At 40.7% G+C, this 144179-nt stretch overlaps 7 protein-coding genes and 1 long non-coding RNA gene across 8 annotated transcripts; 3 read left to right on the forward strand and 5 right to left on the reverse strand.

The window, feature by feature from the left end:
* The first annotated feature begins 18380 nt into the window (after nucleotides 1-18380).
* On the forward strand, nucleotides 18381-20323 carry LOC141612368 (nematode resistance protein-like HSPRO2). Its single transcript, XM_074431130.1, has one exon. The coding sequence runs from the start codon at nucleotides 18612-18614 to the stop codon at nucleotides 20064-20066; it is 1455 nt and encodes a 484-aa protein (XP_074287231.1). The 5' UTR covers nucleotides 18381-18611; the 3' UTR covers nucleotides 20067-20323.
* Nucleotides 20324-32349: 12026 nt separating this feature from the next.
* On the reverse strand, nucleotides 32350-42068 carry LOC141612371 (uncharacterized). The gene is made up of 5 exons (XR_012529074.1): nucleotides 41843-42068; nucleotides 39843-40239; nucleotides 38986-39064; nucleotides 36270-36437; nucleotides 32350-34220 (listed from the first exon to the last, which is right to left on the reverse strand). It is a non-coding gene; the product is annotated as an uncharacterized LOC141612371 (long non-coding RNA).
* LOC141612370 (uncharacterized) lies at nucleotides 32637-34513 on the forward strand. The gene is made up of 2 exons (XM_074431133.1): nucleotides 32637-33850; nucleotides 33949-34513. The coding sequence occupies exons 1-2, from the start codon at nucleotides 32637-32639 to the stop codon at nucleotides 34190-34192; spliced, it is 1458 nt and encodes a 485-aa protein (XP_074287234.1). The 3' UTR covers nucleotides 34193-34513.
* Nucleotides 42069-47546: 5478 nt separating the features above from the next.
* Nucleotides 47547-50849, forward strand: LOC141612372 (putative aquaporin PIP1-4). Its single transcript, XM_074431134.1, has 4 exons — nucleotides 47547-47986; nucleotides 49027-49322; nucleotides 49732-49872; nucleotides 50462-50849. The coding sequence occupies exons 1-4, from the start codon at nucleotides 47662-47664 to the stop codon at nucleotides 50555-50557; spliced, it is 858 nt and encodes a 285-aa protein (XP_074287235.1). The 5' UTR covers nucleotides 47547-47661; the 3' UTR covers nucleotides 50558-50849.
* Nucleotides 50850-52062: 1213 nt separating this feature from the next.
* On the reverse strand, nucleotides 52063-52844 carry LOC141612373 (oleosin 18.2 kDa-like). Its single transcript, XM_074431135.1, has one exon. It carries the CDS (start codon nucleotides 52747-52749, stop codon nucleotides 52234-52236), a length of 516 nt encoding a protein of 171 aa, XP_074287236.1. The 5' UTR covers nucleotides 52750-52844; the 3' UTR covers nucleotides 52063-52233.
* Nucleotides 52845-54305: 1461 nt separating this feature from the next.
* Nucleotides 54306-60586, reverse strand: LOC141612374 (syntaxin-81). The gene is made up of 7 exons (XM_074431136.1): nucleotides 60294-60586; nucleotides 59451-59534; nucleotides 59221-59325; nucleotides 58967-59107; nucleotides 57807-58049; nucleotides 57453-57584; nucleotides 54306-54601 (listed from the first exon to the last, which is right to left on the reverse strand). Exons 1-7 carry the CDS (start codon nucleotides 60369-60371, stop codon nucleotides 54458-54460), a joined length of 927 nt encoding a protein of 308 aa, XP_074287237.1. The 5' UTR covers nucleotides 60372-60586; the 3' UTR covers nucleotides 54306-54457.
* Nucleotides 60587-75303: 14717 nt separating this feature from the next.
* On the reverse strand, nucleotides 75304-75690 carry LOC141614705 (plasmodesmata-located protein 2-like). The gene has a single exon (XM_074433451.1). The coding sequence runs from the start codon at nucleotides 75688-75690 to the stop codon at nucleotides 75304-75306; it is 387 nt and encodes a 128-aa protein (XP_074289552.1).
* A 14801-nt stretch (nucleotides 75691-90491) lies between these two features.
* On the reverse strand, nucleotides 90492-100575 carry LOC141612375 (protein NPGR2-like). Its single transcript, XM_074431137.1, has 4 exons — nucleotides 99979-100575; nucleotides 98801-99910; nucleotides 92039-92192; nucleotides 90492-91063 (listed from the first exon to the last, which is right to left on the reverse strand). Exons 1-4 carry the CDS (start codon nucleotides 100012-100014, stop codon nucleotides 90750-90752), a joined length of 1614 nt encoding a protein of 537 aa, XP_074287238.1. The 5' UTR covers nucleotides 100015-100575; the 3' UTR covers nucleotides 90492-90749.
* Between the last annotated feature and the right edge of the window lie 43604 nt (nucleotides 100576-144179).

Genomic DNA, 144179 nt, shown 5'->3' on the forward strand with positions numbered 1-144179 from the left:
ACGGAAGCTAGACTTGACGTGGTGACTCCCCATGACGTCCCATAGCTAAACATCTCGCATTACACACAATCTGCTCACCATCCCGAATGGATCACCGCAGGTTTTACAAAACAACAACACTGGGTCAGTACTACTCAATCAATATAAGACAACAACAATACAACCAAATGATCATCGATCTCACACAAGAACGACTACACACCGAAGTGTGTAGCCCTGCCAGATTACCCATCGCAACAGGTAATCCTCGCCGCCAGTGGGTGACCGCAGCCCATCCCCACCTAGTCCAGCTCATCAACGAGCGACTAACAATCCCTGTCCCTTAATGTGCACATCCCCTCCCGTGGCGGGTTCCACGGAGGGCGAACTAGGGTGTGAAGCCACTCCCGCAAGTGACTCCACCACAATCACAATCACATGACATCACAGCCATCTCAATCCGCTCATACCAACATCGTCACAACAATCTCCATACTCCGATGATCAGCAGATAACAACAATTACAACAAGCACAATCTCAAATCAATTGTGACAAGAACCGAGTAGGAAACCCTACCTTAGCAATCAACAGGTAAAGGACTTGAACACTCGAAAAGGCTCCTCTACGAAGACTTCTCCTATAACATAATCATATCACACAATTACACATTGCACAATCCCCATATTTCCCCAATTCCGTAAACATACAAAGAACCCCAACGAATACAAACAACATAGAATAACACTTACCAACAGTAGGATGAGGAAATGTACGTAAGGACTCCGAAGGTTTCGCAATCAACAAAGCAAAGGGGTGATTAAGGAGTAATTAGGGAGAGATTAGGGTTACGTAAGAATGATGAAGTAGAAATGATATTTTGAAAACTGACGCGGATATAAAATAAATCTTAAACGCTCCCTAATCAAACCGTCGAAATAACACTCCGCTAAACCGGACACTCGGTCGAGTAAGTGTATACTCGGCCGAGTGTCCCATACTCGGTCGAGTGTTCACTTTACTCGGCCGAGTGTTCCTCGGCAGAACCAAAACAATACACAACCTCTGCACTACTCGGCCGAGTAGGTTCTACTCGGTCGAGTAGTCACCAAGGAAAATCCGTAGTGTTACAATCTTCCCCCCTTAAAAAGAACTTCGTCCCGAAGTTCACACTCTACTATAAAATAAAGCACAACACTACGCCACAAGGCTATACCAACCACATATAACAACACCAAGGAACTATACAAGTCACCACAAAAATCATTATCCCGAGTCAAAGCAAAACAACAAACAAAACGAAACACGACCGCGAAGTTCCAACCCAACCTATAAAACATGGACACTTAACACCAACTCCACAAACCACTCTTCCTTCCACAGCATGGCTCACGATATCGTCTCAACTATAGCATAGGCTCTCAATCCTGACTCCATAACATTACCCAATAACCACAATATAATGTTGCCAACCTTGTATTACTTCCATAACACTCAATAGCACTCAATTCACAAAAGAAGATCAATCATCAAAACGGAATGTTACATTATATCACCCTTAAAAGGAACTTCGCCCTCGAAGTTTACTCACACTCATCACATCATCATCCAACTGTCAACACTATTGAAATATTCTCCCATTCCTAAACATCGAACTACTACAAGCACGGTCATGACCTTTAATAAAATCAATCAAAACAAATGTCTGTCCTTTATGCTACACCAACACTCTACTTCCAATTATACTACCATATGCACAACCATCAAAATCTCTTTTATCGCATCCTACTCCTCTTAAGATAAATGTTACGTCCTCGTAACTCACTAATACTAAATCCTAGCTATATCGTCGCATTATCCTCATCACATCCGCATGTCAAAGATAACCACCTATAATCTAAACACTCGTCATGTATATATCAAAGGCTCTCTTACTTAACCATTTCTCATACCTCAACTCATTCGGCACACCACCTAACCTAAACCATAGAACTCGTAGCAAAATCACCATGCTAACTCTCCATTATTACTGCAAAACAACATATATACCTCTCTATGTAAAGCACCTATCTCCCAAAAGCATAACTCACGATCCACACTCGTTACGTACGCTCACACTAGATCCTCCAGTTCTTTCCTTCATTACCTCAAAGCTCATACATAACTTAGCATGACACCAATTCCCAATATCCTGCACTCGCTATTTCAACAAAAGATTATGAACCACCTGTCGCTTTCAGATCATTACAACACATATTCCACGAATCACTTGCCATGACTATGACTACCGATGTCTCATCTGAAAACAAGATCAAAATTACTGTGACAACTTCTCACAACTGTGTCCCATCAACAGAATATCACTACCATGACAACAACGAAAACATATACAACTCTCTTTCATATCATACTCTACCCTCATTCCCAAACCGAAATCGGTAAGAAACATCAACAAAACAAAACAACAAATCTTTATGTTCAACCAAAACTCACAAGGAACAAAGACAAACAAAACAACAATCTATGTTTAACCGGTATGCACTTACGAAAACTCGTATTATAGTCATCTCACCTACTCCACCACAACCGGTGACAACATCGCAACATTGCCACCAACAACAGACGCACACGGTGCGAAAATACCCGCATCACAACAAGATGAAATACCGTGTCTTGATCACCACCCGAGGCACCACAACCACACCGATAGACATCACAACATACACAATCCCATAAACACTGACTCAATATAACATCTTGGACAACAAACTTACTCAAAACGCTTTACAGATCACAACACCATACATAATACTAATAAATAGACAAGAATCTCATGCATACCATCCATACTTTTCATGGAATAAACATATATCATGAATACACATGCAAGTATAACCAGTCTTGTCAGACCACCCAAACTATCACTTTTTTTTTTTGATCATCATTCCATTAAGTTACCGTATCCAACATATATTACAAACATTCATATAACAACTTTATGACTATCACACCATACCGCATCTCGTGAGGTCACAACCTCACACAAACATTTACATACTCCTAAGACCCATAATCACATCCAAATAGTCAATCCACGATTCGTAAGTTACCACTTGACAATGAATACCTCTTATCCTGACTTAACTCGGTGCGCTTCATAACATATCTTCTTTTACACACAATTATCACCACCCGTGAACGTAGCCATATCATCTGTACCCAACTACTAACGAATACCTCATATATCCATACCTTAAAATCCCTCATAACCAAACATTAATCACCTTCACAAAATCAACCTCATTAGAACAACTAACTTCCCCAAAATAACATCATCCTCAACCACTAGTGACAATACTATGACACCAACATTTTTCATGTGACTACTCTCTTACTATCACTTCTTAATATAACAATCCTTTTCCTCCCTTTGGTTCTCATCCCAAACGACAAACATCAAATATATCAACAAAAAATCGCCTCAATACTATTTCCAATTTCATCCGTAATCGTATCGTCACCCGACTCACCACCAAAATCTCATATCGTGCAAATTCTTTACCCAACTTTTGCTTTCTTTAATTCCTCGAAACTCATGATTATCATGTTGTCCTGGAACTTCTATATAACTGTAACCCAAATCCTCATGATAGTATCATACATCACTACGATTCCTTACTTTTATATCACATATCCTCAGTGAACATGTTCCTAGTTTTACTCCCCTTATTCTTTTCTTTTACCCTCGACAAACTCCCTTAATGATTCAACTCTTCATTATTTCTGTCTAACTCTTAAGTGCTCCTAAGTACCTTCACATTGCTCCAAACTCAATTCCCATTATTTTATGTCGATATCATCTCACTCTTTCTTACCATGGGTCTTCTCTCATTATACTGTAACTCCCAATTGTCACTAATCTATCCATAAAATCAACGTTTAAAGTTCAAACAATTGCATCTCCCTTTTTACATCACTAGGAAACCAAAATTCATCTCATAACGTTAGCTGCCCAAAGAATTACTCACTAGGCTCACATCGTGAAAATTCCAAATTCCCAAACTTGGTCACCATCTACAAATCCGCGTCGCGACATAACTCTATCTAAGTTCACTATATACCCCTCTTCTCCATCCCTCTAAAGCAACCTTTCATTACATATATCCTTAAGCAACACAATGCTAACCGTCTCCCTCTATAAGTCCTTACACATCCCGAAATGTCACTATTCGTATCTCTCATCTCAATCTTTCATTCTCATGCTTCTTTACACTTACATCACCCTTGCCCATATACACTTACTTTTATACTACTCAATACACGACTGTTTCACTCATCATATCTCACAAAACATGCTCTTTACCTCGATTAGCTCATCATTCTTCCCTTTTCTTTTTCCACTATCCTTCACAACCACATTAACACATGTCTTCCTTACCCAACACATGTCCCTCATAAGCCATCATTCTCCATGTCATACCTTCCGGTAACTTACGTATCAAGACCGTCTCACATATAAAAGAATGCGTTAAGACTCAAAACATACATGTGTATATACCCTATGACTCAAAACAATGTAAAACATAGCCACCGGCTCAAAACAAAAGTAAAAACATAGCCACCGACTCACAACAAAAGTAAGAACATAGCCACCGACTCAAAGTGGCCGCCCAACGAGGTACTCGGTCGAGTACAAGGTACTCGGTCGAGTAACTATATTACTAGGTCGAGTTTTCGACTCCAGAAGCAACTCAATTGCCGCAGAAGGATTACTCGGTCGAGTATTGGGAATACTCGGCCGAGTAGACCTTACTCGGTCGAGTATAAGACTACTCGGCCGAGTTCACGACTCCGGACGCTAAACAAAAGATTATCACGAGATATTACTCGGCCGAATATGGAATACTCGGTCGAGTATAAAAGACACTCGGCCGAGTAGGGACTACTCGGTCGAGTATAGGCGATTCTTCTCAAAGACCGTCCCAGTTTTCGAAAAACAGTCATATCTCACTCGTTACTTGGTCATTCTGGGCGTGTGACCTATCGTTAGAATCGTAAGAGGACAAGCTATCACCTCAACTTGGAATCACAGCAATATCGTTTCCAGAACTCGACTTATGACAGTTTTAAGACAACCCTTCCAAAAATCGGTTTGTATACAAATCAAAATTTCTCAACAAAACAACTTAAACCTGCATAAAACAAACAATAACGATCCAATACTTCTAAAAACCAGTACATGGGTGAACTTTTATCATATCCACATGGAAATTAAACACGACATTCATATGCATAGACACATGACCTTAATCACATGCTACTACTAACAACCAAACATTAACATCATCATGATCATATAAATACATCCTATATCACATTACATATACTCCAATTATTTCACCTTTCGTTAACACAATTAAACAAGATTTCCATCTATCTATGACACTCCACACCCCGTTTCAAAAGCCAAGCAAAGAACCACATAACATGCTCCGGTTCACACACGCAACTACGCACTTCCTTTATCATATACCACCATGGTCAGATCCTTTCATTTCATCCAACAACAATACAAGGCTCAAGTTACAAGTATTACACACACATGACTCAACATACAAAATTTTCCCCCATGTGACCGGCTTGAGATTGTAAGGGCCTTAATGCGACTTCGGACGTCTCCCAAGTCTTTGCGGTAGCTCCAAACAACTCTCCCCGGGTTCATTTTATTTAGACTCCCTAAGTTCATTTGGTTCATTTGTTTTAGGTGCCGGAATCGTCGGCTCTGATACCACTTTGTAACACCCCCTCATACCAAGGTACCTTACCAAGGACTACCCTAGTATGAAAGACTGTTACCATCTCGGTTTCCCGAGGTTAGTATATCAAAGTTACAAATTCCAAACAACATTTATTAAAGTATAAAAGTTAAAGATTACACTATCTCCGACCAACTCAAAATAAACGTACAAGGTCTCAATACAAATGAAATCCAAGACATCTAAGCTCATAACAACGGAAGCTAGACTTGACGTGGTGACTCCCCATGACTGTCCCATAGCTAAACATCTCATTACACTGTCACAACCGCTCACCATCCCCCGAATGGATCACCGCAGGTTTTACAAAACAACAACACGGGTCGGACTACTCAATCAATATAAGACAACAACAATACAACCACCGATCATCGATCTCACACAAGAATCGACTACACACCGAAGTGTGTAGCCCCGCCATTACCCATCGCAATGGTAATCCTCGCGCGCCGATGGGTGACCGCACCCATCCCCACCTAGTCCAACTCATCAACGAGCGACTAACAATCCCTGTCCCTTAATGTGCACATCCCCTCCCGTGGCGGGTTCCACGGAGGGCGAACTAGGGTGTGAAGCCACTCCCGCAAGTGACTCCACCACAATCACAATCACATGACATCACAGCCATCTCAATCCGCTCATACCAACATCGTCACAACAATCTCCATACTCCGATGATCAGCAGATAACAACAATTACAACAAGCACAATCTCAAATCAATTGACAGTAAACTGAGTAGGGAAACCCTACCTTAGCAATCAACAGTGGTAAAGGACTTGAACACTCAGAAAGGCTCCTCTACGAAGACTTCTCCTATAACATAATCATATCACACAATTACACATTGCACAATCCCCATATTTCCCCAATTCCGTAAAAAACATACAAGAACCCCAACGAATACAAACAACATAGAATAACACTTACCAACAAAGAGGATGAGGAAATGTACGTAAGGACTCAGGGTTTCGCAATCAACAAAGCAAAGGGGTGATTAAGGAGTAATTAGGGAGAGATTAGGGTTACGTAAGAATGATGAAGTAGAAATGATATTTTGAAAATCGACGCGGATATAAAATAAATCTTAAACGCTCCCTAATCAAACCGTCGAAATAACACTTCGCCAAAATCGGACACTCGGTCGAGTAAGTGTATACTCGGCCGAGTGTCCCATACTCGGCCGAGTGTTCACTTTACTCGGCCGAGTGTTCCTCGGCAGAACCAAAACAATACACAACCTCCGCACTACTCGGCCGAGTAGGTTCTACTCGGTCGAGTAGTCACCAAGGAAAATCCGTAGTGTTACACTCCGGAGCTATGTGAAGAGGTTCGACGCCAAAGTTCAGCGGTTCGGGATCCGAATAGCGAATCGCCTTCACCACCGATGAAAGGTCTCCCGAGAGGGGACTTAAAAAATGAGCTCATCAAGTGCGGCGGCCAAAGACTAGACTCCGCCAGGAAGATGGCCGACCAAGCCATTAAGGTGGAGGACTACCACAAGACTTGGTAGGCCCAGAGGCCGAGCACTCGTAAAAGAAGAGCGCCGGGGATAATCCGGATGAAAGACGCCGTGACGACAATAGGTCACGGTCCGATGAACGACGCCGTGAGAATAATAGGTCACGGTCGGACAAACTGCCATGAGACAGACTCGACGGCACCGGGTGGAGTTCGGAACGTACCACCGAGGCGGTATAGTGATAAAACCCCACTCGTCGTATCGCTCGGCCGAGGTCTTTGCCCCGAGCAAAAGCGAGGGCCGAAGTGGGAGAAACCCCCAAGCCAAAAAGTGACGGTGACACGAGCCAAGATCGTGAGTACCACGGCCACACCGCCATTTAACCAACGATCTTGGCATCTAAAGAATGCCATTGAAGAGCGATCCGGAAGGGGAGCCTCGGCAAGTCGTTGCCAAAGGCCAAAAGACCGACGCCGGCAAAGACGGGTAAGAAATCCGTCTTTGAACGGATAGGAGTGATCCATGTTGTCATCGGGGCAACGAACGGAGGGTCCGATCATGGGCACAAACGACACCGAACGAGCTATATCAGGCCATCAACTTTGTGCCCAACACAACGATCCCCGCTTCCAACATCCCCGATATAACCATCGGAAGGAAGGACTACGAAGGAGTCATCGCTCCTCGCGGCGACCCACTTGTAGTCAATTTGGACATATCCAACCACCTGGTCAAGAGGTGCCCGATTGACACGGGCGCGTACCGAACATCATGTTCGGGAGTGCTTCCTCGGCCTCGGCCGAAAGTCAAGGACTTGAGCCCCTGCACCAACCCACTATACACTTCTCGGGCCTACTGGTACCACCGTGATCAATCGACTCCGTAACGTTCGGCGAAAAGAAAGCGGCTAAGAATGTCCTAGCCGAGTTCGTGGTCATCGACGGCTCGTCCGCCTACAACGTTCTCATAGGCCGAGTCACCCTGAGCGAGGCTGACGCAGTGATGTCCATCCGGGCCCTAACACTGATTTATGTCTCGGACCGGGGGGAAGCGCATAAGCTCGTCTCCAAAGACGAGAATGACGAGGTGGTCAACGTCCAGATAGCGCCGCAGGATGCAACATGCAATCCCTCAAAGCGGCAAAGAAATCGAAAAAAGGAAAGGTCTATCCTTACAACGAGGGGCGACCTCATGGATGCAACTAGTGGCCGACTAGGCCATTAGGGACGCTGGGTAATCTCGGGAATAATCTATGTAGCGGCGGAGGTGTCCAAAACAATGGGGCACCCCGACGCATGTTTTTACCTAAATGAAAAATCATCCAAGTCTTCCATCGAATGTTCGCTCTTCCCATAGTCACTAGGAAACGTGCCAGACGCCGACTCACACTTTGTCATACCGACAAGAGCGGCGGTCTCTACGAAGAAACAAAGCCGTCGCGGTCACCCCAAGTAGTAGACGCCACGGCATCCACCCCAAGAGGTTTGACGCCGTGCAGTCACTCCAAGTGGTAGACGCCACGGCGAGCTCTATGAAGAAACAGCACTGTCGCAGCCACCCCAGTAGTAGACGCCACGGCAGCCACACCCAAGAGGTTTGACGCCGTCGCAGTCACTCCAAGTGGTAGACGCCACGGCAGTCTCTATGAAGAAACAGGCGCCGTCGCAGTCACCCCAAGTAGTAGACGCCACGGCAGTCACCCCAAGAGGTTTGACGCCGTCGCAGTCACTCCAAGTGGTAGACGCCACGGCAGATCTATGAAGAAACAGCGCCGTCGCAGGTCACCCAAGTAGTAGACGCCACGGCCATCACCCCAAGAGGTTTGACGCCGTCGCAGTCACTCCAAGTGGTAGACGCCACGGCAGTCTCTATGAAGAAAACAGCGCCGTCGCAGTCACCCCAAGTAGTAGACGCCACGGCCACCCCCAAGAGGTTTGACGCCGTCGCAGCACTCCAAGTGGTAGACACCACGGCAATGATAACAAGAAACAGATCTTTGGCTCACACTTTGTCACACACCGACAAGAGCGGCAATCACCGCTAGGAAGCAGACACCTCGATGGCAATCACCAACGCAGGTGATACTCGCAGAGCGTTCAAAATGCCTTGGAAGCGTTAACACAATTGAGATACGCACTCTAGACTGCCTCGGCTAAGCCGAGGCGGGAACAAAAGAGACACTCAATTAATAACATAAGGAGACAACCCAGACGAAGACATAGACGCTAAGGTACAATCGAGACGCACAAATACTAGCGCAAGAAAAAGAAGTGAGGTAAAAACCTCGGCCGGGCCGGAGGCAAAAGAAACGAACTCTTATTAAGAATGTTCAACGAGTTACAAGAAATTACAAGCATAAGCCAAAAAACAAAGGGTTACAGATATTATCTCCCTATGTCCGTTGTTGCTCACCATCGCACGGCGGCACTTTTCTTCGACGGGTAACCCAAAGCGGCTCTCTTAGCGACCTCGGCTTCAGTAGCCTCGGCCTTAGCCTCGGCGGCCTCGCCCTTGCCCGCTGGCTTCCTCCGTGGCCTCTTTAGCCTTCTCGGCAAGAGCGCCTTCTCGTGCCGCCGCCTCCTTCTTCGCCTTCTCCCTCACCGCCTCTTTAGCCTTCTCCGCCACGGCCTTCTCCTTGGCTTCGAGCTTGTCATCAAGCAGCTCGTCATATCTATCCCACGGAAAGGAACCATCAAGAGGGAAGAGCTCTTCAATCACTTCCCTAGCGGCTCCTTCGGCCAAATCCCGAATTCGAGACACACATGTTAGGGAGCATGACGGTTTGAAGCATCTCAATGTTCTTCTCCTTTTGCCTAATGACGGCCTCTTTGCTCCGAACCACCTCCGACCGGGCCTTAAACAGTCCCCGGATTCGTTCCTCTGCTGGAGGTAGAGGTCGGCGTGCCTCGAACAAGTTTACACTTCTCCGAGCCTTAGCGGCTTGGTGCCGCGCCTCGACCTTGGCTCTCTCGTGAGGACCTCCTATTCAACGTCCCGCCTAAGTTTTCTTTCGACCAAGAGCGCCCTCTCGGATCTCCCCTAAGCCTCTGCTCATTGAGAAGATCCTGCTTTGCCTTCGCGGCCACCTTCTTAGTGGCATTAAGCTCAAAAGCGGATTGAGCCACGGCCTTCTCCTGCTCTACGATACGAGCACCGGTAAGATCGTTCCACCTCGCCGCTCCTTGATCGCCTTCGTGCCCTCATCTATGAGCCGGGAGAAGGAAACCTTCGGGATGAAGGGACAGTGGTGACCCTTTGATCACCTAGGCAGTAGGCCGGGAGAAGGAAACCTTCCGGGATGAAGGGACAAGTGGTGACATTTTGATCACCGACTGCGGTGGGAGGAAAACCTTCTGATGAAGAGTTCACGGTGACGTGTTGATCACCAGCCGCACGAACTCCCCTCCACTTGCGCCCAACAGAGCGGCGACGACTCGCGGCCGATCTACAAAATTTAAAGTAGGCATAAGTATCGACATACGCAGACATGCCGGATAGCCTGTCACAGGCAGCGCCTAAGGAACCAGCTAAATCTGAAGCCACAGATAGAACAATACCGTGCTTGGCCTTCTTGGCCGAAAGACGCGTTTCTCGTCGTGCGCGAGAATCAACGGTCGCGGTAAAGGCCGTCTGCTTTCTTTTTACGGACAAGGGCGACCCCTCCTCCTCGTCGGAGTCATCCCCGTTGGAGATACAAACGATCTCCACCGTCTTCTTCTGAACAGGGGGGATGGAAGGCGGAGCCGATGTCGACGCCACCACCGCCGAGGACTTCGTTTTTGCGTGTGGCGCGGCACGTTACTAACGACCTTCGCCCGGGTCTCCACCGCACTCAAGCTTTTCACCACGCTCCATGAGATCGGTCGGCGACCTCCTGCGGTCATTGGGGAGAGCTTTGGGACGTAAGTTAGCAACGGTCTTATCTTTGTTCACCCCATTCTCCTGAGGATATCCTCGACAGTCCGGTCCAAAGTGGCCTGCGAAGGAAACGAAGCAAGAATTAAGTAGAAGAAATAAATCAAAGTTCAAAGACACAATGAGAACGGTGATGGGCCTCACACCGACCCCACTCACCCCGCGCTAGGGCCGGTATGAGGCCGACATGGCAAAGCGGCTCATCCTGAAGAATGATCTGCGTTGGGGGATCCATCTTTTCGGCAGCCCACTCTTGTCCAACTCAAAAGCCTCATCGCGCTTTCTCGTCCTCCGTAAGAAGGACCTTGCTGACGTCCATTTTAAGCTTCTTCCGGAGACCCATCCGTCGTGCTCCGCCTTAGTCTCGCACCGCAAATTAACTCGGTCTTTGAAAGTCGCGGGCGCGGATAGTCATCCGACCTTAACGTACACCCACCGACCCCGCCACCCTTGCAAGAGGAAAGTTTGTCGTGAGAGACATAACCCTTCTCCGTGTGCACATGTACCACCCACCGCGCCGAGAGAATGACGGTACTGAGGTAATGAAGTCGGCGAAATAAGTTCACCGTTGGGGCCTCCCCTCAAGAGACAAAGCCGACTATGGTCCTCATAGCCAATGGGTGCGGTTGGGCAACAAGAACGTTCATGGCCTTAATAATGGCCATAACATGCTCGTTCAGCGGAAATCGGAGCCCGTACTCCAAGTGCCGCATGTATACGCCGGTGTGGCCCGGGGAGGGCAACAAACAAACCGACCCTCCTCCGGGATAACAATTTCGTAGCCCTCACCAAAGAGGAAATGTTTCTCGAAAAATATCTCACCGTAACAATGCTAACCTATGAGTCCAAGCACGCCAAGACGGACTTTACAGGCGTCACCATGATCCATAACGTACTCCCTCGCCTTACTAGGACGAGCCCTTTCAAGATCATCATCAAAATCATCCGGCTCATCATCGACATCGTAGTCATCCTCCCATTCCTCCGGTAATCACGAGGATCGACTTCGGAGAAGGAGACCTAGGGCCCCTGTGCCTTGTCGAGAGGTCGTCCCCGGCGCCGCTTACTAGGCCCGGCATCAGCAGAAGACATGTTTACAATGAACTTACAAAATTAAGACCAGGAAAGTTTGTTTACCTTGAAGAAAACGCTCGCCGGAGTAACAAACTATGGAAATTAGAAGACAAAGAAACCCTTGGAAGTTTAGAGAGAAGAAAATTTTGGAGAATGAAATTGGTGGCCAATTTTTCGGAGCAACTACCCTATTTATAGGGAAAAGCCCATGAAGCGGGCCAATCGTGAAATGACCCGTGAAGCGTCAACCAATCAGCGTGCAGACACGTGTCGAACATGCAACCACGGGATGTCAATCGTTGCAATAGTTGAGTGTCAATCAATACAACAGTGACCAAGCGTCTTCAACACGCCTATTCATATCTCCTTGCCTATTCACCTTCCTCTACAAATTCCCAAGCATCCGTTCTCCGCCGCCACATGATCAACGGTTAGACAACACGCCGGCGGGGCAATCAAAAACTACCAAGACTCTCAAACCCGGTCTCGACCAGCGTCCCTTTCTTTTTCCACATCGGATGCCCAATACACATCCATGTGGAGGGGGGGATATGGTACGGCCTAAGAAAGACCAGCGAGAGGGCAAAAGAAGCCGCCGCAGAAGAAGCCGATGCAGGAAAATTTTCTACAAACTACTTGCGCAGAATATACGCTCGGACGTACATCGAAGCCCATACCACGATGCATAGACTACGCTGGGGCAAATTGATGGGGCATATTCCCGCACCGTCACCAAGTCACCATATTGAGCAAGGTCAAAGATATCCACAAAGAAGTCAACGACTTAGACGACCCTAACCGACGGCCCATCTACCCAACTGGTCCGGATGACAACTCACAAATGACACGTACCCGCGTACTCATATCCAAGACCCCTCGGTGAGTCACCGGGGCCCGCCGGCCACCATAGGTCCCTCGGCCGAGGAGTAGATCGATCTTTCCACTGCTAGCCACTTGGCCACTACGTGACAAAAGGTGAAGTCTTATAAATACTCCTCAACCTTCATTGAGAAATGATCCAATCCGTAAATACACAACTTAACCTAAATACACTATTCATCCTGTATAATCTTCCTTATCTCTCTACGATATATTCCTAGCCAATTAGCTTACAACTTATACATCTAAGTTTACTTGACTTGGGCGTCGAGGGTACGCTTGGCTCAAAGCCAAGCCCTCGGTCGTTCATTGTTGCGGGAGAGGCGAGAGAGAACGATTAAGACCAAGGGAGAATCCAACTCAAGACATCATTCAACAAGCCACGGGTGGTAACTATACTTGCTCTGGAATTACGCCCGGAACAGTATTAATAAATTCAATTAATACAATCTTTCTGTAAAACAATATTATTAAGAATAACTAGTACTTAAGTACTTGTCTTGATATTTTTTTAATAAAGCAAATGTCCTTCTTACTATTTTTCGCTTGATTGAAAAAAAAATAAGGAACAATAGAAGAGTATTATGCACATAAAATATTCTAATAATACAATTGGTCTCTCTTGTGACGGGTTACCATTTGTGACGGATATTTTGTGAGATAAAATGGTAACAAAATGGGTTAGTGGAGAAAGGGGACCACATGAATAGTGTTGTAGAGAGAGAAAAAGTGGGTACATTGTGAGGTAAAATGGTATCCGTCTTCAACTTGTGACGGATATGTCATGTCTTCAATGAGAATTTGTGCTAATAATATAGTCGTGCATACATTAAATAACACAACTTAATATGGATATTATGTGCCAAACTTGTATCATCGAGTAACGTTATTTCAGTTTGCTGTACAACTGTCATGTTAAAACTAAAATTTTACAAAATTACAAAACCTAGGCAAAACCATGTGGCATGCCTACATTGCCTAGAGCAAAGTTAGCATGGAGTAATCAAAAATTCCAAACTCATGCTCCTCAACTGTCAATTAAAGAAAGTCAAGAATTAACGCTAATAATTAGTCGGTAGATATTAGTAACATTCGTTATTGAATACTGTAGTACGTTAACTAGGTCAAAGAAAACCCACTACAAATCATCAAAGAAATATTTGTGTAATCTCTCATGTTGTTGTATTTAATTAATATATATAATCATAGCCATTTATTAGCTAGTATAGGTTAAGTTCTTGATTAAATCTTATCTTCATAAACTAATGGCAGTTCCAACTTCCAAGCATTATGATTTACATTAATAATTACAACTTGAACTTATTAATCACTATAAATGCACTAAAGTGGATATTAGATTTTTCGACATCTCGAGTCTTGACCAATGACCATACTATCGATCCGTGGACGTACTTTATTTTATTCAATTAGTCTATTTTAAGACGTATCCTAAGATGAATATATTTGTCTTAAGATTAAAACAGCTCAAATAACATTCTATACTTGCATATATAGTTGCATGCATAGATAGGATAAGTCTTCTGCTAAATCTTATTTGACCCGTTTTAATTTAAGATGGATATTATCGTCTTAAATATATAGGAATTTTAGTTATTTATAAAAGTAAACACATTCTCAGGAACCACAAAAATTTTCCATGGAATTGTTTTATATGGTGGCAAATTAAAGTATTAGGCATATCTTTGCATGCCAAGGACAATGGAGATAATACTCCTAACTATAGCAATCGTTAAGTAAAGTTATTGTAATTTGGAATGTACAAGGAAGAAAGCATGACAAGCAAGAATCATAAAATCTCCTTTTATGTTTTCCTTAAGCACGTTTTCTCTGTTTTGTATAGCTTTTTATGAAATGAAATCTAATGACGCATATTATCGCGACTTGGAATATACAAACGTCCTATTCTTTTGGGTTTAATTTATTTGTTATTTCAATTTAGTTCAGTTTAAAGTAATAAAAATGACTTTTCATTACAACCTATGATTAATGCATGGATTTTACATAACAAAGTAAATTATTTCACTCCTATTTCATAATTTTCATTTATCTTAAAAATATTCAACTAAAACAAAGTCAAAACAAATTCAAAAGTTGCAGTCTTATCTATCATTTATCCATCACCTTCCTCACCTAATATTTTTCTATAATCCAAGATGCCAACCCCTCATTTACTCAAATTTAATAATCTCCAAATAAATATTTAATTAAAATACTAACTCTTCTTTAGCTTTAACATTTCATCATTTGTTTGATTTAGTTCATATGTAAGCAATCCGTATATGCAATACTTGTAATCTATCTATTCATTTTATCTCAAAATAATAAAAAAATGCATTTTTTTAAGATGACCATGGATCACATTCACCCTTAATAGATATCCATCCATGTAATATTAATTAAAACACCCTCCATTCAAATCTGTTTAAACACCACCTCATTTACTTATTAACAATATTCATTACTATAAACAATCTTCATAAGTTTTTGCATTAGATAACAGAAAATATTATCACCCATACATCATCTTGCTTGACTTGTTTTCACGAGTATAATAATAATATCAATTTTTTCTTACCGTGTACAATATGATGCAAATAATTAAGATATTAACATGGGCACAAAAATAAATGAGATGTTTGAATTTGAACAGAGGAAGTAACTAGTGTAACTGTGTAAGCGATATCATTTCCATATTAACAGAGACGAAGTCAGAATTTTTGATTAGGAGGACAAAAATACAGCAAGGGCGAACAATATCTAATGTCATAAGACAAGCTTCAAAAACATTTCGAAAATTTGAATAAAACTTTCTCATTTTCCATTATTCAGCGGGGGTAACCGCCCCTCCTAGCCCCTCTCTAACTCCCGTCACTATTTCATATATCATTTTTCCTTTATCTTAATTAACAAGAATACATGTAGAGTCCGTAGTTGGCAAGATCCAGCTGGACCAGTTCAAAACGAAGGAGCATCCGAGGATATCCACAGCAACTAACACCCAACCAAGTACGAAAGGTAAAGCTACATATACCTGTCATTTTCTCTCTCCCTTACAACCAATAGATCATTTCCAAACGTCTACCTGTCCTTATCCTATTGGCCCTGTCACCCAAATGTCCCCATGACCATGTAACTTTAAAGCTAACCACTCACCATAACTTAATAAAATAATCCTTATTAACACAAATATTTCTAGAAGACGGTCTCACATAAATTTATTAGAAGACTGGTTATTTGTCAACGGTTTTATCCATTAATATGATAATATTTGTATAAACCGTCATAAAGATTAAGGTCCTGTTTTTTAGACTTAATTTCAGATCATTTCAGTTCAGTTCAGCTCTATTCAGTTCATTTCAGCTTTATTCAGCTCTATTTAATTTAGTTCAGTTATTCTTTTCACAAATTCACTCTTATTTCAGTTCAGTTCAGCTCCATATGGGAAAAGAAAGCAAGCTTGTTATTCTACAGCTCTATTTCCCCCTTCCCCTTTAGAAGCGAAATCATCCCATTTTGCCGAACCTGGATGTGGTTAGCGACCGTTGTTGTGGATTAAATTCAATTCAGTTTAGTTCAACTCCATTAAGTTCAGTTAAATTTGGTTCAGACAGTTTCAGTCCAAAAGAATTAGGCCTAACCGATCTATTAATATTCCGTCCAACCAGATCAACTATAACTCAACGATAAATAACATGAGATAGTATATATTTTAAAAAATACAGAAAGGAAATAACAACTAGAAGGTACAAGGGATTGTAAACTTATATTCAGTATATGTTTAAATCAGAGACTTGAACAAAATACTGAAATTGTGAAATAGGCAAATAGGAAAAAAGTACAAAAATAATCGGAATAGTGAGAGTATGACATCAAATTAAAAGTTTATAATAGTACTCCTTGAATTAAAATAAAAAGAATAACACGAGAAAATTAGGGAAAATTGACTTGGAATATGATTTAAGAGTAAGACCATGGTCCAAGTCTTAATATTCAACTAATCCTATCCACTAAGAAAATGGATGAATATGCTCCACTTTCTCAACGGATCTCATGGTGTAATTTCACTAATTTGGCACTCCTTGCGAAGCTTCCTTTTTCTAATCCTCTTTGCCGTTCCACATTGTCAACAATTTAAGATTGTTTCTTGTTAGGTAAATCTACAACGATAATAAATTAGATGAAAGAACACCACATATTATTACATATATTAGAGAAAACTCAAAATCATATTAAATTTATAATTATTTTTAATCAAATAAATTTTTTATCTGAAACTTTTTGCAAATTTTACGAAATTATTATACAAAACTTACGCCGGCATTATTATTGTAGACAATGTCATATCAGTTACCAACTTATCGTGTTTTGATTTACCTTACCACTTATGATCATACAGAGGCGGTTCTAGGATTAGATGGAAGGGGGTGCGTAAAATTTTTTAACAATGAAAATATCGAGTAATATGGAAAAAAATATTGTTTAGTTGAATAAAATGTATGATATATAACATTAAATAAAAATTGTTCAATTCAAGGATAGAATTCATGATCTCTAACGAAGAAATAGTTTTAATAACCACTAGACTCACATAACTAATGTGCTCCTTTGCTAAAAAATATTGTAGTTATTTTTCGGGGAAAGGGGTGCAGATGAACCCCCTGCACCCACGCCAAAAACGCCTATATGATCATATAATGGTTTATAAGAAGTATAAGAAAGAATATAATTATTATTCTACATAAAAGGAAAAACAGTATTCTTATTTGCATTTTATATTACATAAGATAATTACAACACGAAGAGTATCATGAAGCAATATACTTAAATTTTGTTCTTTCATTCAAAAGAATTAAGTCCTACTCTTTTAGGCTTAGTTTCAACTCATTTTAGTCCCGTTCAGCTTTATTCAGTTCAGTTCAACGTCATTCAGTTTAGTTTATCTATCTACAAATTAAGTTTTAATTCAGTTCAGTTTAGTTTCATTAAATTAAATTCAGTTGAACAACTCTTTTCAACCAAAAAATACAGCCTATAATCTTAAAATTATCGCTCACATCAACCAACAACGATAAGTCGATAACCTCAAAACAATCCTTGTTTTAAATAATAACCATAGAAAATGGGGGTGGGGGACAAAACTAGGAAAAGAAGGACGACTCCTAAAACATTTTTTACACCGCGCCAACTTTATCCATCTTTTTTCCATTTCTTCCGAACAATTCGTCCTTTCACGCTATCTAGCATCTACCTCTTTCCACACGTCTTTAAAACTTTCCTTCCTCTCTTTTCTTCCTTCCCCTATATAATCTCCTTTTCCCCTTCCCCCTCCCCTCTCATTAAACCACACCACAACACACACACAAACAACACCCTTCCAATCCCCAAAAAACTCTATCCATATTACAAATTCATAAACACGTAATAAACACGCGTTATACAATATACCGTAATATCCTCTAACAAAAGAAAATGGTCGATTACGATTGTAAAACCAAGATGGTACACAAATCACCTAAACTAACCACCAAACGTGCCATGTCAGCAACTTTTCCCTCCCCCGAAAAACCCGCCACAACTGCAACCAACGACCTTTCCCCAGCTACGGATATCTCGTGTTCCGCTTACGAGTCTTATCTCCGTTTACCGGAGCTCCGACAACTCTGGTCCAGTACCGAGTTTCCGGGTTGGGAATCCGAATCCGTCATCAAACCGGCTTTACAAGCGTTAGAAATCACTTTCCGGTTTATTTCCGTTGTTCTGTCCGATCCAAGACCGTATTCAAACCGTCGCGAGTGGGACCGGAGATTGGAGTCTCTGTCACGTGACCAGGTGGAGCTGATTTCAATCCTGTGTGAGGAGGATGAGTCACGTGACGCGGCGCCGATTATTGATGTTACGACGTCGTTTGGTGAGGTGGTCCCACAAACTGGGAGCTCAGCTGAGGTGTGGAAGTTATCTTTAGGGTGTAACGAACATACGGTGGTGAGCCGTACAAGTGAATCATCGCTTCTGCCACGTCTTGTCACGTGGCAGAAATCCGAAGCGATTTCGGATAGAATATTATATTCGATAGAGTCCGCTATGAAACGATGCGTTTTCACGTTAGGCCTCGGTGAACCGAATTTAGACGGAAAGCCGAATTTGAATTACGACGCGGTTTGTCGTCCGGATGAGCTCCACGCGCTTAAGAAATCCGCAATGGAACACGTCAGCAATTACGAGAATAAAGTGATATTTACGATACACCAGATTCTAGAATCTTGGATCTTCGTCGCGAAGAAGCTTCTAGAAAGAATCGAGGTTCGGATCAATAAGGAAGAGTATAGTAAGGTTGCTGACGATTGTTGGATACTAGAAAAGATTTGGAAGCTTCTAGAACAAATCGAGAATCTTCACTTGTTGATGGACCCGAACGACTTTCTTCACCTCAAAACGCAGCTTCGGATGAAGAGTACGAACCAAAACGACACGTTTTGTTTCCGATCGAAAGGGTTGGTCGAGATTACTAAGATGAGTAAGGAGTTAAGGCATAAGGTGCCTGAGATATTAGGGGTTGAGGTGGACCCCATGGGTGGGCCCAGGATACAAGAGGCCGCAATGGGATTATATCGTGAGAGGAGAAGGTTCGAGAAGGTTCATGTTTTACAAGCGTTTCAAGGGATTGAATCCGCGTTGAAAGGGTTTTTCTTTAATTATAAACAGTTGTTGGTTATTATGATGGGGAGCTTGGAGGCTAATGGGAATAATAGTGGTGGTATTGGAACCGGGTCGTCCGATTTGTTGTCGCAATTGTTTTTGGAACCGACTTATTATCCGAGTTTGGATGGGGCTAAGACTTTTATTGGGGATTTTTGGGAGCATGATCAGAGTGCAGCGGCGAGTGGTGGTGATGTGAGGAGTCGGAATAGGGCGGGCAAGCGGTGATTTGGAGTTGGAGTGGTGGTGGTGGTGGTGGTGGTTGAGAGATTATCTTTATGGTTCGTGAAGTTATAATTTTATTAATGTCGTTAAATCAGTTGATGTAAAATGTGATATGTAATTTGTATGTTTTAGGTTTAGATTAAAAATTGAGTTTATTCAACAAATTTATACTAGTAAACACATTATGTATTATACTCCACATACACACATTTTGTCACATTTTTCCAATGAAATCCATACTACATTGATTCATCTTGCAACTACAGTGTAACAAGCTACTCTTCCCAATATGTCAAAGTGTAAGAGCATTTCCAATGGTTCTCTGCAAGGATCTACTTGCAATTTTTGCAAAATAATAAGTATATAGCTTACCATTAGAGATGGAAAATTGGGATGTGCTTGCAAGCATGGTAGCTCTGCCAAGCTACATGCTTGCTTTAGAAAAAAAATCGTAAATTTTCATTGGATGAAAGCAAGTACGTGGGACCCATACAAGCTAAAAGAAGCTGTAGTTTGCCATTGAAGCGGTACGTTGCTAGAAAGTTGATTAGCTTTAAAAATCGATGTGACAAATCAAGCTACAATGTATTGTAGCTGACCGTTGGAGATGCTCTAATCCAATTTAATTAGAGCGATTGGCTGTCCAATGGTGTACTTTGTTCGCGTTATTTACTGAGACTATGTTGATTGTTGAGATGATCGTTCTCCGACGGTGTTGAATTGTTGATTATTGAGATTTTCATCATAACTTGATCTGGTGCACATCAATGGGGTTAAATTTACTTTTCTTCCAAGGTATGTTCATTTCGATCATTACGCCAAAATCATACGGAATACATGTCGGGTTATGAGCACTAGCTACCATTTCGGATTTATCAAACGGAGTACATGTCGAGTTATGAGACTGTTTGGAACTACTAGTATTAAGTCATATTGGGTTCGTTCATGTCATCTTGTTATAGGTTATTTCTCTTTAGATCAAGTATAACTAATACGCATTATGATATTCTAATGTTTTTTGTATTTTTAATGTGAATACTTTCCGTCGGTAGACCGTACACATATATACAGTGAGCAATAAGGATAAGAACAATAGACCAAGACTAATTAGAAGGAAGAAGAGGAAACATATTAAAATGGATGACTGAAGAAGATTGTCCTTTGACTGGTACAAACATAACCATGCTTCCAAGTAAAAACATGACATGCATATATTGTTAGTAAGGAGACAGCAAAATGCCAGCAATAATCGTAACAACAATTCGTCAAAATACAGACGAGTTATTGTCAAACGCATGCCTAGGACTGTTTCCATTACATTTGACTTTTCTCACGCCACTTTTCTACTTGTTCTTAACGTTTGAGGAGTTGGTGTTATTGGATAATACGTACGGAGTAGATAAATGATCCATACATATTATGTAATCTCAAAGTTACTCAACTTAGCCAATTCATTTCACTAAAATATGTTAAGATATGATGTTAAAATACCAGGTTGTGAAAACAATTTATGCACATAACGTTCCATTAAATACTTTGTAGGCTGTAGTTGGTCTATATTGTGAGAAAATACTTGCCAAATGAGTCGATATTTGACCAAAAATGAAAAAAATAGAAAAAAAAACAGCTCATGATAATTTAGATCATGCCCTTGCTAATAGCTCATGATAATTTATTCTGTTTATTTTTGTTTTTATTTTCTTACAATAATTTATTTTTATTATTTAATTTAGTTCCATTTAGGGATGACAATGAGTCGGGTTGGATCAGGTTTTGCAAGATCCAAACCCAATCCACTTACTTATTGGATCACTGATCCATAACCAAACCCGATCCATATCCAAAATTTTAAAATCCATACCCGATCCATTATATTTTTTTCAAATCCATACCCACTCCAAATCCATACCCGATCCACATAGAATCCAAAAACCAATAAGAAACTTGGTTTACTACATGAAAATTTAATCTTATATGAATTTTTTTTTTTGAAATTTCAAGTTTAATAAAGCCTAAATTTTTAAAAATATTTGATTGGATCGGGTTCGGGTTTGGATTTGGTTCAAGTTTGCCAATAATGGATTTGGATATAGGTTTTTAAATAGTGGATCGGTCATAAGTTTTTAAAAGGTGGGTTTGGATCGAATTTTCTCCTTCGGTTTGATTCAGATTTGGGTCGGTTTAAGCCACAATTACCATCCCCAGTTCCATTAAGCTCAAGTCCTATGAATTTAGTTATGCTAGCATGATTTCGGTCCAAAAGAACGAGACCTTAGCTACGTGAAATTTACGAGTATAAACCAAAGCTTAGAAAATGAGTTAAGAAATTATAAAATACACATCTTGACTGATCTAGTTAGTTAGCACTAATTTAAAATAATAATAAATTGTTTATTGTTAAACGAACATGGTTAGTAGTTGATGGTGTATGCTAAGTGTTATTTTAGTTGCTTGATCTCTTCTGCTAATTTAAAAGTAGTTGCGATTTGGAGTTGGCTAGAGGGAATGAAGGATATAGTCCAAAGGATATGCCATGAAAAGCCATATTAAACTTAAGCGACCTTACTTTATTATTAATCAACGAAATTTAATTAATGAAGATTGTTCAAAGGATATGCTATGAATCGCCAATAGGATATGCTATGAAAGTGGTCACAATAAAACAACCCACATTATACATGCATTTTAGTCCCAAAAAAAACAAAAAAGTTACATGCGTTTAACAAAAAAGTTACATGCGTTTAGTGGTAGAGTCGGGATTTAAATTCAGGACTTATAGAAGTGAAAAATTCATAGAAAGTGGACTAATAGGAGCAAGTCCAATGGTAAGCTAGTTGCAACTAGCTTACCTTTGCCATATCATATTTTAGGCTACAATTACTTTGAGCTACCAACCTACTACAATGGTTTAGCTTAACATTTATACTTACTTAAATAATTAAAAATGCCAAAACTAAATTGCTATTGGTTGATTTTTTGTTGTGGGCCCAATTAATTAAAATACTAGCTTAATTAACGGGGTTTCAAGAAATTAAACTAAGCAAATTTACATGGCCAACTCCAATGGTGTAGCCACTAGCTTGCAATTTCTAAAAATTGCAAGCAAGTCCCTAAATTACACCATTGGACTTGCTCTAATGTAATTATAGAGGGGCGGAAATTAGAATAAAAATCGAAAAGTGGACTAACAAAAACGTTACATGCGTGTACCCCTCAACTTTTTTATTTTCTATGATATATCCCTTTTTTCATGCAAAAAACTTTGACCGTCAATAACTCTTGGTTACAAGTTCAGAATACGATAAACTTTTTTTTCAAATTGACCGTCTTTAAGAGATCTTCCGTGTGAAAAAAAATTCACCGACGTTTTAACTCATAGTCGGGAATTATGGTCGGTCAAAGTTTATTCGTTAAAAAATGTTTGACCAACCATAACTACCGGCTACGAGTTCAAAAAGCGGTGAATTTTTTTTTCAAATTGAAGGCCTTGACGAGATAATTGGTTTGAAAAAAAATTACCATTTCCTGAACTCGTAACAGAGAATTATTGTCGGTCAAAAATTTTTTATGAAAAATGAGGGGTACACAATAGAAAACGAAAAAGTTCAGAGGTACACGAGAGAATATCCCTTTCAATTTTTTTCATTATTGAAGGGGATAAGTACACTTACCCTCCCCGTAACTAAATTTTAATTACTACTTTTGCGCTATTAATCATGTCTTGAGAGTTTTTGACTATGATTTTGCATTGTTTGCATTATCAAGCTACTTACCTTCTCCATTACTTACACTAGAGATGGCAGTGGGCCGTGCTGGGCCGGCCCGCGTGCCGGCCCACTGTACCACCCCCCAAAAATGGCCTGGCCCAGGCACGCTAATTAGGCCCACCGTACCCAGGGGCGGACCCAGGATTTAATGTATGGGGTAGCAAAAAAAAAAGTACTCTATATATGCATGCAAAGGGATTCGAACCCGGGACAATTGATGAAAAACCAAAGCCTTTACCATTACACAAGAAGATGTTTATTGTACATTTAATCGAATATTATCTCATTATCTACTATTCAGCAATAATTGGGGTAGCAAAAATCCGTCTTGTAAACTATTTTTTTTGTGTTTGGGGTAGCGGACGCCACCCCTTGCTACTAGGTGGGTCCGCCCCTGACCGTACCGTGTCGTGCTTGGCCCATACTTGAATATCCCAGCCGTGGCCCGCCTATGGCACGGTTATTTTCGTGCTGGGCCGTGCCTGGCCCATGGGCTGGTCGTGCCTTGTTCATGGGCCGGCCCATCGTGCTATTTTCCTTTTTTTTTTTTTTTTTTTTTTAAAAACAAAGAACTTTTTATAATAATTGTATGATTTTAGTACTTTTTTTTATTAATATAATAATTTAAATAAAATATATATTTTGTGAAGAAATGAATTGAATTAGAGTGGTATTTATAGAGTTTTGGAAATTTCAAAAAAAAAACAAACAAAATCACGTAATCAGGAGGTGTGTGAGAGTGATCCACCGTGCTTTGTCGGGCCGTGCCGTGCCAGGCCCGCCGTGCCTGGTACGGGCCGTGCCACCTCGTGCCTGGGCCATGCCGTGCCTGGGCACGGGAATTTGGGTAAACTCGCGCCGCGGCCCATGTTCAGCCCACTTGTGCCTGGGCCGTGCTTCCTCGAAAACCACCCCGTGCCGTGCCGTGCCGGGCCTGAAGTCGTGCGTGGCCGTGCCGCCCACCGGCCCGCGGCCCACTGTGCCAACTCTAACTTACACTAACTTATGGAGTAAGTGTGTGTTCTAATTCAAACCACAAAGAATGAGAGGGAATACCTAGCAAATATGTCACCTAGGTTGGGTATAATGTAACGCCTCGAAAAACAAGTAGGTTGCTCAAAAAATAGCTCTTTCATTAACAAGACAGCAGCGGAATTATAAGACGTCACCGCCATATTTCCCTTCGGAGAATACAAGACTTTACAATAAAATAAATACACTTCTAAAAATAAAACTAAAACTCTATAATTAGACCGTTGGTTAAAATAAATACACTTCTAAAAGTTTTACACAGTCTAGTTAACATTTGAAATGTTGGTGGACTGGGATGATGATAATTATTAGAGGTTGCGTCGTTGGTTATAGGCGCTGTTTGGTAAACGGCATATTGGCCCATTTTTAGCATATTCAAGGCTTTTAGCATGTTTGACCAATCAATATGCTAATTTTAGTGTTTGGTAAACAGCATATTGAAACAGCATATTTGGGGTCAATATGCTGTTTTACAATATGCTACTTACCCTAGCATATTGGTTAGCATATTGTAAAATAGGAAATTTTTCACCATTTTACAAAGAAAACTAACAATCTACTAATCGTAATCTGCCATTTACCAAACACTCAAATTAATTCTGCTATTATAATATGCTAGTCAAACCTGCTGATAAAATCTGTCATTTATAATCTGCTTTTGCAATCTGCTTATGCTGAAATTAATCCGCTGTTTACCAAACAGGGTCATAGTCATTCAAAGATTATACGAGTACTGGTGGCGTGTGCTCGATTATAGAAATGTTCTTTGCAATTTCTTTCTTGATTAGAAGAATCATGAATTGGAGAATACTGGTAATAATTAATAAATATTCTTTTTATTTTAGTTATTTGTTTATCTTTAATAATAATAATCTTTTAAAAATATAAATAAATAAATGACAATTTCAACAAGATCTCACATGACTATGTCACAAGATCTCACACGACTATTTTTTATGTTATATATTACAAAAGTAGGGTAGATAAATAGCAACGGAATAAGCAGATCGGATTTTAAAGAATGGGCCGGTTAAAAGCGAGTTAAACGTTTTCCTTGTGTCGATATCCTGATTTGTTTTTGTTAGGCTCTTTTTATTTAGCTTAGAGTAATTGGATAAGACACAACTATTAAGTTTCGTGGAAATCAACTAAGCAAAGCATTAATTGTGCACTTCATGTATTCCATACTTGTGTATGTTTATTCTAACTATAAACTATGATTCTTTTATGGCAGAAAAGAGTTGAATGGAATTGAACTGAATTTAATGGAGCTAAGCAAAATTGAACTGAAATAAGATTTAATTTGTAAATAGATGAGTTGAAGTGAACTGAATGAAGCTGAAGTGAACTGAATTAAAATGAGCTAAAATTAAATTCATAAGAACAGAGCCTAACTCTATAAACAGTTAGTCTTGCTGAAGACAGGTCGGAGCAAATGACGGGTAATGCCACTCACAAAACGGATAGGGGGGACAAGGTGGGGGTACCTCCATGTGCTTCCCTCTCTCTTCTATTTGGGACATTTGTGAGAGAAAATGATACCCGTCACTCCAAAGTGACCGATACGTGCCGTCTTCAATGGGATTTTGTGCTCTATAAATAATGTGCTACATTAAGCCCATGTGCGATAGCAAAAGCATAGCCGCATAGGGTTGTCTAATTGATTTAAAAAACTACTCCGTGCGTTTTATATACTAAACCTAAGGCCTCGAATTATAAGGAAACCGTGTTACACAAAGCATTAAAAAAATTAATGAACCTTTAATAAATTTGTGGGTTACGTAAACCTTTATCTTTCAGAAGTTATTTGATCTCATTAATCTTTTATTTAACTAACAGGGAAGTAGTCGACTTCAGTCTTGTTTTAAAATAAAAGATTAATGAGATCAAATAATTTTTAAGCGACTTATTTTATAGCTTCCGATTCTAAAAATTTAGAAACCTCCGCTTTAACAGCCTATAAATATACTTATGGGCTATTTGGCAAGGAGGGTTATATTTTCAAATACAGATTTGGGCCAAATTTATTCTTTGGGCTAACGATAACATTTGAACTTCTATTTAGATTTGTTGGCGTTAGTGAAGACGAAGGATGAGTTGCAGTTGCAGGGCGTGGATTGGAAAGGTAAGAGCAAGTACAATGGTAAGCTAGTTGATATCAATTGATAGTTGATACTAGCTTAACTTTGTCATGTCATATTTTAATGATACTAGCTTAATTTTGTCATGTCATATTTTAATGATACTAGCTTAACTTTGTCATGTCATATTTTAATGATACTAGCTTAACTTTGTCATGTCATATTTTAAGTTACAATAAATGTGAGCTAATGAAGTACTCCAATGGTTTAGCTTACTTTTTTTTGTAGCTAGAAAAGTAGAGTGATAAAAAAACAAAATCAAGACTATTTTCCTATTGGCTGCTTCGTTGTTGTGGGTCCACTTAAGCTAGTAGCTTAATGGAGCTACTAGATTTGTTTAAGCAAATCTACTTAAGAGCATCCACAATGGCAAGCTAGTTACTACTAGCTTACCTTTGCCACATAAGATTTTCAAGCTAGAATATTTGTAAGCTACAAACTACTACAATGGTAAGCTACTAGCTTAGTGTTGTGGTTTAAATGCACCATATGTCAACTACTTTCCACAACACTCTTTTAATTAATATATTTACTTATTTTACCTAGAAAATAAAAATTAAAAATATTTAGTGTTGTTTTAATTGGTAGATTTTTTCTTGTAGGCCCATTTGAGCTACTAGTTTCATGGAGCTACTAAATTTCAATTTAAGCTAAGATACATGTAAAGTCTTTCCATGGTTAAGCAAAATAAAACTTTTTTATTTGCAAGCAAGTCCTTTTGCTTAACCATTGGAGATGCTCTAAACAATTTCAATGGTCAAGCTACTAGCTTGCAATTTTAATAAATCGCAAGCAAGTCCTCAAGTTTAACCATTGGATTTACTCTAATTGGGAGTTTTCAATTTCTCTAATTTTAGATTTATAAATAATATCCTTTTGTTGGGCTAATCTCTTCTATTGGATCCGTCCTATGCTATAGGACGGTCCTATAGGAGAGTTACTGAAAAAACCGTAATGAGCAATCTTACCCAAGAGTCCAAGACTATCTTTCTACAAGTGAAATTAATTGTATTTCTTTCCATTTTGTTAGCTACAGGTAAACCTCACAAAATTAATCCGACACTCAAACTCAAAACCCGAGCTTGAATCGAAACCTGAATTGACACGACCCACTATAACGCGATCTAAATGTTTATTGTTGTAAACGGATTAATATCCATGAATAACTCGATAATAATTTACCCGAACCCAATATAACCTGACCCGATCTAAAGCCAGCAAACTCAAAATTGATCCAACCCAACACTCCGATTGACTCATTTGCCATATCTAGTTACAGAGAACAGGCCATAACCAACACTTTTATTAAGTTATAGTTTGGCCCATATCGATAGAGTTACTTAGTGTGGAAGTTATTATGGGCTTGGGAGAAAAGAAGCTTCCTATATTGCACATTCAATATTGTACTAGGCTGGCCCACACTGAAAAACGTGGGCTATTTTCCTTAATCTTGCACTTTTTTGGGATTTTCTAAAGTATCTTGTATTTTTTCGATTTTTACGCATTACTCCTTCGTTTTTAGAAAAATCACTGATACCCCTAAATTTTATAAATTATTCGTGAAATACCCAAGTTAAGAAAATTTGAGTTTTATAGCACTTAAGTTGAATAAAGATAATACATTTAAGATTGAGTAAACGTAATTTGTGATAATAGTTTGATGACTTATCGGCAAAAAATCATTAAAAAGTGCAAACATGTAAAAATGGCAGATTAGAGTATTTTAGGTGTTTTAAGAAGTTTTTATTAAGATCTCGTTTGATTGCCATACGGGAATTAATTTTCCATGATTTTACAAAATACATGAATTGACCAATTCATGCATTACCTAAAACTCATTTGGTTGACATCCGGGAGTTAAATTGACACATGAGTTTCCAATTATCTAGGGAGGGCTAGGTAATCAAACTCCTTCATCATGAAGGAGTTGGCAATTCACGGAAAAAAAAAAAAAGGAAAATGCCATGATTTGAGGTAACCAAACATCTCCCATTTTTTTCAAATCATGAGATTTTTCAATTCACCAATTTTTATAAGGGCAACTAAACGAGGCCTAACTAGTAATTGCTAAGTATAGAAATATCAGTAATGTTTTCAAAGGATAAAGAATACCACATAGAATTCAAGAAAATATAAAGGTACCACTAGAAAAAACTTTTAGTGTGCCATTGATTTCTCAAATCTTTTAGATCCATGAATCATTCAAACTAATAACTTGAACTCAATTATATTTTGCATATTTTTTGTTTTTTCTACTTTTCATTATGAAAGTGATCAATGCCAAATTATTATGTCAAATGATCCTATTTATTTAGGAAATCATCTATAATACAGTTTTTTTTACAGTTTCTTTTCGAGGTACGTGCTAGAAAAATCGTATAATATTAATGATAATTTTATGAATTTAAAGGAGTTACTTGAGAGCAGGGGCGGATTTAGCCTATATTTACTAGGCCTATAGCCCTGGATGAAACAAAAAATAAATTTCAGTGTACTAAGATACCATTATGAAATTGTAGCACAGTTGATGCTCTTCCTCTAAGACAACATGGGTTCGATCCCCTTTGCAACACTTAGTTTTGTTCAATTTTATTGTTTTTAAGTAGGTGCACCTTGATTTTACGCAATGTAAAATATGATATAGTATGACCGACTTTAACTATTTTCTTTTCAAATACGTTCTTTTTGTTAATCTTTAATACGAGACATTCAAGATTAATAAAAATAGTTACCATCTCCCTTTGTTGAAAATTGTCATGGTTATAGTGGATTCATATTTTTTTTCCTAGAACTCCAGTTAAAATATTAAGGCGGTTTCTCCGTAAAAAAATATAAATTTTACTTGGTTTAGTCTAATCAGTGGACAAAATACACAAAAAAAAATTGTTTTCCTCCCTGGGACGTGGACTCGGAAACTCATACATTGATATTTCAGTGGTCGAGATTTGAATTTTTGTTTAATTACTACGTTTCAATAGTCTAAAAATTTTAGCCCTAGAAAGATTTCATTCTTGGTTCCGCCCCTGCTTGAGAGTACTAGGATACGTTTTGTGACATCGTACATTCGTACATCTATGAGTTCCTACTTAATTTTGCAAGCAAAAAGGTAATCTATGTGTTTTTGTAAGAAGCACTAATTTATTTGTTAAACAAACCCCCAAATTTGTGTAATTTGTACTGTCTACGAGTACATACAATACAATTGCTAATAACGAGTAATATAGTCCATTAGTCCTTGAGATATTTTGTTCAATAATGGTTTTGAGTCTTGACAAATTGGATTAAAACAAAATCAACGTCAAAGACTTTTCCATTATCTCTACTTTCCCTTTATTCCACTATAATGTCAATACTCAATACTATATGTCTATATCACAGGTTTCCAGCCAATTACTCCTACATGTTGAATACTTTTTCTCAAGAAAAGAAACTCCCTCTTTAAAGAAAACTTATTTTTTTTAAAAAGGGGTATAATGGCAATTTTAATGTTAACAGGATTTGAATTCAGATTATCAACACCATTTTTTATGACTTTATCAACCGAGTTAGAGCATCTCCAATGGTTGACAAAAAGGACTTACTTGCAATTTTAAGAAGTTGCAAGCTAGTAGCTCAACCATTGGAGTTATCCATGTAGACTAGATTTGCTCAAACAATTTTAAGCTAGTAGCTCCATGGAGCTACTTGCTCAAATGGACCAATAAAAGAAATATGACCAATAGGAAAATAGTTATCCAATCAAGATTTAATTTTAATTAAAAATTTAGAAATTGAATAAATAAATAGAGAAATGTGTGAAGTGGGTCCAATCAATTACTTTGTAAATTGGCTAAACCATCAAGATATTGAATAAAAATTGTTGTAAACTTACAAAAATGAGGTCTGCCAAAGTAAAGTATAGTAAGAAGAACTACTACTTGAAGATCTTAGTTGACACTTGCTTTAAAAGAAGACTTGTAAGAGACCGTCTATCACTAAATTATTAAGAGACCACTTGTTACATACGTCTGTATGTGTTACTCCATATTTGTAACCCTTTTATTATTAGATATCTCTCAAAATGATTTTCTTCATTTTGTCCATGTTTTTATAATAAGCATACTCCTTTTATTGTAAATTGTGATCATTTTTACTAATATGATCTTTTAAATTATTCATACCTATTTTATTATTTTTGGTACCAATATTGATGCACAGATGTCAAACGTGAAGATTAAAAGAAGACAAAGCTTATGCTTTGTTAAACAATATTGACAAATGATTGTTATTAGACCTAACCACAGGCTGGTTAAATCCATTAGGTTTGAACCTTGCTTGTGGGGGAAGCAGCTTCGAGTTGGCTCAGCCTGACCCTAACTCAGGGAAGGGTCTTGACGGGCCGAATCAATTATTTTCCTTTAAAGGTTTTGAACAGTCTTGAGGGCCTGAGCTAGTGGGAAGGCTAACCCTAAACCAGCTTGTGATTAGAGTAGGCTCGTGAAAGACGGTCTAATGGTGGGTCATGCTAGGTTGGACTAGAATGACTTGCCTTCCCCTATATCATTAGAAAAAAAGTATGCAAAACACTTTTGAATTGAGATTGATGTGGGAGCATTAGAAGACAGTGAAAATGAAGTTATCCTTAGTCGAAATGTGTCCCATATCACCCGAAGGTTTCAAAATTGGCTCGAAACAAGTATGATAGCAGGGGAAAACAACGAAAGAGGGCAAGTTGTTTGACACGGTTTCCAAGAACAAGTAACACTGTTTCCTGAATCGTGTGGAAAACCGAAAAAGTGTGATGATTGTTCTTTCCCGAATCGAGTCGGTTTGTTATTTATTATTATTTTATTATTTCTAATAAATTTAGGAAAACTAGTTTCCTAATTCTAGCTAGAATAGTTATTGTTATTTCCTAGTTAGTTTCAGTAAAATGTTACTCCCTCCGTACCACACCAAAGGTAACACTTACTATAAACGGATGTACCACACCAAAGGTAACATTCCTTATTTGGCCCACAACATTACCAAATTATCCTTATAACCATTTGATATTTACACAAAATGCCATTACATACCCCACCTATCAACCCACAATTAAACACCCAATTACATACCCCACCTATTTATTCCTTCTTTACCCTTACTTTTTCCACTTTTTCTTAAATACTCCAATTTTCCCTACGTTACCTTTGGTGTGGTACGGAGGGAGCATTATTTTATTAGGAATAAGAGGAAACACCATAATCTATGTAAGGCTGAATTGTGCTTTTGTTCGAATCCTTAGTTTGCGAGGCTAAGAGCGAATTCACAATCTATCCCCTTATTTTATATTCTAAGTTCACGAAATTCTACAATACAAAACCGTTAATTCCGCTGCAATTTTTATCACGTTAATAATCATCGTAAAATCGACATAGTTTTACATTAGAAATTATTAAGGACATCTTTTATTTTTATTAGTGCTTTATTATTCACCAAAAAATGTCAAAATCTCATACTCATCACTCACCCAATTTGTAAGAAATTCCAAAAACCCTCTCCCCATTAATATCAACTCCATCTCCCCTCACAAACACACCTCATCTTCATCAACAACAAAAAAAATACAAAAACATAAAAAATACAACAAAACAATAACAAAACATAATAGAATGAGATTGAACATAGCTCAATCTCCACCACCATCACCACCTTACACTCTCTCTCCTCACCGTCCTTCCTCCACCATACTTTCTCTCTCTAAATCAACGGCCACAACCCACCTCACTAAATCCTGCACTGCCAGCTTCAACGGCCACGATTCTCCGTTCCACCACCACCACTTCAACCAACACCCTGTTCACCATTTCAGCTCAAAACCCAAGTTCCCCACACCCAAAACGACGTCGTTTCGCTCCCACGTGGATACCCACGTGGAGTTGCTAGAACCTTCTATATTAGGCATTCGTCCTGAGCCTCCGGATTGGCCTGCCCGTGACGCGGTTATCAGAGAGTGTATTGCACGGAGGGCTAATAGTATTGATATCCCGCTTTCGCTACGAATGATTGCAATGAAGCAGAAGTGTTTCAATGTCGAAATTGGGGATTTGAGTAATGTGGTTGAGAATAATGCTTTGAATAATTTGTGTTGTTCGATTTTGAGTATTATTAGGGAGGTACAAAGTTGTGCTTTGAAATGTAGGGGAGTGTTGTTAGATGAGGTATTAGATGATGGGATTATAGTGAATGTTCAAAGAGAGACGGTTTCGTCGTTTGTTTGGTTGTTTAAGGAGGTTTTCGCGAAAACCCCTGAGTTTATGGTTGATGTTATGGTGTTAACTTCTAATTTTGCCACTCATTCTCTTGAGAGTTTCAATCTTGAGAAGTTTGAGGGCGGAGATTTGGGGGTGAATTCAGGGTTTTGGGGAGGTGGGCACTCGGAATTGGGGAATTCTGGAGTGCCCACAAGGGAGATTTTGGAAGATGGTCAAGATTTGAAAGTAAATTCGGGATTTTGGGGTGGTGGGCATTTGGAATTGGGGAATTTAGAGGTGCCCACAAAGGAGATTTTGGGGGAAGATGAGGTCGGGTTGTGGAATAATGTCGTGGAAGAAGCGGATGAGATGAGAGGTGATCAGGGTATGGGTCAAGGGGTAGGATTTGTCGTTGATCGCGACCAGGATGATGATTCTGGTGGGTTGATAGGGGAGGTGAAGAAGTTTAAGTTGGTTTCACCAGTGAAGGTTGAGATTGAGACGGATGATTATGAAGAGTATCATAAGACGGATTTGTTTTACCAAATTGGGTTGTTTCAGGAGCCTAATAACACTCTTCTGCTATCCAATTATGCTCAGTTTCTGTGTCTCGTTTCCCGGGACTATGACAGGTATAAATTCTCGTCTTCTCTTGCATAAAGTTCTGATCTTGTTTGTTATGTACTTATGTATTCCATGTTGCTTCATCTTTGTGCTGCTTCATCTACAGGGCTGAAGAGTGCTATAAACGGGCGATACAGTTGGACCAAAGTGATGCAGAAGTCATAAGCCTGTATGCAAATTTCCTATGGGTGGTGAGGAAGGACTTGTGGGGAGCGGAAAAGAGATTTCAGCAAGCAGTTGCAGCTGAACCAGATAATTCTTATCATGCATCAAAGTATGCAAGCTTCTTATGGAGTACAGGCGGCGAAGAAACATGCTATCCTATTGATCCTCCTCGCGGAAAGAGCTAACCAGATACGAGAGCAATTGTTCAGTCCCCTGCAAAAGGCCAATAGATACAAATGAGACGGGCTAGTCAAAAGTCTGCTAAATTGTCGGCATGTGCTCTGTGAATATCGGTCTCTGACTCATGGTCACGCATTAGGCTAACTGGGTAACTTTAAAATGTCAAACATGCTATCCTTAAAAATGTCAAATTGTCGGTATGACTTTAAGCTTTGTAACTTCATGCTCTTGGCTCTGGTATATCTGTAAGTTGCAAGTAAATTTTTAATTGTACAGTGCTGAAAGTTTATATAATGAGAAAGAAGCCGTCGAAACTGTTCAGAGTTTCTTTTGCATTCCATTTCCCACAATCTTGAGATCTCAACTGTAATTTTCTGTTTTGCACAAGAGCTCATTGTTAATGTTTTTCCAATAAATTCTCCGCTGATATAGGCAAATTCTCATTTTAGACGGGTGGTATACGTCTGAAATTAAGACAGAAATTCAACTAGAAGTTTACATTTGCGTTTGGCGCAGTTAGAGATCATGTACAAGAGGGTGAGAAATTTATTCCATGCTAAATCATGCTAAAAAAGGAAAACGTAAACAACTAATTGAACATGCCAGAAACGGAAAACCTAAACTTGTAGTCTGAGTAAGAGGGAATATCAGTCATTACTCGAGACATTTTTAATCGATATTCTTGTGTCTTGACCCACTTCCAAATTTGGCAAAATTGACGAAGATCAAATCAAGTATGGGTTTCTGACTTCACATGCAGCTTATCTATGCCCCATTCCGTGAAAAGATTTTAAAGATGGCACTGGGTACTGACAGATTTGGCCTTTGGGGGATGTCCATTTTAGAAGACTCAGTCATATGCTGGCTAATTTAGCTGATAAAGTCGAGTAGACAATGTTAGTACTCATAAACAGGTTAAAACCACCATGATTCGCTTCACCGACATAGAAGAGAATATGCGCAGTGAAGGCGAGATCTTGAAAATTCAGGGGTTACCGGTTAGTACACTCTAGAACAAGCATGGAAGTTTCGATTTGGTAAAGGTTCACGAACACTTGTCGCAGCGCTAGGAAGAATATCTATTGTAGATATCTTTTGAGTGGAAGAACGTAGCTGAAGTATCTTGCATTCTTCCGTATCGTTGGATATCTTTAGAAGACATTATCTCTTGGATTTTTATGAATTATTAAGCAATAATAGTTTGATGATCAAATGATTTTAACAATAAGACAACAATGTACTGTACTTCCCCTTTCAATAGTCCCTACAAGGTGCACTTTTTAGCCCCGCCCTTTGGTTATCTGAAGGGTGTCCTTTAAAATCACTCTCTTGGTAACCCTCTGTTTATTGGATAAGGAAGTGGCTAAGGTTATGAAAATACAGCCTAAGAAATTGAAAATTTAATAAAATTAAGAATTAAGAAAAGTAAAGTCGACTCCACATCACAAAGAACTAATCCAAAGTCGCTTCATCCGGAGATATTTTTTCAGTGTCAAAATCATCCTAATAGTTGATAGAGATGTTCAAACGATAAAACAAACTCATTTTTCAACAATGTGACTCATTTGCTTTTTGACAATGTGATTCCTTCCATATAAGAGATTTTCTTACATGTATTCAAAACAGACTGCTGCCTACTCAGATGCCAAATTCGAGCTGAATATTCTACCCGGCAGAAGAGACGTGTCAGCATAACTCTAATATTAGAAACCTAGCAAGGAAGATGACACTGCAGCCTACAGCCATCAGCAGATCTACATATAACCACTCCGGGACTTTGGACATCGGAATATTACATTTTGTTTTTCAATTTTTGTGCTAAAAGATTATAGTATATAGACTTTTGTATGATTGTAGCTTTAATATTTTCAATGGGACACCCGAAACAAAAACTTCTAGGTTCGCCACTAACTATGGTTAGCATAATTGCCCCTGATTGGTTCAACAGAAGACATTTATCAGCTAATACTGAAAAATCGTGTATCAGATAATCGTACATGGGGGTAAAATTAGCCTAAGAGGAATAATAAGGTTTACTCATCTATGGAAAAAAAGTACAGAGTAGGTGTAGGAGGAACTTACCTTCAGCAAAACCAGTGTTTCGGTGTCAACAATTATAAAGGAAATTGAAACCAATGGCATATTAGCAAACTCAGTAACGATTCAATGAAGTTGTTAATACATGCGGTCCTCTTCTGGCTATGTCTTCCTAAGCTGCCGATCCTGTGGAGCCGATTACTAATATTTTGCCTGCATACATTTCAGAGACAAACTTAGCCAAGATTCAAAGCAACGAGAGCAGAGAGCAATACGTTAGAATTCACCAATACGATAGAAAGCAATTCTCTGATTTGAGACCATGACTAAAAAATGATTGGTCAATCATTTGCTTAGTTGTCCTACTAAATTACCAATGCAACTACAACCGATACGACTTCCTACCATTATACCACTCTAGAGACTCGTAAACCATCGAGGATGAAACCAAAATTTTTGGTTGGTTACTGGTGAGAGAGATTTCATTATTCATGGATCACTTCCATAAACATGACAATTTCTACATAGGCTCACAAAATTAGGCACTAAACTTTGCATCTTATTGCTCTCCAAAGTCCAATCTTTCCCCTACAATTTCATATGATGATGACATGTACCTAAAAAGAGAGAACAGACAAAGTAGTTCTATTTTCATAAGTTAAACAAAAGTTAATACTTAATAGTAACTGGGGTCGGATATATCTGGTGCAGGATTACCAGATATGATGATGGTTGCTTTGTTACTAGTTCGCCCGATCCACGTTAAATACACCAGCATTGGCTCATAAGGAGTAGTGTAGAATGTAGATACAGAAATAAAATAAGAAACTCACATGTTTAATTGGAAATTTGGAGCCATGTTTAGAGGCTCCAATCCAGAAAATTTTATTAAGATAAGAAATTACCAAGTTATGAAGTTGTCGTGGATTAAGGAGGAAGATGAAGGAAAATTTTGTTTTCAGACTTAAACCACCAAATGGAAGATGAAGATGATTACTAAGATGGAGGTCATGAGGATTATCTAACGAATAACTAGGATTCTATTTCGCGTACTAATCAAGCATATTAACATTATGAATTTATGTATTTATGTTTATTGTAATAATACAAGAGCATCAGAATATCGGATTTTTCAAGAACAAATTGCATATTCATCTTATGTATTTGCATCTTGCGTATTATGAATTAGGCAACCCCGGTCTCATGTTGCCCTGATTTTATTTTCCGTAAGGAGTAATTAGGAGATCCTCCTCTGGAGAGTAACTCCTAAGGTATCCTTTGTCATCAAAGGCCAAGAGCAAGAGTTTGTCCAGAAGAGACTCACTTTAGGACGAGAACTAAGTATGGGAATGCCACCCAGGCCAGTTAGAACTAAGAATGGCGCAGCGCAGTTATCTTCAAGCAACATACACGTCACAGCTACTGTATTACATTATGCCAAGTTTCTTTTAGTATCAATAATGATTAATGAAGTTGCAAATCTTATTACCACCTTGGAGGCTCGGCTCAGACTTAAACATCTCAGAGGCCCATACCAAAAGCAAACTCATCAATTCTCGTGCTGTCATAGATACTTGTTACTCAGTTTTTTAGTATTCTCTCTACTGACAGAGGCTTAGAGTTTGATCTCTACAAACCTCACTCTTTTCTTCTCTTAAGGAGGTCATAACCTTTGTCCTGTCCTTTGGAAATGTTAATCTTCTATAGTTCTATACAATGCCTAAACTTGATAGATAACCATAAAGATCGAATAATAGGGCCGAATGCACACGCAAAATTATATACTTTCTCTATTCATTTCATTTTCATATGTTTGATTAAAATACTTCTCACATATATTGTACAAACGTATGGAAATGAAATGAATGGAGTGGGTAACATATTGCTCAAGTATAGACCACTTTGCTTGTGATCACAACTAGAAAATGGTAAAGGAGTCGGGTATCAGAATTCAGAAGTGTTAGGTACTAGGTACCGATCTATGTACTGCAGTTATAGAGCTGTAAAATTAACAAATCAAGATTGAGTGACTGCACAACAAGGATCGTACTTAGTATTTACCATGCTGTTTAACAGAGGAAACATTTGCACAGGCCGAAATACATGTCACATATTTTCTTCTAAATCAGGTGTGCAACGATTTTATCGGTCTGATATGCTAACATCCTAACTAGTTTGCAAGTTTGTGTTGTCAATTGGCATCACCTACAAAACAGTATAGGGTTGCGGATGTGATGTAGCATGTTACACTCACACCCTCATTATTGGCTACCTATAGCATATCCTCACATACATACTGTAAGATTATCAGTCCCTATATGTTGTTTGTTTCATACAGAAACACTTAAAAAGATGACTGCAGCCGTTGCCTATCAATCCAATAAGCAAACTCAATATAGCAGGCAGATGAACTAAACTCATCAGCTTGACTAAAACAGAATTAACAAACTGGCTCACAATAGAAGAAGGGGTGATAACCAAGAGACAGAAGATATGAACAAAGGTTAAGGCACAGACGCATGGTCATTATAAAGTAACAAATGACATCAGTGTACAAAGTGATTGATTTGAAGACCAAAATCGAGCTGAAAGTCGATAAAACAAGAATGACATGAATAATTTTGTAGATTAAAAAAAGGCGTGGCAGCTGGATAATCCTTAACTAAACAATAAATCAAGGCACCAAACAATAATACAGAGCTGTCAACTTAATAAGGCGAAAATCGGCTTGAATATTCAAGATAAAAGACAAATTAGTCACCTTTCACCCATATGCGAGATTAATGAGAAGCATCGATCGCATTTGCCACAAGAACGCCATTGCTATATCTTCACAGTTCCTACATAGTAACACAGATAATGTCGTCACATTGCTCTAATCAACGGCATAACTAGTAACATAAATACATGTGAAATCTAGGATATGGACCTGTGCGACACCGGAGAGTTCGCTTTATAATCTACAAAGGAGGAGGGAGCAACTCCTCAGTTTGTTTATAAGTGATCAGATATCTCCTCTTTTATCAATATGAGACACTCACATGCAAATTTAGCCGGTAAAGCTTCTAAATGATATACTCCCTCTCCATCTTTTTCCATTTAGCCTCATTTCTCATTTTTTGTGAGGAGAAAAGTGAAAAGTGGGGCTAAGTGGAAAAGATTGAGGATAAGCATCAACTTATGCCAAAAAGCCATGCTTTATCAACTTATGTCAAAGATTGAGCAACACCTGTACACTGGCTATTTGTGTACATTACCAAAAAATCGTGGTAATTCAGCCTCGGATAAAGTCATAAACCATGCTATAACTGCCCATCCAACAGACACACCATCAAGTGCTATAAACATTAAATCCCTACTGCTTTACCGCAGAAAAACTTCAACTTAATGGAGATTCAAAATCAATTCAATGAAGAAAAGGCCTGATTACTACCAATCAAACTCATGGTAGCTTACACATAAGCCTGACATGTCACATGAGTTGAACTCACTTAATGCATATCAAATGTGCCAATTTGAGTCGAATGACAATATTTGAACTGCGAAGATATAAAACCTAGACCAACATAATTTCACAAGTCAACAAGCAAAAAGGAAGGGACAAGAAGAGGTGCATACTGATTTATTCAGCCGGTGCATACATGGCACAAATTCCACCATTGTATTAGGAGTAAGCCAAAGACTAAATGCAAGTTCAACAGATGAGCATGCGCATACATCATCGTCAACTGAGAAGAGCACACTGGTCTTCAGACCCTTGATCTCCTTACATAGATTGTTCAAACACTCTTCTTTGTTGATATCAATTAACTTCACTCCTAGATCATGGCTGTTTTTGCTATTTGTCAAGACAAAGTGCTCCAAAAAATCAACAAGTAACTCCAATGGCGTATCAGGCTTACTCCATATGATGTATAGAGAAGGGAGCCATGCCCGGGACATTCTGAATAGCGAGAGATGGATTTCGTCAAAAATAAGTTCTTTTCCAGGTGTTGATTAAGAATTATATCCCTTCCTGAAAAACAAACGATGCGAATTTTAACAGCTACTCGTGCAAAGCTTAGTGCTACAAGCGCATAAACCATACACTATTTATTTTTGGCAGGAACAGCTCACCTTCACAGATATCTTCCATGCATGAAAAACACACTAGACATATAAAATAGCCAGCAAAATAAAATGGATTATCATTACCAGATTTACCACTACCCCGATCCTATTGACACCATGAGTATCTTAGTTAACAGAATCCGAACTCTATTAAAGCTTTTACTACATGTCAAGCTCCCTAAATTGTTTTGCTCACGCTAATAAGTTTTTGAAGTAGAAATAGGCCACATTTTAGCTTTGCAACATACCATTCAGCTTCAGCTCTATGTTTATCATTCCTTTACTAGAAATTTCAGAACCATTTAAGAATAGGCATTAAGTCCAATGACAACTGGTCCATGATGAAAAGTGTAACACTGAAAAGTGCAACAACTGACAGCTACTTTCCTAACAATGTAAGAAGCGCAAACAGATTACCCAACCATTTTGCTACTATTAGGTTAACAAAATAAGCGTTTTCAAACCCGCTGCAAATGACATTGACAACATATGGTCCCTAAATTATCAGAAATACATTACCTCATTTGAATAGCATGATTTTGAAGTTTCTTATTGGATTTGATTCGTGTTTGAACGAGTATTTAAACCCAGTTGGCAATTCAACACAGGGCCGAAAATCAGTATAATTACTATAAAATGAATCTACGGAATAAACAATAAAACAAACTTTCAACAGAGGCAGATCAAAGCAGACAGTTTGGTTAGTGAACTAATACTGTCATTTGATTACCAAACAAGTGCTTTCACCATCGAAGATACTCCTAAAGTGACAATTATGTTGCACTAAAAAACCTTCTAAATGAAATTGATAAACTATGATAGTATGATCAACACTGCTCCTATAATGAATTGCAGGTGCCAATTGCACAAGATAGCTTCATAGAAGATTAGAAAGTACGGAGTATGGTTACATTTAGCCCTAATCTCCCTAAACCGCCAAAACCATCCAACATAGGTACTCCAAAACCTGCAACATTTATCCTTTCAGACACATAAACATGACAGTAAAATCATCAACTATGATCCTTGGACTGATAGTCTGATATACTCGGGGTCAACACAGATACGCTTCCAAATGTCGAGTTCAGCTATTTTTTAGAAAAAAAACCTCCTATTTTTGGTTTAAAATGAAGTATCAAATAATCATATCAATTTCGGAGAATTGAATGTCGGACATGGATAGTCGGATACGCGAGGTAATCGAAACACTGAGTAACACAGTTTCAGCACATTTTAACCGGTTGTGAGACGTCACCAGCTTATGGCGCGTAACAAATGAGAATTTGTGTACAACTATATCACAAATTTCATAAATTAACAAGTTACACCATAGTTACGAAGCAGAATTGTCAAAACACAACCGAAATTGCAGTATAAAGCATAATTCTCACTTGATTTCAATTCATAATATCAATCATCATATAAATTAGATAATAAGCTTATACAATTACTATACTATCAAAACTGGAGAAAATCAAAGATAATTATGAGGTGAGAAATCAATATACCGGTAAAAATCGCTGTGAAAGACGAAATTGTGACGTTGTTTCCATAGCGCAAAAGAGGATGCACCATATGCGAGCAAGATCAAACCGAAAAAACGCTGCAAAATCCGAGTAAAAACTTGATTTTAATTGATCCGATGACGAGAGAGCGAGTTGTCAAAATTCAAAATCGAATCGGGCCGACGAACGTCACTACTAGAGCGACAATCGGGTCGTGTCAAGTCAGGCCGGATTGTATCAAATTCGGTCATATTGAGTCAGCAACTCAGCACATCATTTCGAGTTGAGTCGGGTTTAGGTCGGATCATTTTGAGTCAATTGATGTAGTCGAGTTCGGGTTGGGTCATCATCGAGTCAATTGATGTAGTCGGGTTCGAGTTAGGTTGGTTATTGGGTGGGTGGGGAGGGGGTAGGTCAAATTTCCTAGCTTTAGTCATGAGTCATGATGCCTCTCGCAAATATATTTTACATTAAAAAATGTCACGCTAATAAAACAATGTTCTCGTATAATTTGTAGTTGGGTGTTAAAATGGAAGTAGGTCGCGCTAGGTCATGTCTCGTGCCGGTCCACGTGTCTAGAGAAGAAAATGGCACAGCCCAAAAACAAAAAAGTGGGCTTCGTGTTGTGCCAGTGAAAAGAAATGGCAGCCCAGACATAACCCATGGCGTATCGTAACGTGTCTGGCGTGCCCAAGCAATTCCTTTACTTCAACCTTATTTTTTTGTATTTTGAGTGTGCTCAAGCGTGTTAAGCCCCAACACGATCCACTGCCCATGACATGCCGTATTGTACCAATCTCATCTCGTGCTAAAATGGGTTTATGGGTCGCGTTGGGGTGTCTCAGCTCAACAACATGCTTGCCCACTTCCATCTCTAATGGGCTTTATTATTTGCCAATATATGGTATTACAATCATCACGAATCCGTAAGCAATAAATCAGACTCATTATTCGAATATTTGGATTTTAACATTATGTTACGGAGTATTAGCAAAAACACACCTCAATATGGTCTTAATAGCACTGTTTGTTATTCGTAATATTACAAGGGACAATTGTCGAGGATAATGTTGAAAAACGAGGAAAATCAAAATTCGAAAGTTGGTAACTATCAAGTCATTATTCTTTCGATTCAACTAAAACTTTTCAACTATTTTGAATTTTCCTCATATCATAATCCGTTTGCTTCGGCTAACATTTTCCACTCCTGTTGAGTTCAAATTCCGACTCTAGTTGTTGATACCAACTTACCATCGTCCTAAAATAACCCATGGAACGTACCAACTATCGAATCCAATTCCATTTTGAGATCATGATCACGACTATGTCCTTGATTACATTATTACATGCCACTTTTGATACATGAGTAGTAGTACATGCATGTGGAAGTGCTTGTAATAATGTAATCTATCAACCCTACCAAGTACCAGCCTATAAGGCTACAAGTCTATAACTACTGATTTACAGGAAATGGTACGGCCCAACGCCCAAGTCATTTGCTGAGGTCGGCCTCTTGCACAAACACAAAAAGGGAAAAATAAAGAAGTGGCTTTTATAATCACGGTTTTTGTCATGACGGCCCACAAGTACCATGACCTATATTCACAAGAAACCTCTAAGATCAATATTCTACGTTAGTTAATTTTTTTTGTTTTTTTGAGGTGAGAAATTAGATTGATTATTTAGAATAAGATTAACCTATTTTATCCTTTTAGATAAGTGAGATAAGTTTTTTTTTTTTTTGACAGATATCCATATACTGTGAAATCTATTTTGGGACAAAGGTTCTGAACTTGTGATGATGTTGTCGTAATATATACAACTATACAAGATACTCCTTTAATCCTAAAAATAATTTTCTTGCTTATTTTTTAAAATATTACAAATTGTTTTATCCATGCGTACTTTCTGTACTTTTCATTTATCAAATTATTATTTTTTGAGCATTTTACAATCAATAAGATTTTTTTCATCATAAGTTTTAACATTGTTACATTCTCAGAAATTGAACTCGAGACGCATGATTAAGGTAGCATAATCCTTTATCTAAATGCCGATGGGTGTCAAGCTGATTATTTTGAACGAAATACAAAGATTTTACTTAATATTTTTAGTTTCTCAAGAACACCATCAACCTAAATAAATATAATTACAGTGGCCAATAAAAAAATGCCAAGTCATTAATAAAAGTTATCCGTTTTAGTATTTATGCACCCTAAAATTTTATTAAGTTATCATCAAAATACGGTCAGAACTCAGAAGGCTACAGAGAGCATAAAATCAATTTAAATGTTACCGAATCTAATCAATAAAATCAGTTAGTCAGTCTGTAAACATTAACAACTAATAACAATTAGCTGTGTTTGTCTTAAACCAAATATTAAAATGCTGTTAATCATACACGAAATTACGAACTACGACGTACCTAATCTTTACATGTTCCGTTAATTCAAGGTTGGCCACGTTTCTACACGAACTGAATAGCTAATGTCCAAATTTAGACACTGTGTCTGATTTCCATAGTTAATACTAGGCACAAAATCTCGTTTAAAACTACACTATCCGTTTTAAACTTAAAACAGGTAAAATATCATATCATTTATATAGATAAGATAAAAACTAAATGCTTAAATATTATCAAGTCTTGTCTTATCTATACAAATAGTAGATTATTTAACCTCATTTTATCTGGATACATTTTAATTTTTAAGAGATACTTATAGAGTAATAGGCTTCTATGGCCCATCTTTCTCCAAGTTTCCTATTTTAAGCATGGATCGCAAGTTAGGTTTTGCCTACTTTTAAATTAGTCGGTAATTTTCAAATTTGAATCAACTTTTTTTTTTTTTTGAATTTTAAACTCCCAAATCTAGAGCCTACACAATAAATTACTACTACGGAGTATTAGGCAACATTATTGCGGGGTTTGATATTTAATCATTGAATCAAAGGAAACCGGATTATAAGTTTACGCAGAAATATGAAAACCAGCATGGATCAGTCCTCTTGACCCCTCTCGACATAACTAAGGTCCTCCACTGAATTCAAGTCTACGATATACCATCAACGTAAACCACATAACCTCGAACTTTAAATTAACACACACACGAAACCTACCCAATAATTTCAAAACTCTCTAGTACAATCTTCTCATCTTTAATTGTAGGGAATAAAATTGTCAAACATCAATGAAGAAAAAAACAAAGCCAGGGCCGTCCCTGAGATTTCAGGGGCCCTGTGCGAGCTTCTACTATGGGGCCCTTAGTTCGAGTCGTTGACGAAATTCTAAAGAACGAACGTGATTGTCGAAGCCAAATAAAGATACAATAATGGTATAATTTTAGTTAAAAAAGTTTTTAAAATGAAAAATTCATGAATCTTCATTGAAATCAAAACTTGAATTTTTAACATATTATGAAAAGAAAAAAAAAATACTAACTAGGAGAGGTGAAATTAGATTAGGAAGAGAGAAAATAAATGGGCCCCACTTGAGGCCACAAATTATAAAAACAAATAACAGTGGGTCCAAGTGTCCAACTAGGAAAGGAGCCAAAAATTCCCAAACAGGGAGTCGAACACGGATGGATAGTCATGCATGGTTTAGTGCAGCTACCGCTGTGCCATCTGTGATATTGAGAAAACATGCATCATTATTTATATATACCGTATCCTCTGCAACAGAATTGGGCCCCAAACTTTTGGGGGCCCTGTGCGCCCGCACGGGTTGCACACCCTCTGGGCCGGCCCTGAACAAAGCATGACATTCTAACCTACCTCTAAATCTTTAATCTAATATTGTTGTTTTATGTCTCTATAAGCATTGATTGAAAAACACAAATACTTCATAACATATGCTCTTTTATGAGGTAAGATGGACGGTGGCCACCTTCACAAAAATGACCACATATCCTATTTTTTCAATTTCAAAATGAGCATCATTTACGTATGGCCCTTATTTGCCCAGCTAAGATTAGATAATACCCTTCACTTATTTACTCCCTTGTCAATTTCATGACAACGTATACATCCTCTTTTTTCTACACTACCCTAATCATAAAGTCCACACTATTTTAATATTCATGCACCATGATTATCTTCCCTAATTATACTCTTATCACTTAAATTAAATACTCTTATATTGATAGAACTTGGTTTACCTTAATAATGATGTTAAAACTAAGTCTGTAAACAAGCTGATCTGAACTCGAGTTTGGTTTGACTAAGCATGAGTCGAGCTTTAATCGAGCCAATTCGGAAGACTCAACGACTTGACTCAGATAATTTACAGACCTAGTTAAAACTAATGGGTGAAGTTACATACATCGGTAATTTAGCCTTCTGAGTTCCAACCAAATGACAACCTCATAATATTTTGTTACACGGGTATGTAATTAAGTTTACAATTGGTGTTGGATAATATTGTTATTGTTATACAATAAATTAGGGTTGTATGCAATGGCTTAGTTGAATTTTGTGTGTATATAAATAAATCCCTCTAAGGCTCTAATGCCACAGACCACAATTAATTAACAAAAAGTTCCATTAATCATCATTATCATGAATTCATCATCACCACCCTAATAACACTAATCAACCTCCCAAACTCTAATAAACCAACAAGTAACAACAACAGAAAAATAAACGTTAAGGTCGGTCCAAAGATAATCAAATATAATCATCTTCAATGGACCCCACCACTACACTACCATACATTGATACATACATCCAACAATCCAACCTCAAAACGGCTCACTCTCTATCGCATTATCGTGTTCAATTTTATACTCTCTTTGTCTGTTATTTATTGAAGTATTTGTATTTTGAGGTGTTTTAGTTAATTATTGTTTTTTCTATTTTAATATTGAATTTTAGGAGCAATTTAACTATTCACAGTTAATTTGGTACACTTGTTATTTACTAATTAACCCATTATTCTATTATTGGTCTTTATGCCAAAACCAAAGGACAACAACTGACTGGGACAGAGAAAATATTCGAAAAATATAATTAAGTAATCTATATCATTAACAATAACAATTACTCGTGTAAGATCGGTTTTAAGAAAAATATAAAACAATCCAAATTGTAAGAAAATTATGAACCATAGTCGAGTAAGTAACTAATAAGTCATGAAGAATGATATTGATACTCATGATCTGAGGTATGAATATTGTCAATAACATATTAACCTCTCTGGTAAACTAGATAAAAAGTTGAAAAATGTAAAAGAAATTGAAGGTTTCATTTTTCAACAACCCTCGTTATACAAACTTTTTAAAACTAAAATAAAGTAAGCCATAAAATGACATTAATACAAGATAAAACATGAAAACATGCCAAAGCAGTTAACATAGTTATATTGAATCGGGTCACTTCGGACTACGAGTTAAGCTCGAGTACCCAATTCGAAGCTCGGTTCAAGTTATTCGGGCCATGTCAATTTTACTATGTCTAAATACGACTATACGAAACATTTTATAACTAAATTAATCAGCAAGTCTCATTGAAAACGAGTATATCCGTCACAAGATGAAGACGAATCAAGTAATACCAAAGTGAGTAAATGAGACAAAAGCAGAATACCATAAGACTTCTAATTAATTAAACTAAGCCACAAAAATGATATTAATACAAGATGAGATACGAAAATAGGACCGAAACCCGCAATAATTGAAAACCAACCCTACACACTCGACCATTATAAAACACACACCAATCCTTATCTCCTCCTCATCAAACCAAACACCAATCACACTCTCCTCCCACACTCAACCCCCAAACAAAACCAAAAACCCACAAATTTATCTTCTCCACAAACAAAAATGGAGGGCAAAGAAGAAGATGTAAGATTAGGAGCAAACAAGTACTCAGAAAGACAACCACTAGGAACAGTAGCACAAGACAGAGATTACAAAGAACCACCACCAGCACCATTTTTTGAACCAGGAGAGCTTACTTCATGGTCATTTTACAGAGCTGGGATTGCGGAGTTTATCGCAACTTTCTTGTTCTTGTATATAACTGTGTTGACTGTTATGGGTGTTAAACGTGCACCGAATATGTGTGCTTCTGTTGGTATTCAGGGTATTGCTTGGGCTTTTGGTGGCATGATTTTTGCTCTTGTTTACTGTACTGCTGGAATTTCAGGTTCATCTTCGCTTTTTTTAGTTAGTTTGTTGATAAATATAGTTTTGAACCGGGTCATGAGTACAAACTCTCGTGACTTTACCAACTAAACTAGCTGATCCTTTTTTTTTTGTTTTTTTTGGTTAGTTTGAAGATAAATCTAGTTTAGTTGTGCACAAATTATAGAGTAAAACCGTCTTACTGTATGAAACCGTCTTTTATTGGGGTTTAGATCCGGATTTGGAAAAGTAATTTGGTAATTAATTGCGCTAATAGGTGATTTGTGGGTGTTTTATTTTGCTCTAAACTTTCTATTTAAGGTGTGATGTTTATGATTTAGTTTGCTGTGTCGCCTGTGTGTTCATTTAATTTGCTGATATTAAATTCCGACAAATTATACTAAATCAGCTTGATTCCACAGTAGTTATTGTGTGAGTGGGTGTTTTTACATACAAAAAGTCGAGTAATTGAGGGTTTAACCGGTCTAAGGACCGTCTCACTCTTTAAAACCATCTTATTCTAAAATTTGTCTTTAGATCCTCGGACCTTGCCTATTGTATAAATCTCAGAGCTCCATATTAAGCAACATTAGAACCAAAAATTGATAAGAATACATTGGTGAATAGTTAATCAGGTGGTGTTAGTCCAGTGGTAGCCGGGTTAAACCTTAAAGCTTGCAGAAATGCAGGAGTTGAGAGGTCCCGGGTTCGACTACCATCTGGGCCTCTGGGGCGATGATCACTTGTCCACTGTAGTCCCCAAAGGGGTGGCTTACATGGTCCATGTGGTGGTGCGGGAATGCATGGGCCCGGAGGGATTCAACCCCCTCGTCATCAAAAAAAAAAAAAAAAAAAAAATTGTCGTATGAGACTGTTAAGCTCATCTTCGTGAAAATAGTGTTTTGGCTTAAAATGAAGTGTTCCAAAGTGTCATATACCATGTCTGAGTATAGCGCTTTATGAACGTATTATGAAGTGTCGGAGTAACATAGCCGGGTGCTTAGTAAATTTAGTTGGTTTTGATTTGTAACGACTAAAAATTTGAGGATGATGTTTCAACAGGAGGACACATTAACCCAGCAGTGACATTCGGTCTATTCTTAGCAAGGAAATTGTCATTGACAAGGGCAGTCTTCTACATAATCATGCAATGTTTGGGTGCCATTTGTGGTGCCGGTGTAGTCAAGGGCTTCCAGCCTACTCCTTACGAGACTTTGGGTGGTGGAGCCAACTCTGTAGCCCCTGGATACACCAAGGGTGATGGTCTTGGTGCTGAGATTATCGGTACCTTTGTCCTTGTCTACACCGTCTTCTCTGCCACTGATGCCAAGCGAAGTGCCAGAGACTCCCATGTTCCTGTAAGTCCTCCTTCACTATCCAAACGATCTTAATTACCTGTAAAATCATGTCTGTTTTGTACTGATTTTGCTTGCGCCAACTAAAACTAGGAAAATCCGAAGTTTTTAGTTAAATTTCTGAACTTTTTTCAATTTTACCTTGGGAATTTACCCATTCCCTCCTCCTAACGGGGAATCTAGTAATTATAAACTAGCTTAATTGATAAAGTTGGCAAATGAATTTAACACAGTAGTATTTGGACAGCAATTTATATTTCCATCGTTGTAATAATAAACTAGCTTACTTGATAAAGTTGGCAAACGGATTTAACATGGTAGTATTTGGACAGCTATGCTGTAATAATAAACTAGCCTAGTTCATAAAGTTGGGACAAACAGATTTAACATGGTTCTGTGATGAATGCAACAGATCTTGGCACCTCTACCAATCGGGTTTGCCGTCTTCTTGGTTCACTTGGCCACCATTCCCATCACCGGTACCGGTATCAACCCAGCCAGGAGTCTTGGCGCAGCTATCATCTTCAACAAGAAGGCAGGCTGGAGTGATCATGTAAGTTCCAACCTGTCATTTGTCTATATATGTCATCGACCACACCATACTTTTATCACATTAGAAAAACTAATTACACATTTATTAATAACCAGAAGATAAGGTATTATACTCCGTATATGCATCCGTCACTACCTAATACGTCTTTATCTGGATTAATGTTATTTGATCATGCTATATTCCTACTTCCTAGCATGATGCCAATATGGGTTCGTTAGTTATCACTTTCAAACACACACTAATCAATTTAGAATTTTCCAGACGATAACACTTGACTTTAACATGACATCGACTCGTTGTTATTTACTAAACTCGTAATATCAATATACAGATGTCAACTAGCTTAATTGAACCCCATCACTTGTCCTTGTGGCTCCTTGACAAAACTCGTAATAACTCGTATTGTTATTTTTGTATGGATATTCGGGTCATTTGACATGCTGTTTACAAAAACTTGTGTAAAACCGTCTTAAACGAGCATGATGGTTACTTAAATTACAAGGATTAATAATTAGGATTAGGAGTGGGTGGGTTCACAAGTCATGCAACATAATTGTGTCTTATACTATTCCATTGTTTTGTGGTGCAGTGGATTTTCTGGGTGGGCCCATTCATTGGGGCAGCATTGGCAGCTGTATACCATACAGTGGTGATTAGGGCTATTCCCTTCAAATCCAAGAATTGATCATATGCTTGTTCGGTTGGTGGTTGACGGACGGGATATGATATTCGACCCGTTTTATTTTTTAAGGCTATTTATGATAAGATGAAATCTTCATGTGTCTTTTTCTCTTATATATTCTGTCTTTTGTTGTCTTTTTTTATTTGTAAGTTAATGTTATTTGCCACAAAACAAATGTAAGGGTTGTGGTTTAGTTTGTTTCGGTCTTGTTCAGAGTTATTGTTTCAAGTGTGACTTGTGAAAATGTATATTACTACTATTTCTAGTTTTATTTACGTTCGAACTATTTCGGGTACATTATTAGTTTGCAGTTGATTACCTTTTTTTTTTTTTTTTTTTTTTTAGCAATATGAAGCAGTAGAACGGAGTATGTTGGAAATAGTACGCAATTCACAAGATTTTTTGCAAGGCGGTTTTACAATATGTTACTCTAAAACCGACTTCTATTCACTATAGAAGGCACTCCAAAGATACACGATCACTAGTTTCATAACTCGTAAGGGTAGCAATAATAAACAATAATCGATTTTACAATAACGTTGAAAGTCACCTTACACGAATATTGACGACAATTTTTGATTGGAACGCGATAAATGGGCTTATCAGGCTTAATCCAAGATCCATTGAAAGTGGTTTAAATTGTAATGATAAATGGGCTTATCAGGCTCAATCCAATAATCCATTCTCCATGACTTAAAAGTACAACCGTTCTTGCAAGCCCCCGTCTCGTAGCAACGATGAGTTTGTATTCGAATAACAAGTGAACTAGTCGAAGTCTCGAAGATAATAAACCTAAATCAACGTACTAATTAGGTGGTGGTTTTTTTCCCCGGATCTCAGAAGCAAGGGTGGATACAGGATGGGTAGCAACACTAGCAAGAGAATTTCTAGTCGAGCAAAACCACTATTACATTGTACTCCTACTGTACCAATGAATAGTTTACATTTTCTTTATTTTATGAGATAAATAAAGCAAATATTAAAGCAAATGTAAACTATTGACTGAGACGGAAAAAATACATAGATTTGTTATTACATTGTACAAGGTTAATGGGGGTAGCAAATATTGATATCTTAACCAACATTTTCAGGTTTGTGGTAGCAAGTACTACCACTTGTTAGGGGCTAGCTCTTTGGGTCTGGAGTAGTGATCTATTAAGAGTGAAGAGTCTAAGGCTGTTGTAAGGGTGAAACGGAATTAGAAAAACCCGTATTTTTAGAACTCTGGAGTAGTGATCTACTAGAGTCTCTGCTAGTATGCTACAAAGGCGAAAGCGAAATGAAGATCATCAAAGTTTAAACAAGTACATGCAAAAATAAATGAAACAGATGTTGAAGTCGACTTCCGTGTGTAGCCAGCCGTACGCCATCAACACATTGTGCTTAGCCGATGCAATTACTTAGTCGTCTTAGTTCATGTTATTACTAAAATAAGTGTATTATTTGACCATATAAGTCAAATGCCAACTGTATAAGAACTTTTTTTTACGGCTACTAAAAAAAAAAAGAGTACGACGACAATTATGGATTAATTAAACATGCAGAATTACATTGAAATTCAAATTATTGGAGATCGAACTCATAAACAAACAAAAGCAACAAACTTGATCATCATCTACAAACCCATTACATTACAGAGCCCGGCCCACAAGCCCACAAGCCCAACAACCATTCCTCCCTTAAACTCTACCAGTAGTCCCACTTTCACGAGCCTTACTCTCAATAGTCTGACCAACATCCTTAGTCTTCTGACCCGTATACGCAACCGCATCCGCCACACGTCTCTTAGCATAATCCAATTCCTCAGGCATCCTTTCCCCTACCATCCTTAGATAACTCGTAACCCGAGTCAACGACGACAACCCCGTTAACCCAAACGCCCCCGACGACAGAAACCCCGTCACTGCCAAAATTACCAACAACGCAGCCGGGACTAAAACCGGACTAAATAAAATAGCAAGCGGAGTCGCAACTGCGAGACCGATGACTGACCCAACCAAAGTCAAACCAGCCAAGACAAGGAGAGTCCCACTGACTGGAACTAAAGTCACTAAAGCTATCATTTGAGACGCTGTCGGACCGTTTGTAGTACCGAAACGGTCACGGGTTGTTGTCATGTGTTGTTGTGGATGGACGTAGACTTGACGCGTGTCTCTAATTGTATCACGGTCACCACGGTCAGCACGGTCAGCCATTTTTGTCTGTTTTTTTTTTTCTGCAGGATTTTGTGAAGGAGAAGAAGAAGAGTGTAGGAAGAAGTGTAGTGTGTATAGAGTGAAGGGAAGGGTTGTGTGTTTTTAAGGGAGGGAAAGAGGAAGGTGGAAGAACACGTGTTGGTGATGAGCTTTGCATGAGGAACAAGTTTGTGTTTTTAAGTAACCTTGTTCAATTTGTTGACACGTCAATTTTTTTTTGTTTAATTTGGTTTTGTCTGTGTAAGTTTGTTGCCTATGCTGTACGTTTTCTTCGTGTGAATCGTGCTTTTTACCTTGCATGCATGCAGGAGGGCATGTTTGTCAATAATACAGAGTATTTTACATAGATTCTGTGGTTTACTAATACTTATACGAGACGGTTTTATGCAGTCGCGGAGTTTTTCTGAGCTTACCTTACCGCCTAGTTCACCTTTCATAATATTTTTTTCGGTCCTCTAATTACAAAATCTTGACTCCGCAGCTGATTGTAAATCTTAACTCCGCAGCTGATTGTATTGTAACAGAGGAGTATGAGATGAATAGAAGTTATATAAACAAATTTCATTTTCAACATCAAGTGTACCTCTAATTGAGAGACAAGCTTCTAAGAAAAGAGGATTAGACTTAAAAAGATGGGAGGATGGGACATAGAACAAAATCAAGGTTGTCACTTTAAAACACCTCGTCGATAGTTAATATTTAGCAAACAAGGTTCTAAACTCAGAAGCAGCCACGGACTGTACCGATTTTCGGTTACACATACCGTCACTTCATGTTGGAACAACTGTGAAGCTTCTGGGCCTGAAAAAGAAGGTTGGATCCCTCGGCAAACTTTACAAATACACTTGCGCTCTTGGCCGCAATTACCTGCACCCAGTTTTCAACATAGACTCTGTGATGAAGCAGAGCAGGGCTGTTTGCATTCATCTGCTATGACTCTTGTTGAGTGTTGACAGTAGACACACCAACCATGCTGAATTCTATAGGTGTCCGTATCACTCTCTTAGGTGTGTCACTGATATGACAGGTGTCCCCTTTCCCGGTTGTGCACAAACAATGTCTACTGAGGTTACCTCCGTCCACCCCGAGAGTGCAGTGAAAGCAAATGCATCAAGTAGTACAAGTATGGAGTCTCAGGGCTGTGTGAAAGGGGCAGTGACTACTGACTACATGGTGATGGACAACTCGGAGACAAAACCTATGTCTTCCATATCTAGAATTACTTCCATCAATAGGTTTCGTGATTAAAATCTTTAAGATCCACATCTGACTCATCAATATCAGGTGCAACGAATCATAATCTTATCCAGGACTGGTTTCACGACAAGGAATCTATAACACGCTGACAAAAGACGTGATTTTTAACTTACTGTTGGTGATAGATTGATTCACAGGCTCTAGTAATTTTAAAGGCATCCTTGCTGACAAAAGATGTAAAGGTACTACTCTCTTCTTGGAAAAAAGATTAAGATATTTCTTGTGATGGACCGAAACATATGGATGCTTAAATAATCAGTGAGAATTAGGTGTAAAGTTCAATTAAGGAAAACACCTCATTTGTTTTCTACATGATTTTCTCAAGCATTACATTTCTTTAGTTTCATACATACAAGCCGAGAGAATATCTAATAGCAAGAGATTAAGAAGAGAAAACGAATGACAAAATTTTTAACCTAACTCATTAAAAAGAAGCATACCTCCTTACACATCAACTATACCAGTCAAGAAACAAGATTGAGAAAGTTAGCACAAAAAGAAATAGCAGAAGAAACGTCCTGCTACTGCTATTCCGGTCTATTGCCTGAGACAGCTCCTTGTTACCAAGCTTGACATTATGTGTCGCTTCAACTGCCTACACATGCAAAGTTCCAAGAAACATGATCAACTTACAGCAATTGTGAGAAATAATTGTGAGAAATATGGAGCAAATTAATAAGGATTGGATTGAATACATCAATCGTAAATATGGCTTAAGGATGGAGATGAGAATACCAGGGTGTTTCATCAATCTATCAGAACTAGGTAGATCAGGAATAAAGTGACTAATATTAATGATATAATGATAGTGATGGAATAAGGTGTTCAAATGCTGCTGATATTAAGGATGCATTTCTGAAAAATTATGTTCAGTTGTTTGGTGAAAGTAAAGGAACAGAGGAAGTTCATATCCTTACTGTTCCGGATGCGAGACTTATTTTTGCTGCTCATAGTGAGATCCTGATGAAGCCAGTGACCAGAGATTAGATTAAGAGGACTTTATTTTCTATTCCTGATGACAAATCCCCTGGGCTTGGCGGATATACTAGCAAAAACTTTAACAATAGATGGGATATAATTGATTATTGGTGGGCATTTTATTGCTGCTATCCTTGATTTTTTTAGATCTGGAAAATCCTTGAGCAAATTAATGCCACTATGATCTCTCTTAATCCCAAAAATCGAGAACCCTGAGAGTGTGAGGGATTTTAGACCCATCTATCGTGACAATATCCGCTACAAGTGCATATCTAAAATCATTTGTGATAGGCTTAATAGTGTTTTGGGTGATATTATTAGTGAAAGCCAAGGTGCCTTTATTAAAGGCAGAAGTATTGTGCGCAACATTATGATTTGCCAAGATATTGTTAGACTGTACAAACGTAAGGCTGCCTCTTCCAGGTGCATTTTCAAAATTGACTTGAGGAAGGCATATGACACTGTTGAATGGTCCTTTATCGAACAGATGTTTGATGCCCTTGGACTTCAGATTGGTAATGACTTGCATCACCTCTACTTCCTTTTCTCCTTCCCTAAATGGTGACAGTTTTGGCTTCTTTAAGGGGAAAAGAGGTTTGAGAGTTGAGACAGGGGGATCCTATGTCCCCTTTGATTTTCACTGTGTGTATTAGAGTACCTCTTAAGGATTCTTTAGCAGAGTGGGCAGACAATAGCAGTTTATCATCCCTTATGTGCTCAGGTTCAGCTGAATCATCTGCTATTTGCGGATGATTTACTCTTACTCAGCAAAGGAAATGTGACATCTATTATGCTGCCTCTCAGGGGTTTTTCAACCTTTTCTGCTGCCAGTGGCCTATGTTTACAACAACAACATTACCGCAGTGGCCTATGTTTAAACTCAAAAAAAAAAAATCTGGTTATTTCAATGGGATGAGGAGTTGTGATATAAATGATATTTTCCTCAGGTTTCTAGGTTTCTAGCTTTACCAGAGGAGATTTTCCTTTCCAGTACCTTTACAGGGCGAGGTATGAGGAAATGTCTTATGTCTTTGTCAGGTTAATTCAGTGTTGCCGTCTTTGCATAGGTATTGGGCCAGTATGTTGCTTATTCCCACTGGGATCATTAAAGTCATTGATTCAATCCCCTCCAGTTGCTTGGGACAGGATTTGTTCTCCAAAGGAGGAAGGGGGAATTCTAGATAGCAAATCTTGGAACATTGCGGCCCTTGGGAAGTATGTGTGGTGAAAGGCCTCCAAAGAGAATCACCTCTGGATTAAATGGATAAATTGTGTCTATTTACAAGGATGCCACTGGACTGATTACTTTCCTGGTACAGATGTCAGTTGGTATTAAAAGAAATTTGCTATGTCATGAATGTATTTAAACGAGTTTATAATGGGGATAAATGGTTGGGGAAGGAGGTTAAGTACATGGTAAAGGATTGTTACGATTGGATTAGGGTGCACTGGCAGAAACCTAACAAGAATCATGTTAGCTAAATATCCATTGGCTGGGAATGCATCATAAGCTTATGACAATGGACAGATCGAGGTCATTTGGCATTGGGTGTGAACTCTATGAGCAGGAAGATGAGTCTTATTCTCATTTGTTCTATCAATGCACTTACAGTCAGATATGCATTGGTAAGTTGCAGGATGCTTTGAAAATGAGGCTGGATATGAAGAACTATAAGAACTGGTTTACTCATGGGAGGAGATTGAGTCTTTTGCAGAAGAAATTTGGTGCGGCATGTGTGATTGGTGGTTCAACAGGAACAAAGCAAGACTTTCAGACCCTATTCAGATGCCAGAAAAATTAGTTGAGGAGGTCGTCAGGAATGTTTGTTATAGACTGAAGGCTTTGAATAGGAAGGGTTTGTCTCGTAGGGATAAAAAATAGGTCAATTCTGTCAATAGTTTGATGTAAAGGGTACTATTGTGTTAGTACTTAGTATCCTATGTGATGGTTTGTAACTAGGTTGTTGGGTTGATTTCATCAACAATAACAACATCAGAGCCTTAATCCCAAAATGATTTGGGGTCGGCTGACATGAATCATCCTTTAGAACCGTCATGGGTGATCGCACACCGCAAAATGCCAAAATATAGAAAAAGAAAAGTGAAAAGCAAATGGGGAGTGAAACATAATACAAAAGTCAAGGTAAACTTATAGGTTTGAAAATTGATGCCCGGATTTCTTTCATAAAAACTTAGAATTTAAATCGAGTATAAAGATTAAAATGACTTGAAAATTGAAGTAAAACCATGTGAAACCAACTTGTTCGAGAATTTGTGATGATTCAAATGCCCTGGGCGGTAGGTCGAAATTTCGATTACAGTCTTGGGCAAAAGAAATGAAAGCTTGAGTTTGGAATGATTGTGCACACAATTTATGTGATTAAAGCAGACAGGTTCTAGAGCTGATAATTACTGAAAAAAACTTGTAACAGCTATGTGAATCTGCCAATTATAACAGATTTACTAACCTGATTGTACAAATGCTCAATCTGCTGAGATTGCTGTAGAACATGTGTCGACATAAGGTGGTTAAGTGCAGACACCTCGACCATCTTGGTTTCAGTTTGTTGAGCTGCATCCAGTAGATTACTGAGCTCCACCTACATTATGCACAAAATTTTCAAATTAATGCTCAATATAAAATATTTGCCAAATGAGGTGAAGCTACACTTATTATGAGAAATGAAACTTGTAGGTGTTGTCGGTTTTGTTTTGTTTTGTTTCTAGCTTAATAACTTTACTAACTTCTATAAAATCTTTAAATAAATGACAAAACCCACATGTACAAGCTTGTAGCTCATATTTAACTATGATGATCAGACCTGAAGTGCTTGAGTCTCATCATCCTCAAATTGCTGCCGGACAAGCTGTGGACTGGGTTCAACTTCGTCTGCTTCTCTAATCTCTGAATCCCTGGACTTTAAGTGTTCTGTTGGTTTAGAAGGAGGAGTCTGCCGTTGTTTTCTTCTGGGCATTGCTCTATTGAGAGTATCTTGGAAGCGTATTGCTCTTAGCCGATCAAATTCTGAAGTCACAGAATGCAGCTTTTCGCTTAAAATTAAGACCTAGCATGCAAATGAATTCACAATAAACATTTCTGCCATATATAGGATATCATATGATAGAACAAAGTTCATGTATCTGTTGCAAGTTATAGATGGATAAAATCTTAGGCAACTATTTCCGGTCTAAAGCAAACTATTGGATTGAAAACAAATTATAATGCCACCCTACTGTGAAGCTTTCAAGCTCCAAACTACTGCCTCCCTCCATCCTAGTCAATAGTTATCATTTTCTTCTGACAAAAAAGACCAAAGAAACGAGAGACGGAGTGAATTTACGAAACACTAAACAAATTCTGCAAGTTACACATGGGGATGGCCCATAAAAACAATAGATAACCCACAATTCTGTGAAAAGGTGAGGGTACTTATGTCAACTTGATAGGTAAAAACTTAAAAAAAAAAAAAAAGGAAATGATAGCTATTGACGAAGAAACCTTAAATTGGAAAAGAAAACTACTGACCGTGACGAAAGCAGTACATTGGAACAATATATTTCCCGACAATAATGCGCATAGATAACTAGCTACCACCTAGCTAGCAGGACACCGAAAATGACGAGGTTTTAATTGATATTTGAGCTGACACAAACAGTTTCCCACCCTAGACATACAGTACGTTTGACCTATCAGACTACTACCGTAGCAGGATCCCCACAGTGTTGCTGTTCCTGGATCAACACAGGCAGTTTGCAAAAATGCTAAATTCAGAAGTCTCAAGCTAATGAGCTTAAACATAAATATACTATGTAAGCCCATACAACGACAGATAGTAAGGAATTTTGGACATAAGCTGGGCCACCATGTTAAGTAGCAGATGGTTCATGCTTAACAGGAAATTCTGATGGAAATCAAGAATCTTATAGGATTTCATACTGCAACTGATCAACTAACAATAAAATTATTCAAAAAAATACACACCACTCCATGCTTATGCGCAATTATATCAGCATTTGAATTGTCTGTCCTGCCAAGCCAGCCTTTTGAAGTGGCTTCTTCATCATTTATACTCATTTTTAGAATATCAATCTGCTTCTGGCAGGATTTCACAAAATCTGATACCTGCAGAATAAGGACCGTATGTATCAGAGTACTTATTTTATACAAGACCATGTCATGCATTATACTAATTAGTCACCTCCATGGCCCCAATACTATGGATAAGTTAAACTTACTTCCTGCTCAATACTATCTCTCTCCTGCTCAGTCGTACGATGCATATCCACATAATCCTTCCTGTGTCTTATCAGAAACTGCTCGAGTTCTCCAATGAGCTCAAGCTATAAGTGACAAAAAACCATAATGAGTCGGCATAGAACGAGATACTCATCTACATTGAAAACCATCATCGTGTACTCCTATGATACTACAGTGCCTAAATGTTGTGGAGGTGCAAATTACTTACAGTTTTATAAGACGTTCTCATGAATGGCATCCTTTCTCGTGGCTTGTGGATGATAAATGACGCCATTATGGCCGCCAGTTTCACCTGTACAGTAACAAGAACAAAACTTTATCTTCACCAATTTCGAAATAACTCAAAAAGACAATGTCAGCTTTCTAATTACTCGTAATTCAGGATCATCGTCAGCATTCAGCAGAAAATTATCACAACAACATAATTTTAACACCCTACATCAATTTTTCTACCAAAAAAAAAGAGATGTCACAGAGGCAGCCATTTCAAAACCCCACATTAGAGATTCGGGTTTAATCACCAGTCACCCTTGCGGAAAGCCAATGAGAGTATCTACGATTTTGGCTCAATGAGACCGTCTAACACAATATCTACCGATTTTTATAAACCCAATTCCAAAATCATAAATTTTGCAGCAAGATGTTGAAAATTCAATGTTACACCAGCACTCTCATAGAAGCAGCCATTTCGTCTGCAGACAAAAAAACAAAAGAACCGAACTTCACAGGCCATGAGACGGTCTCACTGAAAGACAATATTGGTAATCAGAATTTTAATTTTCGATCTTTAGTTACATTACAAAGAGATCAGTAGTTTATTTTGGTATAACATAATTTGCAGCAATCAAGCAGGGTAGGGAGTCGGATGTACGCGGCTTTACCCCATTATTAAAAAAACAAAAGGGAAGTTGTTTCCGAATGACCCAAAATGAAAATTGCGTCGATACGATTAGAATTAAAGTTCTACCAGCAGTCCAGACTCCATATAATGCTGATTAAAATCGTAAAGCTGATTACAAAAAAAAACAAAGAGAGTGAAATTAGAGAAGACCTCATCGAAGTCCAAAGCAACGGCTTGACGACGAACAATGTCTTTGAAATCTTCGGTTCTATCCCTATTTTTCGCCATTGATTAGGTCATACAACACTCTCTTACCTTTGTTGAATTTGCGGCGGAATTTCAAATTTCTGGGAATTGAACTTCAGTTAACTGGTTTTTGCACCGATTTGCAGAAAGATTTGGATGAAATAGTAATTGAGATCAAATATCGGGACAGTAATGAAGATCGAATTGATTTGAATGATCGAAAAAAATAAAACAAAAAAATACGAGATGTTTTTTTTGGTTCTCTAGATAGAGAATTAGAGCATCCGCAAAGGTGAGGTGCCCCATATTTTATCTCTCTTTCTCTTATTCGTCCACCGCATTTTCCACTAACTTTTCCATCTACCCTCCCCAATTTATATCTACATATATGCAATGCAACAATGGGGCTCTCCAAAAATATTAATTTACACCTATAATTTGGGAACCTCCCCAAAAGTATACAAATTACCCTTACTTTTTCTTTGGGGACCTCCCCTAAAAACAGTGGAACCTCATATTATGGGGAGGTATGTGCAATGGTGAGGTTTCCCATTTGATGAGAGAGAGGGCATTTGGGGAGGTAAGTTTCCACCTTTGCGGATGCTCTTAGAGAGAGAAAGGGGTTAAGACTTGGGAGTCAAGTGGGATCCGGTCATTTTTGGGTGAAATATTATCAGGTTACGTTATTTATGGAGTCCATTTTTGAAATAATGCTCAAAAATAAAATATTTGTCGTTTTGGGTCGTTTTTGAAAATATTTGTCAAAATGGTGTCCACGTAGGCTCGGGATTTCTGGACCTAAAACACGCCACTACCAATGGCGTGTTTATAATGAGTAGGGAGAGAAACTTCATTAAAAAATGGACTAAAACAAACACGCCATTGGGAATGGTGGGTTTCGGAGTGGAAACACGCCACTCCCTATGGCGTGTCTTAGTATAATTTTTTTTTTTTTTTTTTTAAAGTTATGTCAGTTGAAGAAAAAAATTGTTGTAAAGACACGCCACTGCTAATGGCGTGTTTCTTTCACAAAACACGCCATTGGTAGTGGCGTGTTTCAGGTCTAGAAATCCCGAACCTACGTGGACACCATTTTGACAAATATTTTCAAAACCGACCCAAAACGACAAATATTTTATTTTTCGGCCTTATTTCAAAAATGGATTCTTATTTATGCCATCATAATTCATAAATTTGCAGACCATCTTATTTTATTGTTTGTTTATTGATTTCGGGCTTAATTTATTTGTCTCGTAATCTATAAAATATAATTAAAAGGGTACCCGAAAATGATTAATAAACGCCACCTAGACAAAGCCACGTAGGATTCAAAAAGCCACCTGGATCCAAAAAGCCACATGTCTCTATCATCCTACGCGTCATTTCCTACACTACCTTTCCTATGCAATAAGAAAGAAAGAAATTTTTTTTAAAAAAAGCGGCCCTTCATCTTCATCTTCGCATACCCCCATTCCAAACCGAAAAACCCAGATTAATAGCTCAAATTTATTGCCTAATAACTCTAATTGATTGATTGCTCCATTATCCACCATCATACTATGTAAATTAAAGAAAGGGGAAAAATATATAATCTATCTATATAATAACATAAAAAAAAAACTAGATTGAATAGTTAATAGAATGACACGTGGTGCGCAAGTCGCAACATTACATGTTTGATCAATTTTATTATTTTATATTTTTAAAATAAAAAGGAAAATAAAAAATGAAAAGGAAAAGGCAAAGTAGTAATCAATAGACTAATTATTCATCTTATTTAAACACTTTCATTTACCATGCATTATTCCACTTAATAATCATAATTTAGTGCTAATATTTTATATTCTACCGTTATGAAAAAATTTCACCTATAAAAGAAAATAATTTGATAAATATTCTAGCATATTCCTAGCAAAAACAAATTAATGAAAATAACATAAAAAGCCTAGATTGAGTAGTTACTAGAATAACTCGTGACGAGCTACATTTACATGTTTGATCAATTTTTTATTTTTTATTTTAAAAAAAAAAAGTAAAAATAGAAAATGAAAAGGCAAAATAGTAATCAATAGACTAATTACTCATCTTATTTAAACACTTTCATTTATCATGCATTATTATTCCACTTAATAATCATAATTTAGTGCTAATCTTTTTATATTCTACCGTTATGAAAACATTTCACCTATAAAAGAAAATAAATTGATAAAAATTCTAGCACATTCCTAGCAAAACCAAATTAATGAAAAAGTTTGTTTATTTTCTACTAATTATTTGATTTGATTTATTTTTCAACAATTCTCATATATTTACTTTGTGGTGTGTAGGAATCAAATGAACAAGAAATGAAGAGATAAGAGAGAAGTAGAAGAAAAGTGGAGAATTCGACAAGCATTTGAATTATATAGTTTGTTTTAGGCATTGTCAAATGTATATGATTGAATATAATCATCAGCGAATGGTGGTCAAACTTTGGTGAAGGAAATCATCAATGAATTACTGACGGAAAAAGGCTTTTTAAAGCTAATAAATTGTAACTTTAGTTTTTTTTTTCTTAGTAATATAACTTGACTAAATTGTAACTTTAGTTTTTTTAATCTCTTTTCAATAGTGATAGATTGTTTTACGGATGTTTTTAATATATACATCATTATTTATGTGTAATAAATTTATTAAGATTGATATTAACAACAAATTACAAATATAACTAAGGCAAGATAGTGTAAATATAGTATTTTCTATATATTTAATTAAGTTGGTCAGATGGGTAAATCTATATTTTCCTTATGATTTGAATACTAATGAGATGAGATAAGATACATTTGATTTTATTGTCTTATTGTTGCTTTGATGGTAAGATGACAAAAGTACATTGTATATATCGATTTGCGATAATCTGTTTATATTAGTTCTCTTAGTATAATTACTTACATTTTATCTCAAAACAACATAATACTAATGAGTAGAATATCTTTTTACTTTTAATTTTCAATGTGAGAATGGATGTTTTATCTATTTACCCACCTTATTTAAATTATTTTTTATTTAATTAAACGTTACAATAGTTAAGATAAAATGAGTAAAGAATATTTTAAGTCTTAAATATCATCATTATTTCTAAACTAAAAAAAAGGTATATAAACTGTTCCGGGTATAATTCCAGAGCAGATATTTGATACCACTCGTAGCTCGTAGAATGATGTCCTTGCTTGAATCCTCCTTGCGGTCTCCTGAAACGATGAACAAACTGAGGGCTCGGCTTTGGCCGAGCGTACTCACTCCGACGCTCAAGTCAGTAAACTTAGAGAGAAGTTGTTGTAACTTGGCTAAGAGTGTATTGTAGAGAGATAAGGAAGATATTACCAGATGAATAGTGGTTATTAGGTCAATTTGTGGATCCTTTCCTCAATGAAGGTTGAGGAGTATTTATAGGCTTTTACCTTTTGTCACGTAGTGGCCAAGTGGCCAAGTGGCTATCAGGTGGAAAGACCGTTGTACCCTCGGCCGATGGACCTGTGGTAGGCTCGCCGAGGGTCTTGGATATGAGTACGCGGATGTGTGTCCCGGCTGGCTAGTTGTCTGGCCGAGACCCAGGTGACAGGCCGATGGGGCTCCATCGGCTAGGGTCATCTCTAAGTCGTTGACTTTCTTTGTGGATACCCTTGACCTTGCTCAATATGTTGACTTGGTCAGCGGTGCAGAATATGCCCCATCAATTTGCCCCCAGCGTAGTCTATGCCGTGGTATGGGCTCCGATGTATGTTGAGCGTATATTCTGCGTAAGTATTTTTGCAAAATTTTACTGCATCGGCTCCTTCTGATGCATCGGCGTGGTTCTTGTTAGGCCGTACCATATCCCCCCTCCACATGGATGCGTAAAGGGTATCCGATGTGGGAAAGAATGTGACGCTGGCCGAGACCAGGGAGAGTGACGGTTATTTTTGATTGCCCCGCCGTGCTTCCCGGCTTGGTCGATCATGTGGCGGAGAGCGGTACCTAGGAATTTGTTGAGGGAGATGAACAGGCGAAGAGATGTGAATGAGCGTGTTGAATACGCTTGGTCACCGTAGCATTGATTGACATTTAATCGTTGCAACGATTGACATTCCGTGGTTGCATGTCCGACACGTGTCCGTTCGCGATTGGTTGACGTTTCATGGGTCGTGCCGACTGATTGGTCCTTCTTTGTGGGCTTTTCCCTATAAATAGGGCAGTTATTCCGTGATTTTGGCCACCAAATTCATTTTCTCAAATTTTTCCTCCAAGATCTTCATCTCTCTAAACTTTCAAGGGTTTCCATTTCTTCTAATCTTCAGAGTTTTTGATCCGGCGAGCGTATTTCTTCAAGGTAATCAAACAAATTTTCTTTTATTTCGTTAGTAATTGTTGCGAACATGTCTTCTGTTGATGCTGGACCTAGTAAACCCGCGTCGGGGGGCCCTAGGTCTCCTTCTCCTGAAGTTGATCCTCAAATTCTTGAGGAATGGGAGGACTCTGATTCCTATGGTGATTTTGGTGATGATTTCGGTGATGAAGTGGAAAGGCCTCGTCCTAATGAAGGGAGGCAGTACGTCCTGGATCACGGCGACGCCTGTAAGGTCCGTCTTGACCGTGCTTGGACTCATAAGCTCGCCAGTTGTTCGGGCGAGAAATTTTTCGAGGGCCATTTTTTCTTCGGTAGGGGATACAAAATTGTTATCCCAGAGGAGGGTCAGGCCGTTTGTTGCCCTCCACCGGGCCACACCGGCGTATATATGCGGCATTTGGAGTATGGGCTCCGGTTTCCGCTGAATGGGTACGTTATGGCCATTATTAGAGCCATGAACGTTGCCGTTGCGCAACTGCACCCGTTGGCTATGAGGACCATAATTGGCTTTGTCTGGCTCTGTCTCTTCAAGGAAGAGGCCCCAACGGTGAATTTATTCCGCCGGCTTCACTGTCTCGGACCATTCTGCGCCGCGTCGGATGGCACAGTGTGCAAATGGAGCCGGGTTATGTCTCTGTCGACAAACTTTCTTCTTGCAAGGATCGCAAGGCCGGTGGGTGTACGTTAAGGTGCCGGATGACTATCCGCCGCCTCGCTCTTTCCAAAGACCGAGTTAACTTGCGGTGTGAGACTCGGGAGCACGACGGATGGGTTTCCCGAAAGAAGCTCAAAATGGATGCCAGCAGTGTCTATCTCAAGGAGGATGAGAGGCTGGCAATGAGGCTCTTTGAGGTGGACAAGAGTGGGGTGCCGAAAAGATGGATTCCCCCGACGCAGATCATCCTACAGGATGAACCGCTCTGCCATGTCGGCCTCATACCGGCCCTAGCACGGGGTGAGTGGGGTCGGTGTGAGGCCCATTGCCGCTCTTAATGCTCTTGTTCCTCGAATTTCGATTCATTTCCCTTACTTTAACTCTTGCTTTGTTTCTTTCGCAGACCACTTTGGAACGGACTTGTCTGAGGATATTCTCTGGAGAATGGGGCTGCACAAAGATGGAACCGTTGCTAACTTGCATCCCAAGGCTCGCTCATGACCGCGGGATGTCGCCGAATGACCTCATGGAACAACGGGGCCAAGAGCTTGAGCGTGGAGGAGGCTCAGGCGAAGGTTGTCAGTGGCGTGGTGCGTCGGACGCGGAGAACAAAGTCTTTGGCGGCGAAGCGTCGACGCCGGTTCAACTCCCACCCCCGCTAAAAGGAGACGGTGGAGGTTGTTGATATTCCTTCGAGGGGACTCCGATGCGGAGGAATCTCCCCTTGTCCGAAAGAGGAAGGAGACGACCTCTACCGCCGGGTGGAAGTGCCTCCTCCGGCCAAGAAGGCCAAGCATGGTACCTGCCTATCCTGTGGCTCAAATTCAGCCAGGCTTTCTGATACGTCGATACTGATGTCTTTATTAAAATTTTGCAGACCAGCCGCAGTCGGCTTTTGCTCTCGTTGGGCAGCAGGTGGAGGGGTCCTCTGCGCAGGTTGGTGATCAAGGCGCCACCGTCAACCCTTCATCCCAGAAGGCTTCCTTCTCCCAGCCGCAGGCTGGTGGTCAAATTGTTACCACCGTCCCTTCATCCCAGAAGGCTTCCGTCTACCAGCTTATAGAGGAAGGCACGAAGCTAATTAGGGAGCTGGCAAGGTGGAACGTGGTTACCGGTGCTCGTCTCATGGAGCAGGAGAAGGCCGTGGCTCGAGCTGTTTATGAGCGTAATGCCACTAAGCAGGTGGCCGCGTCGGCGAAGCTGGATCTCCTCAAAGAGCGGAAGCTTAGGGAAGATGCTTGAGAAGGCGCTCTTGGGCGAGAGAAAACTCGGGGAGGATCTTTGAAAAGGAGGTCCTTCTTTGAGAGAGCCAAGGCCGAGACTCTGCGGCGAGCCGGCTGCTAAGGCTCGCCGGAGAAGTGTAAAGTTGTTCAGGGGCGTGCCGACCTCTATCTCCAGCAGAGGAACGAATCCAAGGGCCTGTTTAAGGCCCAGGCGGAGGTGATTCGGGGCAAAGAGGCCATCATCAAGCAGAAGGAGGAGGACATTGAGATGCTCCAAACCGTCATGCTCCCCAATCTGTGCGCTAAATTCCGGGACTTGGCCGAAGGAGCTGCTAGGGAAGTGATCGGGGAGCTTTTCCCTCTTGATGGTTCCTTTCCGTGGGGCAGATATGACGAGCTGCTTGATGATAAGCTCGAGGCTAAGGAGAAAGCCGTGGCGGAGAAGGCCAAGGAGGCTGTGAGAGCGAAGGTGGAGAGAGAGGCGGCCGCGGAGAAAGCTGCTCTTGCGGAGAAGGCTAAGGCGGCCAAGGAGGAAGCCGAGAGAATGAGGGCAGCTGATGACGCCGAGGCCAAAGCTGAGGCTGCCGGAAAAGCTGCTGGGTTGCCCATTGAAGAAGACGCGGCTACCGCTGCCGATGATGAGCAGCAACAGGCATAGGGAGGCGGGCGGTTGTCACCAGGCTCACCCGGCGTCTCAGATAGCTTCAGCTCCTCACTAATACCATGGGCTGCTTGATGAGAACAAGTTTACAGCAGATCTGCTTCAGCTGTTCGGGAGCCAATTATTAAGCCTTTCCTCCCTGCCATTCTTTTGGCGCTTAAAATGACATTTGTAATTTTTGCTTTTCTTTCCTTGTATTTTGTACAACTTTGGTAGGTTGTGTTTTGGCTTATCCCAATGGGGACGGCCGTCGTCTGCATTCTTTCCACCTGTAACCCGTTATTATTAATAAGAGTTTGTCTCCTTTGCCTTCGGCATGGCCGAGGTCTTTACCTTATTTTATTTGAGCGTCTCAACGGTATTTAGTGTTTCCACCTTGCCTCTGGCTTGACCGAGGTCTTCTTTCGCTTTTGTCTGAGTTCCCCTTTTACGTTTATTTAATTGAGCGTCTCTTTTTGTTTCCGCTTCGGTTTGGCCGAGGCGGTTTAGAGTGTATCTCAACTGTTTTTAATGCTTCTAAGGTATTTTGTCTGCTTATCAACTGCGCTGGCCGCGATCGATCGCGGTGTCGCTTTCGATGGAGATCGCGCTCTTGTCGATCGACGAAGAAGCCGCGTGGATAGCGTGTTACGCGGCGTCTACCACTTTAAGTGATCGCCAAGCGTCTACTATTTGGGGTGATCGCCACAGCGCTACATTTCTTCATGGAGACCACCGCTCTTGTCTATGACAAGTGTGGTGGCGTCTGGATAGCGTGTTACGCGGCGTCTACCACTTTAAGTGACTGCCGAAGCGTCTACTATTTGGGGTGACTGCCACAGCGCTACATTTCTTCATGGAGACCACCGCTCTTGTCCAATTGACAGTATGAGACGGCGTCGGCCTCTTTCTTCATAACGACTGCCGCTCTTGTCGAATCGACAGTATGAGACGGCGTCGACCTCTTTCTTCATAACGACTGCCGCTCTTGTCGAATCGACAGTGTGAGACGGCGTCGACCTCTTTCTTCATAACGACTGCCGCTCTTGTCGAATCGACAGTGTGAGACGGCGTCGACCTCTTTCTTCATAACGACTGCCGCTCTTGTCGAATCGACAGTGTGAGACGGCGTCGGCCTCTTGCTAGTGATTATGGGAAAAATAACGTTTTGTTGGGAGACTTGGCCGATTTTTACATTAGATATAAAAAAAATGCGTCGGGGTGTCCACATCCATTTTGGACACCTCCGCCGCTACACAAGGTCAACTAGTTCCCTAATGCTTTTTCGGTGGCGCTCCTTCCCTGTCAGCCGTCGGTCGCGTCCATGAGGTCGCCCTCCTGCTGTAAGGATGAGCTTTTCCCCCTCTCGGATTGCTTTGCCACTTTGAGGGATTGCATGTTGCATCCTCTGGCAGATACCTGAACGTTGACCGCCTCGTCCTTCTCGTCCTTGGAGACGAGTTTATGCGCTTCCCCCCGGTCCGAGATATACATCAGTGTCAGGGCCCGGATGGACATTACTGCGTCGGCCTCACTCAGAGTGACTCGGCCTATGAGGACGTTGTAGGCGGACGAGCCGTCAATGACGACGAACTCAGCTAAGACATTCTTAGCCGCACTCCGCTCGCCGAGCATCACTGGCAATTTGATTGAGCCCAGGGGTACCAGGCCAGCCCCGGAGAAGCTGTACAGTGGATTGGTACAGGGGCTCAAGTCCTTCACTTTCAGGCCGAGGCTAAGGAAGCACTCCCTGAACATGATGTTTGTGTAGGCGCCTGTGTCAATCAGGCACCTCTTCACCAGGTGGTTGGATATGTCCAAGTTGACTACGAGTGGGTCGCTGTGAGGGGCGATGACTCCCTCGTAGTCCTTCCTCCCAATAGTCATATCGGGAATGTCGGGGGCGGTCGCCGTGTTGGGCACAAAGTTGATGGCCTGATACAGCTCGTTTAGGTGCCGTTTGTGCCCATGAGCTGACCCGCCGTTCTCGTTTCCCCCGATGACCACATTGATCACTCCTATCCGTTGAAAAACGGATTTCTTATCAGAGCCGCTGGCGTCAGTCTTCTGGCCTTTGGCTACATACTTGTCGAGGCTTCCCTTCCGGATTAGCTCTTCGATGGCATTCTTCGAGATGCCGGCGAGTTGTCGATGAGGTGGCGGTGCTACCGTGGTACTCGCGATCGCTCGAGTCACCGTCTCCTTTTGGCTTGGGAGGCCGTTCCCACTTCTGGCCCTCGCTTCTGCTCAGGGCGAAGACCTCGGCGGCCGATGCGACCAGAGGGGTTTTGTCATGGTAATGCCTTTGGTAAAACATCCCCGAACTCCCCCCGGCGCCCGTCGAGTCCTGTTTCTTGGCGGATCTATCAGACCGTGACCTATTATTGTCACGGCGTTTCTCATCGGACCGTGACCTGTTATTGTCGCGGCGTCTCTCATCCGGGCTGTCATCCCGGCGGCTTTTCCTCTCTGAGGGCTCGGCCTCGCTGGGGCCTACCCAGGTTTTGTGGTAATCTTCCACCTTGATGGCCTGGTCGGCCATCTTCCTAGCGGCGTTTAGGCCCAGGCCCCCGTGCTTGATGAGCTCGTCTTTTAAATTTCCCTTCGGGAGGCCCTTCATTAGTGCGAAAGCCGCCAGTTCGGGGTTGATCTCCCGAATCTGCTGAACCTTGCCGTCGAACCTCTTCACATAGCTTCGTAGGGACTCGGCCTCCTCCTGTTTGATAGTTAGGAGGTCCGACGTCTCCACGGCCGTTCTTTTGTTGCAGGAGTATTGGGCTACGAAGGCGTCCCTTAGGTCGGCGAAGCAGTATATCGAGCCGTCGGGAAGCCCCTTGTACCAATTCTGAGCCATCCCGTGCAGAGTTGTCGGGAAGACTCGGCACCAGACTTCATCGGGCTGTTCCCATACCGACATGTAAGACTCGAAAGCCTCGGCGTGGTCGGTTGGGTCGCTATCTCCTTTGTACGTCAACGCCGGCAACTTCAGCTTAGCTGGCACGGCGGTGTCTAGGACATAATCACTGAGGGGTTGTTTGACCACGTGTCGAATGACACGCGGCGACCGACTCCTCGCATTCCTAGTCCGGCTTCTCTCCTCGTAGCGGGAAGGACTCCTTCTCCGACTCGGGCTTCTTCTCCGACTCTCCTGAGTCGGGCTTCTCCGGTTCCTCCGGGGTGTGCCTCGTCGGTGCTGCGGCGACGCTGTCCTCTCATGGGTGCGAGAAGGGCTTAGGTCCACCACGTCCACCTTGGGCTCTTCAGGCGTCTTGATAAGGTCTGCTTCTCCCAGTGCTCCGTTCAAGTTTCTTGGAGTCACGTTCCGGGCCCTGGTCTCCTGGACGGCTTCCGCCGCTCGTGTCGGCGTGCTGTGTGAGTTTGGTGTACTCCCACCAGGTCCAGGAGTGTCTTCAGTTTTGCTACGTCAACTACCTGTCCCATGATGGTGACCTGGTTGACGGCGGCGTGTGTCCGGATATTATCGGCATTCCGAATTCCGGTTGGACTACTCACGCCGGTGGAGGGTTGCACTACCTGTGTGAAAAGTATCATCTTGGTGTGGTTCGGTTTCGTCATTCACGAATACCTCTTGTTGTTTCGACATCTTCTTAGCTTTTTGGGTGGGTTTTTTTTTTTGTGTTTTTGTTTTTGTTGTTTGGGAATGAATGTGACTAGCTTCTAGTGTCTTTCCCCACGAGACGGCGCGCCAATTGTTCCGGGTATAATTCCGGAGCGAGATATTTGATACCACTCGTAGCTCGTAGAATGATGTCCTTGCTTGAATCCTCCTTGCGGTCTCCCAAACGATGAACAAGCGAGGGCTCGGCTTTGGCCGAGCGTACTCACTCCGACGCTCAAGTCAGTAAACTTAGAGAGAAGTTGTTGTAACTTGGCTAAGAGTGTATTGTAGAGAGATAAGGAAGATATTACCAGATGAATAGTGGTTATTAGGTCAATTTGTGGATCCTTTCCTCAATGAAGGTTGAGGAGTATTTATAGGCTTTTACCTTTTGTCACGTAGTGGCCAAGTGGCCAAGTGGCTATCAGGTGGAAAGACCGTTGTACCCTCGGCCGATGGACCTGTGGTAGGCTCGCCGAGGGTCTTGGATATGAGTACGCGGATGTGTGTCCCTACTGGTTAGTGTCCGGCCGAGACCAGTGTGACAGTAGATGGGGCTCCATCGGCTAGGCTGTCTAAGTCGTTGACTTTGCTGTGGATACCCTTGACCTTGCTCAATATGTTGACTTGGTCAGCGGTGCAGAATATGCCCCATCATAAACTATGTTTAATACTAATTATTTTTTTAATATGGAGTATCATCATTTTAATAAAGTTGACTAACAAATTAAAATAACAAATTTGACGCTGTGGAAAAATGATATCATTTGGTTACAAAAGTAATGAGAATGAGAATAACAAAATAATAGGTTAAAATAAAAAAAACAATACTAAAGAATGACGTAAAATCGTAAATAACTGAATATCAAGCTACTACAAAAAAAATAAAAAAAATTTACGCCAACAAATTAATGAAAAGTTAGAGCTTAACTTTTACACTTTCACAATAGGTTATTTCCTATTGAATAAACCACACCCCATTCTTTCAATTTCCCTATCATAATATTGCAATAATTAGAACCCTACACAAATGCTTTGTGTGTCTTTCCATCTTTTCTAACTTTTAATTCTTTCATTAATTTGTCATAAATTCAAATACATCATCCTCTTTAAAAGCCCAATCTTTTACTTTCATAAAATATGAGTATATTAGTATGAGATATCGTGGAGGGTCTCATGTGTCAACTTTATTTTTGTTATCGATTCATAGAAACGACTCATTTTCTTGCTTAGTAAAATATACCTAAAATATGAACGGCTAAAATAATTATAGAGATAGACCACGAATGAAAAATGGAAAAACCATAAAAAAACTAAAGGGGAAAATGCATGAACGATCCTTAAACCGAAACCGTGAATTTCACGGGTCACAAAACTAGTTCATAATTGATTAATCTCAGATTTCTTATTTCAAATTTGTTGCTTTTATTTATTTATTTAAAATATACGGAGCATGTGATTAGAATATGAGACGGTCTCATATTGAACCGTGTCAGAGTGTAAGGCCGTCCTATACTCTTATTCTATCATTTGTAACGTGATTATGCTAGGTTGATTTATCAATTTTAGTCTTGGTATTTATCATTCAATTTATCGATTTTGGGCTTAATTTATTCGTCTAATGATTGATTAATCTCATATTTCTTATTTCTAACTATGTTGCTTTTATTCCTTCCAATCGCATTTGCTATTGTGTGAGACGGTGTCATATTAGACGTGATTATGTTATGCTGGTTTTCCGATTTGTGTTTTGGTAGTATTTAGCATTGAATCTTTGTATCCATAAATTTGTGTGTTGGAAATATACATGGTGGTTGACATTTCGTCGATCGCCAATAGCAAATGATAAATTTGGATAACGATAGAATCACGAATCGTTTTCCTTAAAGAGTATTCCGACCTTTACATTTGCCTTGTGTTGCACGAAATCTCTCGCAAGATAAGACTATTGATCCCCTCTCGTTCTAGGCAAATAGATTCAAGAGAATACAAATAAAGTGTTGTAATTTGTTTGTTCTTTCGAAGTCAAAATTCTGATTTTTTTCTTATAATCTTTTCTCATGCATAGTTGTGTATTTATACAAGTATCCTCCTGCATACTCTAGGAACCCAAGAGGTACCTTTTGGCATTAGCATACTTATCCGAATGTCTACTTGATTTTGACTAATGCCCGAATACACTTAAATGAAACCGGTGATTCACTTAAATCACCAACATTCCTCCCCATTTAAGTGTAATCCTTAATTCATTTACAACAAACGAAACCAAACTCGTACATAAAGTGAAAATGTCACACAGATTGAATTTCCACCTTAGTGAACTATGCATTCTGCATTCGAGTATGGGGGTGTCTCTAAGGATTGAACCCGTCAAGTCATTTGAATACATGAAGATAGTATACATACAAGTTCAAGATAACTCCATAAGTTTATTACCGACACTATTTTACATGGCCTTAGTCCCTATCCATTCATGAACGCTTACAAAGCCAAGCCCGAGCTTTAAGAAACGACCATACTTCACACTCATATAGGTGGACTCTTTTTATCGTGACCTGCAAAGCACTTTTTCAAAAGATCCATTAAGAAGATTAACTTCACCCTAACTTATCATGCAGGTCCGAGCACATACTTTCGGGACAATATTAACAATGTGCGCCAATCTTTGATAATAGGCTTTCCACATTGAATTCTGCTTCTAGCGTCATATTAGAAGGGAATTGGGTGTCCTACCACCAAATATTTAAATAGGCTTTAAATATCCCGATACCGACTTATGAACCAAATCCCTAATTAATCCTTTTATGCACACTGATCAATTAGACATTGAGATTAATAACCGATATCATTCCATTTTTGATAGTTTACATACCACGTTACCATAACGTTCCGGTGTGGCCGTCACCATAATTCACTTGACTATAAACTTAAACAAGTGACATCACTATCAAAACATGGGTCAACTCAGTCTCGTTCATAAATCAAACTCGTAGATTAATTTCTTTAATCACTTAGCCACTCTACCGACTATAGCTAACAGTACACTACGAATTACTACTACAAATGTCGACCTTGCAATGCAAATTACCTTCTTGGAAACTCATATAATAATGGTTCCTTCCCCAAGCAATAATACACCACCCTTTTAGAAAATAATCAGCTATCAAGGTAAGATCATTTGCATACAACCATTCTTCTAAAACGAAGAAAACCGACATAAGACAAACCATAAATCATGGCTTACTTTTATACTTGCACACTTGTCTAATGCTTGAAAACATGAGTACTAGTATTACTAGTATTCTTACTCAACTTCTCAACTGCAAAAGCAATACAAGACCAACTGCAAAAGCAATACAAGACCATGTGAATACTCGATATATGACTCCGCTTTTACCATATTGAATATAAGCGTCATACTCGACTCATGGGAGTACTTACCGGAGAATAATTGTCAAATTCAATCTCATACTTGATCCTAACAACAAGGATCAGAAAATAACAAAGATCATATTTAGCTCCCCCATGTCTTTTATAAAATAACTTGATGATAAAACTGCTTTTTAAGGGTGAACTTGTCTTTAGTTTAAAACAAAGATAAACCAATCATCAACCTACAACAAATGATCAATATATTACTAAACTTGTCAATAGTTGTACATTTATATGGAAAAAACACCATGGCTATAATCTTACCATGGCTACCACAACTATCATCACCAAGATTATAAGGTAAATCAATTACAAACTTTACATTAGGAGAGTGTTTGGCAACATGAATTTAATTTGAAATGCCTCATTTACAATTTAGCAAAGTGAAATAAAGATTTGAAATGAGGGGGTTTAGGGGGTGGATTTCAAATGAGTTTATTTTAGCCTTATTAGGATTTGGGAGGGGTTTGGAAATCCAAATCCAATAGGTTTGCCAAACATGCATATTGGTCCAAATCTAAATTTGAAAATACAATCTTGGTTCCCAAACACACCATACCAGTACTTACTCGAGTTCTTGTGAGAGACGGTCGTACATTAAGTTGTTTAAACTTGTATTATTGTTTTGCTTTGCTGTTTTATTGTTCGTTCATGTAAGTCGGGCCTTGTGAATTTTGTTGTTGTGCGTGTCACGATCAATGAATGGAAAATTTAGGATTATTTAATAAGAATACTCCAAACTATTAGTGTACTTTTCAAAATACTACAAACTCTATTTTAACTATCAATATACCCAACTTTTACACCCCTTCTCTTTTAATAGAATTGGTCATTTGGTAACCTATTGCACCAGGTAAAATGTAAAGCCACTAAAGCGATCCCACCTTTCTCATTATAAAACTCTATCTTCATCTTCTTCCCTCTTAACTTTTAACCTGCAAATTTTTTTCAATTTTTTTCCTACTATTCCATTACAGCGGTTCATTATCTCTTCTTTTCCTTTATTATTTTCTCCATTCTTCCGAAGATTAAGAGATCATTACTCATTATTCATCTTCACACAATCCTCACAATCACTCCCACGTCCCAACCAAATCTCTTCACACTGACCCATCACAATAACCGATCCGTAGCTAGCTACATAAAACCCGCTTCCACCACCACCCATACCCGATTCCACTTCCTCAGACCCGCTGTCTTTCCTCCCTTCAAACCCGCCTCCAGTCACAACACTCCTCCATTTACACTGACCCGTACCCGATTCAACTTCCTCAAACTCCGTGTTCGATATCTCCGGAAATCCTACTGCTTCATACCTTACCTTACACCCAACTAATTGAATTGTTATTGCATTTTCTCGGCAATATTTTCTTGCCATTTTGGGAACGTGATTGCTGTAGTCGATTTCGGTATGGTCTTCCAGCATTGGTACAGCCCAAATATCGTGCTTTGGGTACCTTCGTTGGTCGTTGTCTTACTAAAATTAAAATGATTGGGTTATGAGTGAATTGAAGAGTGGTTTAAAATTTTAGGCATATGATTGAAATGGGTTTGAATTTGGTCTGCACATTTTTTATATACAAAATCAATGGCGTTTTTTTTGGAGGTTCAATGGGGTTTTGGAGGAAAAAAGAGAGATTAATGGGTTTACAAAGAGAAAGAAACCGGTTTAGCAGGTAGCCCTTCCACCTGTTCTAATAAAAGAGAAATAGGGTAAAAGTTAGGTATAGTGGTAGTTAAAATAGAGTTTGTAGTATTTTGAGACACAGTCCAATAGTTTGGAGTATTCCTATTAAATAATCCGAAAATTTAAAGATAGTACGGAGTAATTCTTATTTGTGCCATCTTTCATTCATACTATCGTGTTTTCTACTCCATTTATGTTGGCACACTCTGTTTTCTACTATGTTTACTTTCTCAAATGATCTCAAATATAATTTGAAAAATTCCGGGTGCGCATCGGGTTCGGATCGAACTATTCAGGCCGGAGTATTCGGGTTAGCAGATTAGTTTGGCCAGACCAAGTACTAACTGTTTGCTTGATTGTGTCAAGTCTGAAATTTGTACTGGACTTCCGTATGTGGTTCCTTTAGAGTTAGAGTTGCCAGCCCTTGTCGGGCCAAAACGACAGCCCGTTTAGCCCGTGCTCTGGTACAATTAGAGTTGTCTTCGGGCCGGCCTGACCCCGGGGCGGGGCAGGCTCACTTGGCTAGGCCATGAACCGGCCAGGGGGAGGGGCGGACTGGCCGGGCTGGGAGTATGTTTGACCCGGGGCAAGACCGTGGTGGGTGGAGGGTAGGCTGAGGGCGGGCCTGTATATTTCTTTTTTTTACTAAATAGGCGGGCCAAGGGCGGGCCGAGTTTGAGATTCTTGACCAGGGCCAGGCCAGAGAGGGGATCCCCGGAGGCGGGCGGGCGGGCCGGGTTTGAGATTCTTGACCAGGACCAGGCCAGAGAGGGGAGACCCGGAGGCGGGCTGAGCGGGGCAGGTCGGGCCTGACTGTGAGCAAAAAGATCCCGCAGGACGGGCCGGGTCGGGTTGGCCTGTGCTATCGGCCAGCTCTAAGCACAACACGGGTTCCCTACCAGGCCGTGTCGGACAAGCATGGCCAGTCCTTCGGGCTGATTACTGATTAGTGGGCAAATGAGAAGGGCCCAATTTTATAAGGGGACAAATCTCTTCAAATTTTAAATATAAGTGTACTTTAAAACAACACAACAACTTCCCATAGAAACAATAAGGAAAACTACTGAAGATGTCTTAATCTAGTGGTTAAGACGGGTGTATTGTGGACAATAGGTCCCAGGTTTGAATCCCCCTCTCTTTTATTTGTAATGCGACTATGTTTGCGCGCTTTGTGTGACAAAAAAAAAAAACAATAAACTCTAGTTAAAAAGCCCAAAGTAAAAAGTAGGCCTACAAAGATGTTACTAATTCTTACCAAATGGGTCTCCCTTATGAGACATTTACAAAAGAATTTTCAAGTGAAATACCATTTGCACATAGGTATGCGAGTATCAACACAAACTATTGTGTTAAATCATTTATGACATAAGACTAGTCCAATAATATGCCTAATAAATTACTTAAGAAACATATAAAATAATATTTCATTTCATTTTAATTGGCTAATACTTTAAATAAATAATTTTTTTTAAAGAGTATAAAATTTATGACTTGGATATTTAATTATGGAAAAATCCATCCTAAAATATCAACCTATGTCAAAACAAAATCAAAACTCTAATAAATTATAGTGTTAGTTTTGGGCTGGTTCTATGGGAGGGTTGTTTTACTTATTTACTCGTATCAAAGAACAACTCGTCTTCTCCCTCTAGGCTTGAAAATCATATGGAAGTAATTAAACGCGTGAAAATCAATACTATATATTAATTCCAGAAACCAAGGGACTTCAATGTAATTAAAGAAAGTTATACAAATTAATTATACTATATAGTTTTAAATCACTAGCACAGTGTGGTGGACCCGATTAAGGGATCTCAATGCAAATATTATATAGTTTGGGTTAAAATTAAATTATATAGAAGCTTGGTAATTTTCCTTAACATTTGTAAGAGATTAAAGCAGGGTCAATTTCCTTAAAATAAAATAATTAATTAAGATTGTCAATTTCCTTAAAATAAAATAATTAATCAAGATGGTCAATTTCAAGAAGACTAAAAGAAAGAAGATGTTTGGTAATTTTCCTAAATATTTATAGAAGACTAGAAGATGGTCAATTTCCTTAAAATAAAATAATTAATTAGTATAAACATGCACACTTATGGTATTAATTATTATCATCATAAAATTATATATTAAATTTAAAATCTATGCAATTTTATTAAACTTTATAGTTTATGAGATGTATAGATATGTTAATTATTTAACATACAAAAATATAATAAGTAGGTTATAAATAATTCAAGTTAGATTCCATAATATATAATATTGCATAATTTTTTTGATTTGATTTAATGCATATATGTATTATATTTATATAAATATATAATCTTCTTAAAATTGCATGCTTAAATAGTAAAAGTAATTTCGTCAGTAAAGAAAAGAATTGTAGTAACATTGGATATAGTTATATGATAGTGATGGGGCATATTCTGCACCGCTGACCAAGTCAACATATTGAGCAAGGTCAAAGATATCCACAGCAAAGTCAACGACTTAGACAGTCTAGCCGATGCAGCCTATCGGCCTGTCACTTGGGTCCCGGCTAGGACAACTAGCCAGCCGGGGCACATATCCGCGTACCCATATCCAAGACCCCTCGGTCGGCCTGCCATGGGTCCATCGGCCGAGGGTAGAACGGTCTTTCCACCTGCTAAGCCACTTGGCCACTTGGCCACTACGTGACAAAAGGTGAAAGTCTATAAATACTCCTCAACCTTCATTGAGGAAAGGATCCACAATTTAACCTAAGAATCACTATTCATCTGGTAATATCTTCCTTATCTCTCTACAATATACATTTAGCCAAGCAACAACTTACCTCTCTAAGTTTACTGACTTGAGCGTCGGAGTGAGTACGCTCGGCCAAAGCCGAGCCCTCAGTTTGTTCATCGTTTCAGGAGACCGCAAGGAGGATTCAAGCAAGGACATCATTCTACAAGCCACGGGTGGAAACAATACTTGCTCTGGAATTACACCCGGAACAATTGGCGCCGTCTGTGGGAAGAGACACTAGAAGCTAGTCACATTCATTCCCAAAAACAAAAAAAATATAAACACAAAAACCCACCCCAAAAGCTAAGAAGATGTCGAAACAACAAGAGATATTCGTAAATGACGAAACCGAGCTACACCAGGATGATACCTTCCACCATTCTGGAGTTGTGCAGCCCTCCACCGGCGGAGTAATCCAACCGAAATACGGGATGCCAACAATACCAGATACGCCGCTGCCCGCCGACCAAGTCACCATCATGGGACATTTGGTTGATGCAGCGAAACTAAAACTACTCCTGGACCTAATTGGGAGTGCGCCAGCTCACACTGTCACGCCGACAAGAGCGGCGGAAACCGTCCAGGAGACCAGGGCCAAAAATGTGACTCCAAGAAACTTGAACGAAGCCCTGGAGGAGGCCGACCCTGCCAAGACACCGGGGGAGCCCAAAGTGGTCGTGGGAGGCCTAAGTCCTTCTCGCACTCGTGAGAGGACTGCGTCGCCGCGGCACAAACGAGGCACACCCCGGAGGAGCGAAAGAAGCCCGACTCAGCAGAGTCGGAGAAGAAGCCCGAGCCGGAGAAGGAGTCCTTCCCGCTACGAGGAGAGGAGCCGGACTAGGAATGCGAGGAGCCGATCGCCGCGTGTCATTCGGCACGTGGTCAGACAGCCCCTCAGTGCCTACGTCCTTGAAACCGCCGTGCCGACCAAGCTAAAGTTGCCGGCGTTCACATACAAAGGAGATAGTGATCCAACCGACCACGCCGAGGCTTTCGAGTCTTACTTGTCGGTATGGGAGCAGCCCGATGAGGTCTGGTGCCGAGTCTTCCCAACAACTTTGTATGGGAAGGCTCAAAATTGGTACAAGGGGCTGCCCGACGGCTCGGTATACTGTTACGCCGACCTAAGGGACGCCTTTTTAGCCCAATACTCTTGCAATAAGAGGAGGGCCGTGGAGACGTCGGACCTCCTAATTATCAAGCAGGAGGAGGGCGAGTCTCTACGAAACTATGTGAAGAGGTTTGACGGCAAGGTTCAGCAGATTCGGGAGATTAATCCCGAGCTGGCGGCTTTCGCACTAATGAAAGGCCTCCCAAGGGGAGACTTAAAAGACGAGCTTATCAAGTACGGGGGTTTGGGCCTAGATGCCGCTAGGAAGATGGCCGACCAGGCCATCAAGGTGGAAGATTACCACAAAACCTGGGTAGGCCACAGCGAGGCTGGGTACTCAGAGAAGAAGAGCCACCGGGAGGACAACCCGGATGAAAGACGCCGTGACGATAATAGGTCACGGTCTGACAAGTCTGCCAGGAAACAGAACTCGACTGGTGCCGGGGGGAGTTCAGGAACGTACTACCGAAAGCAATACAATGATCACACCCCCCTGGTCGTACCTGCCGCCGAGGTCTTCGCCCTGAGCAAAAACGAGGGTCAGAAATGGGAAAGGCCCCCTAGGCCGAGGGGTGACGGTGACACGAGCCAGTACTGTGAGTACCACGGCCACACCGGCCACTTAACAAACGACTGCCGACATCTGAAAAATGCCATTGAAGATCTGATCCGGAAGGGGAGTCTCGGCAAATACGTTGCCGGTGGACACAGAACAGATGCCGACGGGTCAAGTAAGAAATCCGTTTTTGGACGGGTAGGAGTAATCAATGTTGTCATCGGGGCCAACGAGAACGGTGGGTCTGCTCATGGGCACAAACGGCACCTGAATGAACTATATCAGGCCATCAACTTTGTGCCCAACACAGCAACCCCCGCTTCCAACATCCCCGATATGACCATTGGGAAGAAGGACTACGAAGGAGTCATCGCTCCTCACAGCGACCCACTCATAGTCCACCTGGACATAGCCAAACACTTGGTGAAGAGGTGCTTGATTGACACAGGCGCCTACACAAACATTATGTACAAAGAATGCTTTCTCATCCTCGGATTGAAGGTTGAAGACTTGAGCCCCTGTACCAACCCGTTGTACGCTTTTTTAAAGGGCCTACCTGTACCCCGGGTCAATCAGCCGCCGAATGTTTGGAGAGAGAAGTGCGGCCAAGAACGTTATGTCGGAGTTCGTGGTCATTGACGGTTCATCCGCCTACAACGTCCTCATAGGACGAGTCACTCTGAGTGAGGCCGACGCAGTAATGTCCATCCGGACCTTGACATTGATGTACGTCTCGGACCGGGGGGAAGCGCATAAGCTCGTCTCGAAGAACGAGAACGATGAGGTAGTCAATGTCCAAGTATCCGCCAGAGGGTGCAACATGCAATCCTTCAAAGTGGCGAAGAAATCAGAAAAGGGGAAGAGCCCATCCTTGCAACAGGAGGGCGAACGCATGGATACCACCGTCGGCATGGTCGAAGGAGCGGAGACCGAGGAGGTAGAGATTGACCCAGGCCGCACCGTAACTATCGGTGTCAACCTGGAACCAAAATTCAGGGCCGCCCTCCTAGACCTGCTGAGAAAGAACAAATACGTCTTCGCCTATTCAGCGGCCGAGATGCCAGGCGTGAGCCGGGAATTAATCATTCACAAGCTAAACGTACTCCCCACCGCTCGCCCTGTCAAGCAAAGAATGAGGAACTCCTCAGCCGAGAAAGATGAGGCCATCAAAGCCGAGGTAGATAAATTACTTGCGGCGGGCTTTATTATGCCTTGTACTTATCCTGAGTGGTTAGCCAATGTTGTGATGGTGAGGAAATCATCGGGGGCATGGAGAATGTGCGTAGATTTTACCAATCTTAATAAAGCATGCCCCAAAGATTGTTACCCTTTGCCTCAGATAGATAGCTTAATCGACGCCACGGCAGGCTACACCATGCTGAGCCTGCTGGACGCCTTCTCGGGGTATCACCAGGTATTCATGGCTGAGGAGGACATGCCTAAATGCGCATTCATCACCGCTAACGGCACATACATGTACAAAATGATGCCGTTTGGTTTGAAGAATGCCGGTGCAACGTATACAAGACTGGTGGACAAAGTGTTCCAAAATCAAAAAGGGCGAAACATTGAGGCTTACGTCGACGATGCTATTGTGAAAAGCAAGTCCGACAACAGCACCGGCCGATTTACACGAGACATTTTGTTCACTAAGGAAATACAAGATGAAGCTCAACCCAATGAAGTGCAATTTCGGTGTCCGGGCAGGTAAGTTCCTCGGCGTTTGTCGGCGCAGGGGAATTGATGCCAATCCGGACAAAGTCCGAGCAATCCTAGACTGCCGAGCCAAGGAATCGAAAAGAGGTTATGATGCTTGACGGAAGAATGGCGGCTCTAGCCCGTTTCATCTCTCGGTCAGCCGACAAGAGCACCCCATTCTTCAAAATATTGAAGGGGAATAAAGACTTCACCGGGGAGGAACAGAGCACGACTTTCAAGCAACTAAAAGCTCATCTTCGTACTCTCCCAACTCTGTCTGGCCGACATCGGGGAGACGCTATACCCGTACATAGAAGATTTACCTCGGCCACGGTCGGTCGTGATCATCATCGGGAAGAAGACAAACAAAGAACACCCAATTTACTTTGTCGCCCATACGCTGTTGTTGCCGCCGAGAGAAATTACCCACTAATTGAAAAAGCAGACTTTCGCCGTCGTCCGTTGCCGCAAGGAAGTTAAAACCCTACTTCGACGCACATCCCGTGACGGTCCTAACCAACCACCATTAGAGAAAGCTTTGGAAAAATTCGAACAATCCGGTAGGCTCATCAAATGGGCGGAGAACTCTCTCGCTTCGACATTCGGTACAAACCAAGGCCTTCGATAAAGGGGCGGCACTTGCAGATTTCTGGCCGAATGCACATATCAAGAGGAACCAAACCCGTGTGTATGGGAGGTTTACACCGACGGCTCCTCCACGACGAACGGCTCGGGGCCGGCATCCTTATCATCAGCCCAAACGGGGACGAATTTGAGTACGCCTTGAAATTTACCTTCTCGGCCTCAAATAACGAATCCGAATACGAGGCGGTGATAACCGGAGTCGAGCTGGCCAGAGCCGCCGGAGCAGAACACATTGTGTTAAAGACAGACTCACTGTTGGTTACTAACCAAATCAGAGGAGAGTTTGAGGCTCGGGACGACGGGATGGTAAGGTACCTAGAAAGGGTAAAACCGACACAAAGAAAATTGAAATCTTTCCAAATCCAATGCGTTCCCGCATCCGAGAACAACCGGGCCGACGCTCTCTCAAAACTTGCCACCAACCATCAAGAATGTCACCAACCGTCTTTGTAGATATCGAGAATGCGAAGAGCATCATTGAGACTGTCGGCATGGTGGGCAACATAGAGACCGAGACAACGTGGATGACTCCGATAATGAAATACAAAGTTACAAGTGAGTTGCCGGAGGACCGCAATCTCTCGGCCAAGATAAAAAGGATCGCCGCCAGATACCTGGTGTTCGAAGGGGAACTGTACAGAAGGTCCGTAATAAGACCACTCTTGAAATGTGTCGGTCCAGCCGACGCAGAGCTGATACTGACAGAAATTCACGAAGGCATCTGTGGACACCACATGGGGGCAAGAACACTAGCCCACAAAGCTCTCCGAGCCGGCTACTTCTGGCCCACCATGCTTGCGGATTCCAAGGCTAAAACCAAGAAGTGCACAAACTGTCAGATGCATGCTCCGGTAATACATGCTCCTTCCCGGGACCTACAACCGGTGCTTAATCCCCTCCCTTTCGCACAGTGGGGGATGGATATGCTAGGGCCATTTCCAACGGCCTCCGGAGGAAGAAAGTTCTTGATCGTCGCCGTTGATTACTTCACCAAATGGGTTGAAGCTGTAGCAGTACCGGCGAAGACCACAGCGGCCGTCAGAAAGGTAATCTGGGAAAATGTTATAACTCGTTTTGGTTTACCCCAGGTCATGGTATTCGACCACGGCCGAGAGTTTTGGAGTGACCTTATAATGAAATGGTTAGAAGAGCTTGGCATCAAGTTTGCATACTCCTCCGTCTGCCACCCACAGAGTAACGGGCAGTCGGAGGCAGCCAATAAAACAATTCTCAACGGTTTGAAGAAGACAGTTGAAGACCTTAAGAGAAGATGGGCCGACGAACTACCCGGCGTCCTGTGGTCCCTGCGAACCACGGAGAAAGAAGCAACGGGATACACTCCCTTCCACTTGGTCTACGGGTCCGAAGCAGTCCTACCAATTGAAGCGACGGTGCCAACATTCAGAACGGCTACCTTTAACCCAGTTGAAAACGAGGAAGGCCTGAAAGCCTCCCTAGACCTGGTCGAAGAAAGCCGAGATACAGCGCGCCTCAACTTGGCAGTATACCAAAACCGGATGAGAAGAGCCTACAACCGAAGAGTCCACAAAAGGGACTTAAAAGTAGGAGATCTAGTCCTAAGAAAGTCGGCCGCCACCAACAGAGGAAATATTCATGGTAAATTAACGGCCAACTGGGAGGGTCCCTACAAAGTGGTTGAAGAAATGAGGCCGGGTACATACCGGCTGACAGACATGGAGGGCGTGCCCTTGATGAGCCACTGGAACACTGACAACCTAAGGAAATACTTTGTATAGCGGCGGAGGTGTCCAAAACCATTGTCGGCACCCCAGCGCGTGTTTATATCTAATGAAGAAACATCCAAGTTTTCTATCAAAGTGTTTGTCCCCTCCGTGGTCATATCGAGGTGGGCGCCACGGTTGCCACCAGGCCGTCACCCCAAGAAGAAGAAACGTATACTCAGTGCAGTTGAGACGCAAATTTAGCGGTCAATATGCCTACACAGTTACGAACGCTATCGAGCCGTAACCCCGATTACCTCGGCCAAAGCCGAGAGCGACGGGGACACATCGACCGATACGATAGAAGAAACGTATACTCAGTGCAGTTGAGACGCAAATCTAGCGATCAATATGCCTACACAGTTACGAACGCTATCGAGCCGCAACCCCGATTACCTCGGCCAAAGCCGAGAGCGACGGGGACACGTCGGTCGATACGCTAAAGACGTTAAACACAGTTGAGATATGCATTCAAACTGCCTCGGTCATACCGAAGGTAAAAACGAAGGCACTCGATTAATAACGCAAGAAGAAACGTATACTCAGTGCAGTTGAGACGCAAATCTAGCGATCAATGTGCCTACACAGTTACGAACGCTATCGAGCCGCAACCCCGATTACCTCGGCCAAAGCCGAGAGCGACGGGGACACGTCGGCCGATACGCTAAAGACGTTAAACACAGTTGAGATATGCATTCAAACTGCCTCGGTCATACCGAAGGTAAAAACGAAGGCACTCAATTAATAACGCAAGAAGACAAGTGAAGGATTGTGATCAAAGCCCCGGCCAAGCCAAAGGCCAATAAGACGAACTTTATTAAAAGTAATTACAAGGAGAATACAGACGACGGCCGTCCCCATAGGGATAAGTCTAAACACAACCTACCAAGAGTTTTACAAACAAAACAAAAGAAAAGCAAAAGATTACAAACATATCACTTGAAGCGCCAAAAGATGGCAGGGAGGAAAGGCTCAATAGTTGGCCCCCGAACAGCTAAAGCTATCCGAGACGCCGGGTGAGTCTGGTGACGACCGCCCGTCTCCCTATGCCTGTTGCTGCCCTCCATCGGTAGCAGCAGCATCTTCGGTGGCCGGCCCAGAAGAAGGCTCGACATTCTCAAGCACCTTCAGCCTCTCATCCTCCTTCACCTTCGCATCATAGGCCGCCTTGGCCTCAGCTATCTGAGCCACCTTCGCCGCCTCCGCCTTCGCCGCAGCCTCTGTTTCCGCCGCATCGGCCATCTCGTCCAGAAGCTGGTCGAATTTATCCCACGGGAAGGATCCGTCGGTGAAGAGCTTCTTGATTGCCTCCCTGGCCGCTTCCTCGGCCTGGTCTCGGAATTCGGCACACATTTTAGGGAGAAGCTCAGTTTGAAGCATCTCAATATCCTTCTCCTTTTGAGCAAGGATAGCTTTGTGCGCCTCCGACTGGGCATCGTACAGACCCTTCCACTCTTCCCCCTTGGCAACCGCGGCATCATGGGCGCCCTTGTACCTGTCCCGCTCACCCATCAACTTGACGGTGGCGGCTTGGCACTTCCTCAATTTTGGCCCTCTCGGCCACCAAAGCGGCTTCTCGGCTTCCTCCACACGCTTCTTGGCGTGAGGAGATCCACTTAGCTTTCCGGCTTCCCCCTTTGCAGCGGAAAGATCAAGTTTAAGCTTTGCGATCAGCGGCCCAGACTGAGCCATGGCCTTTTCCTGCTCCATGATGTGAGAGCCGGCTTGTTGGGTCCACCTCGCCAGCCTCTTGTAAATTTTCACACCCTCTGCCACAAGCTCGGTGGGAGGAATCTTCTGAGCCGAGGAGTCAACGGTGACATTTCTCTCACCCGCCTTCTCAATGGCCTTCTCAGGCTGCTTCCCTGATTGCCGCTCGGTGAGAACGGCGACTGCCGACGGCGGATCTACAAAAAATTTACACAGAGCATCCACGTCAACATGCATTGACACATAAGAAAGTCTGTCATCGGGAATGTCCAACGAACCACTAAGTCCGAACCGCAAGTTAGATCCGTACCCGCCGGACCCTCTTAGTCGGAGGGCCGGTTGGGGGCGATCTTCTCCCGAAGAACGGTGGAAGCAGACGGTGGCTCTTTTCTCTTCTTCGGAGGAGAAGAGCCCTTAGCAACGGTTACCACCCCCTCAGTGATATCAATGACCTCCACATGATCCTTCTGGACCACTGGGGTCGAAGAGGGAGTTGGCACTGATACCGCCGCCAACTTGACGCGTTTTTCTTTGTTCTCTTCGGCACGCCTCCGAGAACTTTTGCATGGGCCGCCTCCGGATCCAAGGCCTTCATCCGTTTCTCCATCGCCATTGGGGGCCAGTCTGCGATCACGCCCGTCAGCCGTAGGATGCCGCTGGACAACCTTTCCGTCCTTATCGAGCCCTAACCTCTTCAAGGTCCTCTCGGACAGATCCTGGCCAAACCGGTCTGCAAGAAATCAAACAAGAGTTACATAAAAGAAGTAAAACAAAGCTCTAAAACAGGAATATAACAGGCAAAGATGGGCCCCACACCGACCCCACTCACCCTGGTTGAGGGCCGGTATGAGGCCGACGCGGCAAAGCAACTCATCCCGAAGAATAATCCGAGTCCTGGGCAGCCATCCCTTCTCGGATCAAACAAATGACGCCGCTTCTCATCCGCGGTAAGAGGGACCAACGAAGCGTCCATCTTAACCTTACCCCGGGAGATACATTTCTCATATTCTTCCCGGTTCTCACACCGTAAGTAAACGGGGCTCTGGAAAGACCGAGGCAATGGGTAGTCCTCCCGACTTGGACGTATACCCATCGCCGTTGTTGCCCCTTTGCAAGAAGTAAGCTTGGACACGAGACGTAGCCCGGCTCCGTCGCACGCCTGTACCATCCCACTTTACCGGCGATTGACGGCCGAAGATGATGAAGGCGGCGGAATAAGTTAACCGTTGGGATCTCCCCCCTAAAGAGACAGATCCACACAAAGCTGACTATCGTCCTCATGGCCAACGGATGCAGTTGGGCCACAACGAGGTTCATAGCTTTGATGATGGCCATGACGTGTTCATTCAAAGGAAACCGGAGCCCATACTCCAGGTGCCTGATATGAACGCCGATATGACCCGGGGGAGGGCAACAGACCGCCTGACCCTCCTCAGGGATAACAATTTTTTACCCCTCGCCGAAGGAGAAATGACCTCCGAAAAGAGTCTCACCGGAACAGCTGGCGAATTTATTTGTCCAGACACGGTCGAGACCAGTCGTGCAGGCCTCGCCATGATCCGGGATAGACCGCCTCTCACCATCAGAAGGAGCCCTCTCACCATCATCAGCATCATCAACATCATCAGCATAATCATCCTCATCCTCCCACTCCTCCAAAATTGGTGGATCAAGTACGGGAGAAGAAGACCTAGGGCCCCCAAACCTTAGCGGGATGGCATCTAGTATCCCCTCCTCGTCAAGACGCGACGGGGAACCCCCCGGCGCAGAAGTACTAGTCCCGGCGTCAGCAGAAGACATGTTCACAGCAATTACTTAACAAAATAAAAGAAAATTTGTTTGTTTACCTTGAAGAAAAACACTCGCCGGAGTAACGACTTTGAAGATTAGAAGAAAAGAAAGCCCTTGAAAGTTTAGAGAGATGAAGATTTTGGAGAAAAATTTGAGAAAATGAAATTGGTGGCCAAATTCACGGAATAACTGCCCTATTTATAGGGAAAAGCCCATGAAAAGGAACCAATCAGGGCACAGCCCATGAAACGTCAGTCAATCAGCGAACAGACACGTGTCAGACATGCAACCACGGAATGTCAATCGTTGCAACAGTTGAACGTCAATCAATGCAACAGTGACCAAGCGTCTTCAACACGCCCCTTCATATCTCTTTGCCTATTCATCTTCCTCAACAGATTCCTAAGTATCTGCTCTCCGCCGGCCACATGATCAACCAAGCTAGGAAGCACCGGCCTGGGGGCAATCAAAAACAACCGGCACTCTCAACCCTGGTCTCGGCCAGCGTCACTTTCTTTTCCACATCGGATGCCCTTTACACATCCATGTGGAGGGGGGATATGGTACGGCCTAATAAGAACCAGGCCGAGGTAGAAGAAGCCGATACGGTAGAAGAAGCCGATACAGTAGAAGAAGCCGATGCAGAAAAATTTTCAGAAATTACTTGCGCAGAATATACGCTCAACATACATCGGAGCTCATACCACGTCATAGACTACGCTGGGGGCAAATTGATGGGGCATATTCTGCACCGCTGACCAAGTCAACATATTGAGCAAGGTCAAAGATATCCACAGCAAAGTCAACGACTTAGACAGTCTAGCCGATGCAGCCTATCGACCTGTCACTTGGGTCCCGGCTAAGACAACTAGCCAGCCGGGGCACATATCCGCGTACCCATATCCAAGACCCCTCGGTCGGCCTGCCATGGGTCCATCGGCCGAGGGTAGAACGGTCTTTCCACCTGCTAAGCCACTTGGCCACTTGGCCACTACGTGACAAAAGGTGAAAGTCTATAAATACTCCTCAACCTTCATTGAGGAAAGGATCCACAATTTAACCTAAGAATCACTATTCATCTGGTAATATCTTCCTTATCTCTCTACAATATACATTTAGCCAAGCAACAACTTACCTCTCTAAGTTTACTGACTTGAGCGTCGGAGTGAGTACGCTCGGCCAAAGCCGAGCCCTCAGTTTGTTCATCGTTTCAGGAGACCGCAAGGAGGATTCAAGCAAGGACATCATTTTACAAGCCACGGGTGGAAACAATACTTGCTCTGGAATTACACCCGGAACAGATAGTAATCACTCATTTGAATAGTAAAAGTAACAATATTATCAGCGAGATTAGTGAAAGTGGTAGAAACAACAACGGGAGTAGTGAAATAATCAATATTAATACGACAATAATAAAAGTAACAATAATTACGACGGGAGTAGTGAAACTATCAATATTAATGCGGCAGTAGCGACAGTAACAATAATTACGGCGGGAGTAGTGAAAGTAACAATGATTACGGGTAAGTAGTGAAATGTTGTTACTATTGTTTCATTAATAAGAGTAAAATATTAATAGCGGGAGTAGTGAATTTGTCTCAAAATTTATTTCATCGTAATTTTAGGATATGTCATAAAGAAATATATTAAAGATAAATTTATGGGTTATGCAACTTTAATTAATTTTATTTAATGAAAAAAAAAATTAATGGTAAGTAAAGGTAGTCCGGGCGAAGCCGGGCACCAATACTAGTCATATCTTAAAACAAATAGAATTGAGTTCAAAGTCGGTTTAATTTTGCTATATATATTACGTTAACAAAACACTCAAAACATAAACACAACAAACATCGAAAGCTAATCAAAATTCCAAACATGTCGATGATAATGGCTATTCCGAAGAACGAGCAATGTCCGAAACACCAAGAAGAAGAAGAAGAAGACTACGATAATTACGACGATGAGGGGTATTACTACAACGGGAATTATTATAGACCACCTAAGCCTCGTCATCAAAACCCATACCTTCCATGGCGAAAAACTTGGACTGCTAAAGACGGTGCTGCTGTTCCTGTTGAAGACGTTGCGCAGCGTCGAGCTGATGATGCTAAGATGAGGAGTTTGATTAAGAGGTTGAACAAGTCTCCTAATTCCGTATTCAGCAAGGAAAGGACTCAAGGTCGAAACAAGTCTCGTCAAGCTGCTAGTGTCGCCGCATCCTACCCATGTTGTCATGACTGAATTCAGTACTTACTCGAGTTCTTGTGTGAGACGGTCGTACATTAAGTTGTTTAAAGTTGTATTATTGTTTTGCTTTCCTGTTTTATTGTTTGTTCATGTTTTAAGTAACTCGAGCCCCTGTAAACCCGTTATTCTTTGTTGTTGGTGTGACGATAAATAAAAGGAAAATTTTTCAAGTATTTCTTCTTTTTGCGATCTTTCATTCATAATCTTGTTCATGGAATTATTTACGTTTCTCAAATTCCGCTCACATATTTTGAAGATGTCATGAAGCTAGCCCGAAGTGAACAGAGCTCAATGTTACCTCTATCGCGAATTCATCACACAGTATCCATTATTTTCGCTAAATTGCAAGATCCCGTTATATTCGAACCACCACACTATGTATTTACAACCAAATTACCCGATATACAATATGTTACGTACAAAATATTATATTAATATAATATATACCCTTTTAACACGAAAGATAACTCAAAACTCAAAACTCCGTATTCTTCCTAAAAAGAAGAGGCATCGGAAATTATGTGGGTCATCTAAAGGGTTCGATAGGAGCGGTCTCCTCAAGGATAATTGCGGCTTCAAAACATTCCACGGCTTCAGAAATAGATGAATCTTGGTCTGATTGACAGAGAAGGCCAAGGTTAAACCAGGCAACATGATTCATCCTATCAAACTTGAGTGCGTTCATCAGAAAGCTTTTAACGGAATTACACTTGCTGTGTAACTGTCTGAGATTAATAGCTGATCCGATTAAGCTGGGGACGTGACAAGGGTCAATATTCAAGGCCATCTGGAAAGCATCTAGTGCCTCTTTGAAAAGTCCTTTTGCTTCATAAAACAACCCTGTAAAGATTTATCACAGCTCCTGATTCAGTATCGGGTGATGCACCAGAGAAGGAAGTAAAGCTCAATAGGTACATTAGAAACATGTCGCCCACTAGAAGAACTCCAAAACAATATTCCGACTCCAGGTTTTCACAAGAAGGTTTAGTTAAGCAAGCCACTCCAGTGAAACGTAAGAATATATGTAGATCGGATGTCCATGGGGCTACTTAAACCGGACACCGCACCCACCCAAGATGGCAGGTTACATTTGTCTTTTGGTGGGGGTTGGGAGGTAGGAAAGTATGAGGATTATATTTTGTACTTGCTGGTTATGAGTGGTGGCCTGGTGGGTATTAGACGGGGTAACGCGTGAGCGAGGAGAATATTGGTTCAGTTCTTTACCCAGAGTGGCAGTGGCGGAGTCAGGATTTGAGCTTAGGGGGGCGTATGGGTAATAATATAAGGCACGCTAAAAAAAATTCGAAAAATTTTAAAAAAATTTCGAAAAGCTCAACCGCCACGGGGGGCGACCGTCCCTGCTAGCCCCCCAGCTCCACCACTGCAGAGTGACAGATATGGTTTCAATTCTTTACTCAGTGGAACAGATGGTTTGGATTCTTTATCTACTGAGGTGGATGAATTTTGGAAATTTTAACCAGTGGTGGGTAGTTTTCAAGTGTAGGCGAGGGTTTTACTAGGTGGGTAGTGACGCAGGAAAGCCAACAAGCACCACGGTCCGCCATAATATCTTTACAACTTATAAAGTTTAAATTGAGCTTGTTTCACTTTCAACTTAGTGCAAACAAGATCATAACCGTAGTGTCTGTCCAAGGCGACATTCGAAGTCGTCTAATTTGAAAAGAAATGTGGTAGACTGTTTACTCACTAAACTTTTACGTCTTGGCTAATCGAAAAACTTAATTGAGACAGTAAATTATACAGAGTAGATCAACGAAAGAGGTGTAGAAAATAACGCAAGAGGATAATGCGTACCTAGCGTATGCCATCTGGAGGCACAATTAGGACTGATGGCCTTGACTTTAGACAGACAAGACTCAGCATCGCTCCAGCGTGGCAACTTGATGTAAAAGCAAGCCAGATCAACCCAAGTATGCAGTTGTAATTGTTGATCCTGGTCGTCAAGGCCCTAGCAATAAGACACAATTGTTGGAAAATAGGGGCTTTTTATGCCTTGAGTATTTTTCATTTGTCCCACATTGGTAGTGAAAGGCTTGTTTCTTGTGTTTATATCACTAGTGGGTCATGGGAGGCTTTTGTGGAAGCCTTGCGAGGTGCTTAATTCAGCTCGCACACGCGCGCGCGTGCCCGAGCCCAGCCCGGCCCGGATTTGGGATTTGGCAACCGCCTGCGGCGGGCTGTGCCTATCTTTTGGGCCAGAGCTGCGTGTTTTTGGAGTGTCCAGATGCGAGGTGCGAAATGTCCAGGGTCATAGTCAAACACAATTAAATGGTGATTAATGCGCTGATTAATTCTCCTTAATTGCGATCTTTGACTGCTGCGTTTTTGGCTCCTCAGCTGACTATTTTCGTGTATAAATAGTCCAGCTATTCTCATTCCGAAACACACATCTCACAGTTCTATCTTCTTCTCTTCTCATTCTCTACATAATTTCTGGGTAAAGAAAAATTCAGTCGTTCCAATGCTCTCAGTCTCGAGTGGGCGTGTCTGAGTGCATTAGTGTAAATCCTTGGGGAACTACCGGTCATCTGCTGATCGCCACCACGGTCGTACCGGAAATATAGTTTTCAAGGCAGTAGCTCTCTTACCACGTCACTACAAAACTGGTTATCTCTTCTCTTTTTCATTGTTACTGCAATTTTATTCCAACAATTTGAAAACTATATTGTCTTGCTGTAACAATGTCGATCATGTCAAAGAATGCTCCTGATTTGTCAAAAGTCGAACCCTTAGATGGCCAGAACTATAAACGTTGGTCTCAAAAGTTACTGATGTTTTTTGAGCAATATGAAATTGATTACGTTTTATTTTCTGACCCTCATGCTGCTGTAACCGAAATCGATGCGTCGTCTGTTGAGACAACCCCTCCTGTAATTTATGCTGTTAAGTCAAATGAAGAGGCTATTAAAAAATATGATAAGGATAATAAAACAGTTAGGTTTCACCTCCTTAGTCTTATGACTAATACCCTATTTGACCTGTTTATGGTTCACAAATCTGCTAAAACCATATGGGAATTACTTGAGAAAAAATATGAGGCTGATGATGCGGGTAAAAAGAAGTATGTCGTTGGGAAATGGCTGGGGTTCCAGATGGTAGATGACAAACCTATAATGGAACAAGTTCATGTCTATGAGAATTTCTGTGCTGACGTAGTTAATGAAGGGATGAAACTAGATGAGATTTTTCTAGCAAATGTGTTACTGGAAAAATTTCCCCCTTCCTGGTCTGACTATAGGAACCATCTGAAACATAAGAAAAAAGACCTTTCCCTCCAAGAATTAGTGAGTCACATGAGGACCGAGGAGGCAAATCGTCTCAAAGACAAAACCATTAGTGTGTCTGTAAATGCTTCTAATGATTCTGTCAAGGCTAATCTGGTTGAGTCGAGTGGTCCGTCCAATGTTGAAAAATTCAAGGGTAAGGGTAAGGCCAAGGTTGGTCAGGGGAAGAACCAGGGTCCTGCTAAGAAAAATGGTCCAGGGAAGCATACCAAACCAAAGGGCGAAAATTCGAAACCAAAGGGCCAAATTGTTTGCTATGTCCTCGTGGAAAAGCCGGTCACAAAGCCTACCAATGCTCCGAAAAGAAATCTGCTGAAGCCAATGTCAGAATCGATGACATCATTGTCGCTTTGTGGTTGTGGAAGCTAATGTGGTGGGTAATGTTGCCGAATGGGTCTTGGACACCGGCGCTTCTAGACACCTCTCAGTCCGATAAGGGGTTATTTGCTTTGAGTTCGAGGAGGTAGGCGATGGGGAATGCGTTTTCATGGGTAACTCTTCATCCGCACCGATCAAAGGCAAAGGCAAGATCTTTCTCAAACTCACCTCGGGAAAACACTTGCTCTAAATAATGTTTTGTATGTACCCTCGTAACGTCAAAACCTTGTGTCTCAGTGCCTTATTAAACAAAGTCAATAAACTTGTTTTTGAGGTTGACAAGGTGGTAATGTCGCGTAATGGGGAATTTGTGGGCAAGGGTTATCTTTCCGGGGTCTTTTTGTATTGAACACCGATTCGCTTTCTAATAATATTGCTTCTACTTCTGCTTATATCGCTGTGTCTATTGATGTTTGGCATGGTAGATTAGGTCATGTGAATGTTGACTATATTAAAAAACTTAGAACTATGAGTTTAATTCCAAGTTTGACGAGTCAAGAATTCTCTAAATGTGCTAGCTGTGTTGAGGCTAAATTCACAAAGAAACCTAGTAAACCAGTTACCACTAGGAAAACGAGTCTTCTTGAGTTAATTCACACCGACCTAGCTGACTTCAAAATGTTGCAAGTAGAGGTGGTAAAAATTATTATGTCACTTTTATAGACGATTGTTCAAGGTACACCCGTGTTTATTTGCTTAAGACAAAAGATGAAGCAGAACATTCGTTTATAAGTTTTAAGAATGAGGTCGAAAACCAACTTGATAGAAAAATCAAAAGGGTAAGGTCTGACAGAGGAGGCGAGTATAAATCAAACTATTTAGCCGAGTTTTGTGAGAAAAACGGTCTAATACATGAGACTAGTCCACCGTACTTACCTCAATCTAATGGAGTAGCTGAACAGAAAAATAGAACTTTGAAAGAAATGATGAATGCTATGCTTTTAAGTTCGCCTTTCGAGGATATGTGGGGGAAGCAATTCTATCGGCTTGTCACATTCTTAACCGTGTACCTCATAAGAAGTTAGACAAGACACCCTACGAGATATGGAAAGGCTATCCTCCTAACCTGAGCTTCCTAAGGGTATGGGGGTGTTTAGCTAAAGTGGGTTTACCTGACTTTAGAAGACCTACAGTTGGACCTAAAACCTATGATTGTGTTTTTATAGGTTATGCTCAAAATAGTTCTCGCATATAGATTCATGTCTTTGAGTGATCGTTCTATATCCGAAGCTAGAGATCTTGTGTTTTTTTTGAGCATGTTTTTCCATTACGAAGAATGTTGATTCATCTCCTAGTTTTCCTGTTACATCTGTTGATATCTCTTCACATGCTAGTAGTAGCACTTCTATTGATCATGTTGCTGAACCTAGAAGGACTTTGGACCTGATTTTGTTTCAACATTGCTGTCTGAACATGGTTACACTGTTTGTGCTAGTGATGAGTTTGTTTCAGCATTTTTAATAGAACATGATCCGAAAACATACAATGAGGCTATGAAATCCATTGATGCTAATTTTTGGAAAGATGCTATTAAAAGTGAGCTTGATTCTATTGTGTCTAATCAGACGTGGGAGTTAACTGATTTACCTAAAGGTAGTAAACCCATTACGAGTAAATGGATTTTCAAAAAGAAAATGAGACCTGACGGTACAATAGAAAGATTTAAAGCTAGACTTGTGGTTAGAGGTTTTACACAAAAGAAAGATATTGATTATTTTGATACTTATTCACCCGTGACCAAAATATCGACTATTAGAACTCTTGTCGCCTTAGTCCGCTATTCATAACCTTTTTATACATCAGATGGATGTCAAAACCGCCTTTTTGAATGGTGAGCTAAGGGAAGAGATTTATATGTCGCAACCTGAAGGGTTTGTGGTAGAGGGTCAAGAGAATAAGGTGTGTAAACCGAATAAATCACTATATGGTCTCAAACAAGCACCTAAACAAAGTGGTATGAGAAATTTAACAACACTTTGGTAAGTAATGGCTTTATGGTAAACAATTCGATTCTTGTGTTTATTCAAAGGTAATAGAATCCGATTGTGTGCTTATATGCCTTTATGTTGATGACATGTTAATACTTGGTAATAATTTGGAAGTAATAATTAAAACCAAAGAATTTTTGTCATCAAAATTTGAGATGATGGACTTAGGAGAAGTCAATGTAATCCTAGGAGTTAAGGTTGTTCGAAACTCTAAAGGAATTTCTTTAAGTCAATCTCATTATGTGGAAAAAGTGTTGAAAAAGTTTAACTGCTTTGATGTTGTGCCTGCTAGGATACCCTACGATGCTAGTATACACTTATGTAAGAACTTGGGTAAGAGTGTATCCCAAGAAGAGTATGCTAAAATCCTAGGTAGTGTGATGTTTCTTATGGACTGTACTCGACCTGATATTGCTTATGCAGTTAGTAGACTGAGTCGTTACACACATAACCCTAGTAATGAACATTGGAATGCTCTTCGTCGTTTGCTAAGATACCTAAAAGGAACAGTTGACCTTTGCTTGCATTATAGTAAATTTCCTGCTGTGTTAGAAGGATATTGTGATGCAAATTGGGTTTCAGGTAACGACGAGATCTGTTCTACTAGTGGTTATGTCTTCACCATGGGTGGAGGTGCTATATCGTGGAAGTCTTCTAAACAGACTTGTATTGCACGCTCTACCATGGAGTCGGAGTTCATAGCTCTTGAGCTGGACTATTTTCGTGTATAAATAGTCCAGCTATTCTCATTCCGAAACACACATCTCACAGTTCTATCTTCTTCTCTTCTCATTCTCTACATAAGGTCAAGAGGCTGATTGGTTGAAAAACCTGTTGGCAGATGTACCAATGTGGGGGGGACAAAATATTCCGGTCTCCTTACATTGTGATTCACAAGCAGCTATTGGTGCTGCTAAGAATAGTATCTATAATGCTAAGAAACGACACATTCGAATCAGGCACGCTGCAGTTAGACAACTCCTTGATAATGGAGTTATCGCTTTGGACTATGTGAAGTCCGAAAGCAATCTGGCTGATCCTTTTACTAAAGGATTGACTAGGAGACTAGTCGTTGAAACATCGAGGGAGATGGGACTTAAGTCCTTAAGTCTAGAGTGACTAGGCCTAAAGTTTCTATTCCTATGGCGTTATATGATTCATAGCCTTAACTGGTGGTGCTTTTGAGACGCACTTGATGAATCATACATAAGGTTGGGCTTATGTCCTTAATGGCTCATGCGAGAAGTGCTATTGAGAAGCACTTGAGCCACCTACGTAGGTGTGTTGATTATAAAGACTATGAGAAGTCTTCTGAACACATCTATTAGTACCGAGGTAAACGCAATGCTCTAAAAAGAGCGCGTTGCACTTTGAAATCGCGGAACGATCATAATTCTGAAGGTATGATATGTGTTGTGGGGGTATCGACCAAGCTCACTAGGAATTCAAATCGCAAGATATTCTCTCGCTGTAAGTAAGTTGTTTCCTCATCTCACTAAAGTGTCAATTCAAATCGAAAGATATTGATACCTAAGTATCCAATCCTTCCTTTACCCAGGAATTCTTCTTTCTCTTTCTGTGGCGCCCATAGTGGGGGATTGTTGGAAAATAGGGGCTTTTTATGCCTTGAGTATTTTTCATTTGTCCCACATTGGTAGTGAAAGGCTTGTTTCTTGTGTTTATATAACAAACCTTCTCATGCCATATCACTAGTGGGTCATGGGAGGCTTTTGTGGAAGCCTTGCGAGGTGCTTAATTCAGCTCGCACACGCGCGCGCGTGCCCGAGCCTGGCCCGGATCCGGATTCGTGATTTGGGATTTGGCAATCGCCTGCGGCGGGCTGTGCCTATCTTTTGGGCCAGAGCTGCGTGTTTTTGGAGTGTCCAGATGCAAGGTGCGAAATGTCCAGGTTCATAGTCAAACACAATTAAATGGTGATTAATGCGCTGATTAATTCTCCTTAATTGCGATCTTTGACTGCTGCGTTTTTGGCTCCTTAGCTGACTATTTTCGTGTATAAATAGTCCAGCTATTCTCATTCCGAAACACACATCTCACAGTTCTATCTTCTTCTCTTCTCATTCTCTACATAATTTCTGGGTAAAGAAAAATTCAGTCGTTCCCAATGCTCTCGGTCTCGAGTGGGCGTGTCCGAGTGCGTAGTGTAAATCCTTGGGAACTACGGTCATCTCACGATCGCCACCACGGTCGTACCGGAAATATAGTTTTCAAGGCAGTGGCTCTCTTACCACGTCACTACAAAACTGGTTATCTCTTCTCTTTTTCATTGTTACTGCAATTTTATTCCAACAACAATGACTACCACGGATTTACTTACAGAAATAAGCCTGAATAGTAGCTAGAATGAACCACAAACGAAAAGAACTAGTGACATTTCTAACATGCAGAAGTCAAACGTTAACATATCCCCGCCCAAATGTAGGACATAGAGCTATTAGAAACTCCGGGGAATGGTGCTAGCTAAGTTTTTCGGTCGGAAAAAAAAAAGGAGAACAAAGGCTTTGAAATTGATACAAACAAAGAGTGATGTATGTGCTAATTGACCGAAACCATGTTTCCCTAAATAGCCAATATATAGTTAGACTTCTTCGGCTGAAAGAAAACAACATTTTTCAGAACTTCTCAGCAACCTTATGTCTTATTCTTTTCGTTTCTTGGAATAATATGAATGTGAAATATCCGATGGGAAGTAACAATTAAGAAGACATTATCAGAAAACCCTTTAATATGCACGGAGTAACATAAAATCATCACACACACACACACACACATACAAGTGCACAGTGCTCCCAAACAATTGACATTATAGTTCAAAAACTATGTTTTTCGATTACCATAACAGGCAAATGAATAAATTAGCTAAGTCAATAGTTTCCAAGAAATACCTTCCCAGATCCAAAGCTCTTACTTTTAACTTTAAGAATTGCAAGAAGTTGTGAGTATGTCTCAGACGCCTTTTTCAAACAACCCTGAGCAATTTGAAGTTTAGCTTTTGTTCTCAAAAGTTCACCTTGTTCCCCTTGCTCTGTCTGATCAAGGGCGGCATCTATGATTCTTTCACCATCATCATACCGTTTTTGGCCGGATAAAATCCTTGCTAACAACAGCAATCCTTTAGTATCATTCCCACTTGGCAACTTCAACAAAAGCTTTGCATAATAAAGTGCAAGATACAATTTTCTCTGAATTGCATACTCTAGACTCAAATGATAAATAAATGTAGAGTCTCTACGATTTGTTAATTTTACAGCGCATTCTAGTGCCTGAACAGCCTCTAACTGCCTCTCAATCCTCTCGGGCTCAGAGATTGCTAAGTTGGCATAACTTGACAGTAAAATACCCAGGAAAAAATGTATACGGGGAACTATATTATGACAAGCATCGTCCTTGATAGCCAAGGCTCTACGAGCATATGTGATCCCTTCTTCCGCTAAGCTGGGATTTTCACTACATATTTTTGCCGCCAGTAGCAATCCTGGAATATGATTTGGTTCCTCAGAATGATGCAAAAGCTTACTCAGAAGATTCAAAGCAGCAAAATTGTCACCGTGTGCATGATAACAAAGTGCTAGAGTGTGGTAAACCTCCTTTCTCTCAATACTCCCAGCAGGTAAATCTTCTATTACCCAGGCTAATGCTTTGGGTTGATTTGATACACTGAGGGCAAATGACAAATGATCCATAACTGAGGGGTCCCACTCAATAACCCTACAAGTAAATTTTCTCAACAGAAGGGTTAGCAGTAGAATCGCCTCTTCTAAGTTGCTTTGAGGTACAAATGACTTATTGATCTGGGAACCCAAGTTTGGGGGGCTTGCTTCTACTCCGCTATATAAAAGGTAAACGGCAAAGTCTTTTTGTAACCTAGACGCAGTTTCGGCATCTAGGTTCCAGCCGTGGAGGAGGGCCCGGCGGTAAGACAAGATAACGTCATGAGGGCAATCGGTAAGCTTCCATAATTCTGGAAGCAACTCAACAGCGTTGATTATGGTCACCTGCAACTTAGAGTCAGCACCAAAGTTTTCCGGCAAGCCATCCAGAAAATCTTTGCATGGGTTGTTACCTGATAGTTTGGGTTGTTATTCAGTCGTAAACCCATAGTACACCCTACAACTTTGTACCACCGTACAACGGTCTTACCTGATAGTTTGGGTTGTTATTCAGACGTCCAATTAAAAACTTTTTAATAAAAAGTAACCCCAAGATGAAAATCTTGTTTATTTTCAGTGATCATCCAATTTCCGGTGTCAAATGATCGACCAGGGCATTACAGTACATGGGGAAAGGGGGATTCGTACCTGGACTTAATGTCCACTGTGCTCCATCTTAACCATTACGCTAAGACATCTTCGATACCATAAACAAGCATCAATCAATACGGTTTTACTAAGCCATCAGTTCACTAATTAATCATCAATAGAATCCTAACAAATAACCCATGAATTAAATTCAAATTTAACCAAAACCCAAAACCCAAAACCCCAATTCACAAATTCAACATTAAAATCAAAAGGGTAGGTCAATTTGGACTTCTACAAAGTATAATAATCAACGACCGCTTCTCGATTAATTTGATCAAACATTTAATTAGAAAATCAAACAATTGTAAATTGTAATAATTGAGTTTAAACATGAAGTTATTGCATGGAATGAAAGAAGAAATTACCTGCAGAGAGTGATGAAGTAATAAGAATCAGAGGACATCGAACAAAATTAGAGTAAAAATGTGATCAAATTCTTTTACTTTTCTTTTTATATTTGTTTTTTCTTTAAAGACCACGTAACGTGTACAAATAAACGTAGGATTAGACATTTAGACGGACTAGAGCAAGTAATTTGGGCCTGACCCCGACCCGAGCACGACCAAGTAGAAGGCCGGTCATGACGCGGTTTTGGTGAAATCCCCGTGCAAGCACGAGCCTGGATCAGGCATGGCCCGACACGATATTTGGCCCGATATTAGACGTTGGACCTCCTCCAATGTTCACCTCTCTAACGTTATTCATATTTTTGTGGGGTTTATCTATTTTTTTTTTTTTTTTTGGTGCATAAGAGGGGTTAAACCCCAAGAAAGCAAACAACTAAGAACGGACAATACGAGGTATTGCTACCCCGAGTACATCTTCGCGGAGAATAGACCGTAAACCATCAGGAGGAGTTTCGAAGTATGACACCGTAGTGCTCGAATTAATCCCGGTATTTGCAAGCCAGTCCGCAGCTCGATTAGCTTCCCGAAACACGTGATCAATCTTTACATTCCAGCCGTCTAGCTATGCATCTTTGTACGAGAGGTCGAAGGCTATTGCTTATGAGTTGTTCCTCTTGGACAAAGCTTACACATGGTGCATTATCCATGTGAACCAAAAGCTTGTGCACTCCAAGAGATCGAGCAAGCTCCAAACCAGTAATCAATGCTCTCATTTCTGCTCTCATTGAATTACAGTACCCGCAAGATACATAAAAGGATTGTATGAAATTGCCGGTCTCGTCTCTCAAAATACCACCACATCCCGCCGGCCCCGGATTCCCTTTAGATGCGCCATCAGTATTAAGTAGAAGCCAATCATGGGGGGGAGGGTTCCACCGGATGTAGCGCTCTTCATGGACAGTACCGGGTATGGGAATAAGAAGGGAGAAAGGGTCGAGGGCCTTTCTAGTGCTATCAAAGTGTCTATGCAAAAAACCAATAGGGTCCGTTGGATTTTCGTCAGCTCGCCCAAAGGTAACATTGTTCCTCCAGCGCCAAATCCACCAACATGTTATAGCGAATTTCATAGACCAATCATGAGTGGCAAACGGTATGCTATTGCTAGCATTTTTCGAGACCCATTCGTTAAAAGTCAGAGTGTAAAAATTTGGAGAATGAGCACTCTCACCTAGTTGTGCCCATATTTCAGTAGAGAATTGACATTTGCGGAGGAGATGGTCCGTTGTTTCATCAGCGTTTAAGCATCGTGGACAGATTGGGTCGTCATGAAGGCCTCTTCGAACTCGGTTACAGTTAGTCATTAAACGACCATGGGCCGCTAACCATATGAACATCCGGGTCCGTTGTTGAACGGGTAATTTCCAAATTACGTGCCATGCCATGGTCTCCGTTTCTGGTGGAGCATCCGCTGCTTTGATAAGAGTAAGGGCGGACTTTATCGAGAATTTCCCACTCGATTAGGCATTCCAATATAGAGAGTCTTCTATATAAGGTTCCGGGGACAAAGAATAAGCTGCGATTTTTAGAAGGTCTTCACGGGATAAATAATTAGAGAAACTATCCCATTTCCACCCCGAGGACTCGTCCCACATGTCGGCCACCGTAGCTCCCAGGATAGATTCCGGAATTGGCTGTGTATTTCTATCCGACAAGCATCCTTCATCCACCCATGAGTGATCCTAGAACAGGGTCTTTCGACCGTTTCCCACTGCAACTGTACTTCCCCGATTAATAATTTTAGCTTGCGAGGTTATACCCGCCCAAACGTTAGACATGTTTGGCTTGGGTTGAAACATATCAACGTCACACCTCCCATTACAATACTTGTTTATGAGCACACGAGCCCATAGAGTAGTTGGTTCGGTTAAGACTCTCCACCCGAGCTTTGTGAGAAAGGCTGCGTTTGATTGTCGTGAAGATCGAATGCCTAAACCCCCCCTTTGCTTTGGGCTTTTGTATCGTTTCCCAAGAGATAAGGTGGATTTTTCATTGTTCTTCTGTTCCTCCTCATAGGAATCGTCTAGTCTTCTTGTCTAGATTGTCGCAGACGGAACGTGGTATTTTAGCTGTCTGCATGCTATAATTGGCCATAGTAGAGAGAGTAGATTGGACTAATGTATTCCGGCCTGCAAGCGATAAATGTTTTGTCTGCCATCCTGCTAGCCTTTTATTGAACTTTTCTTCGAGATGGGCAAAGGTATTTTTTGTCACGCGACCATTAATCGTTGGCATCCCCAAATAGGTACCCAAATCATTAGTCACTTCAAAACCCAGTATACTCCTGATTTCTTCCTTATCCGACTCCTCTGTATTTGCCGAGAAGAATAGTTTCGACTTTGCCACACTTACTTTCTCCCCCGAAGCGCGACAAAAATTATCAAGTACATATTTTATGACATGGGCTTGGTCTGCTCTTGCTTCCGCGAATAAGACCATGTCGTCAGCAAAGAAAAGGTTCGAGATATTGGGTCCGTTTTTACAGACGGGAATGGGAAGCCAATTCTTGTTACGTACCTGAATATCTATTGCTTGGTGCAGCTTTTCAAGGCACATCACGAAAAGGTAGGAGGACAGCGGGTCTCCTTGACGAACCCCGCGTGAAGGCTTGAATGACTCGGTTGCTTCACCATTCCATAGAATCTGCATTGTCGGTGTAGACACACATTCCATAATCGTATCTATCATTAGTAATGGGATACCCATATCGGTCAAAGTTCTTCTAATGAAACTCCATTTGAGACGATCGTATGCCTTTTCCAAATCTATTTTTAAAGCCATGTAGCCCTTCCTGCCTTTCTTTTTTCTCATTGTATGAATCGCTTCCTGGAACACGACTATGTTGTCGGTGATTTGCCTCCCTGGAACGAACCCGCTTTGGCTTTCTGATATGAGCCATGGTAATACCTTTCGAATTCTATTAGCAATGGTCTTGCTTATAATTTTGTACGCCACATTACAGAGGCTAATGGGTCGAAATTGAGAGATATGCTCCGGGGCTTGGACTTTAGGGATCAAAACGATATGGGTATCGTTTAAATTGTCGGGCATGCCCTTGCCTTCAAGTGCCTTCAGAACCATATCATAAACATCCCGTCTCACTATATCCCATTGCTTTTGATAAAAAAGAGCTTGAAATCCGTCGGGTCCTGGTGCTTTAAGTGATCCCATATGCATGATCACATTGTCAATTTCAGCTCTTGAATAATATTTATTTAGCCATACCCAGTGTTCATGGCTGAACTCTTGAAACAGATCGTATGGGATATCGGCATCAAAGTCGTCCGGGGTATCGTCAGTGTAAAGTTTCTTATAGAACTCCACCACAAGCTTTTTAATCTCTTCGTTATTTTCTATCCAGACTCCATCATCGTTTTTCAGAGTATTAATTCGGTTCTTCCACCGACGAACCAAGGTACTGACATGAAAGTAGGTTGTATTGCGATCGCCATCTCGAATGAAATCGACCCGTGATTTTTGGTACCAGAGTAATTATTCCCTTTCTAGGATATCATCTAATTCTTTTCGTAATTTTGCCTCCAATTTGATTAGGTGACTCTGTCTTTGATTCGAAAGAATGCGTTGGCACCCTTCTATCCTCGCAAGCAGCTGCCTTTTTTGTCTAAAAATATTCCCAAACACATCCTCATTCCATCGTTGTAACTTGTTAGAAAGATTAGACAATTGTGTAACTAAATTGTTGCCTGACTCCCAACTCGATTCAATGAAGGACGAAAAATTCTCATGAGTCATCCAAGCTGCTTGAAAACGAAACGGTCTTTGGACCGAGTTGAGAGGAGCGAAACCGTTAGGGGATATTAATAATGGGCAATGATCGCTTTGGAAAGCCGGAAGGTGTCTCACCGCAGCATCCCCAAACAATGTACCCCATTCACTGTTGCATAGTGCCCTATCGAGGCGAGCACTTTGCCTTGTTGTTTCGGAATTCCCTCGAGACCATGTGTGGGCAGGGCCTGAGAATTCGAGTTCTATGAGTTGACAATCTTCTATCCAATTGTTGAAGTGCTCGCACCTACGCGCCATATTATTATCACCGCCGTGTCGCTCATTTAAAGATCGTGTTTCATTATAATCGCCAGCTAACATCCATGGGTGATTATTGTTCCTTGCAAAACGTTCCAGTTCCGACCAAAGTTCAACACGATTAGTTGGGTTTGGGCTAGCATAGACTGCGGAAAAGAACCAGGGTATATCTCCATTTCTCGACACTTCAATGGTGATATATTGTGGGTGCTCCTTAATAGGCAGGACTGAAACGAACTCGGGTCTCCAATATAACCAAATACCACCGCTAAACCCATTCGCATCAACTCGTGAGTGACCATTATATCCAATAATCTTTTGTATTTTCAGAGCGTGCTCACCAACCATATGTGTCTCGACTAGAGCAATTATAGAAGGTTTATACATTCTAACCACTTCCTTAAGTGCATTAATCTTATTTTTATTACCCGTCCCTTGTATATTCCATACCATACAGGTTATGGGGGACAAATTTCGGGTTAATGCAGGTATTCTATCCGACATATCAAACGGTGCGTACGAAAGATGTGTTAGATAAGCTCGACTTACTAGCGAAAGAACTTGATTAATGCTCCATGGAATCGACATCTCCAGTTGGAGGGTCGATTGGTCGTCCTGGATTGCTTTGAGAGTGAGGTCCAGTATGGGGCATTCCGGTACCATCACCACCATAAAGGGTGCGAGAGTCTCCTTCCAAACTGACTTCTTGATGGTTTGCGCTGGAGGGACCATCTCGAATTGAGGGAGTTGTGGAAGGTATCGGGGTTGTGGTAGGTTGAGGTATAGGTATGGTATGTGAGGATCCATTATTATTGTTATTGGAAGCAGGGGGTGAAGAAAACGTGACAACTGTGGTTGATAGAGCAGGAGAGGCGGGTTGGGTAATTTTTGTGGTGGACTTTATTGGCTTGTAGGTGTTGGAGATATCTTGTAGAATAGGAGAGGGACTACTAACAATGGAATTTTTGGAAGTATTTTGTATAATATGGGAAGAATTATTGGGTGTAATATTTTTGGAAGTTGGAATATTTTTGGTTTTATTAGAATTATTGTTTGATCGGGTAATCAAGCGTGATTGGGATAGAGATTTATTTGCTTGCTTATTTTGGGAATGATTTTTTTGATTTGCATTGGAATTATGGCTGGGGAAATAATTTGTGGTAAATTGCATATTCTCAGCTGCTAGACTTGGAAGGTTTCCCATATTAGGAATATTTTCCTGATTACTCAGTAATTCGAATCTTGACCCGGGAGCTGCGCTAGGTTTGGCAAAATTCAAAATTGAATTGGCGGGATTGGACTGGACAGAGCTGGAGTTTTGTTTGCCTTGTGCGGTGGTTGATCTCTTCCTTTGTGGTTTGTTGACCATCATCCATTTGCCGAAATCATCTTGCTCCTCTGGTCGTAAACCCGCTTCAAGAGAATTCTCTCTCACTTCTGTAATTTCGTGGTCTCTCTGTAAATGCGCCTCTGTGTTGCCTTCACTTTCTGTGTTCTCGGATCTATGTCTAGGACATGCTTCTGAATTGTGGCCTAACTTACCGCATTTGAAACAAATCATCTTTAACCCTTCATACTGGATGCAATAGATTTTTCCATTTAAACGGAATTTAGATAACAAAGGTTTAGAGATATCAACCTCCACGCTCATACGCGTAAACTGCCCTCGCTCAGCTAAGGCCGTGTTCTTGTCAATTCTTATGACCTTCCCAATCTTCGAACCGACTTTTATGAGAAACGATTCATTAAAATATTCAACCGGTAAATTAGGAATTCGCACCCATGCCGTTAGGAATTTGATACTATCTTCAGACGGAACAAAGTTTGGAATCCATTTCCTTATCGTGAGATAATGGTCATCGATCATCCAAGGACCTTGGGTTACGACAAATTCATAATCCTCTTTTGATGTGAACCGTGCGATATAGTAGGAGCCTGTCAAATCCGTGAGAGTTAGCTTCCCTCGAATCGACCATTTCGCTTGGAGTTTGCGCATAAGAGATAAGTATCCAATGTTCTTATCGAACATTTTTATGATTAGGGAGTGTCTCCATGGTTTGCGCAGGGCTGATTTCTCTTCCTTGGTGAGTATGATGCGGGGACATATCGCATCGTCCTCATCAAGGAGATCTTCATCATCACCCTCAGAGTCGATATCAATATCGTCTAAAGACAGGTCATCGATGAAAGATGAATCTGAACCAAGCCCACGGACGGTGTCTGAATAGGAAGTTGTCGTCTTGTGTGATTGGTCATTCTTATTAGGTGCAGGGGTATGCTCTGTAACTTGAATATTATTTTGATTGGGATTTGATATAGGATTATGGATGAACTCACTAAGATGCATGGTTTTTCGTTTTGTATTTTTTGTATTTGTTGGAGGAGGATCCTCCGGTGGGAGGCCGGGGTTTATCTATCTTGTATCCCTGAAATTTTCATTTTTCTAAGCTGTAACTTTCCATTTGACAGAATACTAATTGCACCTTTAAATTTCATTAGCTGTTCCCAAACGTGATTTAAACACTCTGAACCGTCAACTTTTGCCGTTAAGTGGCATCATGACTTTGATTTTTAATTTTTTTTTTCATTTACACTTTTCCCATTTTTTTTTCAGTGTTTTCCCTCCATTTTTCTTCAACATCCGTTTATTCTATTCATTACTCCATTTTTCAACTTTCATTTATTTCATTCATTACTTCATTCTTCACCCTCCTTTTACTCTGTTGACACTTAACAACGAAATTTGACGGTTTAGAGTGTTTAAGTCACATTTGGGAACAACCAATGAAGTTTAGGGGTGCAATTAACAACTTAGAAAAGTGAAAACTTCAGGGGTACAAGAGAGAAAAACCCTTTTTTTTTATTAATTATTTAGGAACTCTATAAATATCACTTCAATTCAATTCATTTCTTCACAACTCAATCCAATCTCTTCTACTTATCTTACTAACTAGTTTTCAACCCGTGCAATTTGCACGGGTATGAATTTATAATCACTGTAAATATTTAAAAAATGTTAAGTAATATCAATGGATATTTTAATTTGTATTTCTTTTATATATTGATAATAGAATAAAACACGTTCTAAATTTGCAAGGGATTGAAACTTGCACATGTTTTAAATATGTGATATAAACCCCACAAATTAAGTGTTGTAACATGAAACATACTCCGTAGTATATAGTATATAGTATATAATATATAATAAATGCAATATATGAGAAATAATAAAAAGCAAACAATATAAATGTCGCTGTAAAATGGAAATAGTTATCAAATTTGAAAAGGGTTTACAATCAAATTGAAGAAACATAATTGTAGAATTAACAAAAATAGTCTAATAATATCATTCCAAATGTTGGAAAATTTCATGATAAACTACATTAGTTGTTGTATTCGAATAACTAAATCAATACGTTCCAAAAATTTCGCAAATAACATCAGAACATACGTTATTTTGTAATTAATTCCGTAATTTTCTCTGTGCCTGGATCCGCCCCTGCATCCTTCATCCCTGACCTTCCTCCCTGGCAACCGCCGCCCCCTGGCTTCTCCCTATAACAAATTCTATGTCCGGGGGACCTCCGCATTAGTCATCAAGGGGGAGGTCCCTCGGACATAGAATTGGCTATAGGGAGAAGCCAGGGGGCGGCGGTTGCCAGGGAGGAAGGTCAGGGATGAAGGATGCAGGGGCAGATCCAGGCACGTTTAGATTGCTTTAATGTTGTATTCAGTATCAAATGTGTTGGAAGTATCAAATGTGTATCTTCGTAGTTGATGTATCTCTGGTGAAATTTGACGGTTTAGAGTGTTTAAGTCACATTTGGGAACAACCAATGAAGTTTAGGGGTGCAATTAACAACTTAGAAAAGTGAAAACTTCAGGGGTACAAGAGAGAAAAACCCTTTTTTTTTTATTAATTATTTAGGAACTCTATAAATATCACTTCAATTCAATTCATTTCTTCACAACTCAATCCAATCTCTTCTACTTATCTTACTAACTAGTTTTCAACCCGTGCAATTTGCACGGGTATGAATTTATAATCACTGTAAATATTTAAAAAATGTTAAGTAATATCAATGGATATTTTAATTTGTATTTCTTTTATATATTGATAATAGAATAAAACACGTTCTAAATTTGCAAGGGATTGAAACTTGCACATGTTTTAAATATGTGATATAAACCCCACAAATTCAGTGTTGTAACATGAAACATACTCCCTCCAATTCGCTATAATGTTCCCTCTTTCCCGAAACGGATTATTCAAGTAATGTTCCTCTTTCCTTTTTTGGTAACTTTTTCTCTTATTTTATTCATTTATCTCTCCTATAATCAAACCCCACACAACTCTTTTACTCCTATTTTATTACTTTTCTTAATGTTTTGGCCCCACAACTCCTTATTTAACTCCTATTAATTCATCTATCTCTCCTAACACCAACCCCACATTTGTCCTTTATTATTTTATAATCATCTTTCTTAAGTATTGTGCCATATTGATATGAGAACATTATGATGAATTGGAGGGAGTAGTATATAGTATATAATATATAATAAATGCAATATATGAGAAATAATAAAAAGCAAACAATATAAATGTCGCTGTAAAATGGAAATAGTTATCAAATTTGAAAAGGGTTTACAATCAAATTGAAGAAACATAATTGTAGAATTAACAAAAATAGTCTAATAATATCATTCCAAATGTTGGAAAATTTCATGATAAACTACATTAGTTGTTGTATTCGAATAACTAAATCAATACGTTCCAAAAATTTCGCAAATAACATCAGAACATACGTTATTTTGTAATTAATTCCGTAATTTTCTCGTGCTCGATTCTGCCGCATCCTTCATTCGATTTTTCCTCCCAGCAACCGCCGCTTCTCCTATAGCAAATTCTATGTCCGGGGGACCTCCGCATTAGTCATCAAGGGGGAGGTCCCTGACATAGAATTGGCTATAGGGAGAAGCTGTGGGGCGGCTGCCAGGAGGAAGGTCGTGATGAAGGATGCATGGGGCTGATCCAGGCACGTTTAGATTGCTTTAATGTTGTATTCAGTATCAAATGTGTTGGAAGTATCAAATGTGTATCTTCGTAGTTGATGTATCTCTGGTGCAATATGTATCCGTATGTTATATAGATCTATGTTACTCAGACACGGTTGTAAGTGTCCGAATCTTGAAATAACTATTTATGAAAATCTTCACTTTTTTAAATCAGAATAAAGTGTCCGGTTATATGAAAAGATCATTGCAGCAATTATAATACATGATATAATTTATTTTAGAATAGAAATTCAAATTAAATAATCATACAATATGTAAGCTTGTTTATCATTAGAGTGGGGAGAGAAGATTCATCATGCCGGGGCGAGGGTGGCACTTAGCCAGAAGAGGTTCAGCCTTAAACGAGGTTTGCCCACCACTTTCCGTCATGTCCACCATTTCTCCATCAACTGTCTCCAACTCGAAGCATTGAACCAAAATGGCTACGGCCAACCAAACAATCCTCCGAGCCAAATGCTCACCCGGGCAAACCCTCTTCCCAACTCCAAATGGCATGAAATTGTTCCCTAGCCTGTTCTCTTCATAACCTGAAAATCTCTCGGGTTTGAACTGTTGGAATATGTGTCCTCCGACAATAATGCGATCACGACTATTGATCATGATGATCACATGTTTAAGTCTCATTATAAAGAATACAATTGGGAAGTAATATTTTACCACAATCGGTCAACATATATCGGTAATGATTGGGTCGACTAGAGTTTGACATTACTTGTCGTGCGACGGTGGTGATCGATTGACCCCTAGGTCATACCTATAGGGCAACACTCTTAATTGATTATTTAATTAATCGTATAACGTTACGAGTTAATTAAATTACTTGAAAATTGACGGACAATTTTGGAAGTATAATTTACGTATCATATTGAAATGTGATTAAAATGAGATACGGTCTGAGTAATCGAATTGTATCATTACTCGGATGAAATTATTGTTTAAAGAAACAATCGGAATTGAATGAATTATTATAAATACAATCATGTTGATTTATAAATGGTAAAATATTTTGGTACAAGTAATTATGAAATTACTAAGTCAATTTTGTATGTGACGTATTTTAATAATACGTTGATTTTTAATATGTTAAAAATACATAACAAATTTATGCTACATGTGACATGTTACATATTGAGAAATTGACAAAAATAATATGGACTCCATATTATGATTGTACCGAAATTAAAGGGGTATTAGGTTAATATTGTGTTGTTTAATTTATTAGTAAACACAATGATTACCTAATTGTCTAGCCATGCAACCCTATTAAACATTGTTAAGAGCAACAATTGCATGCATTGGCTCACCCATAAAGCCCCCTTCCACCCGGTTTTGAGAAGACAAAAACCATCATGGTTTTTGATATTTTTACCTAATAATATACAAAATGTTGTGTATCACTAATTTTTATTTTTCCTACACTCATCCAAAATATAATTCTAGAGAGAAAAATAATTCTCCACTTCTTCTCTCTACAAAAACCGAAATATTCAAAGTGTTACATAATATTTTGGTTCAATTTTCTTCTAAATTAATATTGTACTAGCTCCTATAATATTAATTTAATTAAGGGTTAACTTTGGGTATAAATCCTAAGGAGAGATCCTACACTTGGATCTTGGTTCATCCATAAGGGAAAGCTCAAGAACAAGAGAGAAAGGTGATCTCTTTTGTGCCCATTAAACCGAAATACCCTTTGTAAGAATAATGTTTCTTTCTCATTTTATTAATTAGTTTGCATGCATAAGTTCCATCTTTAATTTTATGACAAATTAATTTTAACATATATGAGTATGTTATTATGTATATAGATCTACATTTTCTTCAATTGGTATCAGAGCCTTGGTTGTTTGCATGCAAATCGGTTAAAAGTTTTTCCGAGTTATAAGAATAACATATAAAACTTGTAAAATTTGTGTTATTATGATATATCACGAAATTAATTCATGCATGTTAATATTTCTGGTCCTAAAATGTTTTAGAATATTTTGGTTAATTTTACGGATTTTTTTTTATTGTTCATATTTTACAATAATGACATTTAAATATGATTTTATGAGTAAAAATGTCATTTTCGGTCTAAAATTTGCTATACTTCTAATTTTCAGGTGATTTTTGGATATGTTGTCACATATATTATTTTGAGATAACCTGTAAATTTTCATAATTTTTGGACTTGTTATGCTCGAAAAATGGATTTTTCATTATTAACTTCGGATTTAGGTGAAAAATAGGTTAATATGAGTTAAATTTCGAATCTGGTCATAGAAATTTAATATGTTGTCACATGAAATTTTACAAGATGTGTGTAAAATAATTGGCTATAAAGAAGTCTTTTGCATGATTTATGGATTTTTGAAGAAAAATAGCATAAATAGTGACATTATTAGTGAAAAATTAATAAAACATAATCTATGACTTAGGAAAAACGTCTAATGTTGCTTTTTATTATCGTTTTCAGATCTAAAATTGAAAAGTTGATGAGTATAATTTTTCACATGTTTTTATGATTATTTTAGCTAAAACCGATAAACCGCAACATTGTTTTTCCGGAAATTTTTCGAAATTTTTAACCTAAGTTTTTGAACATTATGAGTGTCATGGGATTTTTTCCAGAATGTTCATGAGTTTAAATTTCAAATTTTGAATTTATTTGAAATTTTGTGATTTATTTGAAGTTTAATGGCTTATTTTTGGTATTTTTGGACTATTAATGAACAATTTTAGAAATATAAGTTAATTATGGTCAATTTATTAGTGAAGACTAAATTTTGAGTCCTAAGTGGTTAGGGTAATTAACTAATGCATAAATATGAATTTATGTAATTTTTGTGATTATAAAATGTTGAAATCACGCAAATCCGTAAAAACCGAGTAATATACGATATTGGCTAATTAAAGGCGATTTAGCATAAAATGGAGCATGTTCCTACATATTATAATGCTGCATTTTTCTTTATGATTGTCATAATTTTAATTTATGTAATTTTTGAATTATGTAATTTTACTTAGTATGGCCTTAGATTTTAATTGGTATTTCCCGAAATGTATGGGAATATCGATTCGGTTGTAATTTTATTGTGATCTCGTATCACCGTTTTGTAATTTAATAGATTTATCTTATTTTAGTTACAAATGTATAATAGGAAATTATGTAATTTATTATGTAATTTTATTCATTCCGGAGTACCCAAAGACGGATTTCTTCAAGAATGGCGATACATAAAGACGGTGTTACCTCGAGATGCGTGCCACAACCGAAGTTAAAGGGACCAATGGAGTTGGTTTCCGAATATGTAATAGTTTTTCTATTTTTAGGAAGGCCATACTAGGATTTATTTATTTTTATGCTTGCATTTTATTTTATGTCGCATGCATCGCTAAATCGCCATAACTAAACATGCATTGTTATTTTATCGAGTTTATCAACCGTGTCAATTATAATTATCGTAGTTCACCGCTTTAGTTCACTTAAAACGTGATAGATAATAAATTGACATGACCTCTCGCTAAAACAATTAATTGAGACATAGCCTTACCAAATAGTAGAAACCATGAAAACCTATTTCGCGAGGGAGTGCACTCGGCTACCCCGGGGTACAAACCTTGTTACGTAGGGGAAGTGGGTGATAAATGTCTATCCACCGAATTCATGTTGATGAGGGTTGCATCGGCTACCCCGTGCCTAAATTGATGTGGGTTTGGATAATGGACACATTTATTCGAAATTTGGATTGAACTCAACAAAAGTTATTGATAAGGGTTGCATCGGCTACCCCGTGCCCTTGTTGATGTGTTTTGGGCTATAGATAAACATTAGAGTAATTTTATCAACCAAGAGTTCTAAAAGTAGAATCGATTAAAAAGTTAATCCACCGAGTTATATTGATAAAGGTTGCATCGGCTACCCCGTGCCTAAGTTAATATGAATTTGGGTCTTGGAATCATTTATCTAGTTGGGTAGAGGTCACTAGAAAAATGCCTATAAGTTGTTTAAATCATATTTTTACGAGTATTATTCTTAAAACGACATTTGTTTTACTCCTTCTATTTTGTTTTGTAGACCACTTCTCTTTTCTCATAACAATGGCAACACCAACCCCTAATGCCACGCCTCTCGCTAGTTCGTCTTGGCTCCGATCCTTTATGGATCGATGTAAACTTGAAAATAATGGGTCAAATTTCTCCGATTGGGATGCCCAACTCAAATTAGCCGCCGAAGGTGACGACAAGCTTCGTTACCTTACCGAGGCCTCTCCACCCGAACCTACTACTAGGTCGACCGCCGCCACTAGGGAAGCATATGAGGCTTACCACAAGGAGTCCGCCGCAATGAAAAATGTCTTGATATTTGCGATGGAGGCGGACCTCCAAAGGAGAGCCTTTAAAATGGGCAATGCTAATGAGATTTACTCCAAACTTGTGACCATGTTTTCACAAACTCCGCGGATCGTCCAATATGAGGCGGCCGCGGCATTCTTTGATCTCGACTTCAAAGAGGGCCAAAAGGTTAGCCCTCATGTGCTCAAACTCATGGAGCTTGTCGAGACCTTGAAAATTCAAAAGGTTGAAATCCCCAAAGAACTCATCGTAGATAGGATTCTACACTCCTTGTCCAAAGTAAAAGTGTATGTTCAATTCCGGGTGAATTTTAACATGCAAGACAAGGATGTGTCTCTTGAGGAGTTGCACAAGTTACTTGTGCAAGCCGAGAGGGACATGGGGTTAAATGTGAACCCTCCCAAGGATGTGCTTAACATAAGCACTAAGAGTAAGGGGAAGTTCAAGAAGAATGGGAGAAAGGGCAAGAAGCAAGCTCCCACATTCACCAAAGCTAAGCCTAATGAAGCTAGCACTTCAAAGATCAAGAAGGGTCCTCTTGACAAATGCCATTATTGTAATGGTATGGGACATTGGAAAAGAAATTGTTCCAAATACCTTGGTGATATCAAAGCTGGAAAGATTACTCCAGTAGGTAAATGACTATCCTTCTTTTATGTTTCTAATTCAACTATGGTATTATGATGCAAAGTTGTGATAATGTATCTCCCTTTTATTGTAAATAGGGCCTCCACCAAGCAAAGACAAGGGAAAGGAAAAGCAAGCATGAGAAACCATCAAGAAGCTAGGGATAGCTTTTATGGAGCGTTGCTTTTCATTGTCTTATTTTAAATTATGTTTTGGATTTTAGAACCTTAAGTTTCCGTGTTCGACATGGAAAGGTATTTTGGATAATGGTTTGTATTTTGGATAATGGTGACTTGGTTTGCAACCCAAGTCACCCGTTTTATCATTTTATCCTTATGTTCTAAAATTCGTATTTAAATGCTTGCTCTTAGAAACATAAGATTATTCACTTAAAGTGATCCAATAGACAAATATAATGACGGGTTTCATTATATGTCCACATGTTTAAGGCTTGTGTATGATCATTTATAAAGTGAATTTGAGTCTATGAACTCTCTTAAAGGTATGTCAATCACCAAGTACACATACAAAATATAAAACTATCAGTCAACCTATGAGGTAGTTCTCCTTATACTTCACAAATCATTATTTGTGTCTCATATGCTATCTTTGAATCTCTAGTGTATTTATTCTAAAGATAGAGTGGGAGAAAAATGAGGACACAACACACGAGGGGAGATTAAACTTGTGTACTTGTGTAAATGAGATCTACGCAAGAGAAGAATGATTTGCATAGAGGTATGTCTATTTAAATAGTATACCCAATGGATGAGATCTATAGTCTCAAACAAGTTCTATATGACTAAAGAGACCACGTGAAGTAATCGAAAGTCTATATTCTTGAGATAACTACGTGAGGACACCAAAAGAAAGTTTTGGAAGAAATGACTAATGTAAAGTCTTAATAAGAGTTTTGACTAAGTTTAAACTATTTTGTGATAAATTTTGACCTATAGTTTCAACCGAGATTTACTTAAGAGCCTAAATGAACCCTAGTAACATTCTAGTATATATAATATATACGAGATTTATGACTAGAAATTGCAAGAACTGATATACCGATATCTTCAAAAGCTAAGTTAAGCACTAACCTAGAAAATGTCACTTCTTAACCTCATTGTGAAAATGAAAGGGTTAAACCTCCTTCCGAAAGGGTATTTCGAAGGACGTATTCTAAATATTATTCATATTTGAATAATGACATTGCTACACATTATTATGATATGTGTGAGTTAGAGATTAAAATCCTTTTTAATAAAGTTAAGATGAGACCACTTCAAAATAGGTATTTTGAAGGGATATGATGGGAACATATATATGGTTCTATCTTAATAACTTGGCAAATGCAATTTATATTTCAATTCTTTAAAAGTTCCGATTGAGAAGTCAATTTCGAAATATGTGGAATTGAGTGGGAGTTAGGAAATCATCATGTGAAGACATGGAATTTAGTGGGAGCAATCATCTTGAAAAGGGTTATAACTCATCACTCATTGAAGAATGACGAGCTAATACCTTCCTTCATAGAGGAAGATTTGAGTTTTCAATTCTGGATGAAAATGGACTATGATGAATCCAATTACATCAGGGATGTTGGATTAGTATTGAGAGATACACATCACATCAACATACACATAGGTTATTCATATGAATGAAAATGGAATTACCATTAGCAGTCATGGTCGTTCATAGAACCTAAGAACGGTTGATCTCATGATTATTAGTTACTAATGTTTCCGCCATTAGAATAATCATGCACGTGTCCAAATATGAATCATATGCATAAGAGCATGATGATTGATTTGTAAGCCATAATAGAAACGTCATGAATTCTCAAGTAGAATCCGATGAGCGATTTCGGTGTTTGACGGAATACTCTATTATGTGACAAGAGCTTGCACATATAAATGAAATCCGAGCACATGTAAGGATTTATGAGAATCCTAAAACTTTCGAGCTAGAAAGAGAAATAAGAATTGCGGAAAGACACTTAGTTAAACAAGAAGTTGCTTAAAACTAATCTTTCCTAATAAGCTAGGACTTGTTAGAAGTGCTAGGCTAATGATCTTGACAATTGTTGCAAGATTCTACAAAACATATACCTAGTGCATTGTGTGTGGATGGGGTACTTGATCAGTACAAGTTATACCATTCACCACAAATTCGTTTGTTATGTGATAATCAACAAGGAAGTTCTTTCAAGATAAAGAACCGACACCAAGGTTGGGAACCTTGATGTGTACTTGGTAAGATTCATGCTATGAGAGAGAACATGAATGTAAAGGAAAATGCAAGTATAAGAAGTTTGAACACATGGACACATGGCATGTTAAACTTCTATTGCAATCAATAAGTGTTTACACTTACGATATACATCACAAGGTTGTAATATGATATTGACTACCCGAGTGTGATGTCGACATTTGTCGTTTGAGTTATTATTAACTCACCTTATACTTTGTTACATCCAAACGGGTTGTGGAGACAATTGAACCCCGTTAAAGTGAACGCGGATTAACATAGTATTTGCCCATAGTCGCTTGTATGAGGTGACGTCTCGAAGTGACTAGAGTGTGATGCGATTGATGGCAAGTTCAAGTGCCATAGAGTCATGTGAGATGACTAGTCGATCACATAGACAGACTGTTAGGAACATTTTGTCGGGCCTTATGACCGCTTATAGAGTTTGGCAAATTTATATAGCCTGGTCGTGGCGAGAGCTACTATAGTATTCAAATGAGTCGATTCTTTTGACTAAAGACTATTTGCCTAAGATGGCACAGTTTCGATTAACTTTGATTTGTGTTACTACGACCTTCGTAAATGGGGTCAAATGGGCATATTTTGGGTTATGATGGCTGTGTCTAGTCGAAGGGAATGAGTGCGATAGGAATTGTCCACCCCTAGTCAGGGTTATAACAATATCTCGGGGCCACTCGAGGAGTAATGAATCGAAATGCGTGGCCACGCTCGGAAGGTATCCGAGTGGATAAATCCGGTCAATCGCTTATTCTCCGGATCGAGGAAACCACTCTCGATATGATCACTTGCAAGTACGACCTGAAAGACACCTTGCATTGAGTGGGAGATAGTAATAGGACAAGAGAATTGGTGACGCACACTTGTCGAGGACAAGTGGGAGATTGTTGGAATATGTGTCCTCCGACAATAATGCGATCACAACTATTGATCATGATGATCACATGTTTAAGTCTCATTATAAAGAATACAATTGGGAAGTAATATTTTACTGTCAAATGGTCAACATATATCGGTAATGATTGGCTGACTAGAGTTTGACATTACTGTCGTGCGACGGTGGTGATCAGTTGACCCCCTAGGTCATACCTATAGGGCAACACTCTTAATTGATTATTTAATTAATCGTATAACGTTACGAGTTAATTAAATTACTTGAAAATTGACGGACAATTTTGGAAGTATAATTTACGTATCATATTGAAATGTGATTAAAATGAGATACGGTCTGAGTAATCGAATTGTATCATTACTCGGATGAAATTATTGTTTAAAGAAACAATCGGAATTGAATGAATTATTATAAATACAATCTGTTGTGATTTATAAATGGTAAAATATTTTGGTACAAGTAATTATGAAATTACTAAGTCAATTTTGTATGTGACGTATTTTAATAATACGTTGATTTTTAATATGTTAAAAATACATAACAAATTTATGCTACATGTGACATGTTACATATTGAGAAATTGACAAAAATAATATGGACTCCATATTATGATTGTACCGAAATTAAAGGGGTATTAGGTTAATATTGTGTTGTTTAATTTATTAGTAAACACAATGATTACCTAATTGTCTAGCCATGCAACCCTATTAAACATTGTTAAGAGCAACAATTGCATGCATTGGCTCACCCATAAAGCCCCCTTCCACCCGGTTTTGAGAAGACAAAAACCATCATGGTTTTTGATATTTTTACCTAATAATATACAAAATGTTGTGTATCACTAATTTTTATTTTTCCTACACTCATCCAAAATATAATTCTAGAGAGAAAAATAATTCTCCACTTCTTCTCTCTACAAAAACCGAAATATTCAAAGTGTTACATAATATTTTGGTTCAATTTTCTTCTAAATTAATATTGTACTAGCTCCTATAATATTAATTTAATTAAGGGTTAGCTTTGGGTGTAAATCCTAAGGAGAGATCCTACACTTGGATCTTGGTTCATCCATAAGGGAAAGTTCAAGAACAAGAGAGAAAGGTGATCTCTTTTGTGCCCATTAAACCGAAATACCCTTTGTAAGAATAATGTTTCTTTCTCATTTTATTAATTAGTTTGCATGCATAAGTTCCATCTTTAATTTTATGACAAATTAATTTTAACATATATGAGTATGTTAGTACGTATATAGATCTACATTTTCTTCATGAACTCTCTAGGCTCATCCCGAACTTTAGGATCATTGTGAATTGCCCATATGTTGTAAAGGAGCATTGTTCCTTTCCGTATGCGGTAGCCCTCAACCTTGGTATCGGAGTTGGCTACATAGGGTAGTCCAATTGGGCCAGGTGGGTACATTCGAAGTGTCTCATTTACGATGCATTGAAGGTAAGGGAGGCTCTTCTTGTCAGACTCTTGTACTAAACGGTCATTCCCTACTTGTGCGTCCATTTCCGCTTGGGCCTTCTTTAGTACTTCGGGGTGGTTGATGAGTAGCGACATTGCCCACACCGCGGTTGCTGATGAAGTATCAGTTCCCCCTTGATACAAAGTCTGTTTTTGTACAAAAATACACACCATTAGAAGATAATCAAGCAACTGTAGATGTGTTGAACTTTTTTATAATAATGATAACTAGTTCGAGTGCCCGTGCGTTGCAACGGGATAATTAACTTATTTATAATGCAAAAAAAAAGAACGTTATAAGGGTTTAATGTTTACATTCTGTGTCTTATGATTTGTTTACATATTATTAAAATATCTCTTTAAAAAAAAAAATTAATATATACGTGAGTTAATAACATACTCAGAATTACACCATTTTTTTTGCACGTAGTTCGATATCAAACCAGATCTCGAATACCGAATACAGACAATTGTTACTCATTATATCTAATAGTTATATTTAAATTTAATAATACGATCAAGTACTCTCCATTAATATTTGTACGTTATTTTTCTTCAAAAAAAATTTAACGTAATTGAGATACGGAAATTTCCCGTGGTACCCCTTAATTTTGTCAGATTTTTCAAGTTGCCCCTCTTTTAAGAATCTGCCTATGGTGCCCCTTAATGTAAAGGCTGTTAAATGGACGCTAAGTTTGATGGCGTGGCAATAAAATTACAATTAAAAAATAATACCCCCTTTGTTATTTTATTGGTACGAATATCTCTCTCTTTTAAATGAAGATTTAATTAACTATATCATTATAATATTGAAAATTTCTCATGGTAACCTTGAACTTTGATAGATTACACATGCTACCATGGACGTTTGTTTTCTATTTTTTTTTTATCATAATTAAAATATGTGCAAATGATAGGAACTTATACTCTAATGATAGAATATTTTTTTAACACAATTCTAATTATATTATTTAAACGTAGTTGATGGGGCATATTCTGCACCCGCTGACCGAGTCAACATATTGAGCAAGGTCAAAGATATCCACAGCAAGTCAACGACTTAGACGGCCTAGCCGATGCAGCCCATCGGCCTGTCACTTGGGTCCCGGCCAGGCAGCCAGCCAGCCGGGGCACATATCCGCGTACTCATATCCAAGACCCCTCGGCCGGCCTGCCATGGGTCCATCGGCCGAGGGTAGAACGGTCTTTCCACCTGCTAGCCACTTGGCCACTTGACCACTACGTGACAAAAGGTGAAAGTCTATAAATACTCCTCAACCCTCATTGAGGAAAGGATCTGAAATCTAACCTAAACACCTCATAATCTGGTAATATCTTCCTTATCTCTCTACAATATATACTTAGCCAAGTAACACATAACTTAACCCTCTTAAGTTTACTGACTTGGGCGTCGGAGTGAGTACGCTCGGCCAAAGCCGAGCCCTCAGTTTGTTCATTGTTTCAGGAGAGGTCAGAGGAGGAAGTCAAGCAAAGACGTCATTCTACAAGCTACGAGTGGTAACAATACTTGCTCTGGAATTACACCCGGAACAATTGGCGCCGTCTGTGGGGAAAGATACTAGAAGCTAGTCACATTCATTCCCAAACAAAAAAAAAACAAAAACCCACCCAAAAAGCTAAGAAGATGTCGAAACAACAAGAAGTATTTGTGACTGACGAAACCGAATTCGGCCAAGATGATACCGTCCACAATTCTGGGGTTGCGCAGCCCTCCACCGGCCGAGTAATCCAACCGGAATACGGGATGCCAATAATACCAAATACGCCGCTGCCCGCCGAACAAGTCACCATCATGGGACATGTGGTTGATGCAGCAAAACTGAAACTACTCCTGGACCTGATCGGTAGCACGCCAGCTCACACTGTCACTCCGACAAGAGCGGCGGCACCTGTCCAGGAGACCAGGGCCCAAGATGTGACTCCGAGAAACTTGAAAGAAGCCTTGGAGGAAGCTGACCCAGTCAAGACGCCGGGGGAGCCCAGAGTGCCAGTGGTAGACCCGAGTCCATCCCGCACTCGCGGGAGGACGGCGTCGCCGCGGCACCAACGAGGCCTACCCCAGAGGAGCGAAAGAAGTCCGACTCGCCAGAGTTGGAGAAGAAGCCCGACTCACCAGAGTCGGAGGAGAAGCCCTTCCCGCTACGAGGAGAGGAGCCGGACTAGGAGTGCGAGGAGCCGATCGCCGCGTGTCGTTCGACACGTGGTCAGACAGCCCCTCAGTGCCTATGTCCTTGAAACCGCTGTGCCAACCAAGCTGAAGTTGCCGGCGCTCACATACAAAGAGGATAGCGACCCCACCGACCATGCCGAGTCTTTTGAGTCGTACATGTCGGTGTGGGAACAACCCGACGAAGTCTGGTGCCGAGTCTTCCCAACAACCTTGCATGGGATGGCTCAAAGTTGGTACAAGGGACTACCCGACGGCTCGGTATACTGTTACGCCGACCTAAGGGACGCCTTCTTAGCCCAGTACTCTTGCAATAAGAGGAGGGCCGTGGAGACATCGGATCTCCTAACTATCAGACAGGAGGGGGGCGAGTCTCTACGAAGCTATGTGAAGAGGTTCGACGCCAAGGTTCAGCAGATTCGAGAGATTAATCCCGAGCTGGCGGCCTTGACGGCGATGAAAGGCCTCCCAAGGGGAGACTTAAAAAACGAGCTCATCAAGTACGGAGGCCTGGGCTTAGACGCCGCTAGGAAGATGGCCGACCAAGCCATCAAGGTGGAGGACTACCACAAAACCTGGGTAGGCCCCAGCGAGGCCGAGCACTCAGAAAAGAAGAGCCTCCGGGAGGACAACCCGGATGAAGGACGCCGTGACAATGATAGGTCACGGTCTGATGAAAGACGCCGTGACAATAATAGGTCACGATCTGACAAGTCCGACAGGAAACAGAACTCGGCTAAAGCCGGGGGGAGTTCGGGACTGTACTACCAAAAGCGGTACAATGATCACACCCCACTGGTCGTATCGGCCGCCGAGGTCTTCGCCCTGAGCAAAAACGAGGGTCAGGAGTGGGAAAGGCCCCCTAGGCCGAGGAGTGACGGTGACACGAGCCATTACTGTGAGTACCACGGCCACACCGGCCACTTAACTAACGACTGCCGGCATCTGAAAAATGCCATTGAAGAGCTGATCCGGAAGGGGAGCCTCGGCAAATACGTTGCCGGAGGCCAAAAAACAGACGCCGGCGGGTCAAATAAGAAATCCGTCTTTGAACGGATAGGAGTAATCCATGTTGTCATCGGGGGCAACGAGAACGGTGGGTCCGCTCATGTGCACAAACGGCACCTGAATGAACTATATCAGGCCATCAACTTTGTGCCCAACACAGCAACCCCCGCTTCCAACATCCCCGACATGACTATTGGGAAGAAGGACTACGAGGGAGTCATCGCCCCTCACAGCGACCCACTTGTAGTCCACCTGGACATAGCCAACCACCTAGTAAAGAGGTGCCTGATTGACACGGGCGCCTATACAAACATCATGTACAGAGAGTGTTTTCTCAACCTCGGCCTGAAGGTTGAAAACCTAAGCCCCTGCACCAACCCATTATACAACTTTTCTGGGGCCGGCCTGGTACCCATGGGGACAATCAGACTGCCGGTGAGATTCGGCGAGGGGAGTGCAGCCAAGAATGTTATGTCTGAGTTCGTGGTCATTAACGGCTCGTCTGCCTACAACGCTCTCATAGGCCGAGTCACTTTGAGTGAAGCCGACGCTGTGATGTCCATCCGGGCCCTGACATTGATGTATGTCTCGGACCGGGGGAAGCGCATAAGCTCGTCTCGAAGAACGAGAAGGACCAAGTGGTCAATATCCAAGTATCTGCCAGAGGGTGCAACATGCAGTCCTTCAAAGTGGCAAGAAAATCCGAGAAAGGGAAGTGCCCATCCTTACAGCAGGAGGGCGACCCGATGAATACTAACGTCGGCATGGTTGACGGAGTGCCGACCGATCAACAAGAGTCGCATCCCGGCGTGTGGGAGGTATACACTGACGGCCCCTCCACGACGAATAGCTCGAGGGCCGGCATCGTTATTATCAGCCCAAACGGAGACGTGCTTGAGCACGCCTTGAAGCTTACCTCCTTGGCCCCAAACAACGAATCCAAGTACGAGGCGGTGATAACCGGAGTCGAGCTAGCTAAAGCCGTCGGGGCGGAGCATGTCATGGTGAAAACAGATTCACTCTTAGTGACCAGCCAGATCAGAGGAGAGTACGAGGCTCGGGACTATGGGACGATAAGGTATCTAGAGAGGGTGAAAGCTGACACTTCAAAATTAAAATCCTTCCAGATACAATGCATTCCCAGGTCCGAGAACGACCGAACCATCGGCATGGTCGAAGGAGCAGAGACCGAGGAGGTGGAGATTGACCCAGGCCGCACCGTAACTGTCGGGGTCAACCTGGAACCAAAATTCAGAGCCGACCTCCTGGACCTGCTGAGGAGGAATAAGGATGTCTTGGCCTATTCAGCGGCCGAGATGCCAGGTGTGAGCCGGGAGGTGATTGTTCACAAGCTGAACGTACTCTCCACCGCTCGCCCTGTCAAGCAGAAAATGAGAAACTCCTTAGCCGAGAAGGATGAGGCCATCAAAGCCGAGGTAGATAAGTTACTAGCGGCGGGCTTCATCATGCCTTGTACTTATCCTGAGTGGTTAGCTAATGTTGTAATGGTGAGGAAATCATCGGGGGCATGGAGAATGTGTGTAGACTTTACCAATCTTAATAAAGCATGCCCCAAAGATTGTTATCCTTTGCCTCGGATAGATAGTTTAATTGACGCCACGGCAGGCTACACTATGCTGAGCCTGCTGGACGCTTCTCAGGGTACCATCAAGTATTCATGGCCGAAGAAGACATGCCTAAATGCGCATTCATCACCAGAGACGGCACATTCATGTACAAAATGATGCCGTTCGGTTTGAAAAACGCCGGCGCAACTTACACAAGACTGGTGGACAAAGTGTTCCAAAATCAGAAAGGGCGAAACGTTGAGGCTTATGTCGACGACGCTATTGTAAAGAGCAAGTCCGACAGCGAGCACCTAGCCGATTTACACGAGAAATTTTGTTCACTAAGGAAATACAAGATGAAGCTAAATCCAAAGAAGTGCAACTTCGGTGTCCGGGCCGGCAAGTTCCTCGGCGTACTTGTCAGTGCCAGGGGAATTGATGCAAATCCAGAAAAAGTCCAAGCAATATTGGACCTGCCAGAGCCGAGGAATCGAAAGGAAGTAATGACACTGACCGGGAGGATGGCAGCTCTTGCCCGTTTCATCTCTCGATCAGCCGACAAAAGCACTCCATTCTTCACAGTGCTAAAAGGGAATAAAGACTTCAGCTGGGGGGAGGAACAGAGCACAACTTTCAGACAACTGAAAGCTCACCTTCTGACACTGCCAACCCTGTCCAGGCCGATGCTGGGGGAGACGCTATATCTATACATAGCAGTTACCTCGGCCACGGTCAGTGCCGTGATCGTCAGAGAAGAAGACAAGCAAAGAAGACACCAATCTACTTTATCGCCATACATTACTGCCCGCCGAAAGAAATTACCCGCTGATTGAGAAAGCAGCCTTTGCTGTCGTCGTAGCCGCAAGGAAACTGAAACCTTACTTCGACGCGCATCCCGTGACGGTCTTAACCGACCAGCCGTTGGAGAAGGCATTAGAAAAATTCGAACAATCTGGTAGGCTTATCAAATGGGCGGTAGAGCTATCCGGCTTCGGCATTCAATACAAGCCGAGGCCCTCGATAAAGGGACAGGCACTTGCAGACTTCCTGGCCGAGTGCACATATCAAGAAGAAGTACATCCCGGTGTATGGGAAGTATTCACCGACGGGTCCTCCACAACGAACAGCTCAGGCGCCGGCATCCTTATCATCAGCCCAAACGGGGACGAGTTTGAGTACGCCTTGAAATTTACCTTCCCGGCCTCAAACAACGAATCCGAATACGAGGCGGTGATAACAGGAGTCGAGCTAGCAAGAGCTGCCGGGGCAGAGCATATTGTGTTGAAGACAGACTCTCTATTGGTAACTAACCAAATCAGAGGAGAGTATGAGGCTCGAGACGACGAAATGGTAAGATACCTGGAAAGGGTGAAAGCAGACACAGCAAAATTGAAGTTCTTCAAAATTCAGTGCATCCCCAGGTCCGAGAAAAATCGAGCCGACGCTCTCTCAAAACTTGCCAGTTCAACCATCAAGAATATCAGCCGAACCGTGCTAGTGGATATCAGGACTGCTAAAAGCATTACTGACACACTCTGCATGGTGGGCAACATCGAGGCCAAGACGACGTGGATGACTCCGATAATGAAATACAAACTCACTAATGAGTTGCCGGATAACCGCAGTCTGTCTCAGAAGATAAGAAGGATCGCTGCCAGGTACTTGTTGTTTGAAGGAGAATTATACAGAAGGTCCGTAATAAGGCCACTCTTGAAATGTGTCGGCCCAGCCGACGCGGAGCTAATACTGACAGAAATTCACGAAGGCATCTGTGGTCATCACATGGGGGCAAGAACACTAGCCCACAAAGCTCTCCGAGCCGGCTACTTCTGGCCCACCATGCTTGAGGATTCCAGAGCCAAAACCAAAAAATGCAAGAACTGTCAAATGCATGCTCCGGTGATACACGCACCTTCCCGAGACCTGCAGCCGGTACTTAATCCCCTTCCTTTTGCACAGTGGGGGATGGACCTACTAGGGCCATTTCCAACGGCCTCCGGAGGAAGAAAGTTCCTGATCGTCGCCATCGACTACTTCACCAAATGGATTGAAGCTGTAGCGGTACCTGCGAAGACGACGGCGGCCGTAAGAAAGGTAATCTGGAAAAATGTCATAACTCGTTTTGGGTTACCCCAAGTCATGGTATTTGACCACGGCCGAGAGTTCTGGAGTGACATAATAATGACTTGGTTGGAAGACCTTGGTATCAAATTTGCATACTCCTCCGTCTGCCACCCACAGAGCAACGGACAGGCGGAGGCAGCCAATAAAACAATCCTCAACGGTCTGAAGAAGAAAGTTGAAGACCTAAAGGGAAGATGGGCCGATGAACTACCCGGCATCCTGTGGTCCCTAAGAACCACGGAGAAAGAAGCAACGGGGTACAGTCCTTTCCACTTAGTCTACGGGTCTGAAGCAGTCCTGCCAATTGAAGCAACGGTGCCGACATACAGAACGCGAACCTTTGACCCAGCCGAAAATGAGGAAGGCTTAAGAGCCTCCCTAGACCTGGTCGAAGAAAGCCGAGATACGGCACGCCTCAACTTGGCAGTATACCAAAACCGGATGAGAAGAGCCTACAACCGAAGAGTCCACAAAAGGGACCTAAAAGTAGGGGATCTAGTCCTAATAAAGTCGACCGCCACCAACAAAGGAAATATTCATGGTAAATTGACGGCCAACTGGGAGGGTCCCTACAAAGTGGTTGAAGAGATGAGGCCGGGTACATACCGGCTGACAGACATGGAGGGTGTGCCTCTGATGAGCCATTGGAACACCGACAATCTCAGGAAATACTTTTTATAGCGGCGGAGGCGTCCAAAACAATTGTTGGCACCCCAACGCATGTTTATATCTAATGAAGAATCATCCAAAGTTTTCCATCAAAGTGTTTATCCCCTCCGTAGTCATATCGAGGTAGACGCCGATGGTTGCCTCAAGAAAAAGAAACGTATACTCAGTACAGTTGAGACGCAATTCTAGCCGCCTCGGCCAACCGAAGGCCTGGCAGATGAAGCGATCAATATGTCTACAGATACGAACGCTGTCGAGCCGTAACCCCGATTGCCTCGGCCAAAGCCGGGAGTGACGGGGACACAACGACCGATACGCTAAGAGAAACGTATACTCAGTACGGTTGAGAAACGCAAATCGGACGCCTCGGCCAGACCGAGAGTGAAAGAGGAAGCGATCAACACGTCTCTACAGATATTTAACTTGTCGAGCCGTAACCCCGATTGCCTCGGCCAGGCCGAGAGTGACGGGGACACAACGGTCGATACGCTAGCATGTTCACAGCGGCGGTTGGGAATCGCAAATCGGACGCCTCGGCCAGACCGAGAGTGAAAGAGGAAGCGACCAACATGCCAACATGTTTAAAAAGACGTTAAACACAAACAGATACGCATTCTAACCGCCTCGGCCAGGCCAAGGTAGAAACGAAAAGCGCTCAATTAATAACGCAAGAAGACAAGTGAAGAATCAGATCAAAACCCCGGCCAAAGCCGAGGGCCAATAAACAAGCTTTATTAAAAATGATTGCAAGTAAAGACAATACAGACGACGGCCGTCCCCATAGGGATAAGCCAAAACACAACCTACCAAAGTTTTACAAAGACAAAGAAAGAAAAGCAAAAGGTTACAGACTTAGCATTTGAAGCGCCAAAAGATGGCAGGGAGGAAAGGCTTAATAATTGGCCCCCGAACAGCTAAAGCTATCCGAGATGCCGGGGAAACCTGGTGACGACCGCCCGTCTCCCTATGCTCTTTGCTGCTCGCCGGCGACATCGCAAAGATCCTTTTGGTGGGTGACCCAGAAGGTGACTTGGCAGCTTCAGCTTCAGCTGCCTTTAGCCTCTCAGCCTCCTCTTTGGCCTCCTTCACCTTTGCATCATAGGCCGCCTTGGCCTCAGCTATCTGAGCCGCCTTCGCCGCCTCCGCCTTCTCCGCAGCCGCTTTTTCCGCAGCTTCGGCCATCTCGTCCAGAAGCTGTTCAAATTCTTGCCACGGGAAGGTGCCCTCAGGAACGAGCTTCTTGATTGCCTCCCTGGTCGCCTCCTCGGCCTGGTCCCGGAATTGGGCGCACATGTTAGGGATAAGCTCAGTCTGAAGCATCTCAATATCCTTCTCCTTTTGGGCAAGGACAGCCCTTGTGCCCCTATGTGCCTCCGACTGGGACAAGTACAGGTCCTTCCATTCTTCCCTCTTGGCAACCACGGCGTCGTAGCCGTCCTTATACCTGTCCCGCTCCTCCAAAAGCTTGGCAACGGCGGCATCAGCAGCCTCAACTTTGGCCCTTTCGGCCGATGCCTTCTCGCTTCCTCCTCACGCTTTCGGGCAGCAAGAAGGTCCAGCTTAGCCTTCCCGGCTTCCCCCTTTGCAGCAGAGAGATCAAGCTTAAGCCGTTCGATCAATGGCCCAGCTTGGGCCATGGCCTTTTCCTGCTCCATAATGTGGGAGCCGGCTAGTTGAGGCCATTTTGCCAGCCTCTTGTATATTCTTGTACCCTCGGCCACAAGCTCGGTGGGGGGAATCTTCTGGAGCGAGGAGTCAACGGTGACATTTCTATCACCCGCCTTCTCAGGCTGCTTCTCTAGTTGCCGCTCAGTGAGAACGGCGACTGCCGACGGCGGATCTACAAAAAATTTACATAGAGCATCCATGTCAACATTCATTGACACGTCAGAGAGTCTGTCATCGGGAATGTCCAATGAACCAGCTAAGTCTGAACCGCAAGTTAGATCCGTACCAGTCTGGACCCTCTTAAATGGAGGGCCGGCTGAGTCATCCTTCTCCCCGGCAACGGTGGAAGCAGACGGTGGCTCTTTTCTCTTGTTGGGAGGAGGAGGGCCCTTCGTAACAGCTTCCTCCTCACCGGTAATATCGACGACCTCCACCGGCTCCGTCTGGACCGCCGGGATCGAAGAGGGAGTTGGGATTGACGCCGTCGCCGACCTGGACGCTGCCTTTGGTTTTCTCTTCGGCACGCCTCCGAGAACCCGTGCTTGAGCCGCCGCCGGATCCAATGCCTTCAGTTGCTTGTCCATAAGTTTGTTGGGAGCTAGTCTACGGTCACGCGCGTCAGCCGTAGGATGCCGATGTACGATGTTCCCATCCTTATCAAGCCCCAACCTCTTTAAGACCCCCTCAGACAAATTCTGGCCAAACCGGTCTGCAAGAAACCAGCCAAGAGTTAAATAAAAGAAGTAAAACAAAGCTCTAAAAACAGGAGCATAAACAGTCAAAGTTGGGCCTCACACCGACCCTACTCATCCTGGTTGAGGGTCGGTATGAGGCCGACGCGGCCAAGCAGCTCGTCCTGAAGAATAATCTGAGTCGGGGGCAACCATCCCTTCTCAGCATCGAACAGCTGCATCGCCCGCTCCTCATCCGTGTGAAGATAGACCTTCGAAGCGTCCATCTTGAGCTTACCCCGGGAGATATATTTCTCATATTCTCCCCGGTTCTCGCACCGCAAGTGGACAAGGCTCTGGAAAGACCAAGGCAAGGGGTAGTCCTCCGGCACTTGGACGTACACCCACCGCCGCTTCCAGTCCTTACAAGAAGTAATCTTGTTCACGGAAACGTAGCCTGGCTCCATCTGCACGCTGTACCACCCCGCTTTACCGGGAACCGACGGCCGAAGGGAGTGAAGCCGGCGGAATAAGTTAACTGTTGGGGCCTCCCCCTTAAAGAGACAGAGCCACACGAAGCCAACTATCGTCCTAATGGCCAACGGATGCAGTTGAGCCACAGCGACGTTCATAGCTTTGATGATGGCCATAACGTAGTCGTGCAAAGGAAACCGGAGCCCATACTCCAGGTGCCTGATATATACGCCGATATGGCCCGGGGGAGGGCAACAGACCGCCTGACCCTCCTCGGGGATAACAATCTTGTACCCCTCACCGAAGGAGAAGTGACCCTCGAAAAGAGTTCCACCGGAACAACTGGCGAACTTATCGGCCCAGGCACGATCAATACCAGTTGTACAGGCCTCGCCATGATCCAGGAGATGCGGCCTCTCACCATCAGAATGAGCCCTTCTCTCACCATCATCACCACCGTCATCATCAACATCATCATCATCCTCCCAATCCTCCAAAGCTTTTGGATCAACTTCGGGAGAAGGAGACCTAAGGCCCCCAGACCTTATCAGGATGGCGTCTAGTATCTCCTCCCCATCAAAACGCGACGGGGAACCCCCCGGCGCACGGTTACTAGGCCCGGCATCAGCAGAAGACATGGTAGCAACAATTACTTAACAAAATAAGAGATTGAGAAAAATTTGTTTGTTTACCTTGAAGAAAAGCACTAGCCGAAGTAACGTCTCTGAAGATTAGAAGAAAAAAAAGCCCTTGAAAGTTTAGAGTGAAGAAGATTTTGGAGAAAATGAAATTGGTGGCCAATTTCAGGGACTAACTGCCCTATTTATAGGGGAAAGCCCATGGAGAAGGACCAATCAGCGCACAGCCCAGGAAACGTCAGCCAATCAGCGAACAGACACGTGTCAGACATGCAACCACGGAATGTCAATCGTTGCAACAGTTAAACGTCAATCAACGCAACAGTGACCAAGCGTCTTCAACACACCCATTCATATCTCCTTGCCTATTCATCTTCCTCAGCAAATTCCTAAGTATCTGTTCTCCGCCGGCCACATGATCAACCAAGCTAGGTAGCACCGGCCGGGGGCAATCAAAAACAACCGGCACTCTCAACCCTGGTCTCGGCCAGCGTCACTTTCTTTTCCACATCGGATGCCCTTTACACATCCATGTGGAGTAGGGATATGGTACGGCCTAAGCAGGACCAAGCCGAGGTAGAAGAAGCCGGGAAAGAAAAATTTTTACTTGCGCAGAATATACGCTCAACATACATCGGAGCCCATACCACGGCATAGACTACGCTGGGGGCAAATTGATGGGGCATATTCTGCACCCGCTGACCGAGTCAACATATTGAGCAAGGTCAAAGATATCCACAGCAAGTCAACGACTTAGACGGCCTAGCCGATGCAGCCCATCGGCCTGTCACTTGGGTCCCGGCCAGGCAGCCAGCCAGCCGGGGCACATATCCGCGTACTCATATCCAAGACCCCTCGGCCGGCCTGCCATGGGTCCATCGGCCGAGGGTATAACAGTCTTTCCACCTGCTAGCCACTTGGCCACTACGTGACAAAAGGTGAAAGTCTATAAATACTCCTCAACCCTCATTGAGGAAAGGATCCGAAATCTAACCTAAACACCTCATAATCTGGTAATATCTTCCTTATCTCTCTACAATATATACTTAGCCAAGTAACACATAACTTAACCCTCTTAAGTTTACTGACTTGGGCGTCGGAGTGAGTACGCTCGGCCAACGCCGAGCCCTCAGTTTGTTCATTGTTTCAGGAGAGGTCAGAGGAGGAAGTCAAGCAAAGACGTCATTCTACAAGCTACGAGTGGTAACAATACTTGCTCTGGAATTACACCCGGAACAGTAGTATATTTACCACACCTACATTATTTTTCAATATGAGAAATAAAAAATCTATATGTAGAAAATATAATGATATAATCTTTTAAGAGCTCTCCAAGACAATACTTAAGAAACTCAAAAGATTTTGGGTTGATGTCTAAGTTCCAAGGATGCCTCCTATTTATAATCATAGCACTCACCTTATGCTATATTTCGATGTGGGAAAATTCTATTTTTTATATGTAGTATATTTATCACACCTATATTATTTTTCAATGTGGGACATATAACATACTGGGACATATAACATACTATGAAATACACCATCTTTAAGATGTGCAAATTATATAAAATCTATATATATATTCTAATAATAGCATTTCTTATCATGAATCTAATAATATTATTTTCATAATTTGTTTACGGATATTATTTTGCCAAATGAAATGTAAAGTTTTTATATAAAAATTAGAAACATCACTTGAATATAAATAAGAAAGACATAGTATATATTATAATAACTAAAAGATTTTCCAAAGATTAACTTAGGTTAGAAATCATTATTGTAGAGACAATAATAAAAACTCTTTTAAGAGCTCTCTCTGACAATACTTAAGAGAATCAAAATATTTTGGGTTATGACTTCTATTTATAATCATAAGATTACCCTGCCTTATAGTAATCTTCCAATGTGGGACAATTATAATATGTATACATTGTATATTAGCCACACTTACATTGTTTTTCAATGTAGGACAAATAACATACTAAGTACACCATTTTTTTTGCACCTATTTTGACATCAACCCGATTTAATAATGAGAAAATACAATACAATATAATCTACACTCTAATGATAGCATTTTTTTGTCACAATCTAATTATATAATTTTCATACGATACATTTTTTGTCAAATGAAATTTAAAGTTTTTATATCAAAATTATAAACATCACTTTAATATAATATATAAAAAATATATATATATCAGACAGTTTTATTATTTATACATAATATATTCACCACACCTACATTATTTTTCAATATGGGACATATAACATACTAAAAAGTACATATCTTTTATATCAAAATTTTTTTGGTTAATACCTAAGTTTCAAGGATGCCTCCTTTTTATATTTATAGAATCGCTCTATCGTATAGTACTATTATTCCAATGTGAGATACATAATTTAATTATTTAGACGTAGTATGTTCATCATGCCTACATTATTTTTCAATGTGAAAGATATAACATACAAAAAAAATACATGTTTCTTCTTAAAAAAACCACTAATGTATACATATTATTTTTCTTTGAAGGTAAAACCACTTAGTCTCGATCATTAGATATGGATCGCTACATCGTACATATAACGATTCATTAACGCTCTATTACTGCATTCAGAAGACAACCATTAGTAAAATCTTTAGTTTTGTACTGTGTCGGTGTCAGGAGACTACCATTAGTAAAACCTTTAGTTTTGTATTTTTTGATTTTCTTATTCATGTTATTAACTCTTTCCCGGGTAGTTACCAACAATTTCACTTTATTTTTTATATCATATCGTAGATAATGATAGAAAATATTAAGAGCTCTTTAAAACAATATTTATGAGACTCAAAAAATTATGGGTGGATACATAAGTTCCAAATATGCCTCCTATTTATAATCATAGGATCACATCACATTATACTAATCTTTCGATGTGGGACAATTCTACTATTTATATGTAGTATATTCACCACACCTACTTATTTTTCAATGTGGGACAAAACATACTAAACAGTACATAATTTTACGTATTAAGAAGTGTAAAAGTGTTATACTAATCATAGGATCACATCACATTATACTAATCTTTAATCTGTGCAAATAATATGAAATCTATACTCTAATGATAGCATTTTTTACCACAAAGCTAATTATATTATTTTCATAATTTTTTTAACGATATTTTTTTGCCAAATGAAATGTAAAAGTTTGATATAAAAATTGGAAATATCACTTGAATATAATTTAGGAAATATACATATTATAATAATTAAAGATTTTCCACTTTATTTTTTACATCAAAAATTATACTTTCCTAAATTGATTTTTGATGATGTGGACGCTCTCAGATCGCTCGAAAAAACTCTCTTTTATATATATATATATATATATATATATATATATATATATATATATATATATATATATATATATATATATATATATATATATATATATATATATATATATATATATATATATATATATAGATAGATAGATTATAATCTTACATACAAATCATTATGGATTTATTATCATTAGAATTTATAAATATATAAACATTTTTTATAAATTATTTAGTTGATTAGTTAATTGGGTTTTGTGGAATCGAGTTTTCTACTAATCCAGTTGTTGAATCGGGTTCAAGCAATCCTTCAATTGTTCATTCAAATATTTCAAATCGCAAAAGCGTTGTTTGCATTTTCAAACTTTACTTTATATTATATTGTTTTTATTTTTGTTTCCATTAATTTACATAATTAGTTTTATTTATATGATTGTATTTTTATTATTAAATCATAATTAGTGAGTCGGAATCACCAACAAGAAAACCCTGAGCCACAAACACCAACGACCGGACTCACGACCGCAACCTTTAACATGTACCAATGGGCGGCTTTCTGTTTTTTTTTTTTTTTTGGTATATAAAAGTTTAGGTTAAGGGTAGGCCTTACCCATTCCATGGCCAGGGCAGACCACCGGCCTCTTTGAGGGCTTAAATTGGTGTTAGGTTTCTGTAACACCCCCATGAAATGTGAGGAATTTGTCCCACGTGGAAAGAATAAGGAGATTATGAGAAACTTATAATAGGTTCCACTCAACACTTAGTAACAAAACCTTGTACTTTTGGGCTTAAATGAGGACAAATAATAGGCTCAAATGTGCACATCTCATCTAATTGGGATCGTGTTACAACGGTGGCGGGCCAGGTCGTTACAGTTTCACTCTGTCACAATTACAAAACATGCAATTGCACGGCCAAGGTACTTTTGGTATGTAATGGACCAATGAACCGAACCCCGCTTAATAACCCCGATTAATCTATTTAGTAGTACTGTGTTTGAAAATCAACCTTTTGTCGGACCGGGTCGATCAAATACCCTTAATGCTTTATCGACCACCTTTTTTTGCACGAGAGGTTGAGACCACTTGTATTTTGTACTTTTTTCTTATTTATTCGTTACATTAGATTAATAATATATAAATGGTAAACATCGTTTCATCCCATTTTAATAAAAGATTGAGGTATATTTTTTAATATTATTTCGTAATTATTTAATTGAAATTTCTTTTTCATCTCATCTATCCATTTACATACTAATTATTTATAATAAACTTTATAACTATAATTTAACCAAAAATCACAAATAAACTTTAAAAAATCCAAATTAAAAAAATAAACTATATAATAATAATTTTACTTATTAAATACATTAAGTAAATACTCCCTCCAATCCGCTATTTTCTTCCCCTTTGATGTGGGCACAAAGATTAAAAGGTGGGAGCATTATATTGATAAATGACATAGGTGGGGTTTGGTGATAGGAGGGAGGGATGAATAATCTATAAATATAATTAAAAGGCAACAACAAAGTATTACCTTTCATCATTCCTTCTTTTATGTTCATTTTAAAAATCCACATCATCATGCATTATTTAAAAAGGAAAAAGTTGAAAAATATTATATCATTAATTAAAGCACAATAACTAATAAACTTTGCTCCCCCCTTAAAGAAAGTTAAATAACAAATAAAGATCAAAGTAAATACTATATTTTAAATGATGGGGTTTAATTGTTAAAAAAAGTTATATGACAAATCAAAATTACATTGCATCACTTTAATTTTACGATATTTATAAATGTTATCTTTCTTTTGCTATATACCCCGTCAATTTCAATTAATATATTGTGAGACCGTCTCTCTCAAGAGGTTTACTTACTTTTGCAACGCCTAGGACAATATGATATATTACTACGACATAGATAAACTTTTTAAATGGCTTCTGTAAATTGGGGGCTATAGGGATCAAAAATAGTTTTTTATCTTACGGTTAACAATTCAAAGAGATTATTTAAAAAAAATTAGACAATTAAATAAAGAACAACCCGTGCGTTGCACGGGTATCAAAACTAGTTAAGAGTTAAATAATGAATTGTGAGCCACACACATTAAAGTAAGGAATAAAATATGAGTAAAAGAGTTGGGTGGGGTTTGATGATAGGAGAAAGTGATAAATAAAATAAGGGTAAAAGTTATTAAAAATAGAAAGGAGAAGAAAACCTGAATAATCCGTTTTAGGAAATAGGGAAGAATATAGAGAATTGGAGGGAGTATATATTTAAATTATTACTTATATTAATTAATTATAAATCAAAAAAAATATTTTTAAAAAAGATTAAGTCAACACTCAAACTGGGCCGGCCAGTAATACCACGGTTTTCTGGTCCTCAGTTACTCGGTAGAGTAAGTGCATGGAACTCGACCGAGTAGGTCGTCGTGTGACTTCTGGTCAGGTTACTGTCCAGGAGCACTCGGTCGAGTAGTGAGATACTCGCCCGAGTAGGTCATACTTAGCCGAGTACCCCAGGTACTCGACCGAGTACCCGGTCTGACGGGATTAATTTCCGCGGTTTTGATTAAGGTGATTAGATGTTATAAATTACGAGTTATCAGTTTACAATTCACTTTTACAAAACCTAACGACGCTTATCACCTCTCTAATCACCTTAATCACTCCAAAGGCTATTGATCGATCGTGAGTCTTCAATCAATCTTTTCTATATCGGTTTCGTTGGTAAGTCACTAGTATTTTGTTTATTGGTTATGTTTGTCCTTTAGGGTCTTGCCCTAATTGTTTAGGTTGGGAAAAGGGTTGTTGGCATGATTGTGATATAGTATTGTTGTGATTATTGCTAGGTGACGAGTTCGTAAAGGAACAATTCTAGCTTCCGCTGTTGTTTGTTGATTGCAGATTCGCTAATAAGGTAGGGTTTTCCCTACAAAGTTGCCTGATTAATTGGATATAAGATGATGATGGTTGATTTATTGGCATGTTTACTATTATTGTTGTGATTGTGATATATTGGATGATTGGTTTTGGTTGTTGGGTGTATTTGTTGTTCTCGAGGTGCGTCCTCGGCTCAGTGGAGTTATCATCGGGAATGGCTTCCTTGATTTGCCCCTTATGGTTCCCGTCACAAGGGAGATGTACACATTAATGGAACTGAGTTATTCGCTCTTGGAGTTGAGTGGGGCTTAGGTGGTAAGGCTGCGGTCTCCACTGGCGGTGTGGATTACCTGTTGTGAGGGGTAATCTGGCAGGGCTACACACTTTAGTGTGTAGTCAATGATTGAAGATTATTGGAGTTGGAGGAATGTGTGATGAATTGCTTGAATGTTTGCTTGGTTGCATTCCTTATTTTGGTTAATCAGTTGACTGACCCCGTTGTTGTTTTACAAAACTTTGGTGATCCACTCGGGGATGGTGAGCAGTTAACTAGCAGGTTTGCAGTGGATAGCTCGCGGGTCACGGCTGGGATGGGGTCATCACTTAGCTTTATCATGTCTAGTTTTCGCTGACTTTTTCACATTCTTTTGACAGTTTGTAGACCTTTCGGATTTTGGTTTCAGTTGTACGCACTTTAAATTTATAAACTTTAAATTATGTTTCTTTTTGGTCACTTTTGATATACTGTACCTCGGGCAACCGAGATGGTAGCACCTTGATATGCTAGGGTTGTCCTTGGTAAGGCACCTTGGTATATGAGGGTGTTACAAGGCCCACGGGTCAGGCACGACCCAGCCTACGGGTCAAGCACGGCACGACTCGAACCCAAAGTTGACCGGACCAAGGGCGGGCCACGATGGGGGGTTGGGGAAAATGGGCTGGTAGGACACAGCCCGAAGGCTTGATTGGCCGGGCCAAAATTAAGTCTAGGCACAACAAGCAGGCCAGCCCGGCGCCCAATGCCTGCTCTAGTTAGTCCTCACAAAGGGCCATTCGAGACGGGTTTGGGTCAGGTCAGTTTGAGAAAGTCGCAATTTTGGTTATTGGGTCGGTTGAAGTATTTTTGGGCGGGCCTATTTCAATATGTTGGTGTTTGCAAGAGGGATATTCTCAATTGCACCCCTTAACCTTTCATTTTCTTACTTGTACGGTTGTACCCCTCCCTGTTTGAGGAAAAACTTTGACTAGTTATGACTCTTAGCAACGACTTGGGGAAACGGTATTTGTTTTTCATATTGTACGTCACGACATCTTCGGCTTGAAAAAAAAACATCGTTTTCAGAACTTGCACCCGGGAGTTCTAGTCAACCAAAGTTTATTTCGTCAAAAGACTTTGACCGATCACAATTCCGACTATGAATTCAAAAAAACAATGATTTTTTTCCAAACCGAAGATTATGTAACGAGGTACAATATGCTTTTTTTTTGTTTTTACCTTTTCCCGAAGTCATATACAAGAGTTATTGCTAGTCAAAGTTTTTTTTCCAAAAAAAGAGAGGTACAGGTGAGAAAATGAAAAGAATGGGGGTACAGGTCAGAATATCCCTTTCACTTATTTAGAGGGATTAAGTAAACAACTTACTCTATTTTAAAGAAACTAGAGTTTCTATGAAGTTACAATTCGCATGAATTGAACTAAACAACTCACTATTTTCATTTACCATCTTTCCTCCTAGAAAAATTGGTCTCCGTTTTGGGGAATTGGGTTGTTCGGTCTCCCGGCGTTCTTTTGTCTCGGTCCAATTTCGGGTCGTTAAACACCCTTATTTCCTAAGGTTTACAATTCTTGTGTTTTTTTTTTGGGGAAAAATTCAATATTACACCTTTTTATGTACAACTTTTTCAAACTTATTACCGTTTAAAACTAAATATTAAAATTACTCCCTTATAAGAGATAAGAGAATTCTGATAAAAAATTGCTACTAAGATCCAACTCAGGTCATAATTAGACCAATTTTAAGATCATATTTAAATTTGTTCTAATTTTCTTCCAAGTTTGCCCTTGTACTTGTTACTGTATAATTACTCTAAACATTTCTCTCATTTCTCCCTGCCTTCACTCCTTTCTCTCTCTTCTTTTCCTCCATCTCTCTTCTCGCCCCTTCATCTCTCTTTCAATGACATGAAATTAATGTCAGATTCTAACTCACACTCAAGTTCTCGGTGTAATTGTGATGGTTCGAGGTTGTGCTTCGGTGGGCTTTTATGTAATACCCGATCCTTAAGACCGACCTTTGGGACTCCGTAGGACTAGCACTTGGACTCTAAGAGAGCACACGAACCTTTAATGAGTGCCTTTTGAGGAAACAAACCTTGTTTAGGGTGTACTCGTGTTCTGTACTAGACCGAGTTATGGGTACCCGGTCGAGTATAATAAGGAATACTCGACCGAGTGGGGTGCACTCGGCCGAGTAAAGAGGAGTACTCGACCAAGTGGACCGGTCTGGGATGAAATTCTCACGGTTTGATTGAGGATTAATCCTATGGGTATAAATACCACCTTTTGACCTCCAATTCGTCACTATCGCCCATAAACTCTCTAAAAACATTCTAGATCATTCCAAAACCCTAATTAAGGGAGATTAAGCTAAGATGGGGAGATTTGCATCAATTCGAGTCTATCTTTGCCAATCTTGTATTTGTAAGTTATTTTTTATGCCTTTAATTCAGTTTGAGGTTGGTATAACCCTATAATTTGGGGAAAATAGGAAGAATTTATATTAGAATGTTATAATTGGGGATTTGAGTAATTATATGAGTTAATTAATGAATCGGATTATTGTTGGGGATTTGAGTAATTGATATTAAAAATGTGATTAATTATGTCCCTCGTCTAAGTGATGCTAATATTATACGTTTTATGTGGTTGTATCGTCACAAATATCATTTCAGATGACACTTTACCACGATACAAGGCTCGATTTGTGGTAAATGGGAAAACTCAGCTGCCGGTTAAAATCGATTGTAAGGAAACGTTAAGCCTAACGGTTAAACCGACTACTATTCGGACCGCCTTTAGTTTGGCTGTCACTCGATCTTGGCCCATCCACCAATTGGACGTCAAGAATACTTTTTTTACGTGGGGACTTGGCTGAAACGATATTTATGCACTAACCTCCGGGTTCGTGTGTAACACCCCCATACACAAAGGTGCCTTACCAAGACCACCTTAGACATAGAAGTGCTACCATCTCGGTTACCCGAGGCAATGTATATCAAATTGACCATAAAAGAACATACTTTAGATAATTAAGTTTAACGATTACATAACCAAAACTATAAAGTGAAATACAACTGTTCTCAAACTGTAAACCAACTAAGTAAAGTAAATAAATGTTCAAAACACAGCGGAAGACTTCTAGACATCTCATGGTGACTCAACCCAGCTATCCCATGCGCTTCCATCTCATACCTGCTCAATACCTGCTCACCACCCCTGCATGGATCACCACAGTTTTCAAAACATTTAAACGGGGCCAGTTACTGATTACACAAAAACCATGCAACAGAAATAATACACAATTATCCAATCTCCATCATAACTCCACACACCTGACTACACACTAAAGTGTGTAGTCCTACCAGAATACTCATCACAACAAGTATTCCACACCGCCAGTGGGGGACCGCAGCCGTTCCCACCTAAGCCCCGCTCATCTCATCCAAGCGATAACCCAAGTTCCTTAATGTGCACATCTCCTCTGTGGCGGGTTCCACACAGGGCAAATCAAGGGCGTGAAGCCACTCCCGCAAGTGACTCCACTCAGCCAAGGACGCACCTCGAGAACCACAGACAAACAATCACAACCAACTATACAATCAACAGTCACCAATTCCAATACGATATAGACAAATGTTATTAATCGACAACCACCAACAATCAATCAACCAACCAACGCATATGTAACCAATAACTGAGTAGGAAATCCTACCTAGAATAAGCAAATCACCAAGATCGTCACAATCAACTAATCAAAACCGTTCTTCAACGCAATCACCTCCTATAATCACACAATCATACAATCACTATCTAATACACATCATACTCCCAAAACCCCCCAAAATACCCAATTAGGGTTTCAACCAAACTCGACATAAAAGCTGTACAAGCATCTTACCCACAATGCAACGGTCTCAACGGCGTAAAGAACTCAACGATCCGACGACTCTAGCCCTAAGGATTTGATAGCAATGAGAAAAATGAGAGCTACGTAACTTGTTTTTATCTTTGTGAAGTTTAGAATAGGGTCAACAATGAAAAGAAACCGATGAAAAATGATTTAATAATCTTCTCGCGTTGCTATCAAACCCCGGCAAATAACCCGTAAAAAGTAACTTACTCGATCAAGTAAGTTACTTACTCGATCGAGTGCCACACATACTCGATCGAGTACCCATCAGCAGAACACTGTTTCGAAATCACAACTCACTTACTCGACAGAGTAAGCCCTACTCGATAGAGTACCCAAATACATAGAAAACCGTAGTATTACATCGTGGACCCTAATGCTCCTATCACATTTGTCGTCTTCGTAAATCTTTGTACGGCCTAAACCAGGCCCCCGCGCTTGGTTCAACGATTTGCCACCTTTGTTTTATCCCGGGGATTTCGCAGCTAGTAGTGTGTGATACTTCAGTATTCATTTTACAAGCCGATTCTGACATGACTTATCTACTGCTTTATGTAGACGATATTATTCTTACCGTATCTAGTGACCAGCTTCTTCGAAAGATAATACATGATCTCTCTCAAGAATTTGCAATGTCTGATCTTGGCTCTTTGCATCATTTTCTCGGTATTGTTGCTACCTGTACTCATTCCGATTTATTTCTTTCACAACAACAATATGCTCGGGAAATTTTGGCACGTGTTTTGATGTCATCTTGCAAACCGATTGCTACTCCAGTTGATGTCGGCGCTAAGCTTAGTGCGTCCTCTAGAGGCTGGCCCGCTTATTTCTGATCCCGATCTTTATCGTAGCCTCGTCGGTGCACTACAGTACTTGAGTATTACACGACTCAACATTGCTTATGCCGTCTAGCAAGTTTGTTTATTCATGCATGCCCCCGTGAGCCTCACTTTTATTTTCGTAAGCGTATCTTACGTTATATTAAAGGCACCCTTGATCACGGGCTCACCCACTAAATATGCTAATCATGTCTTAACCGCTTATTCTGATGCTGATTGGGCGGGTTGTCTTGATTCCCGCCGCTCCACCTCTGGCTATTGTGTTTTTTTGGTGATAATCTTGTCTCCTGGTCCTCCAAACGACAAGCTACATACTATCTCTCGTTCTAGCGCATAAGCAGAGTATAAGGGTGTTACTGACGAGTAACGTCATTGGTGAGACTAGTTGGTTGCGTAATTTGCTTACTTTAGAAAGAAACATTTAATTCTCCACTTTAACCTTACATAATTTTCCCCAAAATACAAGTCCAATGAAAACCTCTCAAGTCCACCATCGGTACTAAGGATTTTAGGTAATGACTAGTCTCTAATGAAAGGGAACTTACGTAGGAATAGAGTTAAATCGTCCAAATGAGAAGGGACAAAATGAGAGTAGGAGAAGTAGGCCTATCCTTAGATTCGGAGCATGAACTATGTCGGCGAGTGAGATGATTCATGCATGAGGTATAGGCCATATACAGTTATACACCATTTAAGGCCCTACTAAGCCAGATAATCAAACTAACCCCCTCGTGTGTTTGTATTAGCCCATATATTTCGTTTGTGTACCCTCAAAATAACTGACTAATAATGTATGAATGTATCCATGGATGGTGAAATTTCATCGAGGTAAAGCGAATTTCTAAAGTCTTAATCATCACTCTCAATTTAATTTCCATAAATTTTGGTACTATTGGTTTGAATGTATCTCTTAAGATAATAATACATCTGTTCCGGGTGTAATTACGGAGCAGTGTTGTTTACCACGCGAGCTACTTGAATGATGACTTTGCTTAACTCTTCCTTTCGGCTTCTCCTGAAACAATGAACAAACTGAGGGCTCGGCTTTGCACCGAGCGTACTCACTCCGACGCTCAAGTCAGTAAACTTAAAGGGATTAAGTTGTGTGATGCTTGGCAAAGTATATTGTAGAGAGATAAGGGAGTTTATACCAGATTATGAGTGGTTTAGGTTATATTTCTTGGTCCTTTCCTCAATGAGGGTTGAGGAGTATTTATAGACTTTCACCTTTTGTCACGTAGTAGCCAAGTGGCCAAGTGGCTAGCAGGTGTAAAGACCGCTCTACCCTCGGCTGATGGACCCATGGCAGGCCGACCGAGGGGTCTTGGATATGAGTACGCGGATATGTGTCCCGGCTGGCTAGTTGCCTGGCCGAGACCCAAGTGACAGGCCGACGTAGCTGAGTCGGCTAGATTGTCCAAGGTGTTGACTTGCTTTGGATATCTTTGACCTTGCTCAATATGTTGACTCGGTCAGCGGGTGCAGAATATGCCCCATCAATTTGCCCCCAGCGTAGTCTATGTCGTGGTATGGGCTCCGATGTGTGTTGAGCGTATATTCTGCGCAAGTTAAAAATTTTTATGCCCCGGCTTCTTCTACCTCGGCTTGGTCATGTTATGGTCGTACCATATCCCCCCTCCACATGGATGTGTAAAGGGCATCCGATGTGGAAAAGAAAGTGACGCTGGCCGAGATCAGGGGTGAGAGTGCCGGTAGTTTTTGATTGCCCCCGGCCGGCGCTACCTAGCTTGGTTGATGAATAAGCAAAGAGATATGAAGGGGCGTGTTGAAGACGCTTGGTCACTGTTGCGTTGATTGACGTTCAACTGTTGCAACGATTGACATTCCGTGGTTGCATGTCTGACACGTGTCGTTCGTCGCCGATTGGTGACGTTTCATGGGTTGTGCCCTGATTGGTCCTTCTTCATGGGCTTTCCTCTATAAATAGGGCAGTTAGCCCCTGAATTTGGCCACCAATTTCATTTTCTCTAAAATTTTCTTCTCTCTAAACTTTCAAGGGCTTCTTTCTCTTCTAATCTTCAGAGTCGTTACTTCGGCTAGTGCTTTTCTTCAAGGTAAACAAACAAGTTCTTCTACTTTTATTTGTTAATTTCTTTGTTGTGAACATGTCTTATGTTGATGCCGGGCCTAGTAACCGTGCGCCGGGGGGTTCCCCGTCGCGTCTTGACGAAGAGGAGATACTAGCCGCCGTCCCGCTAAGGTCCGGGGATCCTAGGTCTCCTTCTCCTGAGGTTGATTCAAACGTTTTGGAGGAATGGGAGGATGAGGATGATGAGGTGACTGATTCTGATGGTGAGAGGCCCCATCCCTCGCATCACGGCGAGGCCTGCTCGATCAGTTCTGATCGCGTTTGGACGGATAAGTTTGCCGCTTCTTCTGGGCCCGACCTTTTTGAAAATCATTACTTCTTCGGCGGGGGGTATGGAATAGTTGTCCCTCAGGAGGGTCAGTCGGTCTGTTGCCCTCCCGAGGGCCATATCGGTGTGTATATCAGACACCTGGAGTATGGGCTCCGGTTTCCTCTGAATGTACATGTCGCTGCCATTATTAAAGCTATGAACGTTGTCGTGGCCCAACTGC

Source organism: Silene latifolia, chromosome 11, assembly GCF_048544455.1.
Source record: "Silene latifolia isolate original U9 population chromosome 11, ASM4854445v1, whole genome shotgun sequence".
NCBI lineage: Eukaryota > Viridiplantae > Streptophyta > Magnoliopsida > Caryophyllales > Caryophyllaceae > Silene > Silene latifolia.

Coding starts and splice junctions, on each gene's coding strand:
- LOC141612368 (XM_074431130.1), top strand. CDS start 18,612: ATGGTCGATTACGATTGTAAAACCAAGATGGTACACAAATCACCTAAA.
- LOC141612370 (XM_074431133.1), top strand. CDS start 32,637: ATGAGATTGAACATAGCTCAATCTCCACCACCATCACCACCTTACACT. Junction 33,851..33,948: donor GTTTCCCGGGACTATGACAG/GTATAAATTCTC, acceptor CTTCATCTACAG/GGCTGAAGAGTGCTATAAAC.
- LOC141612372 (XM_074431134.1), top strand. CDS start 47,662: ATGGAGGGCAAAGAAGAAGATGTAAGATTAGGAGCAAACAAGTACTCA. Junction 47,987..49,026: donor CTGTACTGCTGGAATTTCAG/GTTCATCTTCGC, acceptor ATGTTTCAACAG/GAGGACACATTAACCCAGCA. Junction 49,873..50,461: donor AGGCAGGCTGGAGTGATCAT/GTAAGTTCCAAC, acceptor TTTGTGGTGCAG/TGGATTTTCTGGGTGGGCCC.
- LOC141612373 (XM_074431135.1), bottom strand. CDS start 52,749: ATGGCTGACCGTGCTGACCGTGGTGACCGTGATACAATTAGAGACACG.
- LOC141612374 (XM_074431136.1), bottom strand. CDS start 60,371: ATGGCGAAAAATAGGGATAGAACCGAAGATTTCAAAGACATTGTTCGT. Junction 59,108..59,220: donor GAGATAGTATTGAGCAGGAA/GTAAGTTTAACT, acceptor CTTATTCTGCAG/GTATCAGATTTTGTGAAATC. Junction 54,602..57,452: donor TTGAGCATTTGTACAATCAG/GTTAGTAAATCT, acceptor TTGCATGTGTAG/GCAGTTGAAGCGACACATAA.
- LOC141614705 (XM_074433451.1), bottom strand. CDS start 75,690: ATGCTGGAAGACCATACCGAAATCGACTACAGCAATCACGTTCCCAAA.
- LOC141612375 (XM_074431137.1), bottom strand. CDS start 100,014: ATGGGTTTACGACTGAATAACAACCCAAACTATCAG. Junction 99,911..99,978: donor ATAACAACCCAAACTATCAG/GTAACAACCCAT, acceptor TCTAAGTTGCAG/GTGACCATAATCAACGCTGT. Junction 91,064..92,038: donor CTCCAGATGGCATACGCTAG/GTACGCATTATC, acceptor AAATCTTTACAG/GGTTGTTTTATGAAGCAAAA.